General features: G+C 32.8%; 12 protein-coding genes, 2 long non-coding RNA genes and 1 pseudogene across 19 annotated transcripts in view; 7 read left to right on the forward strand and 8 right to left on the reverse strand.

Moving 5' to 3' along the window:
• LOC105782866 (uncharacterized) overlaps positions 1 to 155 on the reverse strand; it is a 2,499-nt gene extending 2,344 nt beyond the window's left edge. Inside the window, exon 1 of the mRNA XM_012607918.2 lies at positions 1 to 155. This exon is cut by the window's left edge and continues 46 nt beyond it. Within this exon, the coding sequence (XP_012463372.1) occupies positions 1 to 11 (11 nt within the window). The 5' untranslated portion in view covers positions 12 to 155.
• Positions 156 to 8,892: 8,737 nt separating this feature from the next.
• On the reverse strand, positions 8,893 to 11,826 carry LOC105783857 (peroxisomal adenine nucleotide carrier 1). The gene is made up of 5 exons (XM_012609540.2): positions 11,537 to 11,826; positions 10,506 to 10,737; positions 9,758 to 9,904; positions 9,511 to 9,668; positions 8,893 to 9,417 (listed from the first exon to the last, which is right to left on the reverse strand). The coding sequence occupies exons 1-5, from the start codon at positions 11,677 to 11,679 to the stop codon at positions 9,126 to 9,128; spliced, it is 972 nt and encodes a 323-aa protein (XP_012464994.1). The 5' UTR covers positions 11,680 to 11,826; the 3' UTR covers positions 8,893 to 9,125.
• A 14,400-nt stretch (positions 11,827 to 26,226) lies between these two features.
• Positions 26,227 to 27,661, forward strand: LOC105781690 (probable linoleate 9S-lipoxygenase 5; annotated as a pseudogene).
• Positions 27,662 to 27,884: 223 nt separating this feature from the next.
• Positions 27,885 to 28,998, reverse strand: LOC105782339 (40S ribosomal protein S27-2). The gene is made up of 4 exons (XM_012607026.2): positions 28,850 to 28,998; positions 28,657 to 28,758; positions 28,526 to 28,554; positions 27,885 to 28,306 (listed from the first exon to the last, which is right to left on the reverse strand). Exons 1-4 carry the CDS (start codon positions 28,850 to 28,852, stop codon positions 28,180 to 28,182), a joined length of 261 nt encoding a protein of 86 aa, XP_012462480.1. The 5' UTR covers positions 28,853 to 28,998; the 3' UTR covers positions 27,885 to 28,179.
• A 3,446-nt stretch (positions 28,999 to 32,444) lies between these two features.
• LOC105782343 (uncharacterized) lies at positions 32,445 to 36,449 on the forward strand. The gene is made up of 4 exons (XR_001129791.2): positions 32,445 to 32,676; positions 32,849 to 32,909; positions 33,875 to 33,981; positions 35,952 to 36,449. It is a non-coding gene; the product is annotated as an uncharacterized LOC105782343 (long non-coding RNA).
• A 1,536-nt stretch (positions 36,450 to 37,985) lies between these two features.
• On the reverse strand, positions 37,986 to 38,936 carry LOC105782338 (nuclear transcription factor Y subunit B-4). Its single transcript, XM_012607025.2, has one exon. It carries the CDS (start codon positions 38,718 to 38,720, stop codon positions 38,310 to 38,312), a length of 411 nt encoding a protein of 136 aa, XP_012462479.1. The 5' UTR covers positions 38,721 to 38,936; the 3' UTR covers positions 37,986 to 38,309.
• A 6,778-nt stretch (positions 38,937 to 45,714) lies between these two features.
• LOC105782337 (acyl-CoA-binding domain-containing protein 4) lies at positions 45,715 to 53,030 on the forward strand. 2 transcript variants are annotated; one of them, XM_012607021.2, is made up of 19 exons: positions 45,715 to 46,014; positions 46,340 to 46,410; positions 46,906 to 46,969; positions 47,072 to 47,143; positions 47,221 to 47,244; positions 47,415 to 47,609; positions 47,700 to 47,777; positions 48,057 to 48,167; positions 48,544 to 48,610; positions 48,714 to 48,775; positions 49,225 to 49,364; positions 50,049 to 50,175; positions 50,256 to 50,370; positions 50,602 to 50,690; positions 51,192 to 51,275; positions 51,352 to 51,534; positions 51,824 to 51,979; positions 52,104 to 52,163; positions 52,546 to 53,030. In XM_012607021.2, exons 1-19 carry the CDS (start codon positions 45,859 to 45,861, stop codon positions 52,729 to 52,731), a joined length of 2,040 nt encoding a protein of 679 aa, XP_012462475.1. In that variant the 5' UTR covers positions 45,715 to 45,858; the 3' UTR covers positions 52,732 to 53,030. The 2 variants fall into 2 exon arrangements, with proteins under 2 accessions (XP_012462475.1, XP_012462476.1); XM_012607022.2 differs by lacking the exon at positions 47,221 to 47,244 and having other exon boundaries at positions 45,717 to 46,014.
• Positions 53,031 to 53,370: 340 nt separating this feature from the next.
• Positions 53,371 to 54,688, reverse strand: LOC105782340 (40S ribosomal protein S21). Its single transcript, XM_012607027.2, has 4 exons — positions 54,536 to 54,688; positions 54,153 to 54,247; positions 53,910 to 54,042; positions 53,371 to 53,629 (listed from the first exon to the last, which is right to left on the reverse strand). Exons 2-4 carry the CDS (start codon positions 54,200 to 54,202, stop codon positions 53,564 to 53,566), a joined length of 249 nt encoding a protein of 82 aa, XP_012462481.1. The 5' UTR covers positions 54,203 to 54,247; positions 54,536 to 54,688; the 3' UTR covers positions 53,371 to 53,563.
• Positions 54,689 to 59,117: 4,429 nt separating this feature from the next.
• LOC105782341 (uncharacterized) lies at positions 59,118 to 60,565 on the forward strand. Its single transcript, XR_001129790.2, has 4 exons — positions 59,118 to 59,336; positions 59,902 to 59,964; positions 60,047 to 60,408; positions 60,548 to 60,565. It is a non-coding gene; the product is annotated as an uncharacterized LOC105782341 (long non-coding RNA).
• A 13,281-nt stretch (positions 60,566 to 73,846) lies between these two features.
• LOC105782440 (E3 ubiquitin-protein ligase RFI2) lies at positions 73,847 to 78,000 on the forward strand. Of its 2 annotated transcripts, none has more exons than XM_012607179.2 (6): positions 73,847 to 74,367; positions 74,993 to 75,162; positions 75,652 to 75,707; positions 76,414 to 76,439; positions 76,532 to 76,916; positions 77,259 to 78,000. In XM_012607179.2, exons 1-6 carry the CDS (start codon positions 74,181 to 74,183, stop codon positions 77,734 to 77,736), a joined length of 1,302 nt encoding a protein of 433 aa, XP_012462633.1. In that variant the 5' UTR covers positions 73,847 to 74,180; the 3' UTR covers positions 77,737 to 78,000. The 2 variants fall into 2 exon arrangements, with proteins under 2 accessions (XP_012462633.1, XP_052482289.1); XM_052626329.1 differs by lacking the exon at positions 73,847 to 74,367 and adding an exon at positions 74,695 to 74,881.
• Positions 78,001 to 78,534: 534 nt separating this feature from the next.
• LOC105782441 (serine/arginine-rich splicing factor SR30) lies at positions 78,535 to 82,714 on the reverse strand. 3 transcript variants are annotated; one of them, XR_001129815.2, is made up of 15 exons: positions 82,556 to 82,714; positions 82,305 to 82,393; positions 81,948 to 82,013; positions 81,788 to 81,862; positions 81,582 to 81,687; positions 81,451 to 81,497; positions 81,180 to 81,237; positions 80,892 to 80,941; positions 80,701 to 80,757; positions 80,506 to 80,621; positions 80,322 to 80,420; positions 79,619 to 79,707; positions 79,230 to 79,296; positions 79,090 to 79,123; positions 78,901 to 78,990 (listed from the first exon to the last, which is right to left on the reverse strand). XR_001129815.2 is itself a non-coding variant. In XM_012607180.2 (14 exons), the coding sequence occupies exons 2-14, from the start codon at positions 82,386 to 82,388 to the stop codon at positions 78,792 to 78,794; spliced, it is 897 nt and encodes a 298-aa protein (XP_012462634.1). In that variant the 5' UTR covers positions 82,389 to 82,393; positions 82,556 to 82,714; the 3' UTR covers positions 78,535 to 78,791. The 3 variants fall into 3 exon arrangements, 1 of the variants encoding a protein (XP_012462634.1); XM_012607180.2 differs by lacking the exons at positions 79,230 to 79,296; positions 79,619 to 79,707 and adding an exon at positions 78,535 to 78,806; XR_008192726.1 differs by lacking the exon at positions 79,230 to 79,296.
• A 2,047-nt stretch (positions 82,715 to 84,761) lies between these two features.
• On the forward strand, positions 84,762 to 86,685 carry LOC105784314 (uncharacterized). The gene is made up of 3 exons (XM_012610161.2): positions 84,762 to 84,927; positions 85,032 to 85,122; positions 86,324 to 86,685. The coding sequence occupies exons 1-3, from the start codon at positions 84,858 to 84,860 to the stop codon at positions 86,448 to 86,450; spliced, it is 288 nt and encodes a 95-aa protein (XP_012465615.1). The 5' UTR covers positions 84,762 to 84,857; the 3' UTR covers positions 86,451 to 86,685.
• A 2,854-nt stretch (positions 86,686 to 89,539) lies between these two features.
• Positions 89,540 to 91,291, forward strand: LOC105783681 (dormancy-associated protein homolog 3). Of its 2 annotated transcripts, none has more exons than XM_012609271.2 (3): positions 89,540 to 89,738; positions 90,000 to 90,142; positions 90,819 to 91,291. In XM_012609271.2, the coding sequence occupies exons 1-3, from the start codon at positions 89,624 to 89,626 to the stop codon at positions 90,930 to 90,932; spliced, it is 372 nt and encodes a 123-aa protein (XP_012464725.1). In that variant the 5' UTR covers positions 89,540 to 89,623; the 3' UTR covers positions 90,933 to 91,291. The 2 variants fall into 2 exon arrangements, with proteins under 2 accessions (XP_012464725.1, XP_012464724.1); XM_012609270.2 differs by having other exon boundaries at positions 89,543 to 89,738; positions 90,000 to 90,158.
• Positions 91,292 to 93,928: 2,637 nt separating this feature from the next.
• On the reverse strand, positions 93,929 to 95,419 carry LOC105781114 (bidirectional sugar transporter SWEET17). The gene is made up of 6 exons (XM_012605690.2): positions 95,256 to 95,419; positions 95,129 to 95,165; positions 94,836 to 95,046; positions 94,556 to 94,717; positions 94,347 to 94,466; positions 93,929 to 94,234 (listed from the first exon to the last, which is right to left on the reverse strand). Exons 1-6 carry the CDS (start codon positions 95,287 to 95,289, stop codon positions 94,061 to 94,063), a joined length of 738 nt encoding a protein of 245 aa, XP_012461144.1. The 5' UTR covers positions 95,290 to 95,419; the 3' UTR covers positions 93,929 to 94,060.
• Positions 95,420 to 103,666: 8,247 nt separating this feature from the next.
• LOC128036221 (protein MAINTENANCE OF MERISTEMS-like) lies at positions 103,667 to 104,271 on the reverse strand. The gene is made up of 2 exons (XM_052627145.1): positions 103,926 to 104,271; positions 103,667 to 103,818 (listed from the first exon to the last, which is right to left on the reverse strand). Exons 1-2 carry the CDS (start codon positions 104,269 to 104,271, stop codon positions 103,667 to 103,669), a joined length of 498 nt encoding a protein of 165 aa, XP_052483105.1.
• Positions 104,272 to 110,838: the final 6,567 nt, after the last annotated feature.

The following is a 110,838-nucleotide window of genomic DNA, read 5'->3' on the forward strand; positions in this document are numbered from 1 at the left end:
CCGGACATCATTTTTTCTTCTCTTTGTTCAAACAGATCTCTCTCTTGCGCGTGTTGAAGTCCAGAGGTTTTAGCTTTTTGTTTACTTCTTCTCTTTTAAGAATTAAGACAGAATTCCAAATAAGGGTGGAAATTTGTCTCGCATTTGTTTTTAAGTTTTTTTTTTGTATATATATATTTGGTAAACTACAGTAGAAAGATTTGCCTTTATTCATTTGGTTTTAAAAAGTTAGTATATGGATATTAAATTATTTAAAATTTTTTATTTAAGTCGTTTAAATCGTCATTGTATGATTTTTTTTGTTTATACCGTTTGTAACAATTGAAAGTTTATATCCTCTTTCTCTATAGTTAAATTTCGTTTTATAAAACAGTTTTGAACTTTACGAATTTGCTAATCAAAATACAAATAGCTTTGAAGATCGCAAATTCACGAACCAAAATCCAGAACAACTTTTTTCTTTAATCGTTTGGCACTGACTGTCAAATCGACTTGGATCTAATGTATGTTTTTCTACTCATCAATGAGTACTGATCCATTATACTGATTATCGAATCATCGCTTAGAGCTCGCTAATCTGACTTTAAAAAACCCTTAACAACTCAGCAACTTAAAAAAAAAACTTTCAAATAACTCAGTGATCATTTCGTAACTTTTAGAAGTCGAGTTACCAAAATGTAAACTTTCTAATAATTTACCATTTTTTTGATCAAATTTTATTTGTATATAGTTAACCATGTATTTTAAAATTTTAAATTAAAAATCCATACTATTATTTAAGTCTCTAACTGAGTTGATGTCACGAGTCAATCGGATACTAATTCGATTAGAGAAATTATAAAATATCCTTTCATATTTAAAATAAGTTATATTGTCAAATACATTGGTTTAATTTTAAACTTACCACTCAACCAAGCTTTATTTTGAAGTTTTATACATTTTAATTTTATTATGCATACGTATTACCTCCATATATATTGAAAATATTGTTGATTGAAATAGTGCCATAAATTAACTCAACACCAACTTAAGATCGATAAAAATACCATGATAAATAATTATACTCATTTAATATTCTTAATATTATATATTCATGTATTTAAATTTTATTTTACTTGCAGTTTAATCTAATTTTTTATTTTAACATCATACATACTTCAAGCGTTATAATATTAAGAAATTCATCATCTTTAGTGTTCAAAATTTTACAGAAGGCATGAATCTTAACATCGTGTAATAAGTAAACCCGGACACCTCATTATAAGAGCAAGGTGGCTGCAATCCAAGAACATCCAAAACTTTCGTAACTCCTTTCTCGATCTCTTTAAGGAATTGAATTACCAATAATCTTTGTTGCTTTTGCTGCTTCTTCTGTCAAATTACAAGAGAAAATATATTGTTATTGGCCTTGGCATAGACATATATGTGTGTGTGTATCTATATAAAAGAGAGTTACTAGCATTCTGAAAGATAAACAAATACCTTTAGCATGGTCAACAAATTGTTTACCAACTTCAACGCTTTTAGAAAGGCTCCAACAAGATAAGTGAAGTGCTCAAATCATCCGACATTTTCACCGAACTCATTATGAGCTTGCTAATGCATTTCTTGGCGTCCGGAGTAGTCCGAGCTGGTTTGCCATCATTGGGAATTTCTTCTTGTAGTTGCAATAGAGCATCTTGGCAATCTTTCAAAGTCTGTACAACTGTAATAGCCCGATTTTAGGCTTAGTCGGAACAGTGGTTTCGGGACCACAAATCCGACGAAAAAAAATGTAATGGCTTGAATTTTCAGAGGTGTCGGAACGGGGATTCGAGATCACTAAATTCGACAAATGGGTAGAAAATATTATTAATTTAGTAAGTATAAGTTAAATATGAAGTTAGGAAAATTTTTGAAATAGTGAATAGTGCACTAGAAATAAATATTAAAATAATTAGAATCGAAATGAGGTATCAAGACCTCGGGATTTTAAACTGAGCCATAAATATTTTTATAAATATTTATGGAGTGTTAAAAGTTAGTATTAAAGTTTCGTTAAGAAATTTTAAAGTTCGATAATTAATTGAACAAAAGGACTAAATTGTAACAAATGCAAAATTTTGGGAAATGATTAAATAGCTTAAATGATAAAAGGAAGAGGGCTTAAAGGAAAATAGACCCAAGGTCTATTTGGGCTGGACAACAGAGGCATGAAATCAGCAAGAAAGTAAGGAGAATTAAGGGCAAAATTGGAAAATTGCAAAATTTGCTTAATAAAGTTAGGACCCAAGTGGAATTATCTAGATTTCTCTTCATTTTCTGAATTCTCATCAGCTAAAACACCATGGAAGGGCTTCTTCAAGCTGGTTCTTCATATTTTTATTACAATTAAGTTCAATTCTTGACTATTTCTTGAAATTTTGTATTTTTATGACTTTTACAACTAGGCCCACTTGTTAAATTCATTAGTTTTGACTTTATGAAAGAAGTTGAAAGTTGATATGAAAATGTGCTGGAAGTATATGATGATTTAGCATGAAATTAGAGCTTTAAATTGTTCATATGCTGATTTTATTGAAAGAATTGAATAGAAAGTGAATGTTTGGGACCTAATAGTAAAAGAGTTTGAAGATAGAGTTATATGTGGAAATTCTGAATTTCAATAGTTGTGTAACAACTTATAATGTCTAGTAAAGTACTAATTGAGAAAATTAGATTAATTGAGGGGTTAATTGAGAAAGGACCGAATTGTATAAACTGTGAAATTTGGGGCAAAATGGAAATCAACATTTTGCACTAAAGCAGTTTTGGACAGCAGCAGTAGTGTAACTTTGAAAAATCACCAAAAATTGTAGAGATTGAATTAGAGGATGAATAAAATATGAAACTAAAGCTTATTGAGTCTAGTTTCTTATAAAAGAAATGATGTGAGCAATGGAATTGTAAATCATGAGATATAATAGATTTTGTGAGACAAGGTCAGAATGAATTCGGGTTCCCCTGTTCTGACTTTGGAAAATCATTAAAAATTGTACAAAAATGATTATGAGTTATAGTTTATATGGTTAGAATCGTTAATGAGTCTATTTTTAGAAGAAACAAGCTAAAACATCATCCGAATTCTGTACAATGAGATAATTAATTTTTAGTGAAGAGTGGTCGGAACTGTCAGACAGCGAAACAGGGGAAACTTTAAAGAATAAACTGTACTATTTGGCTGAACCAAAAATTATGAAAATTTTATGGTATGAAGATATGTGAGTATGGTTTCAGGGAAAATTAACGGATCTTAATTTGGAGCTCTGTAGCTCCAGATAAAAATAATTTAGTGACTCTGACTCGGATAAACAGCTTTGAATATACATGTTAGTGAATATTGAAATTATGGTTAATGTTGTTTAAGTGTGTTATACACATTAAGGATGTGGAATGGAGAGGAGGAGGAGGAAAATTGGGAAATATATGAATGATTCGTGTATAAATGGTCATATGTTTGATTATAACTCATAAACGATGAAATATGAATGATGCTTATTTTTGTGCATTATTGGTCATGGTTTAAGCTCATGTGTGAAAATAAAGTTTCATAGTATGTGTGTATGGTATATTCAGTATATGATTTGGCATGAAATAATACCATGAATGGTTTATGAATTAACACATGTTGGTAAGCCTGATATATGAATAAATGATCAAATTGAGCGGAACGCCGGATTTGAGTACTTCTGATCAAGTGACAAAGTGATAAGTGGTAGCTTTAGCTACACTTATCTGATCAAGTGACAAGTGGAAAGTGATAAGTGATAGCTTCGGCTACACTTATCTGATCAAGTGATAAGTGAAAAGTGATAAGTGATAGCTTCGGCTATACTTATCTGATCAAGAGACAAAGTGATAAGTGATAGCTTTAGCTACACTTATCTGATCAAGAGACAAAGTGATAAGTGGCTACACTTATCTGATCAAGAAACAAAGTGATAAGTGGCTACACTTATCTGATCAAGAAACAAAGTGATAGGTGGCTACACTTATCTGATCAAGAGACAAAGTGATAAGTGGCTACACTTATCTGATCAAGAAACAAAGTGATAAGTGACTACACTTATCTGATCAAGAAACAAAGTGATAGGTGGCTACACTTATCTGATCAGGGACAAGTGATAAGTGATCATACGTAAGACCATAGTTATACTATGGCAAAGTGAAAGTGAAGTACTCAATTTTCCGTGACCGTTCCCTAATTTGATTAAGGATGGTAAGTGACAAATGGGCCCAAAAGAATTAAAGTAAATGGATAAGTGGTAGTGTATTTATATCAGACGATGTTGTTATTCAAACTAAAGTGATATTTTCATTGCTAAATTGAGAATTTCATAAATGTGTTATTGAATGGTATAATCAATAAACATTGAGTTAAATGGTAAATACGTATTAGTTTTGAATTTGATGTCATTGAATTGTACGTGAATTAAATGGAAATTGCTAGTGATATGATTTAAATTATGAGCATGAGAAATTGCGAATTGAATGAAATGGAAATGAAGCATTAAATTGCATGAGTATGTATCGGGTCTCGCAGGCCCTAATTATTATGATTATAATATTTTGAGGATATATTGTGAAAAGTTATAGAAACATGTTAATTATTTTGAAAGTTTTAATTTTGATGAAATTTTATAACTCGGTTAAATACGTTTACAAGTGTATGTGTTTTGGTAATGCCTCGTACCCTATTCCGGTGTTGGATACGGGTAATGGGTGTTACAAAGCAGGTAAGGATACTTTTCCAAATGACTTGAATCTAAACTAACTCCAGGTACAGTTGCCTATGTAAATTTAAAAAAAACTCAAGATCTCAGTCAACTCGTAAAATAATTCGGTCACACTTTTGAGTAATTTTAACTTTGAAGGAGAGGCAAATCTAATCAATTATAGAAGAAATATTAAGTGGTAAAAGGAAGCCAATATTAAATAAAGTGAACTCCAAGAAATGGAATGAGGCATGCTCCTCATCCATGACACCTTACAAGTATACAGCCCTACACAATTCGGACAAACAAATTTTAAGCCTAAAAGGCGGATCACCGTCTGTACCAAGACATCTCAATTCGACCAAGATATGCCGGTGCAAAGTAAAAGCAATGAAATAAGCTTTAAACCCGATATATGTAAAAATAGCATCGATGCACCTTCCAACCGAACAACGGAGTAATTGAGAGGAGAACGATAGTGTGCATTTATCAAGAAGTACCGCAAAGCCAGTGGATGATATCTCTGGGTAATCTAGAAAAAAACACATAAACACAAAAAAAATGAAGCTCATATGAGAAAATTTCTGCAACTAGAACTAGAGGGAAGGGAAATCACATAAATAATAAGCCCCAACTTTACCTGGCGAATTGTGAAAAAGTTACCCAAAGATTTTGACATCTTCTCATTGTTATTAGTAACATGCCCATTGTGCAACCAATTACAGGTAGAAAAATTTGTTAAGGTTTTTCTAGTCATATGAAAAAAAAAACTAAAAAAAGAATAACGGAAGAAAAATTAAAAAGAGGAGATGAACAGATTTTTTAGTTAAGGTTTAGGTTAAAAAATTTTAATTAATTAAATTTATTTAATTAAAAATCTATTTTCATCCCATTTAGAAATTCAAGTTGGCATTTAAAATCTAGTTAGACTGCCACATAGGATTACCGTTAGAGAGATAACGGAACTTAACGGTAGAGTGATCACTTCGTAACAAAATAATAACATAAGTGACTAAAACGTAACATTTAAAACATAAGTGACTAAAATGTAACTTGAAATAAACAAAAGTGACTATTTTTGTAGATTACCCTATTATTAATTAGTTACAAACCGTACATTTCATTATTTATTGTATGTTATTTTAAACACAAATTTCGCTCTAAATACGTGGTTTTCACACGTATACATATGTGATAGATTTTCTTATTAATAATGTTGCAAATTAAGTTGGTATCACAATTTAATCTAATTCTTTTCATTTTAACATCGTATATATTTCATGTATTATTATTAAATACCTTCAAACTATACATTTTTATTATTTATTGTATGTTATTTTCAAACACACCTATATGTTTTAAATATGTGGTTGCCATACACATACGTGTGTGATAAAATTTATGGTATTTATATATGCATATATATATATATATATACACACACTATAGTAATATAAAGGTTAACAAATGGTCATGTTCACATTACAGTTTTTGACACATGACACTCTTCGCTTAAAGCACTTATTTATAATTTAGATAATTACTCCTTTATTCCTTATTTTTAATATTTTAAATTATCCAATGCCTTTTGTTTAAATATTTTCTTTATAATTTTATAGATTATATATAAAGTTGATGTTAAATACATTATCTTTTTATTTTAATATTTTATTTAATTGAATTAATTTTAATGATGTAATATTAATTAATATTAATTAATAAAATTACTTATTAATAATATTTATTTAATTTATATTTTTCAAATATGATAAGAGTTAATTATATTTATTGATTAAAGTAAAGCAAAGATAAATATAAAATTAAAAAATGAATATTAATAATTTAACATTAAAGTTGAGGTGCTCATGGGCCGGGCCGGGCCGGGTTTGGGCCGAGCCCAGAAAAATTTCGGCCCGGTCCGAAATATGGGCCTAGAATTTTGCCCAGGCCCGGCCGGAAAAATTATAAGCCGGCCCGGCCCGCCCTTTTTAAATAAATACCAAAAATTATTTTAAAAATTAAAATAAAATTAAAAAGTATTTTAAAATATTTTAAAATTTTAAAAAATTAAAAAGTATTTTAAAAAATTTTAAAATTTAAAAATTTAATAAAAGTATTTTAAAATTAAAAAATAAAAATAATTATTATATTCGCCGGGCGGGCCCGGCCAAAAAGTTGTGCTCGAGGTCTGCCCGCTTTTTTAATCGGGCCTCTTTTTTGCCCAAGCCCATATTTCGGCCTATGTTTTACCCAAACCTCCCATATTTGGCGGTCGTCGGGCCGGGCCGGGCCGCCCGGCCCATGAGCACCTCTACATTAAAGCAAGTTAATTTAATTATATATATAATAAATAACTTGTAAGAAATTATTAATAATATTATTTAAATTATAATATATTAATATTAATATTAATATTAATATTAATATTCAAACCATGATGAATTTTTATATTATTTTAAAATTAAATATTTTTAAAATTAATTAACATTAATATAACTAATTCTAAATTTGTTAAATATTTCATGATTACATCACTTATTCACTTTATTAATGATTTTCATAAATTTATTAAAAAATTAAACAAAAACTAATATATTTGTTTAAAAAATAAAAAAGTATGTTTGTCTAAAATTATTTGTATACAATAATATTTAATTTTATGACATATTATTTTACTAATCTTGTTTAAATAAATAATTAACTAAATTATATAGTGTTTGCTATAAATTATTTTTACTAAAGTTAATTAAATTGCGTAGTACTTTTTATTAATTATTTTACTTGGTTAAAGACCAAATGATGATAGCAAAGAGTATATATTTAATGCTAGAGAAAACATAACCTAATCAATATTGAATGCTAGAGTATATGTCAGCATGATAGGTCACTTGAGAAACGCCCATGACCAATCCTTCGACTTTACATAGACAGGTCGGTGACTAGCCCTCTTGAATTCCTACCTTCTATTTGGCTCTCAATTTAAATAAGGGACCTGGATCACTCGTTTTTTTTGTTTTTTTGAAAAACTTGAACCTCTTGCTTTCAAGGATAATCCACCTGCTTAACAAACGTCCTTAACAAGAACCTGCTTTTTAGGTGTGAAGTGTAAACATGGCCCTAAAGACTATTAGGCCCCACCTTAACATAACGACCTCGTATTGTCATAACTCAATCAATGACATTATTAATGTATATATATACAATCAATAGAGGCAATAAAATGTGCATAATACAATTTAAATGAAAACATTAGATTAAAATATGGCTGATAGTAACATTTCAGAGCTGCAATCGATATATGATTTATGCAAAAAGGATTGACAACTCAATTTTCGACATGTTCCACGTGACCATAATAGATTGGCAGATTGTATGTTAAAGCTGTCAATAGTGAGCTTAACAGGTTGTCGATGTTTGATGTTATACCTGCTCATGCTCGATCCGCCTTTGAAGATGATTTACACCAAGTGTCGGATGCTATAGGTCTTTAACAGGCATACTGTAACAAGTTTCTTTGAACTTATCCCCTTTATTTACCAAATAAAATAAAATAAAATTTTGGTTTAATGGAAAAGTTAAAGATTTATTGATGTAAATGACATGGGTTAAAATCCTACTATATGTATTTTTTTTATATAGGTTTTATATAAAGGCTAAAGTACCATTAAATAATATCACTTATCTTAAATACAAAAGAATAGTTTCATAATTTCCCTAACCGAATTGGTGTCCAATTGACTCGTGTCAACAACTCAGTCAGGGGTTTAAATAATAGTAAATATCTTAGTTCTTTTAATTACTTTTTCTAAAGAAATTAAATAACCTAAAGTAATAGGGATAATATTTGATGCACTGTTGATGTATAAATTTCTTATATCATCGGTGAATAATAACATGACACTCATCATTAAATAAAATAAAAATCAGTAGAGGATTTATAAATAAATACTAAAACCCTAAACTCAAGACTCTAAACCCTTCAGCCCAATATCCTAAATCCGAAAGTTATTAATATTTATTTATAATAGTTATAATTAATGTTTAATGATATTTAAATAAAATTATTCGTATTTATTTACAAATTTTATTTTCTTTTGTTAATTTAATAATGATATATGATGTTATTATTCACGGTGAGGGCTTGATAGGACTGAAATAATTTATCGAAAAATAAGGCTAAAATATCATTGTAACAGAAAAGGCAGAGTATATTATACAAATATATAACTACAGTGGGTATCTTTGCATTGCATTCCTGCATCAGATACCAACTTATTATTTGGAAGATAAAGCTTCAAAGAATTCAGAACCTCACTCTATGAAATACAAATGATTTGTGTTCAAATGATGCATTATTCATTTATCTCCAAATAACAGCTGATATTATTCTTTTCACACGTTTTTTAATCTCCCATTTCTGAGCAATAGAGACCTCCGGATAGCAAGTATAAGAACCCAAGTGGTGGCTGTGATTTTCTCTTTGATCATCAGAAGCAAAGCTGAGCTTAACACGGTCTTCGTGATCTGTGCATCTAATCCCTTGAAAAACCCGAGAATCCCTTCTCTTCTCCAGATAGCACTGACAACTCCTGGCACTGTTTTGCGGGATTTCGATTGAGCTCTCTTAGTTTTATCGTCGTCGTCATCATCTTCTGGATCTGCAGCTTGAATCATTACCTTACACCTGCATGGAGTATGCATGCATAATGTTACTTCCATCTAGTAAAAAATGCATCATGCTTCTATAATGCGACAATTCGAGAGAGGGGCTATGCACCTGATTGCTGGATAAGTTAAAAAGGTTGCGATACTCTTTGATATTGCACCTAACAAGAAAGCCGTGAAGGCAGATAGAACTACTGGGGATGAATCATGGTCCGCTTTCTTCAATTTTTGCTTGAGTAGTCGTTGTTTCAGTTGATCAAAAACTGTATACTGCAGTTTAACATATTTCTAGCCTTAGTTATGATAAAGATAACAAGAAAGATTTAAAGGTGAAGGTTTGAGGCAAAACAATGTAGAACCTGAATTGCAGGGTTGGAGGTCAGCAAAAGCGAGATGCCAAGGCCATCAAATGCATCACTCAAAGTGCCTTCTGTGAGGGTTTTCCAGAGTCCTTTCGATTTTCCAAAGGCACTTGTCTGCATCCTTGAGGAGGCTGTATCCAGGGGCTACAAAATCGATAAACCAAGTATTCAACATTGAACTCCACATAATAAAGAAAAATAATTGAAACTGTGATTGCAACAACATCAGTATCTTTGCCACCTATGGTCATAAAACAATAATATTATTATTGTTGTTTATGATTTCATATTTAGGTCACCTCTCTTAACTAAAGGAACATTTGTTCTAACTCGTAAAAAGAGGTAAGTCATACCCTTTGATTTACTAAACTAATAAATTTCTCAGGATCAATAGTTGCATTCTAAAATGCTCAATGGCGTAAAAAGTTTCACCTTCTATTCCTTTCAACATTTACATGGAAATAGTAAAAAAGAGCACAATTTTACTTTGCAACAACCAATGGAAGGAAAGGAGTCCATATTTTTAGACCACATGGAATTCTGCCAGGAGAGTAGAACTGTAGATGGTACTAGGGCAGTCTCACAATTGCACATTGTAGGAGAGGATTCCACATTTTACATCATAAAATTCAATCTCAATGTACTATGCAATAAACGGGTACAGCTTTTGCTTTGATGGATGGAAGTTGGAAGCATTTATATATTCAAAATGGAAACATAAGAAACTTGTCAAGCGATGTCCCACCTGAGTGACAATAGCAGTGCAAGCCCCTGCTCCAGCGGCAAGAATCAAGTTTACTTTCGTTCCAATAGACTTGGAACCACTGTTTTGTAGGTACAGTCTTTTGAAGTAGCTATATCCATAGAAGTAGACAAATTGTGCAATGAATGACTGCAGGTTTTTTGTGCCTAGGCCCTGGTATAAGGAAAGAACTTGGCCGGTAGATACCGCTTCCCATAATACATCAGAGAGATTCCTATATAAGATGAGAAATTGAGGTCCAAGAACTTCATGATGCACTGCCAATGAGCCGAGCAGTGCAGAGGATTCATTGATATGCAGCACATAACAATAAAATAGGAATAAACAGTTTCAATTTCTCAACTCCTCTGGAAAGATCTTAGATGACTTAATACGGACAATTATACTAACAGGAATGATGATAATTCCATTAGATGTCTACTACAACGTTGAACTTATTCCACTACTTCACCATTTCCTTTCTCAGTGATTGACTAGCTCCAAAGAGTTAGGCAGAGTCAACTCTGAACTCTCCTTACTCCATTAGCAGGTCATCATCTGAAACCCACCAGGCCAATTTTCCACATCAATAACTACAAAAATGCAAAGACAAGTATATGACACGACAAACGGTAAGGTGAAAATGAAATTAAGGTCATATGATCCGATTCAATTAACATATATACCTCATTATGCTAGGATTGTTATATTCTGTCTTAATTAATAAGAAATCAAATCAAATCCACATTATGAGTAGAAAATTTTAACTCATTCATAAACACAAATACCATGAAAAGTAACAGCTTTAAATTATAAAGAGAAGAGATAACTTTGATCCTTTGAAACCTCACCTATCAATCAACATACCAAATATTAACAAAGAAATTAACTCATGAATTCACACACCGACAAACAAAGAAGCCAAATTTACAATTTCCTGGATCATGATCAGTGATCACAACAAAGAAAAATAAACCCAGAATTACAAAACATGTAAAAACAAACAAAGAAAAGAATAATAAGAAATGGGTAACCTGTATTTTCGTTGACCATGGGCTTGAACCTCGGCTTGATACTTGGTTTTGCAGGTATCAAGAGGGTAGAAAATCGTTGTGCTTAATAGTGATCCTATGGCACCTGAAGTTGCCTCCGATATCGACTCTAAATCAACACCCATATTAAAAATATTCTTTATCTCTGTTCTCTGTTTTACTTGGAATCGGAAACTGAATCTATGAAATCATTTTAGCTGGTCATTATGTATATATAGGAAGAAGAAACTGGAAAAGGAAACAGTAAACCCGAGCCACCAAGAATGATATAGACGCCGATGGCGTTTCTCATTGGGATTTGAGAAAACGTGGAGCTCTCCGTCCATTTTAACGGCCAGACTTAACGTCGTTTATTTGGTTCTTCTAGGCTTAATGCTGATTGAGCTGTATTTTTTCCACATTGATGCTTAAATTTTGTGTGGAAATTTTTTTATAATTTTTTTAAAAAATTTATAAATGATAAATAGTTTAAATAAAAAGTAATTAATATTAATAATAATTTTAATTACTTTTTTATTACTTGTATGGTATATACAAATATAATTTTTTAATAAATATTTGTCTGTTATCTCGATTTATTTCTGGTAAATATATAATAGTTTATACCAATTGAATTAAAAATAATTTATTACTCTTTTATTAAATAAAATAACGAATAATTGTATTAGGGATAGATTGCTTAAGGTCAAATTATTACTTTAATTAAGTGATAAAGAATTCTTTATATAAAATTATATCTTTGATTTTATTTTTATCACGGATTATTAAATATGTTTTAAAAATTAAATTATTGAAAATATTAATTTTAATTGATTTTATACTTTCAATGAATTATCAAACAAGTCCTTAGTTGATGTCATTTTTTTTCATTAAAACTTGTTAAATAATGATAATTAAATAATTTTACATAAAATTAATTCAATGAATATATATAACTAAATTAATCATAAATTTAAAATACTTAATTTTAATTAAAGTCAAATGTATACTTTTTATTTAAAAAGTCAAATATTTTATAAAACTTCAAAAATTGTTTTATAATGAGGAAAACTTATCTGGGTTTTATTTTAACCAGATAGGATAAATGGATATTATGATATTTTTTAGACCAGTGTTCTTTGAATTGGATTCAACCAGTCAATCGTATCAGAAATTGGTAGGAGATCAATTTGGAAAGTAATTTTAGACTAGTTAAATCGAAAATCGATATGAATTAGTTGAACTGACTAAAAAATTAGTTAAACCGATAGTTAAATCGATTATTCTTTTAATCGAACGAATCAAACTAATAAACCAATGATCTGATGGGTTTAACCGTTGATCCAATTTAAAAAACATTAGCGTAGAGAGAAAATAAATGTATTCTTGCAATAAATCTTAAAAGAGAGTAAGTTTGTAAGATACGAAGTGTTGAAGGAATCAAAAAATTGACGAATTAGTGAGAAAGTAGTGGTCAAAATTTTCAAATAGTCCCAAGATGGACCAATCTTCAAATTCAATTTTGTTTGTTAAGGAAACCAATGACTACGACCTTTACACATCGTATGAAAGGACCTCAACATCCCTGCGTTTGTCATGTAGCATTTCATTATTCATCTGTTTTTTTTTGGGTAAACTACACTATAAGTCATCTAAATATGGACCATTTTCTTTTTTGGTCACTCAGTTCATTTCATATTATGTGTTCGCCAATTTGTTTTTGGGTTAACTACACCATAAGTCATCTAATTATGGGTCATTTTCTTTGTTAGTCATTCAATTATGAATCTTTTTAAATTGGTCACCCAGATTTTTTTTAAAAATTTCTATTAATTGCACTAATGAGAGGGTGATGCGGTAGTTGAAAAATCAGATAATAATAAATTTAGCCCTTGACTTTTGCATATTATATTGATTCAATCATAATCTAAAAAAATTTACAAATGATCTCAATTTAATCTTAATTCTAAAAAATTCAAAAAATATATATAAATACATAAATATTTTCAAAAAATATATAATAATAAATTTAAATTTTATATTAATATAAAAATAAAAATCCCTCCCTCCTCCCCTTACCCTACCATCCCACCACCCCCTCTCCTCTTTGCTACTGTTGTAGTAGGAAACCTGGGTTTTATATACATCCACCAACTTTTTCTTTTCTAAGCCTCAAATAGCAGCTCTTGTATAAAAAGATTTAGTTAGATCTGAAATCGATATTTTGTAAAAGCAATGCGTTTCTAAGAATCTATCTGAAAAATAGTTTATTTCCCCTTTGTCGTGCAAGATAATCAAAAAACACTATTTTCAAGATACAATACCTATCATCTTGAGTTAGAACAATGTGATTGAACTCAATTATTACAACAAATTAAAATAAACCTAGAGAACACTCAAAAGTAAAGAAAGAAATATTTACTCGAAATTGATTAACTCAATTCCACTATCAATTTTCAATCGTTGTGGCTATATATAGAATATCAAAAGGTACCTATGTATCTCTTTAAAAGAGACAACCTTTTCCTTAAAAAGATTTATGAATGAATAGTTGCATCCACTAAAATATAGACACTTCTATTTAATTTTATATCATTTTTCTTTCTTTCTTTTTCACAATATATATATATATTAATATATTTTATTTGAAAATACTTTATATATATTATATACAACAATCTCTCACTTATTTTCAAATAAAACACAAAATTTTCTTTGGATATCTAAGCGGCACATATTCAAAAGTTACCAAGGCTTGAACTTTTGAATTGAAAGAAGACCACAAAGTCTTTCCAACTTCTACATGATAGGTAGTCGTAGGATTGTAGCAGTCATTCCACTTCTCTACTTGGAAAGCAAGCTCATCGAGAGTAGGGGTGAGCAAAACTTGATTCGATTCGAAAAAATCGAAAAGAAATTCGAATTTCGAGTTAAACGAATCGAGTTATTCGAATTAACTCGAATTTCTTTTTCGAATTTCGAGTTCGAATCGAGTTGAGTTTTCGAATTCGAATAACTCGAATAATTCGAATAATTCAAATATTAAACTATAATATTTTACATTTTTACCCTAAACTCCTAAACCTTTTTACTTTTCCCTCAAAACTTTTACTCTTTCCCACTTTTCCCCCAAAACTTTTACTCCCCTCCCCTCCCCTCCCAACCCCCCAATCTACCCAAAATCCATTTCTCACCAAAATTTTACTCTCCCATTTACTTTTTCTCAAAATTTTACTCCAAAAAACCCTCAAAACATTTTATTTTCCCCCACAATTTTACTCCCCCTATTTACTTTCCCTCAAACTTTTATTCCCAAAAACTTTTTATTTTCCCCCTAAACTTTTACTTCTCACCCTTTACTCTCAAATAAAAAATCAAAATTATCCAAAAATCACTAAACATAAATAGTAATAATTTTATTTATATCTACTATTTATATTATTAAATTAAATTTCACATTTTATATTATTTATATTATTGAATTGTTTAGTCATATTGAATATTTATATTAAAATTGAATTATTAATTATGCCATAAAATATTCGTGTTAAAATTTTATATTGGTATCGATTTCACATTTTATTTTTAAAATAACTTTTATTAAAAATCATATTTTTACATTTAATATATTATTTAATTCCAAAATACATAGTGACAAGAATCTAAAGATAATTGAAACAACTAAGTAAGCAAAGAAGCTAATCGATATATAAAAAATTAATAAATAAATTATGAGGTGATGAAAGTTAATAAAAAAATTGATTAAGGTGGACAAATTTTATTACGATGGGTGACAATAGTTACAAGGACTCAAAATTATTTTTTAAAATTTAACTCGAACAAATATATTCGATTCGATTCGATTCGAATTCCATCTCACTCGACTTGATTCGAGAAAACTTCAAATAAAGTTAGGATAATAAAATGAGATTCGAAAACTCGATTAACTCGAAAATTTTTTATTCGATTCGATCGAATGCTCACCCCTAATCAAAAGTGTTCAGAACAATCACTTTATTACTTATATATGAGTCTAGTTAAGGACTATAAATCCAACCTACTCGTGAAATGGAGTGCATCGACCAAGTAGACGACTTTAGTAGAATAGCTCGCTGTCTCAGCTCAAACATGCCATAAGGTGCTCGCAAAGGGAGATCACAGTCTCAGCTCGCATATGCCCAAGGGGGCCACGAAGCCCAACAGGCAGTCCAGAACAGTACACGTGTCCAGCATGCATAGAGTCTACTAAGAACGTCAATTCCATGAACAATAACCATGTACATAAATATTCGATTGTCCCCTTTAATGAGACACGATAGAAAATTACTCAACAATTTATTTGATTTATTCGGTTCTTTCTCATGTTATGTACAATATATGTTACAAAATTTAGTCACTACTCTATATAAAAACATTATTCACGTAATGTGATTAATTGCATTAAACAATTATAAAACATATTAATACATGTTTATTTAATGATCATGATTTATTAGCATGCATAAGTGCATCATACTAAATAAGAAGATCATATATCACATGCGAATAAATAATTTGTGATGTTACTCGAATATAGAGTAAACGTCATCATACGCAAATGAATTTTCAGGTTCTTACGCTTGTAGTTGAGTACATTGAATTATTTGAGTCTCTCTGCATAGATAATTTGTGCCTTTGCAATTTCAAGATCCATGAGAGAAATTATTATTGAATGTTGTATAAAAAATTTGATTGGCTCCGAAATCGATATTTAAAACAAATTAACTATCCTAGCCGCAAATTAACTCGTTCGTCGGAATTAATCCTAATCTATTTAATCTAGATCTAAACCTTAATTTTCTGTTCTAAGACAAATCAAGATTATCAACTTAATGCAATTTAGTGATCAGGTAAGCAGGTTAAATAACCACAAAATTGAATAAATAATTAACAAAGATCAAAACAATTGAAGAGGAAATAAATTAATTAACTAAGAAATGAGATTCATCATTGTTCTAAGAAAATAGAGTTTAGTTCATAAAAAGTTGATAAAACCACGCAAAAAGAGATTCAGAACAAACTTGCATCAATAAAAAATAAAAAGAATAATCTAGAGAAAAAAATAGTTATAGAATTTACGTGGAGCCCTCCAGATATCATTTTCTTCTTGTCTTTACAAGCTTGGAGTTTTCCTTAATGTAGGAGATTTATTCTTTAGCCTTCAAGTGATTTCTCTCTCTTTTCATCATTTTTTTCTCTTAAATCCAGTCACCGTTGTTTTTAGGGTTTTTAATCGTGTTGCTCCATCGCACGCAAAAATTACTGTGGAGTAGACTGCTTGTTGCCAAAATTTCTAAATTTAAGAGCATGCTCCACCGCACTTAATTAAATCTAGTGGAGCGTAAGACTTCTCTTCACTACTTAAAATGATTAACCCTATCCCATGTGTGTTTGTTATATGCCTAGCCCCTTTCCATCTTACTTCAATGGAATCATACCAGATATTTACCCCATCAAGGCCTATCACTTTGCTATTGATAGGAATCCTACTATGTATTATTTGTCACTTGTGAAGTATACTAATCCATCATCATGCTAACTAAAAGGGCATTATGAAAGGATATGTGACTTAAGCACTGAATCTTAACACGTGAAAATAAGATCCTATGACTCATTCCTCAAGTATTGGCAGAAAAACACTTGTTCTGTAACACCCCCTAATCCCAACCGTCGCCGGAACAGGGTTACGAGGCATTACCGGACATATCAGATAATCTATAAATAATTCATAAACAATTAACAAACATATACAAAAGAGTCATAAATTCATATAAATTTTACTAATTGACTTCATTCAATTTTTTTTAAATTTCTTCTTTTAAAAATATATATATTTTAAAAATTTCGGCAGCACTTCGGCTTATTTTTACATACAACCCCATGCAATTAAAATTCATAACATTTCCAAATATAACCAAATCAACCAATTCATTTCACATTCACATTTTCTATTCTAAATACTTCTAATCAAACTCAATCTACATAATATCAATTTAAATTTAACAAAGTAATAAATAAATCAAAATAGATAAATTTCTTTCATTATAAATCTTAAACTTATAATAATAACATTTTAACCATTTATATTAAAACATAATAATCTTTATACACATCCTATGTACATGCCACCTTTACCAAAGGAAAAATACATCACCAAGTTTTGCTGAAGTCGGGATTAATCTGGATGCTGAACCGGGACCTTTAACTTCTATTGACCCATAATTCAAATTATAACAATAATAAACATATAATGCATATATCATATATATAAATTTCAATTTCAATTTCATATTTCAATAATAATAATTCATCAATTAATATCATACATCCACAATTTGGAATTGGACATAACATGAATTTTGGGTTCATTTCTCAATCTCATGTCACATTTCAATTCACGATTCAACTTTTTCATTTCATTTCAGTAGCACTTGATCAACTCGTTCGATTTGTCATTTCATTAATTACCCTATTAACAAAACTCGGACTTTGGCGAATACACGGATCCAACCAAACACACCAGAATGGCACCCAGTGCCTCATCGGATAGTTCGAAGCAATAGTTGACACCTAGTGTCTCATCGGCAAAGCCGAAGAAAGTTGGTACCCAGTACCTCATCGAATCTATCCAAAGAAATATAGTGACACCCAGTGTCTCATCGACTCGAGGTCAAAGTATCCTTGAACTCTTCCAATCCTATGGCATGCCAACTATATCCGACTCAGCCCGACTAGTTAATAGGGTATTTAAATCACATATAATCCCAATTCAATCGCAATTTCTCACATTTTCAATTCAATCATTTTTCCACCTTTCAATCAATAATTAATCCGCAATTCACACATTTTCACAATTCAATACATTTCCATTCAATTTAATATCGGTCACTATTCGATTTAAATTCACTTCCCACTTTCAATCAACAAACAATTCAAATATTAATTCATATCAACTATTCAAATTAATTCTCACTCATCTTAATAATAATAATAATAATAATAATAATAATAATAATAATAATAATAATAATAATAATAATAATAATAATAATACTATTACTAATACTAATATTAATACTTACCTCACATTTCATTTACTAAACACATAAATTAAAATTTAACATTTAAAAATAAATAATTTGAATTATAGTAATACAAACCGTGATTTTCTCGAGTTTACTCCTTGATAATCTTCTCCTTTCCCTTTGATGCTGATGCCTCGGGTTCTTTGTTAGCTACGAAAATAATAATAATTTATACTATTAATTTCAGCACTAATTATGATAAATAATTGAATTTCTATTCAATTTCTTCCTTATTCTCAATTTAATCCTAACTAAATTCACTTACTTTCCTAACTCAATTCACACTCTATTTCTATTCAAATTCCATCCAAACTCAAATTTAACTATCAAAATTTCAACATATTTTCCTAATTTCGGATTTCCCTCAATTTAGTCCCTAAAACATAAAATTTATAGTTTCTTTTACAATTTAATCCCTTATCAATTCCAATCAAAATTTCTATCAAATAAACCCTCAATTCCAGCATTTATTCAACATAAACCCTATTTTCCCTATTTTCTTCTTTTTCTTCTTTCTCCCCTGTTTCTTCTCTGTTTCGTCCTTTCTATTCTGTTTCTTTCTTTTCTTTTGCTTTGTTTTATTTCCTTTTATTTCATTTACTTTATATTATATTAATATAATTTATTAATAATCATTTAATTAATTAATATCTTTTAACTATAATACAAGTGTATATACATATTTTATTACATTTGTACAACTTTATTACCATACATTTGGCACCATTTGATTTATTTCTTTTATATAATAATAATATAATATAATATAATTAATTTATTATATACTTATTTATTAAGAATATATATATAATATACATATTTTAACACATAAAAATCTCAGATTTTTATACTTATGCTGCCTCAAATTTAGCAATTGGCATAATTGCCTATTTAGTCCCTATTATTTTCTTTTAATCTATAATTAAACTTTCACTTCTATTGCAATTTAATCCTTTTGCTAATTACTCATAATTAAGCTAAATTCACCTATCTAAAACCTAATTAAACACACAACTAGTCTAGTAAATATTTCTAATAATTATTTCTGAACTCAAATTACAAAGACGGAGGCCCGATATTATACTTTTCCGATGCCCGCGAATTTTGGGTCATTACATGTTCAAGAAACATGCGATATATATATATTCATTCTATACACAATGATTTATTTTTGTCCCATATTCATTCCCCTTCTTCTGTTCCCTTTAACCCTACATCAACAATACATATGCACACGCTTTCAAAACATCAATTTCTTCAAGAAATCAATCATGGAAATTTTCAAAAACTTTAAAAGTTTTTCAAATTGATACATGGACTAGTTAAATCAAGCTCACACGACCTCAAAAATATAAAAATTACAAAAAAAAGAGAGCTTAAATAGTTGACCAATTTGAGTACTGAAAGTTTAAGCTCTCAAAAGGTTTTCTCTTTTCTTTCCTTAGCAAATTTTGGTCATGGAAGATGAAAAGATGATAAATTTCTCTTTCTTTCCACTAATTTAACTATATATAGAAGTTTTGATCATTAATTAACTTAATTAATTATTAATCAAACCTTAGTGCACAATCCATCATCATATGCTAACTCAATATGTAAAATGATTTGATTTCCATTTTAAACCTTTGGCTAATTGCAATTTAAGTTTCTAAGTCTTTGCCTAATTAAAATCTATAGCGATTAAACTTTTACAATTTGGTCCTTATACCTTAATTAACTACCAATTTAACAAAATTATTAGACCAAATTTTAATATATTTTTATAATAGGTAAATATTAAATATTAATACTTACTAGCCCGGTTTATGAAAATAGGATTCCAAAATCGTATTTATCGGCACCACTGAAAATCAAGATGTTACAACTCAATTCTAAACTTAAATCAAACAAGAATCCAACTCAAAAACATAAAGAATCCTAGGATCAAAGCTTTCTCACTCTAGTTTGAAAATGGCTAAAAATTGTAACAGCCCAATTTCGATCCTAATCGGACGTAGTGATTTCGGGACCACAAATCTAAGTCTGAAAAACATTTTAATATTATTTTCTGTGTTTATTATGTGTGAATTTACATGTGTGAAATTTTCGTGAATTTATTTTATTGTTTGAGTGCCTAATTTGAGAATAGGGCCTAATCGCGTATAATAAAAATTAGTGGTTAATTATGAAAGAGCCTAATTTTTGTTGTCTTTATAATTTGGAGGTTCTATGATGCAATTAGCCCACTATATAAGTTAGTGGATGGTAATAGTCAAGAATGACCTTATATTATATGTTATATATGTATATTAGTAAAGGTTAACTTAGTAAAATAATAATGTTAGTATAATGATAATAAAATAAAACACAAAATAAAAAGAGCCATGCAAATGTTCATAAAATAGCCGAAACTTCAAAAGAAAAGAAAGAAAAGAGGAAAGCTAGATTCGGCACTTGTATTCTTTGATTTAGGTATGTATTTTGTTGGGTTTTTGATAATTTTTACGTTTTTGAGATCGTTGCTTCGTGTTATTCAAAACCCATGTCTTAATTTTGTGAATTGTGGATAATTTTGAAATGTGCCATTGATGAATTTTTGAGTTTTATGATGCTAGTAGGTGAAATATGAAATATATTTGTTAGATTAACATGTATTGTTTTGAATTTTTGTGAAATTGAGTAATTAGGGTTAATTTGTGAAAATAAATTTTCAAGGGATAAAATGCTAAATAAATGAAAAATATAGACTTGTATGGACACTAGGAATATTCAGTCATTAGGAGTGTAGTTAAATTTTGTGTATCTTGTGTTTTGAACAAAAAGGATTAAATTGTAAAAAGTGTGAAATGTTAGGGGCAAAATTGTAATTTGCCCATTCATGTGTTTTTAGGCTAAATTGAATAGAATGATGTTTAAATAAGCTTAATTTGAATATGTTTAGATCAAGAATTAAAGAAATCAGATTTGGATCGGGGAAAGACAAAAGTGGTCGAGTAGCCGATTTAATAATCGACGACATCCGATGTAAGTTTATAAGCAATTAGATGTTAAAATTTCTGAATAAATGTTAGTTATATATGCTGAAATGGAAATATGCAAAAATATTTAGTTCGAAAAGTAGAAATAGATGTGAATGTGATTTATCGATATTTAGCACTAAGTGTGCGAGTATGGAATAGCTACGGCTATATGAACGGCACTAAGTGTACGAAATTAAAATGATGATGTTGAATAATAGGCACTAAGTGTGCGAAATTAAAATGATGATGTTGAATAACGGGCACTAAGTGTGCGATATCGATAGCAATTTGGTTAGATGAGAAAGAGCACTAATTGTGCAACTTCATTATGGCCTCGACCAATTATTTAGTACATGATAGTACAAGTATGCAATGGTTGAATAATACATGATATAGGTAAGTTGATTACTTCAATTGTGATAAGAAAAATTTATATGAGGTAAATGAAAGTATATAAGTATATGAAAGTCTATATTCGGCCAAAAAGGTAAGTATATGTGATATTGTAATTGTGAATTATATGAATCTATATATGATTGAGTACATTTGGTAAAGAGTGGGTATATGATTTGAAAGTTAAAAATAAGTACGCTTTTATTTATAAGTATATTCGGCCAAGTTGAAATTGGTTCATAGTTACATAATTGATATTTAAATTTTGCAAGCTCGAATATGTACATATGAATATGTTTGCATTATTCGGTTTTGTTATTGAATTATTAACGTCATTAAATTGTTTAATTGCTTATGACTTACTAAGCTGTGATAGCTTATTGTGTATATGTGTTTTTCTCGATTTTATAGATTTTGGAAGTTAATTACGGTCTCGGGGATCGTCAGCGAAGTCAATCACACTATCGTTCGTTTATCGGTATCTATAAAAGTTAAACTTTTGAACATATGGAATGTATAGGCTAGTACTTGTTTTGGTTGAATTTTGAAACATGGTTGGTATATGTAATTTGATTAATGATGCATGTTTGATTTTAATTGGTTATGTGCTTATATATTTATATATATATGAGATGACTTATCGAGCGAGTGAATGAATGCTATTTGAATTTGATCGAAATAATAATAATAATAATGAAATTTTGTGATTGAATTAGTCTAATTTATGAATAAATTATAAAATGAAAGACAGTTCTGAGTTGGGTTTTGATCGGTAATGCCTCGTAACTCTAATCCAACGACGGACACAGGTTCGGGGTGTTACAAAAAATGCAAGAAAAATACAAACATAGCAGCAAAACAGGCTTTTAGCGGCGTTTTTTTGGCTTATAGCGGCGTTTAAAAGCACCGCTAAAACTATTTGCGGCGTTTATGTAAAAAATGCGCTATAGAACATGATCTTTAGCGGCGCTTTTATCACAAACGCCGCTAAAAGTACTTTTCTTATTGTAACATTCAATTTTCATCCATATACAACCCTTCCTGTAGCATGAAATCCAACCAAAAACAGCAAATCTAAATGATACTTCAAATTCAACGAAAGATATATGATATAAATTGATAATTGAAGTGTAATTCAAAATATTCTTACAATAATGTTAAAAGTTACAATATTAAAAATATTCTAGCAATAAGAAAAGAAATGTCTAAGATGGCGAATTTTGCAACTGCTAAAACATCTTCATCTTATTAATTTGTCCACAGAATTTTGATAACCACAAATAACAGTAACTAGGAACCTCAAGGTCTTCATCTCCATGTCAGATATGGTCACCTGGTTGCATGAAATAGTAATTCCATTAAGTATTGTAACTCACAAATCAATATGATGTCAAAAATACAATCAAAATCTTGTTGGATGAAACATATTTCGGCAGATCTTTATGGGAGAAATGAAGGCAGTTTGTAACTCATCATTTTTCAGCAAGCCAGGCAGTTTGCCTTCAATAATGAAATTTTTTATCTAAAGTTTAATTGAAGGTTGTGCAGTGGACACCTAGCTAATTTCCATTTATGCAGCAAATTATAGTAGACTAATACATGCTTTAGCCCTAACAAACTTTTAAGAAGACGTTTATATAATGCATTAAACATTTTTTTAAGAAGGCATGGCCTTTATTTTCAGATAAGGTATATATCCCACACAAGTATGTTTTTACTTTCAATTTTTTTCTACGTGTCATTATTTTTTTCTGAAGAATTTAAATATTCAATTAAAAATAAATTGTATTTTAATTAATATAAATAAAATAGTTAAATAATAAATAGACATATAAAATGTTTTTTTTGCGGCGTTGTTGATAAAGCGTCGCTAAAGCTCAATCTATAGCGGCGTTTTACAAAAAGCGTCACTAATGCCACTAAAGCTCAACACAAAACGACGGCGTCTTATTGAATTTTTTTGCGGCGTTTTTCAAAAAGCTTCGCTAATGCTCGATCTATAGCGTCATTTTCCAAGAAGCGTTGCTAATGCTTGACCTATAACGGCGTTTTTCAAAAAGCGTCGCTAATGGTCGACCTATAGCGGCGTTTTCCAAAAAGAGCCGCTAATGCTCGATCTATAACGGCGTTTTTCAAAGAGCACCGCTAATGCTCGATCTATAGCGGCGTTTTTCAAAAATTGCCGCTAATGCCACTAAAGCTCAACATAAAACGACAACGTTGTGCTTAATTTTTTTGCAGTTTTTGCGGCGTTTTTCAAAAAGCGGCGCTAATGCTCAATCTATAGCGGCGTTTTTTATCAAACGCCGCTAAAAACCTATTTTGCTGTAATGAAAGAAAACTAAAAAACATGTTTCAAAGGTTTAAAATAATAGATTAAAGTTAGAAAACAATTTACTTTGTTGAAAAAACAAAGATTTATTCAAGAAATCAAAAGTTCATCTCCTTCTCCTTCCCACCAAAACCAACATCAAAGATAAAGAAAAATGTTGAGTTCTTGATTGAGATACCTTGTTTATTGAAATTATTTCATGAAAAATGAACTCACCAATCTATAATCTTGTAAAGAAAATCAAGAGTTGATGAAAAGATTTCAAAGAAATTTGAGAGAAATATTGGTATGGAAAAGAAAATGAAATCATAAAATAAACTAATTCTTGCAAATTCAAAGTGATCAATTTGCTATCATGGGCTTTGTTTATTTACCAATAAGGACTTTTCCTCATCTAAATCATTTTATTAATTTTCATACATTGGTCCCACTAATTTTACTAGCCATACAATTTAGTCCATAGGTTTTAATTAGTAAACTCTCTATATTAATCTATTGATAATTCTAATTAATGCCTAATTAATAAAACTCTAATCCACTTATCCATTCTCAAAAACCTCTTGGTTAAACTTCTCAAAATAGCTTGATTTAAGAAATCTTACCCAAAAATGAAATTTTCTGACATTAGTGAAAGTCAAAGTGTCTAGCTCTAACACAAAATTAAAGTTCGTTGAGTTTGCCTATCAAATATTTGTTCGGTTGCAACAAGACATAGCAACTAGTATAAGAAAATAGTTCGAAAACTTCCTACATGTATAGTACCTTGCCAGAAAGTAATCACTATAACAAACAAGTACAAGTGGTTTAACTCTCTCACTAAGTTGTAACATTACTCTTATGCTTCGAACTAGATTACTCTCCCTCTAAGACTATTCTCTTGAAAACTTAGGTGTAAATTGAAAAAACTCGTCAATTTCCTTACAATTATGCACTCAAAGAAACAATTCCTACTTGAACAATTAAAGTGTTTTTCAATTCATACTTCTAACCTAAACAGGCCGTCTAATATATAAGAATAAAAGGCTTGTTGAAATACAATCAATTACAATCACTAGTTCCTCTAAAATAACCATTTAAATAGGTCTTTAATTGAAGTGTATAGTCAAGAAATCTTCTTGACATCGAACTCCTTTGAAGGATCAAATCTTCTATTTAAGGGAATTTCGATTGTTTGAATTTCTAAATCTAATCCTCACTTAGTTTGATTCTTCCACATGAAGGCTTCACTAATGAGCTGGTAACAGTTTACAAAAATTAGCAATTAACGATCCAAACAATTTTAGCCAAAATATGCGAATCAAATAAGGCAAGTCATAATGTTGTCCAACTTTTACTTAAGTTGCACCTTGCATCGTAACCAGCGCTAACACAATCACTATGAAAAACACTAGAAATCACTTAAAGATGAAAGATAGTTGCTGGGCACACAAGAAATTTCTCAATTCTGATTAACCTTGATATCATGCGCCGAGAGGATTTCTTTGACCCCTTCTTGTTGACTCCAGCTTTTGACATTTGATGTTAGAAGAGGTGATATTTTGTATATACTATATCTTAATCCATACTACTTGGATTCCAGATTCAGATATAAGTGCTAGATGTTCTTATATGTACTACACAAGTATGTTCAGTCTTTTAAAGCTTGTCCATGTATTTGGAGAGTCGTTAGATAGTAATATCATCACACTCTTATTTTAATAAGTAAGAAAAATGAAGATTGTACTTTCATTCAAAGAATAGTATACAAAATTAGTGCTTCAAGATTGTTTTAACATTTGAAAAGATTCGGTTGAACAGGCACTGGAAACCAACAGATTGTTCATATTGGATCATCACGATTCACTAATGCCATATCTCAGAAGGATAAACTCTACTTCGGTAAAGACTTACGTGTCTAGGACCGTGTTGCTTTTGAGTGATGATGGAACTTTGAAGCCATTGGCGATTGAATTAAGTTTGCCACATCCAAAGGGGGATCAACATGGTGCTGTGAGCAAGGTTCATACACCTGCACAACATGCAGTTGAAGGTTCCTTATGGCAGCTAGCTAAAACTTACGTAGCTGTAAATGATTCTGGTGTTCATCAGCTCATAAGCCATTGGTATTGTATACCCGCCACTGAAGGCCAAGTATTATACGTTGGTTAACTTTAAATTTGAGAAGTGGGGGTTCATGCATATGGCTTTAGTCTGATTACAGGTTGAAAAACTCATGTAGTAATTGAGCCATTTGTGAGTGCAACAATCGGCAGCTCAGTGTGGTTCATCCAATTCATAAGCTTCTCCACCCTCACTTCCGTGACACAATGTATATCAATGCAATAGCCCGGGGCATTCTGATTGATGCAGATGGATTTGTTGAGTGCTCAGTATTCCCTGAAAAATATTGCATGGAATTAACGTCATTAACTTATAAGGATTGGAATTTGGTTGACCAGGCCCTCCACAGTGATCTCAAGAAAAGGTAAATCTAATAAATTCTGATAAATCCATTGGATATTGAAATGATATTCTTCCATTTTGCTTTATTCAGAAGGGTTGCAGTCGATGACAAGGATTCACCAAATGATCTGCGACTAGTTATAAAAGACTATCCATATGCTGTTGATGGATTGGAGATTTGGTTTGCAATTGAAAAATGGGTAAGAGATTACTGTTCATTTTACTACAAGACCGATGAAGTGGTTCAACAAGACCCTGAACTCCAAGCCTAGTGGAAGTAAGTCCAAAACGAGGGTCACGGTGACAAAAAACAAGATCCATGGTGACCTCAAATGCAGACACGCGAATAGATTCATGCACCATTATCATATGGATGGCTTCAGCTCTCCATGTAGCTATTGACTACGGCCAATATGCTTATGCAGGATACCCCCCTAACCATCCTACCATAACCCGCAGGTTCATGCCTGAGAAGGGCACTCCCGAATACAACAAACTCAAGCCAAATCCTGACAAGGTTTACCTTCAAAGAATCACTGCTCAAGCGAAGACAGTGATCGCGACTTCTCTGATTTAACTTCTGTCAAGGCATTCATCGGATGAGGTTTATCTAGGACAAAGCGGCGCACCTGAATGGACATCTGATGGAACACCGTTAGCAGCTTTTAAGGAACTCGGAAACAAGCTTTTGGAGATTGAGGAAAGAATTGTGCAGATGAACAATGACAAGAAAAATAAGAATTGCATCGGTCCTGTTAATGTGCTCTACACGTTGCTCTATCCTACCAGTGAAGCTGGAATTACAGTCAAGGGAATTCCAAACAATGTCACAATCTAATGATTTACATGCAACCAATTAGTTCTATTTTAAGGTGTTTGATACTTGTGACAGCTATCTATATACTAGTTTGTATTGCACGTGAATTTATCAAATCATTATACCGTAAATTGTCATGTGAAACAGAGGATCTACTACCACAAAAGATGCAACCTGCCTGCAACAATATGCCATGCATAGAGCTTTGAAGAGATTAAGAAATGAATTCAAAAACATCCCAAAATACTCGGGAATAAAGCACCGACCTACATAAAAATGAAGCCTAGAACTTGAAGAAGTTGAAAGTGGATATACATAGACATGATATCTATCGAATGAACTCAAAACATTAATTGTAATAACATCCATACTTGATCAAAACCATTAAGTAACAAGCTTAGCATCAAATCCTTAAACTTACAAGAAAACTCAACTCATCTTGAAGCACAAAGACAAAAAAAAAAAAAGATTAACCATGTTCAGACCAATATCACAAAGACAAACAAAAGAACCCATATTCAGAGCAATTGTGTAGCAAATCAGTCACCCTTCTTCCTGAAAGAGCATCCCTCAGTGAGTCTAGCTCGACCTCCAGTCGGCTGGCAAAGGACAGTCTGACAGTTACCACATACCACCACAGTTTGAGAGTGGCTAAACACAGTTGTTCTGTCGAAAAACAAGAATGTAATGTAATGTAATGAATTCCATCTATGTTAATGTACTCTCGTTCCAAAACATGTGCTCCATACATATTCGGACATAAGTACATAAATATGATACACTAAATATATAATAAAAAAATTATAAACAATTCTCATTTCCAATACTCAACAGACTAAATATTGTTACATGAATAAAGAAGATTCAAATTATACAAGGACTTACATGTTAAAGCAGCCTTGGCATTTGACATCCTTCGCAGAGAGTGAAAGAACAAAGTTAACCCCCCCGACATAACATATTTATATGAAAAGATAAAGACATAGATCACAAAGAAAAAGGTTTTAACAAATTACCATGAAGAAAGAATTGGGGGACTGAACGAGACGCTTGAGCTTGTGCTTCTTCTTCTCAAGTTCTACTGGAGGATTCAACAAATCGATATCGTTTTGGAGAACCTAATAATTTCAAACATCCGCGAATCAGGTTCTATTATAAAAACAACAAAACAATATAGTCAGAAGAAACTAAGCAAGAGCTTTAACAGACCATTTTCGCTTGGCTTGCTAGATGTTACAAGTGCAACGTGTAAACCCTCGAAGCTTGCTAGGCGGCAGAGGTGAAGAAGGAGGCAACCAAGTGCCTATGTGATGATTTATATGTATATTGGTTGACCTAAGTCGGTTAAGACAGAAAACCCAGTAAAACCCCGGGTTTAAAACATTAGCCCAAATTTTTTCCAACACTAATTTCGGATTTATGTTTCAGCCCAGTCTTGTTCTAGCAATTGGGTTTTCGGCCTTGGGGAACTCTGAGAGATGGATTGGATTCATCATCTTAATTATGATCATGTTTATTTTTTGGTAAATAATTCTTAATTCTTTGTTAATTTTGAAATTAAGAAATTAGACCTATTAAAAAATAAAGAGTAGTTTAGTCTAGCAATTAATTACGTTAACAATTTTCTTTTAAATTTATCCTAATTTGACAATAAAAATTTTAAATTTAAATAGCGTGTCAACTATTTAGATAATATTTTTTCGCTTAATTACTATCTAAGGAAAAGGGAAAAAAACTCGAGTTCATTTGAATTAAAATCTAGGAAAAATATCATCCATATCCTTCCATAGTAGAAGTAATTAAAAAAGACATGTGTTTCATATGTAGATATGTCTAAAAACAATTAATGCAGTGGTTAGTCTAGTAGTAATTGGTTAGACCACTTAAGATAGTTGTATCAATTAATAGAACATGAGGCGACCTATCAATGACCCTCTATTGGGAACAACCCATAAGCAATCTTTCGTTAGATACCCTTTGTAGTGATCCCTCCCAGAATCATCTTGGGTTAACCTTCCGAGTATCCTACTTGATCCACTTTAGATCTAGTAAGGAGAATGTCAAAGTAGGACTGTATACTACCACATATGGCAACAACTAACCTATAACAACCTTGCCCATAGAGGCAAGCCTACCCTTCGTATTGTCAGTTGCGTGGCACTACCAAACAGGAGGACACTCTCCTATATATACCCCAAAGTAGGGCCAAGTCAAGTCTAAATACTGTCAAACTCGAGCTTGAGCTAGACTCGAAATTCAGAGCTCAATACTTAACTCGAGCTCAATTGAATGTTTATTTTTAAGCTCGAGCTTAACTCAAGATATAATCGAGCTACTCAAGCTCGAGCTCGATTAACCTCATTTACCAATATTTGCACTCAAGCTTGATCTTGAGCTCAACTTAATAATTAAGGTTAGGATTAATAATATATATTAAGGGCAATAACATAATTTAGTAATATAAAATATGAAAAGTTGATAAGACTTGCAATCAATTCGAGTCAAGTATTACTAGGCTCAAATTCCACTTGATTAGGAGCTCGAGCTCCTCGAGCTTGAGCTCAGCTCAATAATTACTGAATTGAGTTCGAATGTTTTTTGAATCGAACTCAAGCAGCTTAAGAGCACCAATGTCTCATTTACACCCCTACCCAGAGCACAAAAGACAAATGATCTCTTTCCTCTCAAGAAAACCTAAGTATCTTACCTCATTGCTTATTGTATTCTCCTTTTCTCCTCATCTACAGCCTCTTATTCTAGCTCTTTGCCTATCCTAGGTGAATTGGCCACCCTATCTCCACCATCATCTTCTTATTGTAAACTCTTTTGTTGAAATCTTGTATCAACAATTGGTGATATGAGTGTGAACCAAACCACCATTGCCTATTCTTCCATTGTTGTCCTTGAAAATGTTGCAAACCAAAACCCAAGCACAAACTTAACAGCCTCCCCAAGTCACTCAACAACCACTTCTTAACCTTAACTAGCAACAAAGTACGCAACACTAATTCCACCTTCATCGGGCACCTCCTCCACTATCTCTCGTGATAACCCACACTTATCCTTTATATTACCAATTCCCACTTCCACCCGAGTGGTATGCCCAACCTCCTCAAGGCAACACTAGTGTCCCTTCCAATGAGGAAACCTCCCAAAACCCCAACTTCAACTCTCAATAGTTCACTAAGACGCAAGAGAAAATAAGCTTTCTTGAAATTCAATTTTTAGAGCAGCAACAACTCTATAAAAAACAATAAGAGCTTCAACACCTGTTGAGCCAAAAGAATGCAAGAAATGAACAGATTATAAAAAAAGCTCAAAGCTAGTAGAGACCCTTCTAGAACCAACCACCCAACCTAGGAGGAGGAAACCACCAGTCCTTCCTCTAAAGGCATAGAAACCAACGCCTACCAAACAACCCTCAATGTCAACCTCAAGGTAACCTCCACCTAGCAGATTCTCAAAGCGAGGCCCCTCATAACCAAAATGTTTCCTAGGAGGAGCAAATGCTAGCACTAAGAAGAAAGTTATTATAGGAATTTTGAGGTGTCAAATCTAATGAAACCTCTTAGAGTTATGCCAATGAACCCCTTTCAACGGAAGTCTTAACCCACAACTTATCCTCAACCTTCAAGTTCCCCAAAGCTTCTTATGGGGTCAGAGAGACCTTGAGGACCACTCGACTCACTACAATAACCATATGAACATTTTAAGGGCCTTAGATACAATCAAGTGTAGGGTGTTCTCTATGACACCCACCCATACAGCCCTAACTTGGTATTTGTCTTTACCGAAGGGTACCATTCACACATTTGACCAACTAACCAATCTATTCATGAGTAGATTTTTAGCCAACAAGTCCCTTCAACAATCCCTAGAAAACTTTATCTTGATCTGCTAGATAGTTAAGTTTTTATTGAATATTGCTATCAATTTTAATTTAAAATAATTTAAAGACAAATAATAAATATAATTTTATATTCTACTTTAACATTTAACAAGAATAAGTTATTTAATATAATATTAAAATTAAATAACAATGGTTATGTTATAAAAGTAAACTTTTTTATGATAAATCTATTTTTATTTTTCAAGTTTTTAAAATTTTAATTAAATTTATTAATTTTTTATATTATAAATTAAATTATTGTTAATTATTAAAATAAAATATTTAAATTTTTTTAATTAAACTATGTTTTTCAAATCATCAAAATTAATACCAATAAACTAGGAATATGCAGTCTGAGGCCACAGCTGCTGGTGGTGTTATGAGCATACGGGCACTTGGTTGGTTAGCTGATTTTCTGCGAAATATGCACTTGTTCGATCCTTACGGCTGAGGTATGGGGGGCGCATGATGGGCTTCTGCAGGCGTGGGAGTTGGGGGATAGGAGAGTTACTCTAGTGATGGACTGCAAAGCAACAGTTCAGTTGCTGCAAGAACTGACAGCGGAAAAATCGTGTTTCGCCACTGTCCGAGGGCTCAACGGTTGTTGCGATGACAATGGGAGGTAAAGATTCAACATGTCTATAGGGAGGGAAACAGGACAGCGGCTGCTTTGGCTGCACATGCACTTCATTGCCCACTTGATTTCTGTAATTGGATACAACCGTCAGCTAAGATTTTTATCTTTTTTACATGGCGACTTGGATGGTATACGGCATTCACGTTTGGTTGCTGTGTGAATTGTATTGTTTTTCTCTCTATTATAAATAAATAAATAATAATAATAATATTGAATTATAAATTTTTTAATATATAATGAAAAAATAAAGTGAGAAATTTCACAAGCGTACAACAAGCACAGAAAAAAGGAAGCAAAACTCTACAGTATTCGGACTAGCTGATGATACTACCTCATCCTGATGCTTTTTCTTTTCTTATTCGTTCTTCTTTGGGAGGATTGTTTTTCTTCAGCCTTAATGGCTTAAACCCAGAAACCTCTCTAATTATTTCTTCCACTGGAACTTCAATGCCGAGCTTCCTTTCCTAAAGCTTCTCAATTCCTCTCCATTCTCTTCAAAACCCACTTAAGGTAAGTCCCTCCACGAAACCCCAAACCCCTTTCTTCAAAATTCTCTCCCTCAAACTGTTGTTGTGATCAGCTAAATAATTCTAGAAGAGTATTCTTTTATTAAGATCACATTTTAATATTTTTATTTCTCTTGTGGGTTGGATATTTGATTTCTTCTTCAACTTTTATTCAGGGTAGATATGCAAATAAATCAGCTTCCTCTAGCCTTCCAGGCCTCGCAACCACCAAAACAGGTTACTTTTTTTCCCTACTTATCTTTCTTTTTGTGTAATTCTCAGCCATTTTTGTTAGAGTAAACTAGTAGTAAAAACAAGTTAAAATTAAGTGAATTAAATGTTGGGTTTTAGGCTAGAATTTAGTTACCATTGAAATGGATGGATTGTCAACTGTGGTTTTCCTTTGAATGTTGAATTGTTGCTGATTGATGAAATTCTTTCTTTTTGAATTCATAAAAGTGGAAATCTTTGTTCCGATGACAACTTTAATTATGTACCCTTGTTTATGAAATTGAAACTTTCAAACTAGCTTTTAGAATCAAAGGTACAGTAATAATATTCATCAAGCAGTAAGTTACTCTCTTCTTCTCATCATCATCAGCCCGTTTTAAAATGGATGCTACAAGTTAACAAGCCTTTCCTTTTGGGAGTTTCAATGTAAGCCGTTAGGTTGCCAAGAGAATTTCAGGAATATGATTAAAGGGTAATCTGGGAAGGTGAAAATGCAACCTTTATCCATAAGGTAGATGAGAATGTGTCCAAGTGATTGACATTTTTGAACAGATAGTTGCATTACCACTTTGACTTGCAAGAACAACTGAATCAAGCTATGTTACTCAGATTTTGATGTGAGTGTCCAGTTTAGGCATGTGTTCAACATTTGTATTGTATGTTCATTTTGTCTAAGTTCTTCAATGTGTTTGGAGGGTCATATCCCCATAAATACCTCATAAAGATGTTTGGATACAGAACCTGGACACGGGTATTGCCATAAAATTGAAGAGTCAAAGCAACATAGGTGTCAAGAACAACACAAAACTTGGTAAAAGCCAAAGATTAACACTGTGAACAGATTCTCTTTTTGCTATGTTCAAAATCAAAATACAAAATAGTATATTTGGTTATATGGTTGGTGTTTGTTTTGGTCATTCCCTTGCCAGTGTGTGCTTTTGTAAGCTGATATTGTAAGTTCCTACATGCAGCATCAGCTCCCTGCATCTCAAATAAAGGCATATGTTCTGTCAATGGTGAACATCATCTGAATAGCCCAACAAAGCATTCTGAAGATATTGATTCATGTAGTTTGAATGTAAGTCCTTGTACTTCCAATTGTAATAATGGGTTATTGGGTAGGACCAGATATCGATGATGGTTGGGGATTGTAGAAGCTTGTGTCTACCAAAGTAGGTGATTCTTTTTAAAATTGCATCAATGGTTTTTTGCATGCTCCTTCTGGTAGCTGGAATATTAAGGATAAAAAGTATAAGTTATCCATTGTCAGTATATGAATCTGGTAATTTCCGAATGGTTCTCTAATGAAACTTTATTTTGTATAGAGAAATTTCTTTACCCTTGGAAGACGTAGTTAGTGAAAATTACATATGATTCTGATTTTCCGGTCTTTTTATGTCTATAGTCATTAGCATATCTAATGCAGGGAAAAATTGTTGTGGAAGGTTATCTTATCCAGGGTCTTTATTTTCCTTAAAACACTCTTGTCAAATTACATATTTGGGCATGAGTACGGAGTACGATCCTCAAAAATATATAGATAAAAAGTTAGAAAAAATTGAGCATACTCTTATTAGATGCATATTTGTGTCCGTACTCACCTCTAATCTAGGTACCATTAATTGAAGGGATGGGTGAATGCATGATTTAGAAAACAAAAAATAGTAAAGAAATGTTTGTTCTCCTCTATGGAGTTTCCTTCTGTTCTCATTTCGGTTTCCTTCTATGCATGTCACCATGCATATAAGATGGTGGCCAAACTCTTAAAACTATAATTTGTTAGATTGTGGCCAGAGGTTTACCTGCTCCCCGGTACTAACTTCTAAATAGATAATCACCATGGTTCTTGGCTTCTGAAAGGGAAACAAGCTCACAGGAACTAGTTCCTGGGATCTTACTACGTTCTTTTTAGGTCAGCTGGCGCTCACCTTGACCCAATCCTCAGTTAATAAAACTTGGGTTTTCAGCTCTCTAGTTCTTTTTTTGGGGTCATTCAAGTTCTCCAGTTCAATGGTTTATTTTAGGTTGAGTAACCATTTTTCCTTTTGGACAATGGTTTAGTTAGATGGGTTGCAGTCACTTTTGGGTTTGGGCTCACAACAATTGATAAATCTTCAATAGAAAGTTTATATTTTATAACTTTTTATGTGTATATACCTAATGATTACATTAATTACAACCCAAATTGTTACATCTTATATCAGAAAATTTTAAAATACTTAAAAATAAATAACCTTATAGTAAATATTTAATTTTAAGGGTGTTTTAAGTTTTAATTGGCAAAATGATTGCGTATATATCGTTTATAAACGTATAGTTCATCAAATATAAATCAAATAGATCGGATTAAATTATCACTAAAAATTCGACAAATCATAATAATTTATCCTTATTTTTGTATGACATGTCAAATCAAAATTAAAAATAATGCCTAAAACAAAATTAATAGGAAAACGAAATTGCAATATATTCTAACATTAGACATCAATATTTCAGGAAAAATAAAAATAAAGGAAAGAAACACTTATTGTTGAACCAAATGAGCGAAATATTATCAGAAAAGGGTGATTGCTGTTTCTTATACTTCTTGTATGTTTGGATTTAGCTGGTTTAGATAATTCTTTCAATGGTGGTTGAATATTTACTCTTATCTAGACCTTTGTCTTCATTACCTTTAAGTTAATAAACAATCATATCTTCAGGAACTAGGACTAACTAGTTAAACTAGCAAGGTAAACATTTGCTTGTCATTGGCTGTTGAATGAAATTTATACAGTTTTCTGTTGATTCAAATGCTATGGTAGATATTTGAGGTATGTGAAAGTTATATTGATAAAATTCAAAGTATTGATATAATTAAAAATAAGCATTGGTTTCCTAGTATCCATGATATGCATGGAGCAAATGAACATCTATGTATGCATATTCTTAGACCATTGTAATGTCATTACATGCATCAACTTTGTTGTGGACCATCAGCATTTCTCATTGATCATATATTATATCAAACTTTTAATACGATATGCATCTCTTGCTATGCATCTGAAGGCACATTGCAATTTGCAACAATGTTGCACTTGCCTACTCTGAGTTGCTGAAGCTCACATGGACTATTCATGAGCCTCCTGCTTTCTGTCCTGAAAAATGGGCGCACTGAATGCAATTACAACACCAGATTGCTTTAATTTATTGACATTCACCATTGCCAAAGTTCCAGACAGCACTCACAGACAAGGGATGCAGGCCCTGCAGGAGTTCAGGTTATGGAGCTCAATACCGCAATTCCGTGGTCGGAGCCAGCGGCAACAACATTTATCCTTAAATCATTATATCAAGAAAACTTCACATAATACCACATTGATATAGTTGGTCCGTGAGTTTTGAGGTTTTCAAAATCATCCTGTACTCAAGAATACTGCTGCAGATTAGTACATTGGTATAGTTAGACTCAAAGCTTTGAGGCTTTCAAAATCACTATGTAAAGAAACCATCACACAAAATGCTGCAATGGTTATGGTTTGATGCAAAAAGTTTGGGATTTAATCAGCTTTTGTCTCCTGTACTACCTCATTTATGTATTATTCTTCTCCTTTTGAAAGGGGAAACATTTTGAGTTGGAGTTTCTTTCACCCCTTTTGGATGGAAAGAGAGTGGCAACATACCATAGTTGAGAAGTGGTCCCAAGAGCTTATAGAAGCCCTAGGATTGATGCCCTAAGGCCTTGACAGATATTCTGGATTTATTAATTAGGGTTCAAGCAATCATCTTTTATGGGAAAACAGCCTGAACCAATTGTATATATGGTAAAAAAAACAAACAAACAAGCATGCCTGAAGATTTAAATTGCAATTTTCACGATTACTCATGTAATGTGAAGCTACAGTTTCAGTGGTCCCCGTTTCTAGGGTTTAGGGAACCCTTAACCTAGTATATTTTAGCCTGTTTTTGACTATTCTTTTGCTGGAGATCTATGTGGAACATGGCAACAGTGCTTGCCAATGCTAACACACACATCCAGAAAGGGTATTCATTGTTTCAAGTCTGGATTTACTGAAAATTTTACGTTTGGACTTTGGAAAAGAAATGGGAAAATGTGCTTGGGCTCTTGTTTTCACTAAGACTACTAGAGAAATGATGTCAATAGTGAAGAAATGTGATTTGCACCTTTGTTTCACTTGTTTATTTTTAATTTTTCTCTTGCTTTTTCTTTTATTGGATATCTTTTTTCTTCCTTACAAAGGGGGCCAGGGAATGGATTAGCTGCAGATGGGATCTAAGTTAAGGGTGCCAACTAGGAGAAGCCTTTCTTTTCCTTTTCCCCCGTTTTTCTTGTTTTATATTTCCCTCTTTTGGAAGGGATAAGAAGATTAGCAAAACAAAAAAAGCGATAAGGATTGAAATCTTAGAACCCCCCCCCCCCACCCCCCCAATTAATTAAAGAACTGATATGACTTATCATGTAGTTTGATTTCGGATTGTTGAAGATCAATGGTCCTTTTTCTATATATCTATGGCCACATTCTCCACCTAAAGAGCCTTGGATAGGTTAGTGAAGCATACAGCTGAATACTGCTACTACTATAAATGGTGCCATACACAGTACAATCAATATTCAACTTTATTTTTCAGATGGTGCTTTGATAGCAGACCCTAAACCTAAGTGGAAATCAACTACTGTACATGATGATTTATAATTGTATAACTCAATGATAATTACACCTCATGACATGTTCTGAACTAATCATTTGATGCATCATCAAGGAAATATGCAGGAAAAACAGCTTTCTTATTAGAGTTACAATTGTAAGAAAACAGTTAATCTGACAAATTCTAATCTCATTTCTCCAAAATTGTATCTTCAGGTTCTAAAATTACAAAGAGATTAAGATTCTAATTATCAATTCAAAGAAATCTAATTTCTCCCTTTGATGTATCTAACATGTTTATGCATAAAATCCACTGACTAATTAATATTCGGCAGTCTTCTCTAAGCACTCAGCTCAAACTTGAGCTGCATCAAACTCAAGTATAGATAAAGCAAAATATCAATAAATTCCATTGAAGTCTCATTTCTAGCTAAGATAAAAAGAAACAAGCAAAATACGGATCATTCATTTCATAATTAACTTACACAGAAGTTTCCCTTTGCCGCAAAATGTAGGGAACCAGAGAGAGAAGAGAGAAGGAAAGAGTATGTAAAGGAGCATAAATCAAGGAAATTAAGCTACAAATTAACCTTATAGTGTAGTAAAAAAAAAGCTAGAGAAGATCGAAATCAATTGATTACAACCTGTCGTCCTTGATCTTGCTCATTCATATCCCACCATTAATTCACCATACACACACACACACACACGCATACATACTATATATGTTTGTTCAGGCCTTTTGTCTCAATTCTCAACTCTAAACTCTTGTGCTTGGAGCTTCAGCCTGTTGATGAGGTGGTTGGTTACTTCTATCTTCTGATGATTCTTCATCTTTGTCTTGAGAGCTTATGCAGGTAGCTTTGTTTTGGGTAGCTTTGTCTCTTTCAATCTCCCTATATTTATGTAAATACCTTACTATAGCATCAGCATAGTTGTCAAACCCTAGAGCACCCAAAGCCCAACAGATGTCATCTCCATTGACAGTCTTACGATTCTCTTTGCGACACTTGTCAGATGCCTCGCCAGTGACAAAGCTTATAAACTCTGTTGCACATTCTTGCAGTGTTTGTTTAGCCTCTTTTGAAACCTTGGCATTTGGTGGCAGGATTTGTTTCATAATCCTGCCCACGTTGGCAATTGGCAGCAATCTCTCTTGTTCATCTACCATGCTTGCAACTCAAAAATCTGATGATGAACTTGATGTTCTCAAGCTTAGACACGTAGCTCTTTCTGATCCGTAGCCTTTCTTATATTATATATAAATGAGGATCTGCACGTTTATGTATGTATACATGCATGTGTATATGTACTATGAGCTAGGATGCAACATCATCATTTGATGACATCCTGGTTTCACAATCATCACATTCACTCCGTTGTATTCAAATCACTCTTAATCTTCTATGTGCGTATATGTATCTTATACATAAAAGGTAATTAAAAGGTCTTGAAACAGCCTCAGGTACTTACCTATTCTAAATATTCTTTTAAAAGTTGAGAGTTCGAGTGAATTTAAAGGCGATCTGAATATTAATTATTAGTCAAATATTTTGAGGGTATAGGTTAGATAATGAAGCAAAAAAAATCTTCCAAAGACAAACTTTTTTATACTTCAAATCTGCTATGCGAATGAGATTAAGGATATTCGTTCTTACTTATTTACTTCAGATTTTCTTTTTGTCTATTGAGCAAATACTAACTCAAGCATCAAAACACTTACCTAATCAAAGATGTGAAAATTTTGAACACACTAGCAAATCCAAATCAATTTTAAACATGAAATACTGTCCCAATATCATGCCATTAAGACCTTCATTCAGGTGGTTTTATCAGATCACATCTCAAGAAACCTTCAAACTTTCACCTTAAGTAGCATCTTAATTAGGTAAAATGAACACAACTTAGGTATAAAACAATGCCAAGTGGAAGTTTTTATGTCAACTTTACTAACTAATGGTCAGTATTATCCTTAATCCAAATCAAGCTAGATTATGCAACTAATGCAAAATTCTTAAAGTTCTAAACTATTTAAGCTATCACTGACCAATCAAAGTTCAAGCAAAAGTGATCAAGAGGGCTTTTTCTACATAGAAAATCTTGATATATCTACAGACCATTTGCAGCAGGTTCTCCACAAAAAAAAAACCTCAAACCCTAAAAAGACTTAACTATGGTCCCCCCATTTCATTCCCCCCACTATCACCTTAAACGGCTTCAACTCTACCCTCATAAACTGCAACTTTTTTATCCATTTTGCTCTCTAAATATCTCCATCTTTAGCTTAAAATATTATTTATAGACAATATATTCAAAATAAGCAGAGGATATTTTCGCATGTTTTAGTATTTATTATACTTTTTATCATATAACAGCACACCTAAAAAGAATTTGATTCATGCCGATTGAGTATTAATTCATTATACTTATGATATTGCAAAATCTTAAAAATTGTGGGTTCAGGTAGACTTAAAATTGTAATGTCCATTTCAAGTAAACACAATTAGTTAAGGGTTCGGAGGGTAAGAATAGATTAGAATATATATCACCAAAAAAAATTGATTTATAAACTTAAGGTGGGTTTGGATGGGCGATTGGGTGTGGTGCGGTGCGTTTAGTTTACTTTTTGTCTCACGCTACAATATCGCTACGGTGTCTAATCTCACCGCCACCGCTGTTTTTACACTAACCGCAGGTAAACGCACCGCCCATCCAAACTCACCCTTAGTGTTTGAAATCCTCATATTAGCTCATAAATTATAGATTAAATTCAGATTTTGTCACTATTTGGCTGCAACGAAATCCTTTTTTTCATAAAATTAGTTTTGTTAGGTTTTGGTCAACTTTAGATAATAACTCTTAGTGTAGAAGTTAACATATGAGGCCATACTCCATATTGAGTACTTTTTGGCAGATATTTACATTTAAAAAGACTAGTTATCTCATTGTGGGAATTCTTGTGGGGTTCTACATGCATCAATCTTATAGCTGGCTCCACTAACAATTCCCACTAAGCTTGAAAAAGTTATCTGCAACCATTATACATACTATATATTACGGAATTTTGCAGCAGGTTTTTCATTTGGCTAGTAGTTCACATTATAATTTAGTGTCACTTAGGCATAATATTGTTCAAGATCATAACCAGTCTTAGTCTTTAGAGTTTGATTTTCAGTAGATATCAGTGCTTCCACTACCTCTTAACCTTTCCCACTCAACAAAAGGTCACTTCTATGTTAAGCTTCTCCATTTTCTTATGCATTTAAAACAAAACACTGTTAAAGAGGCATGACTAACTAAAATCATTTCAATTTGCCTCAACAATTTATTGGATTTAGTTAATGAATTGTACTTACTACTTAAAGCTTCAAGAGTAATATTGCAAGCAAGTCTCAGACCGAGATTTAAGTCCAATTGATTCAAGTAGTCACCTAAAAGGATTAATATATCTAAATCCTAAACTGAAAATATACAGCTTTAAATTAAAGACTGTAAAACAGCACAATCAGATTCCATCTTTTTGAAAGCAAGAAACATCCTCATATGCCATATAACACACATTTGACATTAAAAATTAATCATATATAGTTTAATATATTAATTGAGCTAAAGGACATTTTCTTATCAAGCTAGTTGCCTGTTACAGCAAAAGATGCTTAGAATAATATAAATGCAAAAGCTGCCCAAACCTTTCACCCAGTCACTTGCATCAAGGGTTTTCAAACATTATTATTATAATCTAGCTGGGGTTCCATCCATAAGGGATTAAACAAAAGGGCATTAACAGTATAACCATGGAAAAGGGGGAAAACCCTAGAATGTTGGAACTTTTTTTAGGTCTTTAATTGCGGTAATAATAAAATATACAATATTTTTCCTGGTTTCATCTTGTTAATTAGGCCATAACCTAACTTTGGTATGAATTCCTTTCACTGTGTCTGCAATGCACTCAATAATCTAGAATCTGATTTGATTTAATCTAGTTTTGTCTGAAAATGACATGTTTAATTAATATATAAAAGAAGAAGTGTATAATTAACTTTCTAGAGTTAGGGTTTATAGCCTTGGTTAATAGGATAGCTCGGAACTTGATGCTTTTCTTGTTGTTGAAGAAGGTCAATTTTTGTAGCTTTATTATCTGATTACCCATTGGTTATTTGTGCAGAAACTTTTCTGGAAATTCATGTCACATTGGTTAACCTGTTTTCTTGAAAACACATTAAATGCTTCTTCTTTTTTGCTAAACCAAAAGGTTACAAAACTAAGAAAGGCAACAGAAAAAACCCAACACACCAAAAGGACTAAAATATACTTAAAAAGACACCTGAAAACTCAAATATATACATTACAAGAACCTTAGAGAAATCACCTAAAACATGGATACACATCACCTAACAAACACTTACACTCACTAAAACCAAATGTCAAACACTTAACATTGTATACATAAAGCTCTTGCAAATTAAACCAGTCAATGCCAATCTCACCTGGTCCGTTGCTTGTAATTGCATAATTCCTTCCATCACAACAGCACAGTTATTAGCTAGCAATCAAAACCAAGAAGGAAACGCATAATCATCAACTCCTGGAGTGATTAAATGCTAAAGTTACATATTTTATGTAATTAATTTGGTTAATTTATGAGAATGCACCACTAATTTTGCCATATTTATTGAATTTTGTGCAGGAATGTAATTTGGGGCTAAATAGAAGAAAAAGGAAACAATTGGGGCAAATTGAAGAAAGAAGCAAAGAAGGAGGGCCAAAGTAGAATTTTTCCAATATTAATTAGCTGAAAATTGTGTTGACTTAGGGGGAGATTATTTTGGGATTTATTTTATTATGGGATATTTTTCCTTAACTTCCTATGACTAGTTGGCTCCTAATTTAGTAAACTCCCTAGTATAAATAGAGCTTGTATTGTTCATTAATTCATCAATCAAAAAACATTTAGCTTTTATCTTTCAAATTCTCTCCTTTCTCACGTAGCCTTTGTTATTTCTTTGTTTGTTTTCCTTCAATTTATTAGTTCCAGTAGCCTACCATCCATTTCACATTTATTTTCAACTTTTCACAAATTTATTTATTGTCTTTAGTTTCTTTAACTTTCAATTCCTAAAACTTCCAGCTTGTTACTACTTACCATTTACAACTCCTTTTTCAAAATCCCTTTTTCAACCACCCCACTTTAATATATTCCAACCCCCATATTCAATCACATCACCCACCTTTTCACCCATTTACCTTAATTAATTTATCAAATATCAACATGTCCCAAACCTTAGCCAACTAAACCCTTTTTCAGCTTTAGGCCGAAATTAGTCTCGTCAAAACCCGTGAGTTACGAACCCAAGCCATTTAACTCTTAAAATTTCAGTACTTATTACTTTTCCGGATTAAGAGTATGATTTTGTCAGCTCATAAAGTCAGATCAACACTAAGTCAAAAAAGACGTTGTCTAATTTAGTGTGGTTAGACGTACAGTGGAATTCCGAAAGGAACGTTTCTAATCGGTTTTCTGTGAACACATTGGCGTGCCAAGTGGAGATTGCTGTTTGGTTCCGTCAAGGGAACTAGTAACCGGATTTAAATGTCCCACGCGGTTGAGGGCATTGGTTCGAGCTAGGCTCTTCTAGAACGCAAAGCTGCTGGAGTTCTAAATCACGAACGTTTCGTGGTTGTTCGATCGGTAAGAATTAGTTATTGGACGTTCCATAACTAATTTACACAAGGAAGAGTTGGTGTCCGAGGCGTCCTTGGTAGCTATAACTAGCTTTTTGGAAAAGAGGAGTTCATCCAATTTCGAGGATCGGTTCAAAGACGAGAAAAATTCGTGTCTAAAGCTAAGCTCATTCTAATTAATTTTTCTTAATATTTATTTCACGGTTTTTATTATTTTGTTTTCAACTTTTACTTTTGACGTTATTTTTCTGTTTATTTCAGGTTTTCAAATTTTTATCCCCCTGAACGTCTTGGGCACGGCAGATGCCCCGACATAAATCTGGTCAAGCGAGCAACAATTTACAGTAAACCCAGTCTCTGAGGGATCGACCCTACTCCCTATACTGCTTAAATCGCAAATTAGGCGTAGGTTTATATTAGTGGATTCGACACCCATCATGGAGTTAGTAGGAAACCAAATGGTCTCCACCAGTATTCAACTTTTATAGAGTAATTGGCACCAACTCCTATAATCCACCCCTGCAAATCACCATTGATTGAACTTTAACACCCATATCACCACATGGATCAATTCATCACCAAGACACAAAGCTTAATTAGGAGTAATTAAGTACAGTGATTATGTAATATGGTTAGCAAGCTGTTGTAAAGCGATTTGGACATGTATAGAATCAAAAGTACTTCAACAAAATTGATGAGTGTCAAACGGTTTGGTTAGTTCTATGACTTTTGGTCTAGGTTACATACATGAAAAACTTGAAAAGAACTGAAACTTGATATACGCATATACATTTACAACTCTGACGCCCGAATCTGAATTTTATAGCTTTTCTACCTCTTCCTTTTCTTGAATGAATAGAAGCCATTGAACATAGCATACAATTTATATGGCAAATTAGCTAAGATTGCAATGCTGTTTAACAGATCGAGAGTAACACAATTTTTTTTAGAATGTTCATTTTCTTAATATCACTAACAGTGTATTAACATACATGCATATATTATATATTTGAAGTCCAAACATGAATAAAATCTAATACACAAGTTCAAGCTTCTCTCACCTTCCACTAGGCTTTCTTTGTTTTGAGAAGATATAAAGATGTCAACAAGAGAGATTTAGCCAGTTTCATCTACTCACCAATGGGCTTCTCACTTAAAAGAGCCCGTAACTTTTGCTTTTGAACCGTAAGTCATGGCCCATGGGCCTTATGGCATCTTCTATTTATTTATTTTGGGTTAAAATATATTTCCAATCTGGTACGCTTTGTAGATCTGAATTTTGTCTCTTTATTTTTATTTCAAATAATTAAATTATTTTATTTTTTGAATTTAAAGATATAAGTTTAATTGTTAATACGGTTAAAATTATTTTATTAAATTTAAATTCATTATAATGTCAATTTTTTTTTACTAATTGAATTTTTTTTATTTTAAAATCTATATCATTATTTAAGCTTCTAACTGAGTTGGTGCCATGAGTCGACCGGGCAACCACTCGGTTAGATAAATTACATAAATGTCTTTTTGTAATTAAAATAAGTTATATTATTCGATGGTATTTTAGTCTTTTTTATTTTAACAAAAACTAATAAAATTATACATATAGTGAAATTTGGACGCACACTAATTAAATTAATAGAATCTTAATTTTACCACTCAATCAAAGTTTTATTTTGATATGTTTTATACATTTTATTTTAATATGCACGATTTATTATCTCCACTAGTTGTATATATATATATATATTGATAATGTTGTTCATTGAGTTGATGTTTACATTAACTCACAATTGACGATAAAACCATGATAAATATTTCTAGTGCATTTAGTATTGTTTATCTAATCTATTTATGCGTTTAAATTAATTTTTACTCATAATTTAATCTAATTTTTATTTGAATATTATACATATTTCGTGTGTTATTATGATTAATTAATTTCAAACTATACATTTCATTATATATCATCTTTAAAGACACATTTGTGTTCTAAATCCACAATTTTTAAATGTATACGTGTGTGATAAGGTTTTACTGTTATAATTTTTTTGTCAACAAATGAATTTGTTGAAAATAAAAAGTAAAAGGCATACTAACTTTTTGGCTCTCTATTTAAAAAAATTATTTTAGCCATTCATTTAATTTTTCGTCAATTTTAACCTTTAAATTTACATTTTTGGTTAAATTATCTCAATATAGATGAAAAATTAATGTTTTTAATTTTACTTACGCGACATACACGTAGGTTGCCTCATAAATAACATGTAAACATTTAATATTTTAAAAAATTAATTAAATGTAATTCACGTTCGTGCCACATCAGAGTTAACAAATTTTTCCTTTCACAAAAATTAAATATATATATGGTAAGTTGGAAGGAAAAAAATAATTATGCTAAAGTAAAAAGGGAATAACAAAGATTACGTAACTTGAAGACAAGGCGCAAGTGCCAACCCAAACAAAGCTAACATATCCGAACACCTCCCAATAAAACTCCGTTACATTTTTAAACATTTCGTCGCTAAAAAGTATTTCTCAAGTCTTAAAACTGGTACGTATATAAATCTCGGGTCAAATTCAAATCTCCGAGACGAACACAGAGGAAAGTCAATAAAAAATTGGCGACGATGGCGAGGGCAAGCTCTGGCCTCGCGTACCCGGAACGATTCTATGCGGCGGCTGCTTACGTTGGCTTCGACGGATCTCCCAATTCCAACGACAAGGACATTGGCTCCAGGTTCTCCACTGACGTCGCTTTGATCCTGTACGCCTTATACCAGCAGGTAATTTCACCGTTCTCAATTCCTTCTCTCTTATTTCATTGGATGCCGCCTTCTTCAATACGAAAGCGACTTGTTTTTGCTAATTTCCGGCAATGTGATGTTTATCTTATTTCGGATAAGGATTTCGTGTATTAGGATTGCTTTTGTATATAATATTTTTGGAGCATTTGAAGTGTAATTATTGTAGATCTGGCTTTATACTCTGAATTCAAGACAATTCGGATGTTGATCTATCGAATAATTGAATGAATATTTATTTAGTACTTGAATATGAAGCTCGTGTTTTGTTAGGTTACTAATTTTCCGAATTGCTATGTGATTACAGGCTACTGTAGGCCCTTGTAATGTTCCAAAACCGAGTTTGTGGAATCCTGTCGAACAAGGCAAATGGAAAAGGTCTGCAAGCTCATTTACTTCTATTTGTAATTTTACATTTCTAGTCTTGTTGTTGTTGTGTTGTAACGGTCATTTTAATTTTGTTATGGTTATTCCTAGGGTGATACTGTTTTGATCCATTTACTCAAAGTGGTGCTGATGATAGCAATGTTTATTCAGAGAGATGTGAATGGATAGTCACTTATATGTGGGATGGATTTTTTTGGTTGTTTCAACATTTGGTGGCATTGTGGCATGGTGCATAGTTTTTATTGCGTGCTTCTACTGGAAAAAGCATGGAGATGTACTTCTGTGTTATTTATATTTATCAGATCTAGATTGTTCCAATTTTCTCTCTGCCATATGCTTGTTTTTTATGTTTGTTTATTATGTAACTCGAGAATTAGATGATAGAAAGCAATTTATTATATGTCAGATGGATGTTGTCCATGATTTTTTTTCCTTCTTTCTTTTTGATAATCGTTCTTCTGGTAAAGCTTTTTTTTATTTATACAGCTGGAAGCAGCTTGGAAATATGGTGTCTGCAGAAGCTATGCGTCTCTTTGTGAAAATATTGGAGGTACAGGCCATAACTTTTTTGATATTTTGCGTTTATATGAATCATTTTAGTTTGACTTAATTGTTTTCTATTTTGTTCCTTATTCTTTGACTCATTGTTCAGGAAGAAGAACCAGGATGGTATTCACGGGCATCTAACTCTGTTTTGGAGCCTGTTACAGATGTTCAAATGAATGTGAGTAATCTGTTATTTTCTCAGTTTTGGTTTTCTGATTTTAACATTTCCCATTGTCTCTTATTTTCACAATTTAGGTTGGGCATGTACCTCTGTTACAGGTCTTGTTCTCAACTTTTAGAGAAGTCTGAGTTTGCATAATTGCTCTGTTCAGTCAGTAGTTAAAATTTGAATGAGAGAAGCGAAGTTGCTTATTGGGAGGTGCTTTTAGTTGGGGCCTGTGGTTCTCTTTACTTACTTTCACCTTCTCAACTTGTATGCATGTTCACAGCATAATGCGATTGTTGAGCCTATCATCAAAAACCGGAATTCTTTTGCTGAGACAAAGACCATTTCTGCTGAAAATGGAGGCCTGATAGAAACTCAGGATATAGATGTTGTATCAGAAGGCCTTGGCTCAGTTGTTGTATATGATCAGTGGACTTCACTTCCAATAACTGGTCAACGTCCCAAAGGCCGATATGAGGTATTGACATCTCTATCATTTAGAAACAAGTCCTTTCTTCTTCTTCTTGCCTTCTTCCTCATCTAAAGAATGTTTACTCTTACTTGTCAGCATGCAGCAGCAGTTGTCGAGGACAAGATGTATATATATGGTGGAAATCACAATGGTCGTTACCTTAGTGATCTTCATGTAAGTCATTCATTTACCTTAACATGCAATACACATGTATTTTTGTAACATCCAATTTTTTACACATGTATTTTTGTAACATCCAATTTTTTCTAGTACAATTCAGTTTACTGTATAGTTTTGGTATTGGAATGAAGTATTACCAAATTATAATTCTCACTTTCCAGGCCATTGCTTGAAAATTCTATTTTAATATGTAGTCTTGCTAAGCTTTAATTTATTGTTTGTAGACTATAACTACACATGACAGTTTTCACCATAATGTAAGGTTTGATGCAGGTTTTAGATTTGAGAAGTTGTACTTGGTCAAAGATTGAAGCTAAGGTTGAATCTAAGTCGGTGGAAACGCCATCTCCTATAAATATAACCCCATCTGCTGGTCATTCATTGGTTAGTAGAGAACTGAGTTTCTTTATATTTTCCTTTGGTTTCTTAAAAGCAATGTTCTCTAAGTAAATATGCACATTTCTTTGGAATCTGTTGGCTAAAAATTCTTGTATCCATGCTTAACTCTCTGTCCCTTCTAGTGTTTCCCCTAGGCACCTACGGAGAATCAGTTTCTTTAATTTCTGGTCATATAGAACTGATCAACTTCTTTCTTTTTCTTTTTTTTCTTTTACCTTTTATTTCTCAAAAGCAAAGTTTTCTAATGGAAAAACCCACAATTCTTTAGAATCTGTTCGCTAAAAGTTCTTGTATTAATGCTAATTGTCTTTCTGCAGTCATATCATTTGACTCTCTCCCCTCTCCTATTTTTTCCCCATAGATACCTTGGGAGAACAAGCTTCTTTCAATTGCTGGCCATACAAAGGATCCTTCTGAAACCTTCCAGGGTACTTGTTTTATCCCCTTATTAACAAATTAAAAAATTTGAGGACTATTTTTCTTCTCCGTCTTTCTCTTATTATCTTATTCTGTACTGTATTCTTATGGCAGTGAAGGCCTTTGATCTACAAATTGGCACATGGTCAATGTTGAATACTTATGGAAAACCACCGGTATTCATATTTTCTTCATGTTAACTCTCTTTCTGCTGTACCAACTTGAAAATTATAGCACTATATTTAGAAATTTTAGCAGGTTCATGATTGTTGTACCATGCACAAATAATTAGACCAGCCTTTGGTTTTTCTTAATGACTTTGAGATGGTGATCACTGGTAGAATTAACCTTTCTTTCTTAATTGAATATGGTATTTAAGAAACTTAAAACTAGATCATTGTATGTTGATTTCTGGCTATATTTAGCTGAAAGTTTATTAGCATATAGGTATGCTTGAACATAGGCTGAAGTTAAACCTTGGAAAATAAAAAATGTATTGAATACGTGTGCTTATACGTTCTTGTGCCCCTTTATTTTCCTCATGGTGGATTCTTTGATTTTTTTTTTTCTGAAAATTTCATTTCGAACTGTTAACACTTCCTTTCCTAATTTGAGTGCCTTACAGGTCTCTCGTGGAGGTCAGTCTGTGACCCTTGTTGGAACAACCTTAGTGATATTTGGCGGACAGGATGCAAAGCAAACACTCTTGAATGATTTACATATACTTGACCTAGAAACCTTGACCTGGGATGAAATTGATGCTGTGTAAGATTACTTTTGGCAATCTTATTCCTGCACTATCCCTCCACAGTGCACAATGTTAATGGATTTCTGAATTCTTTTGTTAAATATGTGCTACTGGTACTTCTATAGCCTTTAACATGGAAAATGTAAATGAATTTTCACTTGCCAGCTTCCACTTATCAAGGGCTGACTTGAACAAGGGTCTGGCTGCATAGTGCAAGCAGCCTGGTCCATTGTTGGTTTTGACCTAATAAGAATCTGACGTTTGAATTTCAATCCGGTTCCTAAGACTAGCTTGCGACTGAAATTGTATTCATAATTAGGTCTGTTCGTTCTGGTAAAGAACTTAATATTTAAATTTCCAAAACTGTTATATAAAACTGATACTGAGGTCGTGGTCCAAGATTACTTCACATGCTTAAATTCTTCTTTTGCTTTTGGTGTATTGACATTTTGACATGCATCATACTTGAATTCAAATTCTACTTTTCTAGTACTATATCTGAGCTTCATTTCTACAACATTAAAATAGAATCTAACCTGTTTACCAATGTACATTTTATGTAACAGCATGATATAATCCTTTTTTTGCACTTCTATTTTGGGTAATCCCTTGTACCCAATTAGTTTATAGATTTGAAGTGTCATTTGAATTTTATATTCCTTGGTAACTCTTAATATTTGTTTATTCTCATTGTCATGCAGGGGGGTGCCTCCCTCACCGCGGTCTGGTCATGCTGCTGCAGTGCATGCAGAGCGTTACCTTCTTATTTTTGGTGGGGGTTCACATGCTACTTGCTTCAATGATTTGCATGTCCTTGACTTGCAAACTGTAAGATGATTACTCTTTTGTGTTTTTGCATGGGCTATTGAGGAATTAGTATATCTATCTTTATGTATTTGGATTTGTAGATGGAATGGTCAAGACCCACACAGCAAGGTGAGATACCAGTTCCTAGGGCTGGTCATGCAGGTGTGACTGTTGGGGAGAACTGGTTTATTGTTGGTGGTGGAGACAATAAAAGTGGTAAATGTCTCACTCCAAAATCTAATAGAAGATTGCTATTGCAGATTGTTCCTTGGATGACTTTCTCACTCCATGCTTAGTTTTAGTATTGTTATAGTTATACCATCAAGTGTCTCCATTTCATATGAAGATAAGAAAGAGCTTTGGTAGGATATGTTGATTGCGTGAAAATGTTTACTTTTTTATTACTGCTCCCTAGTCTTCATTGCTTGTCCTATTCTTGTCTTCCAGGGGCATCAGAAACTGTTGTCCTTAACATGTCAACCCTCGCTTGGTCAGTTGTGACATCAGTTGAAGGGCGCGTTCCTCTTGCTAGTGAGGTATTTTACATTTTAAAAATGCTTGTTACCTGTAAAATGCTTACAGGTGGGATGTGGAAAATCTTTGTTTGGATTACTGCATCTTATATATATTGGTTTAATTGTAACTGCTAAATGTGGATCAACAAGGAATGGTAGAGATGATGCATAGACTCTCTGCATTTGATGTCGTGCTTCTCTGTAATTACTATGACGATTTTACTGGATTTCTTTAGTAACATGTTCATCATTTTCATTGTCATCAATTAATATCATTGGCGTTTAGACTTAAGAAACAATTATTCCATGAAAATGATGGGAACTTTGGAAGCTGTGCTTCTGCAAGAGTAATGTAATATTTTAATAGGTCATGAGAAGAGTTTCTTTCTCAGTTGTATGTAATGCATGTGTTAACGTTGAACGGTACATATAGTTGTGGTATGTTGGTCTTTATATAGGAGATAACTTCCAGTGTCAGTGATCTAAGATGCAAAGTTTCTATTTAATTGTCTATTATTGTAGGGTTTAAGTCTGGTTGTGGGCTCGCTTAATGGGGAAGATATACTTATATCTTTTGGAGGATATAATGGACACTACAACAGTGAGGTATAGGTGGTTTTGATCTCTTTGTATATGACTTTGTCTTTTTGTTACTATACAATCATTTATGGTTCCCCATCAGGTTAATGTTCTTAAGCCTAGTCACAAGTCAACCTTGCAATCAAAGATAATGGAGGGTCCTCTTCCTGACAGTGTCTCTGCTGTGCATAATGCTACAAATCCTACCAGAGATTTAGAATCCGAGTTTGAAGTTGGTCAAGAAGGAAAGATACGAGAAACTGCTATAGATAATTTTGAGCCCATGGTATGTGATATTTTGAGAGACAATATAACCATTTTACCTTCATTTGAAACCTGCTGTTTGAAATCTTCTGATACAAATAAACATTCTAGCTCCATTTATGTGTTGCTGCCTCTGTTGCAAACATATGATTTTGTGGTTCTAGTTTACATCATAACATTCATACACAACATCAAAAGTTTTATAACAGTAAAACCAGTCCATACAATACTGTAGTTTTAAGGTGTTCAGAATGTCTTATTTAATTTATCATCAATTCTATTTCTTTCACTTAAATTTAGAGTACCCGCAGAAATCCAAAGGTGGGGAGACTAGTGAGCACATTCTAGCAATGCTCAAGGCGGAGAAGGAAGAACTAGAATCATCATTCAATAATGAGAAATTGCTGTCTCTCCAGCTAAAGCAAGAACTAGCAGATGCTGAGGCTCGAAACACAGACCTATACAAGGTAGTTTTTTACGTGTATAATAGCAGGTCATGTAGTTCTTCATTGTTCCAGTTGCATAAGTTCGGAAAACAGTGGTGTTTATTAGCTTAAACATTTTTCTCACCAAGTTTCATTTACATCTTAGGAGCTCCAATCTGTACGTGGTCAACTTGCGTCCGAGCAGTCAAGATGTTTCAAATTAGAGGTATTTTTGAATCAAGAGAACCATGCCATGGCATATTATGTACTTGATCTGTTTTCTCCATATTGAATGGGCATCCAAACTATGATTTCCTTTAATACTACTGTTACCTCACACTTCACAACAAGAATTTAAAATCAGGCTCACAAATACGGAGCATACCAAATGAATTTGAAATATTTCTCAACTTTGCTATTTGCATGAAATTTACTTGGAAAGTGGGGTTATTATGGTTTGCTTTGCGACCTTCATTGCTGACCGTTTTAGCTACTATACTAATTAAAATTTGGTTTATACGAGGACGCATATACCTCCAAAGTACAGAACTCTATTTGTTGAAGGGAAAAAAGCCTCTAATTGTCTTTTTATACTCTTGAATCAACAGGTTGATGTAGCAGAACTACGACAGAAGCTACAGACAATGGAAACACTACAAAGGGAACTTGAACTCTTGCAGCGACAAAAAGCCACATCTGAACAAGTTGCCATAAATGCAAAGCAGCGGCAGGGCCCAGGTGGCGTATGGGGTTGGCTTGCAGGAAGCACTCCACAAAATGCTGATGATGCTTGAAAACCTAATTAAATAGTGCTTGCAAGAAAGTCATACCCGGTGCAATGTTCTATCCACTTGATCAAGAGTTCAAACCATGGATACAGCCTCTTCTTGCAAAGCAGGGGGGAGGTTGCGGACATCAGGACCTTCTGCAAATCCTTGTTTTAGTAGGAACCTAACGCATTGGGTACTCTTTTTGACAAAATTTTGGGTAAAAATATACATATATTTCCTGTTCTACTTAAACCAGGTCTTTCTATGATCAGAATAAGAAATCTAGTTAACTCAAATGAATGCCTTCGAGATTTTTGGTTGAATACATGCCTCGATGGATAATTGTTTCAGTTTTATTTAGTTACATATGGCTCTGGACGCAAGGTATACGTAACCTGATGCGTGAAAATATAGGTTTCAAACCGTTTACCATTAAAGTTTTTTAGAATGGTTTTGTATGTATTAATTTGGTAACCCTTTATTAGAAGGCAATGTTGTTTCACGAACATTTTAGCTTCTCGGAATTCATGACAAACTTAATTTTAAGGCAGTGTTCAAATTTGGCCTTTTTCCCAACAAAAATAGTTTAGGACAGCCCTCATCTTCAACCGATGTTTTGAACCTTGACATTTCCTCCGAATACAAGATTTAATGCAAAATTAATAAGCCAACAAAAAGATAATATATGAGGTTCAATGCAAGCAAATTAGGTACGAAACATCATCAGATCAAATTCAACATAATCCATTTTAAAAAACCAAGCTAGAACTTAAAGGTCACTGATTAAAAAAAAAAAACACATTTTCCCTCCAAAATTCAGAGACCAAGCAATTAGTAAAAAGCAATCCACCTCCCACTACTGCTGTCGGACTTCAGCTTTCTTCTTCTGCCAAAGCCTGTCAAGTGCACTGTCAGCATCACCCTGCAAACATGAACAAATCAATCAGCACTTGACGTATGACACAACTCAACATCCTCACAGACCTAAAGTTTGTCTTTAAACAATCACCTAGAAACACCAAAAATTCCCGAATTCTGATCTAACACGATTACAAGGATATAATATTTCAAATATATGGAAGAATTTCCAAGTTCCGCGTATACCACAGAAATATGATCCAACACTAAAACGGCACGAAAATAATAATTAAGACCTACGAAAACCAATATAACCAATTTGGTAATAGAGATCCAACACGGACCTGGGCACGGACAAAGCCACAAAGAGCAAAAGTGGAGAAAGTTCCAGTGTATCTGCCAAGCTCATCCAAATGCCCAACATTAATCTGGACAGAAGCATGATCCTTCGAGGTGATCAGCCTATTAGTGGCCGAACTGCAACAACAAAAAAACATACACACCACAGGTAAGCTTCCAACATAAACAACGTGGTGAAAGGGAAAGAAACTAACATTATGAAACATAGGCTAAGTAAAATTAAATACCATTTTCTGGGGATGTAAAGATCCATGTTTTGACCCTCTTCGTTCTGCATCTTGGCGAATTGCTTAACCCAACACAAACACGAAGCTCAAATCACCTAATACAATACCAGATTCATTAATTTAAAAAAAAAGCTAACCCGAATTCAACTTCAATACTCTGTAGATCACATTCTAATTCGAATACCATGAATAATAAAACAATATTTTGGAGAAAACCCAAATCCAAATTTAACTATTGCTATTTAGGAAAACATTAACAGTTACGTTAATATAAGAAATAAGAGTGAATGAATGCTTATTAGAACATCCAAATAACATAAAATTTAGATAAATTTAAAACTACGAAACATGAATATGAAATCCAGATAGAGAGAGTGGCGTACAAGATGCGAAAGAGAGGCTGCTGCTGCAAATGAGATTTATGGCTCTCGTTTGCTGAATTTATATGCGAAGAAGAAGAAGAAAAAAACCCTAATTTCCTTCCAGATTGACCAGGGCAAAAATGCCCACCTGTGACGTGGTTTACTCCCAATCTGAGCCCGTTTTGTTCTTGAAATATGGCTCAGTCCATTGAGCCCAGTTGAAGCCCACAGTTTAAAAGGATAAAAGTCAAAACCCCAAATCATGTTCATTTTTATAATTAAAATCTAAATTTCAAATATTTATTAGCTTTCAAAAAAAGAAAGAAAAAAAAAACCTTGGTTTCGATATTGACTAATGACAGTGGACCATCTTCCTACCTCTGGTCGAACTCTCATAAATTGAAACCTGGTTATTTTGTTGACTGTTGAGGTTAATAAGGACAGCTACTTGTTATTTAATATTAGATTTTCGGATTGCATTTTACCCTTCTATTCAAAAATAAATAAATTAGTCCCTGTAACAAATTAATCTTTTTTATTAAAATTTTCATTAATTTTTACTATTAAAAATTGACATAACTAACAAAATAATCAGATTGTGACACGTGGCGTGCAACATATACCTCATACTAACATAAAGAGACTAGTTTTTAATAGTAGAAATAAGTGAAATTTTAACAAAAAAGACCAATTTACTTTTTGGTTAACATATAGGGACTGATTTACCATTTTTTTAGTAGAGGGGGAAAATGCAATCCAACGCTTAGTATAAGGCTCTCCATGGTACTTTTACCATATTTTGTGGCAAGTATATTTTATTTCTGGTAAAATTACCTCGAAGGTCACTAAACTATTAGTAAATTTACACTTTAGTCATTCAACCTTATAAAATTACAAAATGATTTAATTAAAAAAATTTAAATAGTTTAGACTTTTTGAAGTTAAGTAATTAAAGTGTAGACTTTCAATAATTTAATAATTATTTCATAACTTTTTAAAGTTATCAAAGCATAAATTTGCTAGTAATTCAATAATTTTACGTATAATTTACTTCTTCTTTTTTTACGTATTCAAAAGGCACTACTCTACCATCTACACCGGGACATATAGTTTTTGTGTGGTCTGTTTGATAAAAATATAAGTGATCTTATTCTTATGTTCATGCGCACACATATAAATACAAGGATGAATAACAAGGAAGCTAACTTTATATGTCAAGGGGGTAGGGTAGTAAACTAGCTAAAATAAATAGCCTTTTAACAGTGAGGTAACTTGTCTGGGGTAAATTTCGATGACATCAATAGATTCTTCTTAATTCCTTCTTTTATTCTTACTTGAGTTTTGTAACCGCAACTGGTTTCAGAGTCAGAACACAACTCTGGTGTTGTGCGCTTTGCTTTTGCCGCAATTCCCACATTTCTTGTCCTCATTTGGGTCCCACCATATCTAAGTTCTAACCCTTTTCTTTTTAAGGGTAAACTGTAAAATCTTGTTTCACCCAGATTACATTTTAGTTATTTAAATTAACATTTTAGTCACTGAGCCATTAATTTCCATTAACGGTGTAACAGTAAGTTGATGTGGCATGTTCAATCATCATTTCAAATAAAAATTTTAGGTTAAGTTATACAATTGGTCCCCATATTTTTTCATTTTGAGCAATTTATTTTTTTCTTTCATGTTCTTTTAACTTTCCTTTTTTTTTTATTCTCTTCTTCTCCGTCTATTTTCCTCCCTTCTCCATCTCTTTTAATGTAAAAGAAAAAAATTAAATTACTCAAAACGAAAAATATATAGGAACTAATTGTATAATTTAACTTAAAATTTTGGTTTGAAATGATGATTTAATGTGCTACGCCAGCTTACCGTTATGCCGTTAATGGCAATTAACACTTAATGACTAAAATGTTACAACAGCATAATATAAGTGACTAAAATGTAACATGAGGAAAACAAAAGTGACTATTTTGGTAGTTTACCCGTATCTTTTAATTATTAAACTCATATTGACTTTTTCTTTTTCACTAGAAAACTATTCACCAGGAGGAGCAATCAAGAAATCACCGTCACAAACGGTCTAACAACATAATCGTAACTTCTTCAAGTTTACGGGAAAAGATCTGAAGGAAATCTTGTAAACTCTTTTCATATTATTTATAATTACCATTAATGAGAAAAATTCATTTAAATATAAAAGTAAACAAAAAATCTCAAAGTTTTTTCCTAAAAATATGATGTTTAATAAAATAAAATTAAATTTAGAATAGCAGTTGGTGAAAGAGGAAGGGTTGATGTGGTTATGATTTTCATACCAGAAAGAAAGATATGCTTTTACTATGAAACAGCGTCCAAAAATGAATACAGAAGCCGTGCAAGCAAAGCATCCTATTCTCCACTTAGGTTACGTACAATTTATATATTTCTGAACTGGGAAAAATGGAGGAAGGTGGAAGAGTAATCAAACATCATTCCATTCCATAATTATGATTATTGAGATTTTAAATCTTGTATTATTTTATTATTGATGGTAACATGGAAATGTTTTTGTGGGTGGTGGCTTTTCGGGATAGCATGAGAATTAGATTTCAGGAAAATGCACAGTTTTTTAGGTTCGACTATAATTCGTGAGCATTAGTTAAAATAATAAAATGGGGTTCTAGGTTTCTTAAAAATTAGAGAAAAATTTGTTTAGGTCTCTTACAAGTTGATATATAAAAGAATTTTTTAGATCCTTAAAAGTTAATTTTTTTTGGGGCCCTTAAAACTTGAAAAACAATATTTTAGATCCCTTTCAACCTTGGGCCTTGGGCGGCCGCACCTCTAGACGACCTCCAAGGGCCGGGCTTATTATAAGGCATTTTAGATGGATTTCTCGTGTTGCTTAGTCAATGCTTCAAAAAAGCCACAATTCAGACTGATAATATATAGAGGTGATCAAAGCCTTATAAGACAATATAATGACCGATTTAGGAATCACAGTGCTTAGAATGGCCTAGCGAATTTCAAAAGCTGAAGGACAGTAGTGGATACAATAAGTCCCTAGAAAAGGTAATCTTGTTGTTGACTGTTTAATTAAAATTGAGTTTAGTATGGAGGACAAAGCTACATATTTTTGATGATGCACTCAATGAAATTTAAGATATTACAACAAGACAAAGCTAAGGAAAATTTGATGTAAAGTTTAGTTATAAGGGCTTAGATATTTAAAAGTCAACTCGTCATTTCATTTAAATTAATATGGCGGCTGGTAGTTTTGTGTTCCTACACCATCCCATTCAAATATTAATTTGAAATCAACCAATTTATGCTTTATATTGCTTTTAAATCTATATTTTATTTTAGATTTTGATTTTCTAATTTAATCCTAAAGTTATGTTTTTTTAAGGGAATAGTAAAATATTAAAAACTTTTTTTCTTTATAAAGGTAGATATTGTTTTTGTTGGAAAAATATGATTGCAAAATAAAATCGTTAGTATTGATTGGAAAATAAATCAAGCGTAAACAAAAGAAAGAATCGATGTACCGTGGAAGAACCACTGCCTTAAAAACAAAATCGTTCTGGTTGGTGTAATCGTGTAGTGGACGTTACTCTCAAGGTTAACACGCAACTTCAATATCCGTACACCCTTATAAGGAAAATGGAACGCAATTGGTATTACTCTTCTTTGAGGAATCGGGGAATAATATAAAAATAAAGTTTTAAATCTAGTTGGAAAAACTTAGCCAAAAAAATCACATTAGATTCAATTCCCATGAAAGGTCGGGGGAGTCATAAATAGTCCTAAACAGAATTTCCTCTAATGTAATTGTAGTAAGATGCCAAAGTTTTAGGGAAAAGACTCATTTTTGTTACTTGTAAAAATGAGGAGAAATTCCTCCTATTTATAGGATTCTCAAAGGGGCAAAGTGGCACAAAAAATTCAAGAACCATATCGCAACGGCCATATTGAGATGATCAGATTCCAACGGTCATTTTATAATGGTAAGATCTTTTACATGTTTAATTTCATATTTATTTAAAAAAATGTTATTTAAAATTTTCACTTATCATAATCTCGTATTATTTTATGAAATTAATTTACTTACATCCATTTAAACTTGAGGCACATTAATTCACAGGTTTTAACATAAATTTTCTATAAATATACCTTTACATAAATTGTTTTTTTCTTTATTTACAACTTGAGTATGGCATAAAACTAGTATTTATTTTAAAGTAGTAGTTATATATAATATTTTGTTAGTCAGAAATCAAATTTTATTAAAATATGGAAAGAATATCTTCCAAATTTGTATAAAGCATGTTTATTGAGATTGTTGACAGTATTGAATGCAAAGATAAAGCATTAGTCAAGAATAGAGAATTCTTCATATCCATCCTTTCAACCAACATAAATTAATGCTTGTTAGAATGATTTTTTAAAGGGAAAAGAACAAAATAAATTGCAAGGAACAGCATTATTATTGTTTTTATTTTTTTATTCTTTTTATAATAACTTAAAACATATCAAAACAAAAGGAAAGGTTCCCACCAGCACTGGGCTTGAATCCAAAAAATAAAACCAACCAAATCGAAAGCAAAAAGTCGGAACCAAAACCAAACAGGAGTGGCCCATGAGAAAACAAATTTTAAAAAAAGAAATCAAAATCAATAGCTGGACACCACATCACCATCTCAGCTTTTGATGATTACAGATTTCAAAAAATCTATCTTCTGCTATCGATTTACCATGAAGGTCTTCCTTATTCATATCAGTCTGGTTGTCTCGGCCGCCATTTCTCCTGTTCGCGACGAACATAGTCTGGAACACCACCCAACAGGTAATGTCCTTCTCCCTTTTCCAATGCTTCATGCGCAAGAATATGGGCATATCCATTCTCTGTTCTAGGGATAATATGAAAACCAATCTCCTAAAAATGAACCTTTTTGTTGTGAATATCTCTGATGAGTGCCCCAATAACCGATTTGTCGGGATCTGTAGTTTGGCATTTCTTTATTACTATTCTTGAGTCCCCCATTATTTCCAGAGTGCTAATACCCATTGAAATTCCTAACTGAATGGCTTGTAACCCTGCATGTGCTTCCACCGCAAACGGAGATGGTATTTCGGTATGAATAACTGTCTTTGATACCAAGATCTCGCCCCCCACATCCCGAACTACTAGTCCTGACGCAGATCTGGAAGAATGCTTGTCAAAGGCTGCGTCAAAATAAATTGTCACCCTCGTTCTCCTTTCAGTCTGTTTGTGGCCTCTGTCTATTTTTAGGGCGAGTTTCTTATCCTCTAAGACGTTCAACTCAGAAATATAGCTGTAGATTTGTTTCAAAATATCCCTACCTGTCTTACTTTTTCTTTCATAGATTAATTGATTTCTATGTGTCCAGATTGACCATAGTCCATAGCAAAAAAGACGACACTGTTCACTAGTCCCCCGACTAAAAACCCAGGTGAACCACTCCCACATACTTTGAATGACGTTATTAAAAACCTAGGAAATATTTAAGTTCTTCCATACTTCAATTGTTGTAGGGCAATGCTGGAAAATGTGATTACTGTCTTCCTCAGAGTTACGACATCGGGGACAATAAATTTCCACAGCCACTTTTTTATGCTTGAGATTAGTTAAAGTAGGGATGTAATTCCAAGAGATTCTCCATACTGTAATTTTAACTTTTTAAGGAATATGTAAATTCCATAGTTTCCTGTGAAAATCTTTAATCTCGGTCTGTATAAGATTATTCCTAGGACCCGAATTAGCCTCATGTAATAGTTTATAGGCACTTCTGACTGAGAAATCGCTTGAAGGTTCTCCTCTCCACACTTGGAAGTTGTCGTGTACTATCTCTGCCAAAGGGATCTATAGAATATTCTTTGCAGTATCCGCATTAAAGGTATTAATAATTATATATGTTTTCCAAGATCTATTAGTGGCATCAATCAAATCCAATACTAACTTGATCTTTACATTGTTGGCATTATTCTGTAATCTTTCTGCATCAACTCCCCATATCCATAAATCACCCCAAACAGAAATTCAATCCCCCATGCCAACCCTCTAACATAGACCTTTCTCCAAGAGTCCCTTTGCTGCCCAGACACTCTTCCAGGTAAGCGAAGGTAAATTCCCTAACTAAGCACTAATAAAATTCAAATTCGGATAGTATTTTGCTTTCAAAACTCGGGCTAGCAAAAAATTTGGAAAATTAACAAGACGTCATCCTTGTTTAGCTAGTTTCTAAACCACCATTTTCTTTTAAGGAACATAAATCCTTCCAAGCACACCAGTGAATACCTTTTTTACCTTGACTTTTTTTCCACCAGAATTTAGCAATAATACTCTCCAATTCAGCGCATAAAGACTTAGAGAGTAAAAAAAAAAACCATAGTGAAGGCTAGAATGGGTTGAAGAATAGCCTTTATGAACACATCTTTTCCTCTTTGAGAGATATACCTTACACTCCAATTATCTATCCGTTGCTTAAATTTATCCTTTAAAATTTGAAAAGACAATTTCTTCGTTCTGCCCACTATATTGGGAAGACCAAGATAGTGTTCTGGGTCATTTGAGCTATGCACACCAATGACTTTGAAAATTATTGTTCCGTCCCCCTCTTGCGTATTAGTATTAAAAAATACGGTAGACTTATCATAGTTAACACACTGACTGGAGTAATTCTCATATTCGTGCAAAATCTGTTTCAATAAATAAGCTCTTTTTTCTGTAGCCTCTCCAAATAAAATACAATCGTCTGCAAATAATAAATATGAGACCTGCAGACCATTTCTACTTGCCTTAACCCCTTTAAGTATGTTTCCCTTCATTGCAAGCCGCATAAGACTAGAAAGGCCTTCACTACCAATTAAAAATATGAATGGGCTCAAATGATCACCCTGTCTAAGTCTTCTAGTAGGGTGAAAATTTTCTCCAATATAGTCATTAAAGACTACTGAATATGAAACTGTAGATACGCATTTCATTAAAGAATCAACCTAGCCTGCATCAAAACCCATTTGCTTCATCATCTTTTTCACGAAATTCCATTCAACCCTATCATACACTTTACTCATGTCTAATTTCACCGCCATAAACCCTTTTTCGCCCCACATCCTTATGTTTTAAGGTATGTAAAATTTCATAAGCCAGCAAAATATTATCCGAAATCAACCTCCCCGGTACAAAAGCACTCTGTGCTAGATCAATGCATTTATCTAACACTTCCCGAAGATGATTTGCAATGGCCTTAGCCATCAATTTATAAAGCACGTTACATAAGCTAATGGGTTGAAAATAAGTAATATTTGAAGGGTTTGAAATTTTTGGTATTAACACAATATTAGTTTTATTGATCGGACTAATATCCATACATTTATTCAATAGTTGTAGACAAAAGGATGTAACATCTTCCCTAATAATTGGCCAACATTTCTGATAGAATAAGGCCGAAAAACCATCCTCCCCTGGCACTTTTGTAGGACCCAATTCGAATAATGCCACTCGGATCTCCTCCTTAGTATATCTCGCTGTTTGTCGAGAATTGTCCTCATCAAACACATAACGATCAATTCTTGACAAAATATGTTCATGATTCCCCTCTCCCCAGCTGAAAACAGATTCTGAAAATAAGATCTAGCAATTACTTCCATTTCCCGAACCTCCTCCATTTCCCTACCATCATCAAATTGCATTTTGCGAATAAAATTCCTTCTTCGTCGTTGTGTCGCTTGTTTATGGAAAAACGCAGTATTTCTATCCTCAAATTTCAACCAATTCACTCGCGCCCTCTGTTATCAATAGCGTTCATCCTTCTCAATCTCAAAATTAAGTTGAATTTTTGTGTCAATAAGTTCTACCAAATTTTCATCATCCCTTTCGGATTCCATCAACTCTACCAGTCTAGAAGTTAACAGGTCTTTTTTCTCTTTTTGACTTCTACGAATTCGATTAGCCCATCTCTCCAAACCTTACACTTTCTAGCTTTTGTAACAAATCTCATGTTGAAGTACCCCAGATACGTCGAACCTCATCAGTGAACGAATCCTCCAAAACCCTCCAAGCTTCGAACTTGAAACTTCTTTTAGGCCACCATTTGTCTTCTCGTTTCGTAATGATAAGCATTGGCAATGATCTGAAAAAGAATGCGAAAGATATCGACATCCATTCCTCTGTAGCCACTCATTTATCTAAACATTCTTGAATATTCGTTTCTGACAAATTTCCTCTTTCCTGTGTAAACCAGTTTCCAGAATAACCCACATCCAATAGATGACAATCTTCCAACCATGGAAGCTCCTCAGCACTATGCAGATTTTTATCCCACGACTCATCTTTATCCTGTGTATAAAGAGTGCCATAAAAACCAGTATATCTCTACTTGTTACCTTCGTCATTGTCTTCGATTACCACATCAATGTGTCTTTTTGAAAAAAGTTGAAGCGTAATATTAACATTCCCACGCCACGCCAAACATAACCCTCCTCTAAAACCAATCGAGTCAACATCAATACCATTAGGAAAACCATAACTTCTTCGGAATCTTTCCATCTTATTCCTATTAATTTTTGTCTTCATAAAAAATACCATTTGGGGATTATATATCTTCAGCGAATGCTGAAGCCGTCGCACAGTCCGTGGATTCTCCAAACTACGGACATTCCAACTTAAGATTTTCATTGCTCTCGGTCGGCTTACCTTTTGGCAGCCGCTGATAATAAAAGATTATTGTTCACCATCCTCCTATTCTTTGAGGCCAAATTATTGGACTCTTCGCCAACTATCAACCCTTCAGTCTCTCCTCTTTGTATCTTTTTCCCCTCCTCTACTATTAAAACACCTTCTTCAACATCATGGTCCATTGCAAATTAATTTTCCTCTTTTGATTGATTTCTCCCTTTTAAAATAGGAAGGCGAATTCCCTTCCAGATTAAATCCTAATATGGGATCAATATAGATCCACAACCAGAGTTATTTATCGCACCTCATATTCTACTTTCAGTTGCCTGATTTCCATCAAGATTTCCTCCCCTTGCTCCCTCTTCTCCCTCACGTAACCAAACACTACTTTGTGCTCGAGCTCTTTTAGATTGTGCTCGTATTGAAATATCCCAGCCCATCTCAGTAATCTCCACACCTAAACGCATTTTCGCCTCACAGAATGAGTCACTATGTCCTAAACGACCACAATAGAAACAAAAAAGTGTTAACCTTTCATATTTGAACTTGACATATGACCGATTTTCATAAAACATAACCGACTTTTTCCTCTTTAAAGGGTATTGTACATCTAATTGGATCCTAACTCGTAAAAAATTTTGATATCCCTTCCTCATATTAGCTCCATCATATTCCAAGAACGTGCCTATGAAATCACCTAATCGCTTTGCCAAAGCCTAAAAAAAAACCTGTAGGAAAATCGTGAATCTGAACCAAAAAAGGTGTCAAAATTAAATAGACTCTTAAAGGGTCTTCCCTCCACTGCAGCGTATGTAATAACAACAGATGATTATTAAAAGTCCATGGTGAACCCTTTAAAACCCTCTCCATATCCATAATATGAAAAAACTGAAATAAAAACATTCTTTCCCCTAGATCCAGAATTTGGACACCTCTGATTGGATGCCATAGATTTGCCATGGTGCTTTTCATAGCCGAAAAGTGAATAACGCTAGCTGTTAGAAAGCATCCCACCAGGAGAAAACCCCCTTCTTCCTTTTCTGGGATTGAAAAATGTTGTATTTGTAAAATCGCTTCTTCTTCATTAAATGTTAAACCAGCAAATTTAACTTCCATGAAGGCTGATTAAATTTCAAACGTTGAAGACAATAATCGAAAAAAAAATTCAAGAAAACAACTGTCGCCACAGATTTTATTTCTCTTTTTTAAGTCATGAAATATTAGTAGAAATTAACCTCAGTTTGGTTTTAGGAAACAAAAATTAACTTTGTTTTCATTTTTTTTATAAATGTTAATAGAGAATGTGATTAATTGAAAATTTTAAAATTATTTTTAGAAAATAAAATATGTGAAAATTTAAAAAAAAAAAAAAATTGATTTTTCACTACTACTTTGTAGGTTTGAATTTTTTTAAAAAATGGTTTTAATTTTGGGTAAACTACAAAAATAGTCACTTTTGTTTACTTGATTATATTTTAGTCACTTATGTTTGAAATGTTACGTTTTAGTTATTTACATTATCATTTTGTTATGAAGTGATCACTCTACTATTAAACTCCGTTACCTCCCTACAGTCCTATGTGACAGTCCAAATGGATTTTAAATGTTAACTTAGATGTCTTACGTGGCAATCCAAATTAAATTTATTTAATTAAAAACCTATTTCCATTCCAACAACGAGATATCTAAGTTGACATTTAAAACCCATTTGGATTACCATATAGGATTATCGTTAGAGAGGTAACGGAGTTTAATGGTAAAATGATAACTTCATAACAAAATGATAACGTAACATTTTCAATATAAGTGACTAAAATGTAATTTGAGGCAAATAAAAGTGACTATTTTTATAGTTTACCCTTTAATTTTAAATAATTTGACTTTATAAATTCAAACCCGAAGCTTTACATGGTGTTTCTATTTGCAGGGATAGCCCAAGTATTTCTCATCTCTTTTTTTTTTTTTTTCTAGATGGTATTTTTCTATACTGGATGAGTGTAATATAGTGAAGTAGATTCTAGCTAATTATGAAGCGACATTTGATCAGGTAGTTAATTTTAGAAATCGGGCATCGTGTTTGGTTTTAACACAAAACGTTCTAAAAAACAGTAGGTTTGCTCTACCTTGAATGTGTGGTTATCTCTTAATGATGGGAGATATTTAGGGTTTCCTTCTCTTATCGGAAGAAACAAAAAACATATTTTTTTTTCTTTTATTAAAGAAAGATTGGCGAAGAGGCTATTTAGCTGGAATAACAGATCGTTGTCAAAGCCAGGTAAAGATGCAGTCTTGAAGACCATTGCTCAAGTTATTCATGTTTACTGTATAAGTGTATTTATGTGGTCATTGAATAATTTAGTGGGGTTCTAACAGTGACGTTTCTCAAAAATTGCACTGGGCTTCGTGGGAGGTATCAGGCAGTAAGAATGATATTCAGGTGTTCGATGATATGTTTGAGTTAAGCACAACATAGCTTACTCGCAAGGTGTTTGTGCTGGTTCATTTTCTAGTTTAGCATTTCTGTTAATGATTGATCCTGGCTTATGAATTAAGTCTGTTATGATTGGTACAGCTGTAACTTGTTTGTTATTTTTGTTATCGAATTATCTAGAACACCTGAACTGCTATAAGTAGCCTAGGTGCTACTCTTCATTCTAATGCTTAAAATGATGATTAAAAAATAGAGTGTTACACTCACAAGATCTCTCTCTCTTGTTTCTCATATTTCTTTTTCCTATGATTTTTTATCTGTTATTTTCTTCTACTTCATAAATGTTTTTGATTTCATTATCTTTTATGCTTTGCTTTCAGAATACATCACTGTTATTTTTTCATACTGTAAGCAGCTTTTCGACATGGTATCCGAGCCACAAAATTGATGATAGTTAGCTGCTGTTTGCGTCTGCCGTATGTTTGATTAAATGTCTCTGTAAGCTGAATCTTTTGTTCTTCAGCTCTTCTTTGTTCGTGAGTGATCTTTGGCTGCAATGTCTGTCAATAATTCAGAACAAAATGAATCAGTGAATAATGAAACCGTGAATCCTGCTTTTGAAGTTAGATCTGATGCTAGTAAAGCGTTTACTGCCATTTTAACCAAGAAAATATCTTTGTTGATTGATGAAAGCAATTTTCTGTGATGGAAACAGCATGTTTACCTAACTTTGAAAACGCATAGGTTACAAAGGTATATAAAGGGAACTATAGCTATTCATCCTAGGGTGATTAGTACTGATTCGGGGTTACAAATAGAAAATCCTGCTTTTATTTCTTATGATTAACAAGGTTCTGCTCTTGCGTCATGGTTGATGTCCTCAGTCAGTCCCTCTCTGTATACGTATCTGGTTGGCCTACACTCTGCTTTTGAAATATGGAATAAGCTGAATCAAATATTTGCTCTTCACTCACGAACTAAGAGAATGCATTATAGATGCATGTTGCATAATGTTAAGAAGCAAGATAAGACAATGAGAGAATATCTAGCTGAAATTAAGTAGATCTTTGATGTGTTGTCTGGATGTGGTCAAAATATTCATGAAGAGGAACAACAATCTGCTATTCTTAATGGTTTACCTATCGAATATGAGAATATTGTTTCAATTATCACTTCCAGCTAGCATCTTTATGACCTTCAGGGAGTTGTTTTAGCTTTGTTGGATGCAGAGGCGAGGATAAAACTTCAGGGAAATGTCATGAGTATAACTGCTAATGTAGCCGTGCAGCAGCAACTCTCAACAAACAGTAGTGGTAACACTAAGTCGAATGACCAGACTCTTAGTTCTAGCTCTGAAGGTATGAATGTACAGACCAGACCATATTATCAAGGTCATACTAAGGGCGGGTTTAGGCCACGTGGTAGTGGAATGTACTCAAATAATTCGAGATTTCAATGTCAATTATGTGGTAAGACAAGTCATTTGGTCTCTAAATGTTTTCATCGATTCGGTGCTTCATTCACTGGTATCTCTGACTCTATTGCTACTAATTCTCAGTCTTCAAACTATGTTAAGACTTCTGAAGGTGTGAATGGTTTTTATTGTTATCCTGGTCCCACTACTGGTTTTACTATGTTTAGTTCTCAAGTTGGTCATCCTGGTTTTACTGGGTTGAACACTCAAGGTAATTTTACTAGTTCTGGAGGACTTAATGTGTCTGCACATATACCTTCTACTGGAATGCCTCCTGCTCATGCTGGTACTTCACATATTGCTGCATATAACTGCAGCATGCCGGTTGTCAGTAATCTTAATCCTGCAAATCCTTATGTCATGTCTTATAACAATGGTAATCCATTTGCTAGTGGTGCTAGCTCATTATGTCCAGGTTCTACTCAAGCTGTTTCAGAAGGTAACCGGATCTCTCAGTGTGTGCAAGCTACACTGGCAGTGGTTACAGATCCGGCTTGGTACCCAGATACTGGTGCAACTGGGCATCTCACACATGATTCCACCTTTTTGCAGCACTCTAACCCTACTACAGGTATAGTTCAAGTCGGTAATGGTTCTTGTATCCCTATTGTAAATACTGGTACTGTAATTTTTTCAACTGATCAAAAAGAACTGCACTTAAACAAGTTTTATGTTACTGATATTACCAAAAATTTAATTTCAGTCTCACAATTCACCAAAGACAATAATGTATCATTTGAATTTTTTCCTAAATACTGTGTTATTAAAGATCTGACTACACAGGCTGTTCTGGCACAATGAGTTGAAGTCGATGGTCTTTACAAATTGGATGTAAATCAGAAATTCAGTGCTCTTCCGTATCTCTCGTCTGATCTTTCATGCTTTACCACTAGTGTTAGTTCAAATAATAATGATTGTGTGAAATGTGAAAGTTTAACTTCTCATGAGTTGTGGCATCGTAGGCTAGGACACACTTCGACACACAATCTTTCACATCTAGCTTCCACATCTGCTCTTCCTGTCAAAATTCTTAAGGATTTTCCTTTATGTGTTGCTTGTCAATATGGAAAAAGTCATAAACTACCTTTTATATCGTCAACCACTAAGCATACTTCTCTTTTACAACTTATTCAATGTGATGTTTGGGGACCAGCTCCATGTGTGTCTTCTGGGTATAAATACTATAATTCGTTTATTGATGCATATTCAAGATATGTTTGGATTTTTCATTTGAAACAAAAGTCTGAGGCTCTGTCTGCATTTCTTGTGTTCAAAAAGCAAGTTGAAACAATGTTTGATAAAAAGATTAACGCATTGCAAACTGATAGTGGCGGAGAGTTTAGATCATTTGCATCTTACATGTAATCTTTTGGCATACAACATAGATTAACCTGCCCTCATACATCTGAACAAAATGGTTTAATTGAACGAAGACATAGACAAATTGTAGAAATAGGTCTTACTTTACTTGCACAAAGTTCCATGCCTCTAATATACTGGTCTGATGCATTTACTTATGCTGTTAATATAATAAATATCTTACCTTCCAAGGTTATAGATAATAAAACTCCTTTTGAAAAATTGTATCAAATTAAGCCTGATTACTTTCTTATTCGTGTTTTTGGATGTCATTGTTTTCCCTTGTTGACACCTTATAATCACAACAAACTGCAGTTTCGATCTATATCTCGTATTTTTTTGGGCACTGTTGATAATCATAAGGGATATAAGTGTCTTGCACCTGATGGTCAAATTTATATATCTCGACATGTTAAGTTTCAGGAAGATATTTTTCCTTTTCAATAAAGAATGAAATGCCCACTTCTTCACTTTCTTCATTCACTCTATTTACTACAGTACATTTACCTATTGTTTCATTACCTGATTTAACTATTAATACTAATTTTTGTTCTTCCTTGCAGCAATCTAAGTTGCAATCACCAATATCTACTGCTCACCCATCTCATTCTCCAAATTCTAGTTTTAATCCGTTCAACTCTCAGATCACTCAACTACTTCCTCACACGATGAGCACCAGTCTCAAAATTCTCAAAATTCTGCATCTGTACCATCATTTGAGTTACTGCCTAAAGATATGCCAAACCAGTCCCAGCTTAATAGTCACCCCATGATCACAAGGGGCAAGTCAGGTATTGTAAAACCGAAAATCATCTCTTATCAAGTTACTAATATACCTTTTTCCCCTGCAGATATTCATGAAGCCATGAGGTTTCCTCAATGGCAACAAGCCGTTCATGATGAGCTTGATGCTCTGGTGAGAAATCAAACGTGGGACTTAGTTCCCTTACCACCAAGCCGACATGCTGTGGGATGCAAATGGCTGTTCAAGGTAAAGAAACAAGCTGATGGTACTGTGGATCGCTTCAAAGCCCGGTTGGTTGCCAAGGGATATGCTCAGAAAATAGGCTTTGATTTTCATGACACGTTCAGTCCGGTAGCAAAAGCAAATACTGTTCACACTCTCCTCTCATTGGCAGTTACTCATGGTTGGGAATTGAGGCAAGTAGATGTAAACAATGCCTTCCTCAATGAAGATCTTGTTGAGGAAGTGTATATGCAACAACCTCCCGGTTTTGAGCAGCGAAATGACGAAGGTCAACCTCTTGTTTGCAAACTACGAAAGGCCCTTTATGGTCTCAAACAAGCACCGAGAATTTGGTTTCAAAAGCTCAAAGATTTTTTGTGTTCCAATCTACATTTTCAAGCTTCATGTGCTGACCCTTCTTTATTCACACGCCAAAACGAAGGAACTAGGGTGTGGTGCTTGGTATATGTTGATGACATTAATCTTATTGGTAGCAATTCGAAGGAATTAAGTGATGTTATCCATCAGTTAAACACAACATTTTCTCTTAAGGATTTGGGAACTCTGCATTATTTCTTGGAGTAGAAATGCATAGACATAATGGAACTCTACATCTATCGCAGAAAAAGTATATTCGTGAGTTAATCAACCGTGCTGAGATGACTTCTGCTACCTCGGTACCCACTCCAATGGTCGTGTCTCCTACTCTTACTTCAACTGATGGTCAATTCTTACCTACATCCAAGGCTGTTTTATATAGAAGCGTTGTGGGTGGACTTCAATATGCATGTCTTACTCGACCCGATATAGCCTTTGCTGTAAACAAACTCAGTCAGTTCATGCACTATCCAACTGACAAGCATTGGGTGGCAGTCAAACGAGTGCTACGATACCTCCAAGAAACTATCGAGTTTGGCCTGTATTACACTCCAACGGAGCAGGTTGATGTTACAGACTTTTCAGACTCGGATTGGGGCAGCTCTCTCGAAGATAGGAGGTCTACTTCTGGTTTCTGCATTTACATAGGTGGCAAACTCATTGGTTGGTCATCCAAGAAGCAGCATGTTGTGGCACGTTCCACATCTGAGGCAGAATTCAGAAGTGTCGCCAATACTGTGGCTGATATCACTTGGTTCATTCATCTTCAGACTGATCTTGGAGAACAGTATTGTGGGATTCTAACTATATGGTGTGATAATTCTGGAGCAGTCCAGATATCAACAAATCCTGTTCTCCATTCAAAGATGAAACATGTTGAACTTGATCTTCAATTTGTCCGGGAAAAAGTAGTAAAAGGGTGATCTTCAAATCAATCATATTGCTGCACACAATCAAGTTGCAGATCTATTCACTAAACCTTTAAGTGAATCTCAATTTGTTGCACTGCGATCAAAGCTTGGATTATGTCAACTCTGCTCAGTACCCACTACTTTTGTTTTCTCAGATGAGGAGAAAACATGGGGAATATCAGGCAGTAAGAATGATATTCAGGTGTTCGATGATATGTTTGAGTTAAGCACAACATAGCTTACTCGCAAGGTGTTAATGCTGGTTCATTTTCTGGTTTAGCATTTCTGTTAATGATTGATCCTGGCTTATGAATTAAGTCTGTTATGATTGGTACAGCTGTAACTTGTTTGTTATTTTTGTTATCGAATTATCTAGAACACCTGAACTGATATAAGTAGCCTAGGTGCTACTATTCATTCTAATGCTTAAAATGATGATTAAAAAAATAGAGTGTTACACTCACAAGATCTCTCTCTCTCTTGTTTCTCATATTTCTTCTTCCTATGATTCTTTATCTGTTATTTTCTTCTACTTCATAATTTTTTTTGATTTCATTATCTTTTATGCTTTGCTTTCAGAATACATCACTGTTATTTTTTCATACTGTAAGCAGCTTTTCGACAGGAGGCTCTTAGTGCACAAAAAAATTATGGTGGCATGGGTTTTCGTGGGAAGCAAGGGTAGAGAGTTTTATCGGACGTCGACTCCTTCCGTTGAAAATTTTCAAACTGAGATATTTTTATCTCTCATTTATTTGGATGAGTATTATTGCATCGAAACGTTTGTTCTAAGTGGAGATTAGTTGATGGTGCCACAATAAACGTTTTTAAGGACCCTTGGCTGTGTGATTCTAATAGCTTTTTTATTCACACAGTTCCCTTGCCCGGTTTTGAGGATATGAAAGTTTGCAAGTTACTCTTTGTTGATGGACAGTCTTGGGATAAAGAAATGGTGGAAGGGGTACTTGCGCCTTATGATGCTGATAGAGTCTTTAAGCAACTAATTTCGGTCACGAATGGGTCGGATAGCTATGTGTGGCATTATAGTTCGAATGGCACTATACAGTGGAGTCTGCTTATATTGTTGCACACTCTTACACGTCGGCTCGGCTGGTTATCCATTGGAAGACGCTTGGCAACGTACCTAGCATAGCTCATTGCCACCGAAAGTGAAAATTTTCACTTGGAGGTGTATGAAACGTTTTCTTCCTTGCAAAGGGAGTTAATGTAACGGCCTAGTGTTGTAGATGTGGGAAATAGAAGATCTAGATCATGTCTTTTTCAATTGTTTCTCTTTTGCTGGCGTCAATGACGTGCATGGTCCCTTGGAGATAAGTGTATTTATGTGGTCATTGAATAATTTAGTTCTCACATTATTTACTTCGCTAATTCGTATCTATAGGACTGGCGTGATTCCTAGTAGGATTTTGGTAGATTGCTAGCTGCTAATGATGCTTTTAACAGGTGCTGCTAAGCAGTGGAAGAACCCACCAAGGGGAAGACTAAAATGCAACGTTGATGCAGTAGTTTTTGAAAGTGCGAACGTAACGTTCTGGGCAGCGGTCGTGCGTGATTTCGGAAGCTGTTCTGTCCGTAACCGTTCAAGTTCTCAATTAACCGAAGGGATAGCGATGCGGGAAGCGCTTTATCATAGCTTAAATTGGTGAGTTTGGATGACGTTATTACGGGAGCCGACTATTTTGCGTATTGCTAATGCTTTGAAGCATAAAGTGTTCGACAACTCAAAGTTAGAGTTGCTGGCCTCGAGTTGTTCGGGAGTGCAGCCGCCCAATATTACAAGGGGCCAAAAGAATAAATTTTCAGATTTTAATGTGAGAAAAAAAAATTCAAGACTAAAATAAATTAATTAAATGTCTAAGGTTTTTAGTTTTTCAGATAAATGTTTGCTCACAAAATTTTCAGTTTTTATTGTATTATATTTTATAAAATTTTTAAAAAAACTCAATTTATTTAGAGCTCAAAAATATTAAAGCTCATTTTCAGTCTCTTGATAGGGTAGTCTTATTGTCGGCTAACTATTTTGATTGTAAAATTACTCCAGTTTTAATATCAATTTCAATATTGATAAAACAATAGAATATATAAGTTTGGGTGTAACGGATAAATCTATTGGCTCCTCTAATCGTAATAATGAAACTTTCCTTTAAATAAATATTTATGTGTTTTAGCTTCTTTTTTCCGCATTTGTATAAATTTAAATTACACCACTAAGATTTTCATTAATATAAAGAAACTACATATATATCCAATATACAAAAAATATATATATATATAAATATATCATATATGTGAGCGAATGTTGCTAAATCTATTACTACTTTGTGGTTAGCAAAATTTGCTTTATCACCTCCCATTCTATTATAAATGTATGCATCCATCCTTACTTCATTTTAACTTAAATTTTTTATTTATTTTTAATATTTTCAAACTTTTTAAAAGTTAGTAAATAATTAAATACAAAACATATGGATTTTTTATAGTTAGTTATTACATTTTTAAAGGTAAGTGATGATTTCACTTAGCGGAGTCAGACAGAGCCGGGTAAGTAACTACTACAACCGTTCTATACTGTTAAAAAAATCCCACTCGACCTTTACTTTCCAAAAGAAAAAAAAGCACTTCATTTAGAGCAGGTCTGTTCAAAATCCCTATATATCACATATATAAAATACAATTGCTTGATAATTTAATTTAATATATTTTAATAATTAAATACAATAAACTCAAATGATATGCAAATTAATATATTAAATATTTTGCATTAATTGCATATCATACATATAAATTTATTTTATAATACTTAAAATTATCCATAAATCCTCCGCTTTTATATCATATTTAAAATTATGAATTAACTAAATATAACTAGACTTGATTCTAAAATTTGGTAGCCCAATTTCCACCCACTGATTTTGTGAAAAAAGGGAAATTAAATTAATTTATTTGGCAATAACAAATGTCAATGAAAAGCAATCCAATCCGTTGAACAAAACGTTGAAAAGGAATCTAAACCTTCGGATGATTGTTGTTCAGACAGCAGTTATTTTGTAATCTAACCCCATCATCTCTTAAGATATAAAGGAAATTGAAAGACAAAGACAAAGAATAAAAAACATTTTTATTTTTTATTTTTAAAAAAAGGCAAAACAAAAGATAAAAGAAAGGGATTTTTCAATTTTCAGTTCGTCTCTCATTTTCTTTGAAAAATATCTAATTTCGCTGTTTTTGTTTGGTCAATCAGAAAACGAATTTAAGACGACGGTTCGGTTTTTGTTTTTGTTTTTGTAAATTTATCCGATTGGAATCTGAGGTTGAGTACGTAATAAGGGAGGGAGAGGAAGAGGACGTTGATTTATACGGTGTCCTATTGTCTTTTAAAGGAATTTAGGTTTTGAGATATTGGGGTTGGATTAATTTTAATTTTAAATTTACGTTTATAACTGTTTTGATTATGGGATTAGGGAGTAATGGTGGGGAGGATGTGGTGGTGGACGACAGTGATGGAGGCGATGGTGGTGATTGCGAAAATGGAGGGAAGTCTTTCGGCTCGGTTTCATGCTCGATTTGCCTCGAAACGGTTACTGATAATGGGGATCGGTCGTGGGCTAAGCTTCAATGTGGGCATCAATTTCATTTGGGTAAGTCAAAATTGTCAAGATTCGGAACTGATTTTTGTCAATGAATTTTTTTTTCTAAAACTGGGCTGGAAAGATCTGAGCTCTGGTTTGCTCATTTGATTTATTGGGTGTGTTTAGTTTTGGTTTGATTGATGATGGAAATGAAGAAATCATAAGGATTGAACCATTTTTATCGCTTATGCTATTTTATAAGCTGAAAAATGAAAATTTAGCTTCATAAACAATGATGCTTAATTATATCAGGATCAGTTCAATGGAGCTTTGATATTTCAAATAAGTTGCTCTTTCTTTCTTCTTCTTTTTGTTTTTTCCTGTCAATTGCTATGGCTGATTAACTTTAAAATGTAATTAGTTTTTGCCTTTCTTAGAGACTATTAGTAACCAGGAATCAAATTAGAAGCTAAAGTTTATCTTTGCTTGGATTAGCTATATTATATATTTTGGATGAGCTGCAGCCTGGGAAATGGCTACTGGCAGGGACATTAGTTGAATTTTTGAAAGGATTTGAGAGTAGGTATGTTATTTTTGTTGGTTTGGTTGGGAGATAATGTTAGAAAATGATTGTTTAAAATCTGTTTTAAAAGTTCTAATTGATTACTATACTGTTTGTAATGATTGTCATCAGACTGCATTGGTTCAGCATTCAACGTGAAGGGTGCGATGCAATGCCCTAATTGCAGGAAAATTGAGAAAGGTCAATGGCTTTATGCCAATGGTTGCCGTTCATATCCAGAATTTAACGTGGATGATTTGACACATGATGAGGACCTTTATGATCTAAGTTACTCTGAAATGGTAATGGTTTATATTGCCTTGTTTGAATTTACATTTCTTTTCTGCATATCGATATGTTTAACCATCTCATCACTCATCCCTTCCCTTCCACTCCATATCAATTTAAATGAACATCAATTTTGTTGGTTATTTAGTGAGTGAACTTGATTTTTGAAGCTTGTAGTTAATGAACCAAATTTCTTTTTACTGAAGCCGAGTCAGTCTTCTTCATTTGTGTTCCTTAAGTGCAATAATTTCTGCCTAAATGGGAATTTTGACAGATTATGGTTTGAATCACGCTGCCTCTATTCACAGCTTTGCAAACCTATACAATCCTGTCTACATGTTAGTGTTTGCTTTTTGCCTTCTTTGGCTTTACTTGTGCATTCACTTTAGACTTGCAGATAAGTCAAATTGAAAGCTATTTGCTGCTTACTACGAATAAGTCAAATTGAAATCTATTTGCTGTTTACTGATTTAGTGTTTTTTTTTTTAATATTCTTTTTGCAGTCATTTGGAGTTCACTGGTGTCCATTTGGAAGCTTAGCACGACTTCCTTCATTCGAGTAAGCATGCACCCATTAGATGTTAAATCTGTGTAGTTTGCTGCTTCAATTTTTCATAGCTGAAATGTTGTGGTTCTTTATCTCTTCTTCAACATCGAATATCTGCCATCTTTTATTTTTTGCATGTAATCTTTGTGACAATAACTGCAAGAGAGACAGAGAGAGAGAGTATGGTGGAAAGCTGGTATCTTCTTAGTTAAATACTGATTTGTGGTGGCAAAATGGCATTGGAGATCAAGAAAGTAGTGGATCTGCCTTTCACCCTAACAAAATTTAACATAATACCAGCTTGAGTGTAATGCAAGTATTGACAATTTAAAATCTGAAACTGATGCGAACCAACTTCAAAACTTATGTTGATGATTTTCTCTGTCAGTTGCGAATTCACTCTGTATAAGATACTACCAATGTATAAGAGGTTTAAGCACCAGACACATCTTTGGGCTGGAAGTATTTCCTGATCTTAAAGTTAATGGAGTATAAGAGTATCATGGCATAACTACAGCCTATTGTTTATTTCATTGGAAGTTACAAAGTGCTTATTACTCTAGGTTGGAAAAGCTGCTGTAGTATAATGTTCCCATTTATTTATTTGACACGCATCATTGGAGTTTTGTTTGCCTAAATTCTTGTCTTGTTCAAGTTTCAATCATGTTCTCTCCTTAACATATCTTTTTTTTCTCTCTTTTTCCTGTTCTTTTTTCAGGGTAGGAGAGTTTTCATCAACCTCATGTAAGATTTTTCCTTGTTTTTCAAGTAGTGTTTGTCTGTTGTGGGTTTTAGTGGGGCCAGATATGCTGATTATAAGTTACCCTGGAATGCAGATCATGAGTTACTGGGACAGCAAGCCATCTTTGCTGAACATTCAGCATCTGCTGCTCATCCATGTCCGTATGTAGCTTACTTTGGACCAACGGTTCATCCCTCATCCTCAAATTCCGGTGGAAGTGTTTCAGATAGTTCTAGTTTCAACGGTCACTGGAATGGTCCATCAGTGCCTAGTGAGATGCCTACATCTTATGCTTTTCCTGCGATGGATCTCCATTATCATAGTTGGGAGCATCAGTCCACTCCATTCTCCACATTTAGCAGCCGAATAGGCAGTTCTGATCAACCTTCAAATCCGCCTATAAATCAAAGGTCCACCAGGAGCAGTTCTGATACACCAAGATCAGCATCTTTTATGCATCCGCTTGTTGGCGGCCACAGGTATTCCTCAACATGACTGACATTTGTGATTCAATTGAGTTTTTACCTTTCTTTATGGAAAATAGAACATCTGTAGAAAATTTCACCATTTCGTTCAGCAACAGAGCAACCATTTTCTAGAAAAACAGCATCGATCTCTCCCCTTGAAGGGACAACTCCTTCAAAAAGAATTGCTTAAATGAGACACATAGGGAGCATAGAGCTTGATTTTATGTCTGCTGCTTCCTTTTGTAGACTTAAATATCATTCAGAAAACAAAACTTTTGTTGCATGGTCTCATTTTTGTATGGAACTTTTTTATCTGCTGCTGATTATTTTAATCCAATTGCTGTAATGCTGCAGTTCTGGTGCAAGAGCAGGGAGTTCCGTTGCTCCGTCATTGATCCCTCCTTACCCTGGTAGCAATGCTCGGGCCCGTGATAGAGTTCAGGCTCTCCAGGCATACTATCAACAACATCCCAGCAATTCGCCAACCATACGGACACCCATTTTTTCTGGCTCCAGAAGGTCAAGCGGTCATAGAAATCATGCTCAAGCTGGACCCGCAGCCTCATCATCTGACCAAGTGGGTGGCTTCTATTTTATTCCGTCTGGTACATCAGGCCGTAACTTTCAAGAGGCAGAAAATCCTTTGTCAACTCGGTTCCATCCTTGGGAAAGAGATCATCTTTCTCCGTTTTCGCTAAACCAGGTTGACAGAGAATCGGGTTGGAATACATTCCATCAATCTGCTACTGGTGCACCAGATCCCAGCATAAGATCCAGCAGTTTCCGCCAGAGGCACGGATCTGAGAGGATGCAATCACAAAATCATTCGTAGCTTATATCTTCGTCCTTTACACCCTTATTGGGTGAAGCAAACTACCCTACTATGAATGAAACCAAAAATGTTTTATGTATGCTTTGAGAGACGATATATGGTGCTTGAGACTGTCAATCTTGGCAGGCTGGAAAACTGAGGTGGCCCCCGAAAAGAAAACAATCATTTTGGTAGGCCCATGGTGTTTGTGCTGGATTTGGCTTCCCTTTGGCTTTGAGGATATATCTAATAAAATCTCAGGAAATCGATTATTTGATAGTATAACTGGATTGCACATTAATAATTGAACCGAATGAATCCAGGCTTACAGTGAAATTACGATATTCGCTTATAAGTAGACTGGGTCTAGGCTTAAGCAAATTGGCAAAAGTTCTAATTTAGGTGTTCATTGGCAAAATTAAAAACCAAAATTTCAGGGCATTTCTTAAACTCTTTCCCGGCATAGGTGTGTGAACAGGACGAAGTTACTTGGGTTTAGTTCACTGGAACCAGTTGCACTCAAAAGTATCCAAGCCACTACTAATCCAATTAGAATCATAATTCATAAGTCGAGAGCTATTTTTTTTAAAAAAAATTGATTAATATTAAAAAGCATCAATTCGGACTGAAATTTGAAAAGAATAATGAACCCACATTGCCAAAGCCGTGACCTTGTTGATTCATAAAGAAACTCCTCTTACAGGCACAGCTAAAGGATGATTCAACTTTACAATCACACTGGAACATACACTCTTATTTCCTAAAAAAAGAATGACCATTCAAGTCATTCCTTGCATCAAACGATATCTCCTGAAAATATGCAGTAAAAACCGGGTGGATATGGAGGGTTTAAGAAAGAAGATCCATACAAGTGGGTATAAATTCAAGGATTCAATTATGAAGTACAAGCCATAATGATGAATCATGATGCAGCAGTTGATGTTATAATCCAGCTAAAGTTCAAAACTACCATGCATGATTGGTCAAAATGTGAATATAAACTCTAGTTCATGCTAAGAAAATATTACAATCAGCTAAAAGAGATAATCTTGTGATCCTCGCAGCTCAATCCAATTTCAATCAGATTTCACCTGTCAACCACACCGCATTTATCAGAATCAAGCAGGGATAAATCAGTGATGGGAAATCTATAGGAAATTGAAATTAAGATTTAAAGTAACCTACCGATGGCGAACGAGAACGAGATAAACTGCGACTCCGGCTCCAGCTAGGGCTGCGGTTTGGTGGAGTTCTGCTTACATGTTTACTGCGAGGCTGCATGTTAAGTAATTGCAAAAAACCAAGCTTTCAGAACAATCGATAATATCTCCCTAACAAATTGAAATAACTACAACTGAATTAGATTCAACTTACAGATGGAGTTGGTGATCTGGATATGGAGCGAGATCTGCAAAAATTTCCACAAACAATTAAGTAAACACCCAAAACAATCTCTACTTTCAATGCCACCTCCACCTCGGAGTGGGATATAATTGTAAAAATGGAATATATACCATTGATATTAAGCAGCAACCAGCAGAAGAAATTAATCCACTACATCTTTACAGGAGGTCATGACAACTTAAAACAAGAGAGAAAACCAGTAGAACAATGAAAGACAGAAATACTAAAAGCAATGGAGAACATCATCCAATTTTCTATCGTCAAACACAAAAGACATTCCTGAGCACAAATTAGACAAATGTTGGAGTCCCAAGTTTCTGTCATATTCCCCGATTGAGGACAACAGAGTAGCAAAACTAAAAGAACTTAATTCAAGATGGTCCACCTAACCCCATGCATTATATGCTGTTCCAGTCAAGCTCTCTTTGTGTTCTATACATCAGAACATATTAGAATTTTAACGGTTTCCATAGGTGCTCGACAACAACAATAGAATTACCTCAACAAGAAAAGAATTGCAGGCATTCAAGCACCACATCCCATCAAGTTCCTAACATCCAATCCCCAGATTGCCGCAAATTGCCAGATCTAGCAAGGAAACAAGGCAGCCCTTATGAAAAAGGAATGAAAGCTGGCGAACCAAGTAATCCTTTTTCTCAATTACCCCCCCCCCCAAGTTTGGATTCTTTTTCTTTTTTTAATTTTAATCTGATAAAAGATGCTTTTATCTCCCATTCAATGTGACAATAGGTAGCTGAAGCATCCCTATAGGACATGCTCTAGGACTTCTATAAGCAGTAGCATGAAATCTTATAAAGACTTGGCTACTTTTAAGGAAGCTTAGATTCATGTAGTGGTATAAGCAATTCAATGTCTACACAATATCTAAGGTTCCTAATCCTTTCTTTCTCAAAGCCAAAAGCTAGCATCCAGTCAAACACCAAAAAAATTATAAAAAGTTGACACCATGCACAAAGAGCATGAAAAATGCACCTCAAAATTCTTTTAAGGAAAGGTTCAGTATCAATGAAGTACTCCAATTATATAAAAGGGCCAAAAGAAAAAGAACTGAATGGCAAATAGAGTCCAATTTCTTCGGTACAAAAGAAATTTTTGCTTTTAGCAGTAGAGAAAATGCCAATAAAAACCAGTTGAGAATAAAAGCATCAACACCACAATGAAATAATAAACTTACGCAATACCTTGAATAGGAGCGGGCTGGTGACACTGAATGGGAACATGGTGAAACCGATCTAGATACAGATGGAGACTGACTGGTGTATCGGGCCCGAGGAGACTTGCTGTAGGATAGGTCACATAAAGTAACACGAATATGGTGAGAAACATAACCAAACATTTATTTTCACCAAATGATAAAAGACTAACCTCCTGCTCCTGCTCCTACTACTATAACTGCGGCTACGACTGGGGCTTCGACTATATGGGCTACGACTTCTAGAGTAGCTGCGCCTAGAATCATATCTTGAATCATATTTCTTCACCTAAATAAAACAATTAGATATATGATCAAGCAGTGTAGCACAAGCATCAACCAAGAATTAAATATGCAACATAGCATACCCGTATGTAAGCCCGGCTAAAAGCATTCCGAAACTCAGAGTCATCAAGCTTCCTTATCTGCAGCCCAATAGAAATCATTTAAAAAAGTATCCCCATTCATTGTTAAGGAGGTTAAAACACTACTCAAACCCCAATTCCGGATAAAAGAAGTTAAAACTTAAAAGTGACAAGGTTAAAGCACAGCAGCTTACAGCATATTTCATGTCATCATAATTTGTGTAATCTACAATCCCTGTCATGCCTGCAAAGAAATTGCTATAATATTTAGAAAACAGCCACATAACTTTCAAGATAAACATGCAGGTTCAACTTGCAATGTATCATGTTGATATAAATACAAAGAATCTAATTTGTATAGCCCTATGATTCTCACAAAACCAATTCAGTGTGATGCTACAGAAATCTGAGCTTTTTCAACTAATAGTAATGGAATGAGGTGTTGATGCAATAAATAGCATGATAAGAATTATTCTTCTTACCTCCACGATCACGAAACACTTGAGAGAAACAAACATCCCCCGCTTTGCGCATGTGATCCTGATCATAGGGCAAAAACCATATAACAAGTACAAACCAGATCAAACGACCTACTTCTATGCATTTAAAATACCTTTAAGCAAAGTTCCTTTACTCCTCCAGATGGAGTATAATTAAAGAATTCTACCAAAATTTTATTATCATTCGCCATATTATTATTTATGCACTTGTAATCAAAACAACTGAAGAAGAAACATTAGTTAAACAACTCACCTTTAGGTCTTGCCATGAGGCAGAAGAAGGCAAACCAGTCACCAGAACTGCAGATAAAGGGATAATAAGATTAACTTGAACAGCAAGCAATTTTGCAAACTACGAAGACAGTGTTGAAGGCTATAACATACCACGATAGTCAGTGCGTCTGGAAGGTCCGCGGCTACTGCTACCACTGTAACTGCTATGACGATCCACAGATGATGACGGCCTTCGACCACCATGAGCAAGTTCAACCTAAAAACAGAATACACATGGTTAGATAGGCAAAAGTTTTTAAACTAAAAAGAGACTATAACCTGGAAAAAATAAACAAGGAAAGATTTTAACTACTAACCCGTAAATAATACCCATCAAAGTCATAGCCATCTCGACCACGGATTGCATCTTCGGCATCACGAGGATCCTCAAACTGCAATTATCCATTAAGAATACTAAAACCCAAAAATTGATTTCTTCTTTCCTTTGCCTCGCAATAATAAAATATAAAAACTCACCTCAACAAAAGCATAACCAGGTGGCCTTGGTGGGATCTTCAAGTCAATATCAACAATGGGCCCATACTGCAATATAGAAAACACAAAAGAAGCAACAAAAACAAATTAAACAAACAAGAGAAAAGAAAATGCATTGAACAGTTATGGAAACCCATTATTGTAGCTTTAAGCTAAAATTGTCGAATATAAAGAAACCTTCCATAATTTTCTTCACCCTCACTACCCACAAATAAACCTATAAAAACAATTCAAGACAATTTTTACAGTACAGTACTGTTTGCATATTTCCAGTAAGCAGTGAAGAATTAAAAATATAGCTTAAATTAAGAAAACGGAAACAAGAAAAGAAATTAAAACCTTGTAAAATAAATCTTCGACTTCTCTCAAACGTGTGTCACCAGGCAGATTGCCCACATAGAGCGTACGGCTTGAGCGGCCCATTTTCCCTGCAACAAAACAATTTATTATAATATAAAATTAAATTTTATTCTCAGCTAATTTTAATTGCAAAAAAGTTATATGAAGAGCTTTTCAATCACCATTAAACAAATACTAAAGAAAGCTAAATACACACAGAAAATAAATATAGTAAGAGAAAAAAGAGTTACCTTGGAAGAGAGAGTTGAGCGAGAATGGTGTAAGATTAAGGGAAGTTTGGTTTCAAAGGTGATTAGATTATTCTGGAAGGCTTTCGTGGCTTTGGAGGAGTTGATATTAAAAGCGCTACTAAAGAAGGAAGAGAGACGGGATTCTGGTTTCTTCTTACGTTGTTGTCACGTGTTCCTGTTTTTTTATTCTGTTGTCTTACACTTTCAGATTCGCAACCGTTGGATTTCCAGATATAGCTAAATTACGGTTTTACTCTCCACTTTTTATGAAAATTACCTATTGCCTTGCTCCTGGCCCAGTTCATGTTGGCCCATTGAAGTCCTAACAATGTTGTTGAAATCAGATTAAATTATCTTATTCAATATAATAAGAGTAAATTTAGATATTATCCACATTTATCGCACTGTGCTGCTGTTCTATAGATGTTGGATAGATGATAGATAAAAAAAATTTTAGGGGGCCAAAATTAGATTATAATTTTTACGATAGTAAAATTGTAATTTCATCATTTGAATAGATTGTATCTTTATAATTTTTAAAGGATTAAATCAAATTTTTATCATTTTTAGAGAAGACAACGTGCAATTTTATCTTTGCTAATCTAAAATTTTAAAAATTTTAAAAAACTTAAATAGAAAATTTTCCATTTTAAGGGGGACCAGGGATCTTGCCAACTCCCCTAGCTATGCCTTTGAATCCATCCTTGTTCCGTTTTAATCTAATTTTTGCTACTTATCTTTAATATTTTAATTTTTTTTAAGTTAGATAAAATCTTGTACATAATGCTTAAAAAATATTTTAACATAAAATATATGATTTATTTTTATATTATGTTATTACACTTTTACCATTTTAATAGTTTATATATACAATAGTACAATGATAATTTTATATAGCGGAGTGGGTCGGGGTGAGATAAGCAATTATCGTAATCGCTCTATACTATAAAAAAAAAAATCCACTCCCCCTTGCCGTATATCCACTTTCAGACAAGAAAATTCATTCCATTCAAAACGAATCAATTCAAAATCCATCCATACATAATATCCTTCACCTTTTTATTTGATTTTTCATCACTAGTTAAAATATATAATGCTAAACATTTTAAATAATTTTTATTTTGGAAATATTAATGCAAACAACATTTTTGGTAATGATAAATGAGATTTCAAATCTAAAATTCTGTGCTGAATTTGTTTCTATATTTTTCAGGGTAAAATATAAAAATAGTCACGTTTGTTTGCTTTAGATTACATTTTAGTCATTTATATTTGAAATGTTACATTTTATTAACTTATGTTATCGTTTTGTTACGAAGTGGTCGCTCTATCGTTACCTCCCTAACAATGGTCCTACATCGCAGTCCAAATGGGTTTTAAATGCCAACTTGGATATCCTACATGACAGTTCAAATTAAATTTATTTAATTAAAAACTTATTTTCATCCCAACTGGACATCCAAGTTAGCATTTAAAACTCATTTGGACTGTCACGTAGGACTGTCGTTAGAGAGGTAACGGAGTTTAATGGTAGAGTGACCATTTCGTAATAAAACGATAACGTAAATGACTAAAACGTAACATCTCAAACATAAGTGACTAAAATGTAATATGAGGCAAACAAAAATGACTATTTTTATAGCTTACCCTATTTTTTATTTTTAATTAAAAAATATAAAAAACATGTTTATTTCATATTTTTATATAATAGAAATACGAGGAATAAAATAGATTTTTACATTTATATCGATCCAAATTAGGATATTAAATTTAATATTTGAAAAAGTATATATATGTTTTGAACCATAATCAATTCATTTAAAATTAGAAATTGAGTTAACTTGATACATAATTTAGTACTTGCACTTGAGTTTGACATTTTTTTAATGTGATAACCGTATTTAACAAAAATATAAATTTTAATACTATATTAATTTTAATATCTAATTTAGGTTTCCATCAAATCAACTTAAAATCAAATTAAATTATCAAAATATATTTAATAAATTAAACATAAAATTAAATAAATTAATAAAATCATGAAATTTTTAAACATAATAATATTAATTTTTTACAATAAAAAATTCCCACGTGGCACAGTCAACCTCGTAGGAAAATTAGTCAACATTTGGAAACACGCAAGATTTTCGACCGCCCACATCTTTATTTTCTTTCGTCGACAATTTCGCTTTCCCTTCTCTCTTTCTATATAAGCTGTAATAAAAGGAAAATACTTCCAATTGTTTCCCTCTTTTTGTTTGTATCCGTTTCTCTCGGGAAGGCTTATTTTCTCTCCACAATAATGGCGGAATCCAAGAGCAAGTTTGAATCCATAAGGGAATGGGTTGTTGATCACAAGCTTAGAACTGTTGGTAATTTTTTATGTTTTCAATTTCACATTTTTATTGGAAAAATATATATTATGAGTTTCTTTTGTTAGGATCTTAATTTTTGGGGGTTTGTTTTCAAACAAAAGGTTGTTTGTGGCTTAGCGGGATTGGGGGTTCCATTGCTTACAATTGGTCTCAACCTAACATGAAACCCAGCGTTAAGATCATTCACGCTAGGTAAATCTGTTATTTTTTTATCCTTTTTAATTTAATTTTGTTTGGTTATTGGGATTTATATGTCTTTATTTGTATTCATGCAAAATAGTATTAGAGGGATAGTGTTATAAAAATTATTGCCTTTTGTCTTGTGTGTTTGAAAATTTTATAATGCTTTTTCTTTTTGGGTATATTACAAATTGTGGGAAGGGATGTCATTGCCAGGGAATTCGTATGCGAACATAGAGCTCCTAACCTAAGCATCCTCTATTCCTCTTGGGTCATTAATGGTTTGTATTTTAGTGTTTCTAGATGTTGTTTTCAATTAGACAAAGCAAATATATCAACCATCTCTGCTAGGTAATGAGATAATGCCATGTTTGGTGCCTTATTTTGATTGTTACTGCTTGCATGATATGAATTTGGTATTAGGAAGGTTGTATCGCAGAATGGTTCATACACCTCCTTGAAGAGCTGGGTTCAACCCCCCAGTCCCCCCTCCCCAATATCTTCCTAGGTCTTGGCCTCCTGTATACCAAAAAAGAAGTTTTGAGAACATTTTAGGGTCTCTCTTTCAACATTTTTATTAGCGCTATGGTAATTTGTTATGTTAGGACCTTTTTGTAGAAATTTATGATATTTGATTAAATGAACTTCAAAGACTACTAGAAAACTATTTTTTGTAAATCATGAAAGAATTTGAACTGTTGGAGTGATTTTCGTTAGTTTATTGTGAGGAGATTCTTATAAGTTATTTTGAATATACTACGATACGTTATTTTGCTTTAGCTTTATGTGATACTGTTTGTTTCATTTCGCAAGTTTGATTGAATGCTTACCTCTTAGTCTTTTATGCTTAAAAGATGACAAGAATGGTTAAGTTTTTATTTTGGCGGGGGTTCAAGGGTTTACGAGCATAGTAGTTCTGTCTTTTTACATTTACAAGATTGAAAAGCTGGTTTACTCTTCTTTTAACTTTTGAAAAGCACACCCTTAGCTAAAAAATGGTTTTTTTGGGGGGAGGGTTTGAAGGTGTTATGAATTCTGTGTCTTACATGTGCAAGATGGCATCTTCATGTTGCTTAGACACAAACCTTAATGTTCGCTTAATCCTTCTTGTTCGAGCTGGACTTTCATTGTGTCTACCCGAGCTTTTGATTTCTACACCTTTATTTACTTACTGTCCCTCACTGGTAACTCATTGTCATTTGCCTTCATTCAGGTTGCATGCACAAGCCCTTACATTGGCTGCATTAGCTGGTGCTGCAGTAGTCGAATACTATGATCACAGGAACAAGCCGAAAGCCGATCCTTATGCAAAGTACCTTCCACACTCACACAAAGAGTAGGTTTGTCTTGATTAATTAAGCCCCATTCGCATCACATTCTTTTCACCTGTTTACCTTATTTACATAAACATAAATGTGGGGCTTGCAAGTGGGTTGATATTAAGTTTTTATCTCCGAATTTACACAAAACACGTGTTGTTTTCATCATCCATTGATGGATGGCTAATTCCTATTTGTATTAAACATTGATTATGGAAATTGATTGATTGAATTTTTAGCCAATTGGCAAATGAAAGTTCAGTTTCACCATCTAATTTATAGGATAAAACTTTATTTTGTTTCATTACCAACTTAGGTAAAATGCTGTTAATTTATACATTTTGTAATGCTTATGTTCTTGTCTTGCAATTATTGATATTTATGTTGGATGGAGTGAAGTATAAAATTTTGAGTCAAACACTTACGTGGGTCTAAAGTCTAAACAAAAGGCAAAGGTTGATGCACAACAGGCCAAGACTTGGTCAAGTCTTGACCCTTTTGTTATTATCCTTTTGGCCAACCTACCTTGACTTCTTCTTTCATTGCCACAATTATGGCAGCCAAAGTGGAAACAAGTTTTTAAACTAGAAAAGATATTCAAGGGACGTAACATGGATTATTAGCATACTCATGGTGGAGTTTTTACCTTCTGAAATGTATTTTTATTTTTATTTTTTCAATATCAAATCAGGACACGTGGCTTGAGGAGTCGAAAAAAAACTTTATTAAAGTATCAAATAATCACACACACAATATTTGGATTTTATGTTGATAGTTAAGTTGTTACATGGAATATACAAAAGAGTAATTAAACATGGTACAAAACAAAAGAAAACATGTTCCGACACAAATTTACATGAAATTACGCTTATAGATAATATCCATTTTAATCGTTTTATCAAGTATATAGTTTATATATATATATATATAAATGAAAATTGTTGTGGTTCTAATGAAAACCACTTGAATTAAATTTAAAGGAAGATAAATGTTTTTGGGTAAAGCTATGGGGTGTTTGTGGTTAGGGAAAGAATTTGACTTCATATCTTTCCTACAGAGTGAGGAGGAAGAAACTAAAAGAAATCGACTAGGCCACCTAATTTCCTAATCACCCTAATTTTGTCCATCAAACTTCCTTGATCAATGAAGTAATAACTATTTTAAGTCAACATGACTGATAAAATCTTAAATGTAGATGCTTCTAGGTGTTAATTACATTTTTTTATTGTAATGTTATAAAGGAGTCATGATATGAAGTGTTGAAACTAAGATTATATCTCATGAGATATAAGATGAGTTCTAAATATGTTGAACCAAGTCGAGGACGAAACCCCATAAACAAAATTTAAAAATACCGTACTTTTTGCTTAGCTGAAAACTTGAATCTTGTACCCCTTTTGAGGGTTTAATACATTATAATTAAAACCAATTTAGTACAAGGTACAATCGGACTGCAACCTTAAATACATTTAAACGGACTTCCGAATAAGGTTAAATACCTAAATGTGAACTAATTTTTTTATAAACTACTTAAGCCAAACTTTTCAAAATGGTTAAATACGATTATAATATTAAGGGTGGGGATAAGAGTAATAATTGAATCTGTGTTGAACGGATGTCTGATGAAAATTTTAACTATCGTTTCAAATAAATTAAGACGTAATTATACAACTTTTAATGTGCTTAAATAAAGAGTTGAACATTTTAAGAGGGTAAGAGTGGGTTTGGATGAGCAGTTAGGTGGGGTACATTTAGCTTATTTTTTATTTTACGCTACAGTATCGTTATATATCTAATCTCACTGTTATCACTGTTTTTACATTAATCATAAATAAACGTATCACCCATCCAAATCCACCTTAAAACAATAACACATTTTTTAAACTGCTTAAAAAAAATTTCAATGCCTTGAAAAATTTAATCCCAAATTTAGCATTTAGCTAGAAATATAATGAGACTTACTTTAAAATATATTAAAAAAATCATTACCAAAACCTTATCCTTATCACTAAACTAAAATCTTATTAGCTACGAGTTACACTTGAGGATCATAGTTTATGCCAAATAATCAATCCTAATCAAAACACATGTCACAACAATTAGCAAAAATCTATTATTGTGATTTTACGTTGTAGATATTTATTTATTTTATTTTATCTAATAATCATACTAATATCTAATGAACTAATTTACTATTATTATTTTCTCTATCCACAATATTCAAATTTAATCATTGTTTCAAGAGTCATTACAGGGCAGCTAAGGATCCAACTTCAAAATATAGATTAAAATATGTCCATATAAATTTAGAATTTAATTTTTTATTTTTTCGTGTTTCAAAATTCGATCCAATTATTAAAATTATTAAATTTAAAGTCATTGTAACGTTATTTTTTAATTATATGATTTATTAAGTAAGTGTTTTTTAAATTTAAAATTTTACACTAAAAGACTTAATAAAGAAATACCGAATATATTAAATAAATTCTAAATTTCCTAAAAGTATAATATATTTTAACCAAAAATATGTTGGAGTAAATTCCTCCAATCTGAATGGATAGAGGTAAGGGTATTTTCGATTTTTCTGTCTTGAATTAAATGATTAGCTAGTCACGTGACAGTGGTATGCCCTACTCGATTATCAAATTGAATTACATGATTATAAAAGAAAATCTATATTTAATTATTTTAATTTAATCCAAAAATCATTATTATTCAATTATAATGAAATAACAACACTATTTTCGTGTTCCACTTTATTTATGTAAAAAATAATTTGAATGTTTGCCTAATAACATGATGGTTAGATATTTTTGTCGTAAACATATGTTTAATTACACAATAAGCATATTATTCTAAATAAATTAGATATTTTGATAGTCGAAAAAAGGAATTAATTTAAATAAATTAAATAAAACAGTTCATTTAAAGCGACGGTTTTTTTTTCTTTTGGTCCCACCTGATCTTATCCCCAACCTCAACTACGTGTCCTCCTTCCATTTGCCATGTCACTACTTTTTCTCGGATCTAAATCAACGGCCTTGATTTATCCTAACTTGTTCGACCTTTACTCCTCCCCTTCATTTCATTTCGTCGTTAAATATCCTCCTTCACTCACTGCTTAATCCCGGCTACCGAGTTCTTTTTTAAACAAAGATCCCCGATCTCCTGCTTAGAGTTAGTTTCTCGTATTTATGGGGCTACTTGACCAGTTGTGGGACGACACCGTTGCGGGTCCTCGACCCGATAATGGTCTCGGCAAGCTCCGAAAGCACTCCACTTTCACTTTCCGCTCTAACTCCTCCAAGGGTACGACGCTAGACCACTTCTCTTCCTTCTCCGGCGACACACTTTACTACTTTATCCGTGCATAAAGAAACCGATAATATCTCAGTAAAAACAACGAAAATTGTCACCAAAAGTAAATTGAACTGGCGAGCAGCTACCAATAAAGAAAAGAAAGCGTTATGGAATTGAACTTTATTGTCTTCCTCAACACGTTTGCTGTTTTATTGTTTAACTTCTCTTCTTCTTTTTTTCCCTAATCTGGTTCGACGATGCAATGATCAGAATCTGATGGCGGGAGTGTGAGATCGTACAATGATGAGACGCCGGAGGAAACAACGAAAGTGACACGTACGATTATGATCGTAAAATCGCCGCGTTACCAGAGCGGATCGCCTCCGGTTTCGCCGGCCGAATCGACTCCTCCGGTATCTCCTTTTTCTGGTAATATATACACAAATAATTTCCTCACTGATTGTCGAATTTGTCCCTGGTTTAGTTCTTGAACCCCAAAACTATCCTCCCCGGAAAGGTTGGAGTGGGGTTGTGTAAGGTAACTAGAGGTGGGACTATTGAAGGTTTGAAGGGTAGATCAGTCAATGTAATTCGTGCTATATGATTAGCGGACTTACGAGGGTAATTATGTCATTTGATAGCTTTGTATGTTTCTTAAATGGATAAAGATAAATGAAATATTAGGTGGATGGCAAGCGTGTATTTTGTCCGAGTGTTGGGAAATGACAAAAAGGTCCTCGTTGACGTGCAATAATGCATGAATATGATATAAACTTGGAGAGAAATACATCTGCCTAGTTTGGTCCATTTAGTATGCTATAAATTTATTTATTTATTTTTGTGGGGTATAATGTCTCAACAAAGTACATCTATTGATGTCAAATATCAAAGCTACATATAACAAGGCTTTTATTTTATGTAGCAGATTTCTGTTGAGCATCGTTTTTTTTTTTTTATGATGGATGTCGTCGTTGTACGATTATTAAAGTTCCCAATGTACTTGCCCTAAATTTAGTGCATCTGTCCCACGTCGACTATTCCAGCATATTTCATACAAAGTTTTACTTATGAGGGGTTAATGTGGTATAGGAGGAAGCAGAGAGTCGTATCGGTTTCGGAGAAGGTCAACGTCAGATGCATACGAGAAGGGGAAGGAGGGTGGAGGTAGCAGCCTTGCTCCTCCTTACGACGTGTGAGATGTGAACCTCTCCTCTCCTCTCTGCTGATCCCCCTATTCGCCGACAAATCAATATTAATCTGCATAGTTTCTACGTTTATACAGCTGAACTTTATAATGTTGTTAATTAGAGTTTGCCCACTTTGTCTTTTTGCATGCATGTATGTCTGTATGTGTACTTGTTTTGGCAATGTAACTACTTCTATCATCATGGGATATTATTATATATAATGTGCAGACGGCGTTGAAAAGCTGCAAACCATTTATGTAGAGAGGGTATAACTATAATGTCCCAACATGGTTTGCTACACTTTGTATAAGTTCTATTTTATCTTTTTTTTTAAAGGAAACATAGTGGTAGCATTTCTACCTATTTTACTTAAAATCTCCCGCAAAAATTTAGATTTCACAATGTAATCACATTCAAGTTATCTCCCAAATCAATTTCCCACACTTCGATTTCTGAAAACATACCAATAAACTAGATTTTTATGATTTACTATTTCATCCAAAACATTAGTTATAAAGTACTAGCAAAGAAAATATAACGAAAAATATTTAAATTCAATTTACGACATAGTATTATATATATACACCTAGGTACATGCCATTTATATCAACTATAAAGTAAACTTTTCACCAACATTGTTTGAGCTGATCTTCGGTTCTTCAGATGCTGTTAGAACAACCTATCGAATCTAACTACCTGCGCATGAAAAAATATACAAACAGTATGCTGAGCAATTTTTATGCTCAGTGGTGCTAATATCATATAAATCATTACATAAGTATTGAACATAAATTAAATGATAGAAATAAATTAAAACATGATTATAAATATTATTAATAACGTTACAATAAAATAAAATTATAATATTAATGAACTTTAATATTTTGATATTAACAAACCGAATAAAGAAAATAGGTTTTTTAATTAAAGTTAAAATTGCGTAAATAATTTAATTTGCACAATATGGAAATTCAAATAAATTCAAATTTTATTTTTGCTTTTCTTTCAATTTGGACCATGTACTAAAGTTTAGACTCATAACTAGATACACGAATCCGCCACCCCGAGTTATTCGGCAACGATGACTTTTAGAGTAGTCCACGATCCTCTGAGAATTGGGGCTAACAATAATAACAACGGACCAATTTGGCATTTTCTCCCTCGACCCTCTGGGAATTGAGGAGATGTAAATCCTCTGATATAAAGACTCTATGACATGTCAATTATATTTGATTTAGTCTAACATGGTAAAAACCAAGTTTCATGATCCGTTTTAATTCAATTCTATTTTCATAACATTCTCATTTCAATTTCATTTCATGTTTAAATCATATATCGCCTAATTTAAAATTAAGCTTCCAATACAAACTTACTATACATTTGCTTGTTCAACCATTTGTGAACATTTGAAATCTTAATATTCAAATTCAACTCGAAATCATGAATTTACTAATTTTATCATTGAAATCTTAATTTTCAATTCAAAACCTAAACTTTTAAACACTAATTAAATCATTCAAATATCATTCAAAAATCATAAGAATAAAATTTATATGGTTATTCATAGTAAAATAAATATTAAAATATCATGTAATGAAAATAAAATATTAGCACAAACCAAGTTTTACTCATTTTCTTCACCTTTCTTCTTCAACATGTTCGCTTTGTTTTTAACTACAATAGGAGTAATTTAATACGAAATAATATCATTTATCCATTTTAAAACTAAAACTAATAAAAATAAACTTAAATATACATGATTATTTATATTGTCAACTTAACTTTTCTAATCCGAAATTCGCATGCTTTCTCTGCGTCAGCACAGCCATGTTTCAATCTAAGCGGTGGACTTTTAGAACAAAGACAAAGAAGACAAGACAAGCGGGAAACTGTCCAACTGTTTCCTTCAACAAATGACACCAACATTCTGCAAAATGTAATCTAGTAAAGGCTATATAGATTTGAGTGGATACTGGGTATTGAGTTTGGTTTTAAATTTTTGTAGCATTTCAATTGTTGGTGCTGATGGTTGGATTGGGTTCGGATCGAGTATATATAAGATATTTAGATAATTTTTTAAATTTAGATCCAGTCCAAAAAGTAGATTTACTTTTTTGTCAAATCCAACTTAATTTTACAAAAATAAGCGTGGGTCTAACCTGGTCTACTCATATTCAACTTTTTTAGATTAATTTTATTTAAAATTAATTTTAAAAAAATTAATACACTAAATGCTCTAAAAAAGTTAAAATAAAATTTTTCTAACACATTAAAAAATATTTATATTAAAAACACAAAAATATAATAAATATTTTATTTTATTAATAAAATTTTATATTTTAAGTTAGGTTACTTAGTTGAATAAATATTTTTTATATCTTGAGTAATAAATTTAATTGTTATTGAATTAATAATTTAATATAAATATATATATAGATTGTCAATTTTAGCTAAGAGCCCCGACATGGAGTACCCATTTTTGTTTTGGTGAACTCGACTCTCCGTCGCTGGTGCACCATTTGATGCATCGATCATAAGTAAGATAGCATTAAACGCTTTCAATTGGAATTTGTGAAAATATGAACACCCTTAAAAAATTATTTAAAAGTCTGGAGGTAAAACTGACAGTGATGGATGCGAGATGAATTCAGTGGATTAGGGTGTTGGGTGAACTAGTTGTGAAAGGGATAAAGAGGGAGATTGGAAAGGATGGTTTACTTACCCCTATCTTCGTAGGGGTGAGATCCATTTATATTGGAATACGTCTATAGATGCATATGGTAATTTTTGATTGGTTCGTTGCTTCACTTAAAAGGATCAAAATAAGTGGATGATATGACATTGTAGGGTATGCAGGCAATAGGGGAAAAGGGTTCCATTAATATAAATAGTGATAGCTCGATGTCCCCATAATCTGAGTAAACAATGCCTCTGAGAGAAATTTGTTGGCAAAGTACTCGTTGTCCGACGAAAGTGTCATGTCTAATAATATTAAATATATAAAAGATAAAATATCTCAAAAATAATTATAATAATGATAAAATACACAAACATGACACTGAAAATGGAATGGAAAATGCATTTTGATTAAGTGGAAAACCCTGCATTTTGGGATTGTTATTTTCGTTAAGAAGCTAAATGAAATTAAGCCTCAGCTCTGCTCTCATTTTTGTCTAACAGTGGAGCAGAATGGGCTATGAGGTTCTCAGTTTGGCATCCATCATCAGATGAAGTTCTCTTTGATTTCTCAGGTTTCCAGTACATTGCATAGAGTACCAACTGAGCTGTTCCAAGCACAAATCCACTCCCATTTGGTATCTATAACCAAAATCAGAAATCGTTAAGTCTCCCCTATTAGTATCTAAATATATATAAATTAAAGAGACTTATCTCAAATCCATTAACTATTAAAGAAGGGATGGGAACTCACTCCAATAAACCAGTCTCTAGTAAGCACAGCATAGACAGTCCAAGTTAGTCCATTGATGAAAAGGATGAAAGATAGGAGGAAAGGCATGTAGTCCACACTCTTTGTTCTCACTACTGTTTTCTGCACTTCACAACTACAAGCGTTATTGATTATAGGAAAACCATAATAACCATATAATACAAGCATTACTGGTGGAAAATTATTGTTACCATGATAGAAAGAGGTGAACCATAGGTAAGTACACTGAAAAGCAGAGACAAGAAGCCTGCAATAGTTATCTGCATTTCTCTATTACAGGACAGCTGAGTTATCAAAACAGCTGCTATTGGCAACACCACATCCAAAACACCAAAAAGTACGGCAGTTATGGCCTGAAATTTTCATAACAAAGTTGTTAATTAGTGATTCCATTCATTTAAGTAAATATAATATGTATTTGACTAAATAATAATAATATCATCTATCTAGCTAAGGATTAATGGCTCTTACTCTCGCTCTGGGAGGTGCAAAAATTAGGAAGATGATGACATATACAAGCTCAAGGACAGCACCAAAGCCATTAACAGTGGCTACCAGAATACTATTAGGCTTCACAACTCCATAATAAACCCACATGTAACCATTTAATAGCTTCACCACATACGGAAGACTCTCGAATTCTTCGGTCGATCTACGTTGTACGATGTGCCAAAACGTTTTCCTGAACAACAGCAAAATCAAATGATTCAATGAAACAAACACATGGTTCCGACCTTAAGTTGTGTAATGAATCCTCAGCTTACACTGGAGCAAGGTAAACCAGACCTGTTGTTATGTTCCCTGAAAAACATGCAATAAGAAATCATTCATACTGTGCATGCAAGAGATTTTGATGCAGCAAAAGATGAAAATGGAGTTTTTGGGATTTACCTAGCAACCCAAAAATGGTGACTAAACTAAGCATTTTGATTGGAATTCAGATCCAAAAGACAAGGAATAAACAACTCAACTCCTCATCGACAGATAGAATCGCTGATAAAATATATAAATATGTATATATCAGTCAGGTTAGTTAATGACATGGTATGGATTGTGCTAGTTGTATTATTTATATGTAACATTAAAATCAGTGATGTATACTCCAGACATGAATATTGGAAGAAGAAAAGTCGTCGATTTGGCCGGCGTTAATTTTAGATATTTTTATTGATGTGGAGGGGCCGCTTTCAGTGAGACATGATTAATTGGAAGAAGATTAGTCGTCGATTTGACCTGTGTTAATTTTAGATATTTTTATTGGTTAATATAAAGAAGGCGGAGGGGCCAATTCAAAGCCGCAAAGGGATTTTTTAGAAATTAATAATTCTGTTTAGGGTTGTTTAGCGTAAATGTTTTTACATAAACCTCCAATAATTCGAAATCTGAACTATCGACCCGTGACTCGAGAGGAGGGGTCGTAAGCCCAGTTCGAGAGCCCTACACTAGGGGCTCGCGAGCCCAGCTTGCAAGTCCCTAAGTGTTCACAATAGAGGTTACGAAGTCAAGCGAGTAGACCAATGAACACATTAAATCTAGAACAACATACATGTTGGCATGCATGGAGATTACTTCGGATGTCACTTTAATGAACAGTAATCATATCTTATAAATACCCAATTTTCTCCACCTAAAAACACACATGATAATACAGAATTTCCACTCTTACAAAAAATAATTCTTGCATATATAAAATGATGGTGATTTGAATAAAGGATAAGCCATGAAAGAGTAGCGATGGGTGGACAAGGTATCTGTTGAAATGCAAATAAGTTAATTTTGGATAGTGTTTGAGGATAAAACTGTCCAAATATCATCTGTGGTCCGCATTTGCGATATTAGTATCTTGCAAAATCTTCTCAATTTAATTTTTATTTCTTTTATTTATTAACTAGATATTGCACACCGTGACAATTAAGAAAATAAAAATAAAATTATTTTTAAAACAATTAATTTAACTATATAATATTTTTTTTGATATTTTTTAAAGTAAATTACATAAGGATCCTTAATTACATTTAATATATTATATAACTCAATTTGATTACTATTTTTTTTACATTTTTTTGTGATAAAAACATAACTAAGGAATGACTCAAACAATTTAAGTTCATTATCATTACTACAAGCTATTTTCGTTAGATAATCTGTAACTTTATTTTTTTTTCTCAAGAAATATGTTGGACTCGTCATTGAACTGCACTTGCCAACAGCTGATGAATTCGTTTTATCAAAGTAGAATTTGAGTCCATTGATGAGTTATCTCGAATCTCTTACATTTTCGTCTCATCAACTCAACTCAATTACCCAAAAAAAGATTTTAACAACAACATAATTCTTTTTCGTAAAATTTTAACTAAGTTTAGAGCTATTTTTATAAAATGTCTAATGTGGTATTTGTATTTTGAAAATGTTCAATGTGGTGCTTGAGTTATAAATATGTGTTTTTATTATGGTACCTATACTTTCCTAAAATGTCCAATATGATATATGTATTTTACAAATGTCCAATGTGGTACTTGAACTTTCAATATGTGTTTTATTATGGTACATGGTGCTAACAATGTTGGTAAATTGTTGAATCGACCAATGAAAATTCAACATGTAGAATGTTTTCTAAATTATCATCAAGTTCACATGGATAACATTATATGAAAAACTAAACATATTAAACTTATATAAAAAAAGTAAATATTAAACTTATATAAGCAAAATGTCATCTCCTCCATTTAAGCAAATGGTATTACCTTCTCAAAAAAATTTCCATTTGAAGTAATATTTTAATTGATTTTAAATATTATTTTTATTATCCATGAAAGTACAAGTATTTTCATGTAAATTTAGTATTTACTTCTTCTTTTTATTAACCATATGTTTAGTTTTTGTTTTCTAATTCATTTTTATTTAGTTTTTCATACAATATTATATCATCCATGTGAATTTGATGATTTAAAAAGAATTCTACATGTCTAATTTTCATTGGTCGATTTAGCAATTCACTAATATTGGTAACACTATGTACTATAATAAAACACATATTGAATATTTTATTAAAATATAAATATCATAATAAAATATATATTAAAAGTTGAAATATTACGTTAGATATTTTCAAAATGCAAATATCACACTAAACATTTTATAAAAGTAACTATATTGAATGTTAGATTTCAGGGTATTTTACAAAAATAATACAGAAAAAATAAAAAATACCAAAATAGTATACCTTTTTTTTATTTACCAAAGTGGTACAAAAAAAAGCAAACAGTAAAAAATGGGATGCCACAGGCGGCACCAAAGGTGCCACTGCCACAGGCGGCACCACTCTATTATATACTAGCTTCACTCCAGCTAAAGGAGGAGAAGAAGGAGGAGGAGGAGGAGGTTCTACCAGAAAAAGAGAGAAAAAGAAGAAAAAAATAGAAAAAATAAGGTATTTTTTAAAAAAATAATGGATTATCTTGTTATTATGTTTTTTTGTATTATTTTTATTATTTTTTTGTTGTTAGTTTAGCTATTATTGTTAGTTATTACGATTAATAAAACTTATATTGATGGTTTTAGTTAGTATTATTATTGTTAGTTTTAGGGTTTAGTTATTAATAATTATTGTTACTTAGTATTATTATTAGTAAAAACTAATATTATTATTATGGTTAGTTATTAGGATTAGTAAAACCCTAATTATTATTTTAGTTAGTATGATTGTTAGTTTTACATTATATTATTGTTAGTTATTATTTTTAGTAAAACCTTAATTATTATTGTTAGTTAATATTATTTTGAGTAAAAAACTATTATTATTGTTATTGTGTTAGTTATTAGGATTAGTGGTTAAACGTTGTTCATGTACAAAATGATAACTGAAAAAGTATGAGCTTATTTACCGTTCGAGATTGTTTTTTGAGATTTTGTTTATTTTTTGGCAGATTGAATATTAAAGATGGATGTTAAGTTTTTTGTATGCGTTTATTTCGATGGAGTCATCTTGACAACAAGTGTTGGATGTATATTTGAATGTCGGCAACAAATAGCAATGAGATTTAATAGAAATATCTCGTTGGATGATATGAAGGGAAGGATTAATGCAAAAATTGTTAGACGTTCTGGAAGAAGTATATCAAAAATTTTCTACAAGTTTCTAATTTTGACAAATCCGATCAAATTCACCGAAATAGAACTTGTAGACGACGAAGACGTGGAGACAATGGTCGCTCTTTACTGTGGGAATAAGAGTGACAAGAATGCACCGATTCACTTATTTGTTGAGTTAGCCGGTATTGAGCAAAATGAAGATGTCAATGCATATGGTGAAGAACACGGAGCTGAAGAACCATGGATAGTGGCTCCAATATCATATGTTGATAGTGAATCGATTATGGGTGGGATCAGTATCGATCTGAATATTACACCCGATATTGATGTGGTTGTGGTGAAGAAGAAGGTGGTAGCGATCATTGTGATGATGAGGTTGATAGTGACGGTGATCCCGATGTGGAAGATGTACTTGATGATATTGACGATGAAGATGTCAATAACGATGGAAACATTAACGCTTCTTTGGTTGGGAACCAGATGCGACGTATTTTGATACATAATAATCCTGGGCCACACATGTCGCACATAGACCCTGACGCAGCGGATGTAGCTGAGTTCTCGGAGTATCCTGAAATAGTTCCTCCTCACCGGCTGACCGTAAATTCTGATCATGATGAGTTATTCGTAGGCCAGAGATTCAAAAGTAAAGAAGAGTGCATACTTGCTATTAAACGGTATTGCATGAACATATCAGTGGATTATAAAGTCGCGGTGTCTAAATTGACAATATATATTGGGGAGTGTTGGAATGCAGCGAAAGGCTGCAATTGGCGGGTACGAGCTACATTCATTCAAAGTTCGCAGATGTGGGAGATACGAAAATTTGTTGGTCCTCATACATGCACATCAACACATATGACTAGGGGTGAGCAAAACTCGATTCGACTCGAAAAAATCGAAAAAAAATTCGAATTTCGAGTTAAACAAATCGAGTTATTCGAGTTATTCGAATCAACTCGAATTTTTTTTTTCGAATTTCGAGTTCGAATCGAGTTAAGTTTTCGAATTCGAATAACTCGAATAATTCGAATAATTCGAATATCAAACTATAATATTTGACAGTTTTACCCTAAACTCCCAAACCTTTTTACTTTTCCCTCAAAACTTTTACTCCTTCCCACTTTCCCCCTAGAACTTTTACTCCCCTCCCCTCCCAACCCCCCAATCTACCCAAAATACATTTCCCACCAAAATTTTACTCTCCCATTTACTTTTTCTCAAAATTTTACTCCCAAAAACCCTCAAAACCTTTTATTTTCTCTCAAAATTTTTACTCATTCTCACTTTTCCCCTAAAACTTTTATTCCCTTTCCATCCCACCTCCCACCTCCCATCTACCCCAAACCCTCCCCTCCAATTTTTTTAATATTTTCCTCCAAAATTTTACTCCCCTATTTACTTTCCTCAAACTTTTATTCCCCAAAACTTTTATTTTTCTCCTAAACTTTTACTTCTCACTCTTTACTCTCAAATAAAAATCAAAATTATCCAAAAAATCACTAAACATAAATAGTAATAATTTTATTTATATTTACTATTTATATTATTAAATTAAATTTCACATTTTATATTATTTATATTATTGAATTGTTTAGTCATATTGAATATTTATATTAAAATTGAATTATTAATTATGCCATAAAATATTCGTGTTAAAATTTTATATTGGTATCAATTTCACATTTTATTTTTGAAATAACTTTTATTAAAAATCATATTTTTACATTTAATATATTTTTAATTCCAAAATACATAGTGACAAGAATCAAGATAATTGAAACAACTAAGCAAGCAAATAAACTAATCAAGTATATAAAAATTAATAAATAAATTATGAGGTGATGAAAGTTAATAAAAATTTGATTAAGGTAGACAAATTTTATTACGATGGGTGACAACGGTTATAAGGACCCAAAATTATTTTTTTAAAATTTAACTCGAACAAATATATTCGATTCGATTCGATTCGAATTCCATCTCACTCGACTCGATTCGAGAAAACTTCAAATAAAGTTAGGATGATAAAATGAGATTCGAAAACTCGATTAACTCGAAAATTTTTATTCGATTCGATTCGATCGAATGCTCACCCCTACATATGACAGACGATCATGAAAAACTTGATTCGAAAACTATCTGTACGTGTATCATGCCAATGGTGAAGGACATGCCGACTATTAAAGTTTTAGTACTAATTACCAAAATGCAAACACGATTCCAATATCGAGTATCATATCGAAAGGCGTGGATAACTAAACAGATAAAAATGGAGCAATTGTATAGGGATTGTGATTCGTCGTATAACGAGCTACAAGGATGGATAACTGCTATGCGGGAGTACGTACCGGGGACTGTGATTGAGTTACAGACAATACCTTATTACGACCCGAATGACCAGTTACAGCCGGAAAAAAAGATTTTCCATCATATGTTTTGGACGTTTGATCCATGTGTGCGGGAATTTCCCTACTGCAAGCCATTTGTGCAGGTGGATGGGACCTGGCTATATGGAAAATATACACATATCCTACTTCTTGCGGTTGCTCAAGACGGCAATAGAAACGTGCTCCCGATAGCATTTGCCATCGTAGATAAGGAGAACTTAGAATCTTGGGAATTTTTCCTCACTAACCTGCGGAGGTATGTTATGAGCAACGATAATATTTGCATCATCTTCGATAGAGGGAAAGGTTTAATTGCAGCAATTAGGTGTTCCGGTGTGCCATGGAGATCGGTTTACTGCATCTGTTACATTGCATCTAACTTCTATAAAGATTATAAGAATGCAGACTGGAAGAGACAAGTCGTGGCAATGGGTAAATGATAATCTTATCTTTTCAATATAAGTTGTAATGTTTTATGTTATCGAGTTACTGGAACTTATCTTTTCTTAATACGTATACAGTGTATGAGTTAGAGCCACATATTTTCCGTCAAAGAATGATTCGACTTGAGAGTAACATGGAGGGCCAAACATACATATCTTTCCGACAATGGTTAGGTACAATGGAGCCGTGGCAATGGGCTCAAAGTTTTGACGAGGGCTTTTGTTATGGTCAAATGACCATAAACTTAGTGAAGGGGGTCAACGTTGTGTTGTTGAAAACACGTCATCTTCCAATTGCATCTATCTTCTCTGCTATATTTTACAGGTTGGCTACCTTGATGCCAAGAATGGGTCAGCAACAAGTCGACCAAATGGAGGCGGGACACGTGTTTATCGAAGATATCAGGGATGCAATAGTTACAAATCGTCGGATAGAGAGGTCGATGAATGTAGAAATATATTCACAACGTCTGAAAACGTTTTGAGTTAGTGAGACCATTGGTCGTCGACCAGGGTATACCACCTAGGTTCTATAGAGCTGATCTCCGAAACAGACGGTACGAGTGTAGGAGATTCAAAACACTTCATTATCTATGTGCGCATGTTGTGGCAGCGTATGCTAAAGTGAACCTTAATGTTGAATAATATGTCGATGATGTGTACACGCTCGAGCGCACATTGCGTGTCTGGAAAAATGAGTTCCCCATCTTGCCTGACCTGTCTACTTGAGAGATGCCTCTGACGACTTTCGAGTTTCTCCCAGACAGAGGGCTACGCAGGAATCCAATAGGTCATTCGCAATCAACCAGAATCCATAATGAAATTGACATTAGGGAGAAATCTGACTATAAGCATTGTGGATTATGTAGGTTAAGTGGTCATAATCAGAATAACTGCCCCCAGCGAAACTATCATGTTGGACAATTGTCAGGATCGGGTCGGAATTGAGCTAATGTTGTAAAATTATTATGTGTAATGTTGTAATGTTGCAATGTTGTTTTAACACCCATTAACTTAAATTCAGCTTATACTTATGCTTAAATTGTATCCAAATTAAGTTATAAAAAGTATAATTCATTTGGAATAATTAAAATTATATCCAAAATGGAGCCATTTAACCTTAAATTCAGCTTTAATATAATGTAAAAAGGGAAGAAAAGTTCCGTAGTAAGCATATTTAAAATTAGAATAATTAAATTTATACAAAAAGTACAAACTTTGTAATGTACAAAAAAGTACAATAAACCCTTAAAATTGATGGTTCGATGGTGTAGTCTTAAGGGTATACCGACGCGGAGGTCGACGGTCACATTGTGGGTGTTCGCGACGACCAACATCTTCATTTGGCGCAGGTGGAGATGTGGTAAACCTAGAGGAAAAATCATATGGCTCGACCGGCATCGACGAACTTGAACCGGAAGGAGTCCCATAATGCTGTAGATACGGTCAATAGTGTTGTACTGCGGCGGGTAGGATCCAAAGAGATTAAACTTGTATGCGTATTCGCCCCCTGAGAAGTTCGGAATATAGTCATTTCCCACCAAATCCGGATGATAGTAATGTAAATCCCCATGTGAATGTGATTACTCGGGATCTGGCTCGGGCTCCAATTTGGGATCATGATTTGCCGCAGGCTTCGCCTCTATCGAGGCCGCTGGATACAATCCCCCAAGTAGCTGTATGTGCGGGGGACTACAGTCGACTGCTCTCCAAGTATATATGGCTTTCCGCAACTATAGTACCATTGTATATACTCTAATGCTGGTTGCAAATCGGAAGCCATAACCATCTGAGGTCTTCGACCCATCCGATCGTTCCACAGCGTAACAAATTTTCGGTGCTTAACCCCCCAATCCAACTATGATTTTCCTCTCTTGTTGATACATTGAACCACCCCCACTCGTATGGCAGATTCGGGATATATTGGATGCAACCAAACTGTCGTAGCACCCGATCCCCATGGTACCACTCGACTATATTGAAATTTATAATTGGTGAGTTAGTGCACCACATTTCAGAATGAATGTATGCAGACGAGGGTATCACAGCTGTAATTTTCGGGCTACGATATGACATCTATATAAACTGCATGATTAATAACATGGTTATAATTTAACACATGTGAGTAAGATATAGAAAGTAAGATGTCACGAATATTATAATAGCTTACCCCTTCCCCGACATGTTGTTCGATCATCAGTTGGTATATCGAGACAGTGTACGATCTCCCGATACCCGGATAAATAATCTACCTACAAAAATAAATATAGGGTTTAGGGTTGGTAACATCAGTCAATATAGTATGACTACAAATAATGACAAGTTATATTTTATCACCTGTTCACTAGTGGATAAACATACGGCTGGTGAGTAACCGATGTCAAAAATGGCATCCGATAAAGCGCCAGATCGCAGACAATGTAAGGCATCGCCCATGTTCATACGAAGGCTTTGTCGTCCGACAAAGCTCTCGATACAACACTGCTAGAACGGCGGAGCCCCAGCTATACGAGCGAACATTGGTCAAATCAGCTAATAGGGGTAAGTACATCATATGACCTTGTTGTTGTTTGCATCGGGCATCAGTACCCCCCTTATAATATGCATGATGTACGCTTGAGCAGCGCACATCAACTCACCTTCAGTGGCATTCGCTGATAACTGTCCAAATTTGGCTTTCAGCCATGTAAATTTCAAGCTTGTAAAATTTGACTCATCATCGTTTGGCGAGTCTCCTAGTAGCTGATAACATAGTGCAACTGGCTCAATAAATGCAGTTACTCCCGTTACGGGACTCCCGTCGATTGGGAGCCCAAGCTGCAGTGCAACATCCTCTAAGGTCACCATGCACTCCCCACACTGAAAATGAAAAGTGTGGGTCTCCGGGCGCCACCGCTCCACTAGCGCAGATAATAAATCATACCGCAAGTCGAACGTCCGGATCAATGCTGCTGACCCAAATTCGGCTTGCTCCAAGTACGACATCAATCGTGAATTCGGGGATATCCTATACCATTCATCCGACCCCTTATTACTCGGTACGAGCCCTAATAGTGTTAAATTACAGAAAAAAATATTAGGATAACATGATTTATTTCTATATATTACGTATATCATTTTTTAATAGAACCCATGATTAACAAATAATAATATATTACCATGTTATTAGCCGCATCAGATATGTTAGGATCGCTGTTAATCAATGAAACCATTGCGATGCCTGCAACTTCAAAAAAAAATTAGTAAAAAACCCTTATTTCGGCCCTTTGTTCGTATTTTTCCCCAGATTTTATTACTTTAAAAAATAATATTTTCTAATTTCATTATTTTACATTATTTTAGTACATTATGTTTGAAATTCATTAATTTAGTGTGTGTTTTAAATAAATTTAGAAAAATAACCCTTATTTGACCATTTGCTCGCATTTTTCCCGAATTTTATTACTTTCAATAAAAATATATTATTTTCATATTTTATTATTTTACATTATTTTAGTACATTATGTTTGAAATGTATTAATTAATTCTGCTTTTTTTAAAATTTAGTAAAAATCTTTATTTCGGTTTTTGTTCGTATTTTTTCTCGATTTTATTACTTTAAAAATATTATTTTCTAATTTTATTATTTTACATTATTTTAGTACGTTGTGTTTGGAATGTATTAATTAATTCTGTTTTTTTAATTTAGTAAAAACCCTTACTTGGTCATTTGTTCGTATTTTTCTCCGGATTTTATTACTTTAAAAATATTCTATTTTCTAATTTTCTAATTTTACATTATTTTAGTACATTATGTTTAAAATTTATTAATTTAGTGTATTTTTAAATAAATTTCAAAAAATAACCCTTATTTCGCCCTTTATTCGTATTTTTTCCTAATTTTATTACTTTAAATAAAGAAATATTTTTTATTTTTTATCTTACATTTTTTAGATTTTATTACTTTCGTGAATATACAATTTCCATTTTTTCTTTTCGTATTTTATGTTTTCTTAAACATATTTTTATCATTTTATTTTTAATGCTATTTTTGTAAAAAAACTAATTACAACATGCTAAATAAATTTTATAAAAAATTCTAAGCAACATAGAATGTACATAACATGGATTTTTTCATGTTAAATAAATTTCATAAAATATATATGCTAAATAAAATAATAAAACACATACAATGTATATAACATAGATTTTTTACACAAATATTACAAAAAAAAATTAAATTAATACAAAAAAATTACCTTTACTTCTTTTTTTTTCTTTCTTTTTCTTTCTTCTCATTTCCTTTTCTTTCTTTCTTTTTCTTTCTTCTCCTTTCCTTTTCTTTCTTTCTTTTTCTTTCTTTCTTTCTTCTCCTTTCCTTCTCTACCCCACCAGCCGAATGGTCCCACCATTATAAGGGGGTGGTGCTGCCTGTGGCAGTGGCACCATCGGTGCCGCCTTTGCCACTGGCACCATTGGTGTGGCCTGTAGCAGACCCTCCACCAGGGTGCTGTCACATCCTCCAGCAGCTTTTTTTTTTAACTTTTATGTTTTTTATACCATTTTGGTAAATAAAAAAAAATATTATTTTGATATTATTTTATTATTTTTGTAAAATACCCTTAGATTTCATTTTTACAACAATACCAATAAGAGTTATGTGCAGCTAAGCTAGTGATATCCTACTCATAGTAGCTTTCCTCACCCATTACATTCACGTGATAACACTAGCAAACTGGGGTCCCTGCATACACATATTGTAATATTTAGTGTACCTTTGAATGGAGGATGTTTGTTTAATCTTATCAAAGTAAATGCACCGTTCATGTAAAAGTACGTTAAAACTATTCAGACAAAAAAGAAAAAAAAAAAAAGAATAGCACGTACCAATAAAAAGCATCCTACAGTGCAGCTTCGAGTCCCCATTTATCATTCACCATGTTACTATTTGGTTCCATTAATGTTTGTCTTGCGAAGAGTTGCTCCACCTGTTAGTCCAGATGATCTGTTGACTGTTAGTAACCACTGAAACAATCATTGATCACCATTTTCATTGCCAACAACACAAGGCAGATTGCCCTGTGCATTGCATGTTTAAGAACTGGACCCAGTTTTGATCTTTTTTTTTGTTCTAGAGTTTCTTATTCAATTCTGTTGGCGAAAACAAAGGAAAATAAAAGGGTTTGTTGAAGGCCAAAGTCCTGCAAAACAATAATATTGCTTGCAGACAGGACTCGGACCACAGGAGACAAGCCTCCCCAACAGCTTCAACTTAAGTTTGATCTTTAAAAGCTTCCAAAATGTGCATTTTTAATAAACCGAATTAAGTTTATAATAATAAAATATTAGAATTCTAGATATAATTAAGCAAATACTAAAATAAAGACAAATTTAGCTTAAAACTAATGAGCTTATTAAGAAACAAAATTCTACATGCATTACCATGAAATTAACAATATTTAAAATTTAAAGAGTTTTAGTAAATTTTAAATTTTTTTAAAAATTTATGGTGAGTGTTTAATCGAGAATAAATGAAAAATTTTAGACTTAGGCTTGTTTTAGTTTTACTGAAATTAAAAATAAGAGTGACGTTAAGATTTATTACTAAAATGATAAGATTAAAGCCAATAATGAGACCTTATCAGAATAAATAAGTGTATATACAATAAAAATATTAAAATTAAAATCATATTTATATTTAAAATAAAACAATATTAATGTGAACAATTTTAGTGGTTAACAAGATTCGAACTTACTCTTATAGAGTTATAGTTTTGATGAAGGTCAACATTCTTCTAATAAAAGATTTCAATGAAGCTGGACAACTTTACAAGAAGCTAGAAAATATTTTTGGGTTGGAATTAAATTGTATATTTGTATGATAGTAAAATATAATTTCATTATTTTAATAGTTTATATCTTTCTTTATAATTTTTAAAAAATTAAATTAAATTTGTATCATCTTTAAGAGGTCAAAATATAATTTCACGATTACTAATTTAAGGGCCATGGCCCTCAGTCTCTACTACGCTACTGTCTACAAGATTAAAATGAAAAATTACAAGCTTAAAAACGATAATACCAATAAGAATCGTTTTTACAAACCAATTTAACTGTGTTGCGGATAATTGCAATGAAGTACCCCCACGATTTTGTCATTGCATTAAAGGTGTTCTGCATGAAAGAATTGTAATTTTAGTCATTAAAGATCACAAATCATTTTAAAATTGAACCAAATATTGATTACAATTTATTCATTACATCCTTATTTTTTTAAGAATTGACATAATTTTCCCCAAACTTTTTTTTATAATTTATTTGTTTATAATTAAATTTTATATTATTCCAAAAAAAAAATCATTAGTAGAATTTAAATATAACAACACATGATAACCTATTACGTGCATTGTTATACAAATAGTACAGAGCACGCCATGTAAACCATATGCTCGTCCGACATGTGTGCTCGCCACTCATTTTAGCCAATGAGGCTCGCTAAACCATGATAGGCTCGCCACTCATTCTACCCCAATGACTGGTCCATAGTTTGGTGAGTCATTTATTAGGACACGTGCGACTCTTAAGGGATAACTTGTCACCACACATGTAGCCTACCTACCCCTAACACGTCATGTAAATAGACCTTGCCTTATATATATATATATATATATATATATATATATATCAACGAATCGCTAAGTGAAAAAGGACTGGAAAACCAACATTCAACATGTATAATTTACTTCAAAGAATTAATGCATTAATTTTGTAACGACCCGATAGTCAGAGATGTCGAAAAATGCATTTTCGAGACTCTGTTTCCGTAAATTGGACTTGTAAATATTTATTAAAAATATTTACGAAGTTAGTTGTGTAGTTAATTATGTTTTGGTTAAGTAAATTTGCATGAATTAAGAGTAATTAGGTATAAGGACTAAATTACCCATAGGGTGAAAGTTAAATTATAAATTAAAAATATTAAAAGGACTAAAGAAGCAATTAAATCTTATTTCAACTAGTGGATGGTACTAGTGATTACATGTGTAAATTTAATATACATATGTATATATTAATAAAATAGGTTTACTTAATATTTAAGCATATATATTATATTATTATAATAATAAGTAAAAAAAGAAAGAAAGCCAAGAAAGCTAAACGAAACAGAAAGAAAAGAAAAAGGGAAAAGAAAGAAAGGAGAAAGATAAGGCTAGGGTTTCAAAGTTTCCAAGTTCAATTGGTTAGGTTTAATTTTTGATCGCTGATTCAGTATCCAACATCAATCCCGAACTCAAACGTGTGATGTTTATCATTTTGTGTCGGCATGTACCTAGGTTATATAAATACTAGTTATTTTGTGGTTTGATTGTAAGCGAGGTTATAAGTTTAATAATAGTTTGGTATATACATATGAATCTGTGTTTGTGTTTGAAGTTATATTAAAGTATGTTAATTTGATGTTTAAGTGTTCAAAAACTAGGCAAAATAGATTAAATTAGGTATGCTTATAATTTGGACTTGAATAATGCTTTGATGATATAATTGTGGTACCAATAAGGGTACATTGGTTAGACACTTAGGATGATTGTTTTGACATGATTTGAATGTGTTTGATTGTGTTTTGAACTGGTTAAACGAATGGTTTTTAAATTTCTTAGTGTCCAAGTTTGCAGGGAATGGTAAACTTGTTGTTTAAGGTACATTCTGAGTCTACACGGCTAGCACACGGGTGTGCGAGGCCATTACGAAAGGGCACACAATCTGACACACGGGCGTGTGGCTTGGCCGTGTGACCCAAGTCAAAGAGTTATATGGGCATGGACACGGGTTAGGACATGGCCGTGTGTCCCTATTTCAAATGCCCACATAGTCTAAGACACGGACGTGTCTCCTGGCCGTGTGAGTAACACGGCTGTGTAAACCCTACAGCTTTGAAAATTTTTAATATTTTTCGAAAAATTTCCTGAGTTTCCGAATTAGTCCCGACTTGTTTTTAATGCATATTTTGAGTCTTGAGGGCTCGAATAAGGGATAGTATGTATGAATTTAATTAATTTCTGACCTAAATATTATATCATACTAAATGTTTTGAAATTTATGTCTGTTTGATCGTTAAACTTCGGTAATACTCTAAAACCCTATTTCGGCGACGGATATGGGTTAAGGTGTTACAAATTTAAACTACCTAGGATATAGTAATACTATTAAAGGTATAGTAAAATATAATTGATTTAAGGATTAATATTTGGTACATTGGTTGTGTATTTTTTTTATTTCACAAGCATCCTTAAAAAATTGTCATGTGTTTTTTTTTTTAAAATTATTGTTTTTAATATTATACTATACCACTATAGGACACTTGTTAACCCCGGCCTTACTTGTGGAGTTTAAAACTCAAATTGATAGTGTACCCAATATTATTCCTTAATTTAATAAATATACTAAACTATTGGCAAAATTAGTGAAAAATGGCAAAAAAAATGTGCCAGCACTTTATACCATACATGCTTTCTTTTGACTACTCAGCTACTTAGGTTAAATACTTGCATTTTCACATAGCTATCCTAAGTTCAATTCCTTATTATGTTTATTTGGGATTTTTTATGAACCTTGTTTTAAGGTTTTTTTAAAATTTAATTAATATTTTTGATAATAAGTATGTTATTTTAAGTTTTTATTTAGTAACTTCTTTATTTATAAAGACAAAATAATAATTACAATGAAAATAATTTTGATAAATCATTATGTTAAATATGTATATTTTAAATATCAACTAATTTTTGATATATTTTTCTTTATATATAATTTTATACATTAAATATTTATTTTTTCATTTACATTGTGGTAAAATCTAATATTATAAATATAATTATTTCAAATGTCATTATTTTTAGTAAGTATAATTTTATATGTGAAATATTTATTCTTTCGCTTAAATTGTGGGTATGATATATTCTAATATTATAATATCAAATATAATTTCACTTGCATAGTGGGCATGGTAAATTCTAATATTATAATATAATTATTTCAAATATCATTATTTTTATATGTAAATATTCTAAATACACATATAAAAATATATAATACTAAAATTTGTCACACCTATGATGTGGTTGAAAAATAAATATTTCACATATAAAAATTATATTTACTAAAATAATGATATTTGAAATAATTATATCTATAATATTAAAATTTACCATATTGACAATGTATGTGAAAAATAAATATTTGACATATAGAAATTATATAAAAAGAAAATATAAAAACTATATTTAAAATCATTATATAATTATATACTTATTATTTTGTCTATATAAGTAAGTTATTAATTAAAGATAAAATAAAAATAAAATAAAAAACTTAAAACTTTGTTAAATAAAAAATTGAAAATAACATGCTTATTAATGAAAAACATTAATTAAAAAAAAACTTCAAACAATATGTATTTGAAAAAGGAAATCTCAAATGCCTAAAACTAGAGGTTTGGATTGTATCTGTTCTTTTTGACATAATGCATAGAACTATCTATAGTTCATTCTCAACTCATAATTATAGGAAGATATTGTG

Source organism: Gossypium raimondii, chromosome 13 (genome assembly GCF_025698545.1).
Source record: "Gossypium raimondii isolate GPD5lz chromosome 13, ASM2569854v1, whole genome shotgun sequence".
Taxonomy (NCBI): Eukaryota; Viridiplantae; Streptophyta; class Magnoliopsida; order Malvales; family Malvaceae; genus Gossypium; species Gossypium raimondii.

What these genes read in the sequence shown, in the direction of transcription:
- LOC105783857 (XM_012609540.2), bottom strand. Translation starts at nt 11,679, where the DNA reads ATGGGTGTTGATTTAGAGTCGATATCGGAGGCAACTTCAGGTGCCATA. An exon ending in CCTCCAACCCTGCAATTCAG is followed by an intron (nt 9,669 to 9,757) that starts GTTCTACATTGT and finishes GTTAAACTGCAG; the next exon opens with TATACAGTTTTTGATCAACT. An exon ending in TTAACTTATCCAGCAATCAG is followed by an intron (nt 9,418 to 9,510) that starts GTGCATAGCCCC and finishes TACTCCATGCAG; the next exon opens with GTGTAAGGTAATGATTCAAG.
- LOC105782339 (XM_012607026.2), bottom strand. An exon ending in CCCCCAATTCTTTCTTCATG is followed by an intron (nt 28,555 to 28,656) that starts GTAATTTGTTAA and finishes CTCTCTGCGAAG; the next exon opens with GATGTCAAATGCCAAGGCTG. An exon ending in TGCCAAGGCTGCTTTAACAT is followed by an intron (nt 28,307 to 28,525) that starts GTAAGTCCTTGT and finishes GTTTTTCGACAG; the next exon opens with AACAACTGTGTTTAGCCACT.
- LOC105782338 (XM_012607025.2), bottom strand. Translation starts at nt 38,720, where the DNA reads ATGGTAGATGAACAAGAGAGATTGCTGCCAATTGCCAACGTGGGCAGG.
- LOC105782337 (XM_012607021.2), top strand. Translation starts at nt 45,859, where the DNA reads ATGGCGAGGGCAAGCTCTGGCCTCGCGTACCCGGAACGATTCTATGCG. An exon ending in TTACAGATGTTCAAATGAAT is followed by an intron (nt 47,144 to 47,220) that starts GTGAGTAATCTG and finishes TTCACAATTTAG; the next exon opens with GTTGGGCATGTACCTCTGTT. An exon ending in TCCTTCTGAAACCTTCCAGG is followed by an intron (nt 48,611 to 48,713) that starts GTACTTGTTTTA and finishes TTCTTATGGCAG; the next exon opens with TGAAGGCCTTTGATCTACAA.
- LOC105782340 (XM_012607027.2), bottom strand. Translation starts at nt 54,202, where the DNA reads ATGCAGAACGAAGAGGGTCAAAACATGGATCTTTACATCCCCAGAAAA. An exon ending in CTTTACATCCCCAGAAAATG is followed by an intron (nt 54,043 to 54,152) that starts GTATTTAATTTT and finishes TTGTTGTTGCAG; the next exon opens with TTCGGCCACTAATAGGCTGA. An exon ending in GTGGCTTTGTCCGTGCCCAG is followed by an intron (nt 53,630 to 53,909) that starts GTCCGTGTTGGA and finishes TCATGTTTGCAG; the next exon opens with GGTGATGCTGACAGTGCACT.
- LOC105782440 (XM_012607179.2), top strand. Translation starts at nt 74,181, where the DNA reads ATGGGATTAGGGAGTAATGGTGGGGAGGATGTGGTGGTGGACGACAGT. An exon ending in AGAGTTTTCATCAACCTCAT is followed by an intron (nt 76,440 to 76,531) that starts GTAAGATTTTTC and finishes CCTGGAATGCAG; the next exon opens with ATCATGAGTTACTGGGACAG. An exon ending in CCGCTTGTTGGCGGCCACAG is followed by an intron (nt 76,917 to 77,258) that starts GTATTCCTCAAC and finishes GTAATGCTGCAG; the next exon opens with TTCTGGTGCAAGAGCAGGGA.
- LOC105782441 (XM_012607180.2), bottom strand. Translation starts at nt 82,388, where the DNA reads ATGGGCCGCTCAAGCCGTACGCTCTATGTGGGCAATCTGCCTGGTGAC. An exon ending in TCGAAGATTTATTTTACAAG is followed by an intron (nt 82,014 to 82,304) that starts GTTTTAATTTCT and finishes TCTATATTGCAG; the next exon opens with TATGGGCCCATTGTTGATAT. An exon ending in CCAGCCCGCTCCTATTCAAG is followed by an intron (nt 79,124 to 80,321) that starts GTATTGCGTAAG and finishes AAATTTTTGCAG; the next exon opens with ATCTCGCTCCATATCCAGAT.
- LOC105784314 (XM_012610161.2), top strand. Translation starts at nt 84,858, where the DNA reads ATGGCGGAATCCAAGAGCAAGTTTGAATCCATAAGGGAATGGGTTGTT. An exon ending in TCACAAGCTTAGAACTGTTG is followed by an intron (nt 84,928 to 85,031) that starts GTAATTTTTTAT and finishes TTCAAACAAAAG; the next exon opens with GTTGTTTGTGGCTTAGCGGG. An exon ending in GTTAAGATCATTCACGCTAG is followed by an intron (nt 85,123 to 86,323) that starts GTAAATCTGTTA and finishes GCCTTCATTCAG; the next exon opens with GTTGCATGCACAAGCCCTTA.
- LOC105783681 (XM_012609270.2), top strand. Translation starts at nt 89,624, where the DNA reads ATGGGGCTACTTGACCAGTTGTGGGACGACACCGTTGCGGGTCCTCGA. An exon ending in CCGCTCTAACTCCTCCAAGG is followed by an intron (nt 89,739 to 89,999) that starts GTACGACGCTAG and finishes TGCAATGATCAG; the next exon opens with AATCTGATGGCGGGAGTGTG. An exon ending in TCCGGTATCTCCTTTTTCTG is followed by an intron (nt 90,159 to 90,818) that starts GTAATATATACA and finishes AATGTGGTATAG; the next exon opens with GAGGAAGCAGAGAGTCGTAT.
- LOC105781114 (XM_012605690.2), bottom strand. Translation starts at nt 95,289, where the DNA reads ATGCTTAGTTTAGTCACCATTTTTGGGTTGCTAG. An exon ending in CACCATTTTTGGGTTGCTAG is followed by an intron (nt 95,166 to 95,255) that starts GTAAATCCCAAA and finishes CATGTTTTTCAG; the next exon opens with GGAACATAACAACAGGTCTG. An exon ending in GTTCACCTCTTTCTATCATG is followed by an intron (nt 94,467 to 94,555) that starts GTAACAATAATT and finishes TGTGAAGTGCAG; the next exon opens with AAAACAGTAGTGAGAACAAA.
- LOC128036221 (XM_052627145.1), bottom strand. Translation starts at nt 104,271, where the DNA reads ATGTCGTACTTGGAGCAAGCCGAATTTGGGTCAGCAGCATTGATCCGG. An exon ending in ATCAGCGAATGCCACTGAAG is followed by an intron (nt 103,819 to 103,925) that starts GTGAGTTGATGT and finishes TACCCCTATTAG; the next exon opens with CTGATTTGACCAATGTTCGC.